Raw genomic sequence first — 104284 nt, forward strand, 5'->3', positions numbered from 1 at the left:
GAATGTTATATATTTAAATACAGTACAAATAATGTTAACGCCACTAAAATAAACAAAAGTTACTTTGTTTTTATTGTGTTTTTTCTTTTTTTTCTCTACCAATTTTTAAAAAAAGTTTTATTAACTAATATATTTTTTCGCAAACTACTTTTTACTTTCATGCTAGGAATTGACTGTCAATACGTTCTATATATATATATATATATATAATATATATATTATATATATATATATATCAAGTATATATATATATATATATATATAAGCACATGAATCAAGCACATGGTATGACCAATAGCGACTTTTATGGAAATTGCAGACGTGGAAGACAATTTTGTGCTGTGCACTGCGACCGGTAACCGGCAGTTTTTATGCATGCATTGTCCACAAACATTTAATATGTTTGTTTTTTTTTTACTTTTGACTTAAGTAACCAGGAACAAAAAACCAAAATATGTAAATACGACAAAGGAAAATTGTAAGCTACTGCTGAACGGGCAAGCCCAATTTTAAACGACTGAGGCAACCGTTGCTATACGTCATATCATACGTGTTTGTATGGTTGGCAAATCTAGATAAGCGATTTACCCAGTGCTTAATTTGTAAAGAAAAAAGAATGTAAAGGGCAATGGCGTGTCACCCAATTATAGTACTTTTGCAGGAAGGCATGGGAATGTTATTGTCAAAAAGCGTACACCCCCACCCAATATACAAGGAGGATACAGTCTAGATTCATAGAAATGTGTTTGTTAAATGAGAAAAACAAATCTTAAAACCAGATTTCACATTCTTGTCTCTAAATAAAAAAGATTGTTACAATGGTAGTCAACAACATACATTAATGATTAGAGGTTTTAGTGGCAATGGTGCCGGAGCAGCTAAAACTTGCAGCTGGAGCTGAAGCAGCAGTGTGGAGCTTTACGACTCCGGAGCTGAAGCTGGAGCTGAGCTACTGGAGCCCGAGCTACGACCAACCCAACAAGACAGTGATTTGTACAGAATATGAAATGGTTTGGAATCTCGCTACAATCAATCGGTTTACAGATATATACCATGACGCACTATAGTGTCATTTAGGATTATTCGTGGTCTATAAGCTTCAGCAGCTCCTGTAAAGTGTCTGGATCCATACGAACAAACTTAGGAGAACTAAACGCAGCTCATATAAAATTTTACGGTACGCTCCACTCTCCTCACAATTTGGATCCACTCCAGTGTCCACACGACTCTCTTCCTGAGCATGTATATGTGTAATTATAAGTTTTAGTGCAATTTTCACTGCAGCACTACTCAGTGCAATAAAGGTTTCTTCCAATTTTGGAGCGTGTAGCAGGAAGAATCTGTTTGAACAAGTTTCCCCACAATGTTTCCTGGCAATTTTCAAAAGAAACTTCAATTGTTTCAGGGCTAACCGTAATGCTTGTTGACTCGCCACGCAACGTTCAGGAAATGCATTCATTGTACTAACAAATATGTATGTAACCAGTGTGCGTAAATTCAATTTTGTTTAATTTATTTCGTATCTCCAGTACATTAACTGTTGATCAAGGGCTAAAAATTTGAAAATACATTCCTGTCTTTTAGAGAAAAAAACATTAATTTGAACACATTTTAATTTATCTTAATTTTAAATGTAAAAACACGTTATAAATATTATATTGTATTATATATATATATTAAAAACATATATATATAATATATAATATATATATATAATATATATATCTATATATATGGTACCCCCGGTATATATATAATAGATATATATACTTAATATATCATGGGTCCTAGGGGCCACTATATAATAGCAGCCAAAATAAAACTACACTGAGTTTTACAGTACAAGTCATTAATAATGTAAGCATAATGCTTGATTCGTTTGTTAAATCTAGAGTATTAAAAATGCTACCTATACAACAATAATAATAGTAATAATAATGTATTATTACTAAATACATGCAACACATATAGAATAGTAGAAAAAATTGCCGGGTGATTTACTAACATGCCTCAGAAGAAGGTGGTAATAATGGGAAAAACTGACTGCCCAATAACTAATTATACAATGTAGCCGGTATAAAAAGAAAACTAATTATAAAAAATAGTCTTCGATCCAACCAAATATATGTGGTCAGCTAACATTCCATGTGATTCACTGTACTTTATGTACGCTTTTTGAGAGTTGTGTGCAACTATTCAGTGTCAATCACGGGAAAGCAAATGGCGTCGGTGATTTGACAAGGTGCATGATAGCGTGTCCGTATGCGACCAGCTCGCCCCTCAGTACAGTGACTGCATTAACAGGAGTGTGCATCAAAACAGTGTCCATAGCGTCATGGAATTGCAAAGTTGTTTTTTTTTTTTTTTTTTGTTTTGTTTTGTTGTTTTTTTTTTTTTGCTTACAAAACATTTCTTGACGTCATAATGGTTGTGGTGGTGTTGGTTGAGTTGCCTCAGTTGTTGAGGTATGGAAAACAGCAGGTTTGAAGTAGCTGTGTAGTGGTTTACTTTCATTTTGGTTCAGAGGCTAGGGATTTTAATGTTAAAGGTGGTAGCTTGTGCCGTCATAGGTGTGCTATAAAGATATTTTATTTGAGGAAATGTTTGGTACAATTACTGAAACTATTTTATTTTTAATTTGAGATGAGAATCTAACTATTCTTGCAACAAAACTTAACAATATGAGGAATCATTATAAATGCTTAATTTACCTTCTGAATAAACTATTGGGTGTTTATGGGGAAACGGAAGTGTTAGCTGTTTTAAATGATTTTACCTTTTTTTTTTTTTAACTAACGACTTACGCTTTTTTTCATGAAGATAATAATTTGTAAAGCCAAACACCTAAAAAAAGTGGTGAGAATTAGTATTTATTCATTTTTTAAGCACTCCTGTATTGAAATATTAATGGCTTGAAGAATGAACAGCTATCTAGCCCACTGCGAGAGTATCTGAGGAAGCTCCTTGTGCAACTCTGCAAATCTTAGGACTTTAGGAGTCAGTGCAGCCCACATTTCAATAGAACCTCTGCTTTATGGCTGCTTGTGGGGAATATTTCAAACAGACTGTTTTCGAGCCTATTACTGCGTTCATTTTAACATAGAATTATAAAAAATGTGCAAATTAACTTTCAGTAAGATGTCTATTACTGGTTTATTAACAGCATGTTCGCATTGTGCTTGTGCTGAACAGCAATGCATATTTCTTAGCACTATAAAGTGAAGAATATGAGTAACACCATGTGTGCTAGTAATGTTTTATTTGGCACAACACAATGGGAATTATTAATCCAATACTACTATAAGTATAATTAGAAACATATTTGTTTTCTTTGGTATATAGGTTTACATAATGTTGCAAAATAAATATTGATTTAAAAAAAAAAAAAAAAAAAAACAGTTTATAATCGCTTTGATACTAAAACTTTTTTATTTTATTTTGTTTCTCGGGAAGGAATGTTAACATACTCTTGTTATCTTTCTTTTGTTAATCGAAAAATAGACACAACTTCAAAGGATTGTGCCAAAACACTTCCATGTCCAGTTGTAGCCCATGCTGATTTTTTCTTTCGTATTGTTTGTATACTGTTTCAAAATTAAATTTCCAAAGTACAACTTGCCATCCGTCTGGCATAGACGTAATATGTAGCTCTTGACCGGCTCTGATTTACGCGGAGAAAACGAGCTGTCACTGCACTACGGTAAAAGTTTATTATGAAGTGGAAAATGCTGGTAGATTTGCAACTGTTTAAAGGTCTGGATTTGCCCCTTGCACTGTGCGCTGAATGAAACCTGAGTGATCCAATTAAACGAGTGACATCATGATGCACATAGAATAAGGTGGAGAAAAAACAAGTGGCCAGATTCAATACAGAGAGTTAACAGACATGCCATCAACACAACTCTCAGATGCGAAAAAAGAAGCCAACGCGTTACAATAATGCAGAGATCACCTCTAGAAAATGCCAACTTCTTCTCCAAACTTTTATTCTGGTAAGAACAACTTAGTTCAAGTTTTGGGGAGAGGGTTCACAAAAGCTATTAATGCCTGTAATTGATACGCTCAGTTATTTAAATGCAACCATTTATTCTGAAGAATTAACACATTTTTAGATTGCACTATTGTTATGTGCTAATTGACTGCAGTATCGGGACATTCACTTATACAGTATTTAACAATTGTTTTCTCATACCCCTAAATTGAGAGTGCAAGTTAAGGCGAGTGGTTAACATATTTTTGAGCAATTATCATAGAATAATGAATTTAATTAAAAAAAAAAAAAATTGTGCTTGTAGTTTTACAGACAATACACACACACAGACACATACCACACACACACACACACACACACACACACATATATATATATATATATATATATATATATATATATATATATATATATATATATATATATATATATATATATATATATATATATAACGCCATAAATCATACATATTTAAAAGACCAATGTGCGATGTGCGAGTTTCTTATCAATTTAGGTATGAAATGTTTATTTTAAAAAATCGATATTTCGATAAAATAATAATAATAATAATTACAGTATATACAAGTAAATATGTCTTTTATATGTAAAATATAGGTACATGGATTTGTGATTATGAATTGTTCAGTTACAAAAGTTGTCAATACATTTTGGGATTTTTCACATTTGTTCCACTTAGTACGGTATTATAAATCGTTATTCTATAGAAAGGGTTAGACTAACTTATTCTCGTACTTAGTATCCTCTAGAGGGCAGCAGCAGTTATTTTTGGGTTCGTTGCAATTGCGACCTTTTTTTAGTACGCAGCTGGGGACTAACTTCAGGCGCCAAGTTCGTTACAATTGGTATATAACTTGCGTACTAGTTTAGTACAGAGCTGCGTACTAACCACGGGATCAACCCCAGTTAGTACGCTGCTTTCAGTTCGTTGCAATTGACCCCATGTGACTACGTGTTTGCTGCTGCTTGGACTAAAAGCTCAGGAAAAGTTTCACTTAGTTTTCTGCTGAGAAATAGACGCTATTGTTCCATGTCAAGCAGAGCTGTTGAATCAATGCTTCCATTATTAACATGACATTTGAGATATGAATAAATATTATATATAATCCAAAGGTTTCAGGGATGGAAGTAATACTCTCGTTGCCAAACAGTTTTAACCATTTCCGGACATCAGTCGGTTTATTGTTGTGGTATTATTTGTTTAAAATATGTCAACAACTGACAAATGACATTATTGGCACATACCAATTAAGCAATACAAATATATAATTGTCTAACACAAAATTTTGTTTGCATTTGCATTGTATATATTTTTTTGTTGACAGCTGGCCATCAGCAATTTTAAGAAAGGGATACAGGCAGAGATTAGAAATATCAGATATATACAAGGTGTCGTCTTGTGATTCTGCAGACACGCTGTCAGAGAAATTAGAAAGGTATGTACAGATCTACTTTTGCATATGTCTGATTGTTTGCATTGCAACTCTGTCAGTGCACCGTGCTTAACACAAGATAATAACGAGGTATGCTTTGGGTTTAAGCTCCTTACGACAGACGTTTGTGTCCCATTAGCCGTTTTGTTGTTCTTGTTTTTTTGTTTATTGTTACTGTACATGTTACTGAACAAGCCCATACATGCATGTGGTTGTTTTACTATATATATAGGGTGCCGTGAAAAAGTATTTGCCCCCTGTCTGATTTCTGCACTATTGCACATTTTTGGGACAGTAGTGAATCTTCCCAGGAGTGGCCATCCTGCCAAAATCTCTCCAAGAGCAAGGAGTAAAATCATCCAGGAAGTTACAAAGAACCCTAGAACAACATCCAGGGATCTACAGATCTCTCTCCCCTCGGCTAAGGTCAGTGTTCATGACTCCACCATCAGAAAGACACTGGGCAAAAATGGGATTCATGGCAGAACACGATTGCTCGTCTCAAATTTGCCAAAAAGCACGTGGATGATCCTCAAGAGTTCTAGAACACTGTTCTATGGACAGATGAGTCAAAAGTGGAACTTTTTGGCCAACATGGGCCCCATTATGTTTGGTGAAAACCAAACACTGCATTCCACAGTAAGAACCTCATACCAACGGTGAAGCTCGGTGGTGGCAGTGTCATGATTTGGGGATGATTTGCTGCATCAGGACCTGGAAGACTTGCTATCATTGAAGGAACCATGCATTCTGCTCTATATCATAGAATTCAACAGGAGAATGTCAGGCCATCCGTCCGTGAGCTGAAGCTGAAGCGCAGCTGGGTCATGCAGCAAAACAATGATCCAGAACACACAAGCAAGTCTACATCAGAATGGTTGAAGAACAAGAAATTGGAATTTTTGGAATGGTCTAGTCAAAGTTCAGACCTAAACCCCACTGAGATGTTGTAGCAAGACTTGAAACAAGCAGTTTATGCTCGAAAGCCCACAAAGGTCACTGAGTTGAAGCAGTTCTGCATGAAGGAGTGGGCAAAATTCCTCCACGGCGTTGTGAGAGACTGATCAATAATTACAGAAAGCGTTTGGTTGCAGTTATTGCTACTAAAGGTGGCATAACCAGTTATTGAGTCTAAAGGGGCGATTACTTTTTCACACGGGTATTGGGTGTTGCATAACTTTCTTTAATAAATAAATGAAATAAGTGTCAACATTTTGTGTTATTTGTTCACTCAGGGTCCCTTTTATCTAATATTAGACTTTGGTTGAAGAGCTGATAACATTCAGTGTCAAAAATATGCAAAAATGCAGAAAATCAGACAAGGGGCAAGTACTTTTTCACGGCACTATATATATATTTATATATAATGTGTGTGTGGGTGTGTTTCCAGCACATTTTCCTTTCTAAACATGTTGATAAGCTTTAGTGATTCCATGCATAATATTTACCAGTGAAAGGCAACAGGCAAAGCAAGTTACCCCATTATTTATAGGTACCTCCAAATGCAGCAGATATCTGACTCAGAAACTGATAGACAGTTTTACACAGTGTAGTGTGCTAAACAAATATATAAATTGCCTTTTGTACCCCATGTAGTCTTTAGAGTTGAACAACTGATCATCTATGTGCATGCCTATAAATATATTGCCTTTATGGTTAATTTACAGCATAAAGAAGGAAGTTTAACATTTAAATCCCGGCCCATCTCAAATGCCACCATTGCACCCCATAAAAAACAAATGCTGCCTAAAAGATCTATCTTTGCTCTTGTTTTGTCCTGCCAATGCTTGGAGGATCTCCAAAACCTGTATTTGCCTATTATATGTGTATTTCTCACCGGAGCACAGCAGTTCTTTAAATAAGCATAGCACATGACCTTTTAAATACAGCCCCCTACTGGGTGATATATGGATGGCCATTTTTAATCTGCCAAAAATGTGGTCTGGTGGGAATTTGAACTTCTATTCAATTAACGAGTTGTTAAGGTTGGGTTTTCAAGGTCTCTATGTACTCTACTGTCTAATAAGTTACCTTTGCCAAATCCCCTGGGTTATACGTGAGTGAATCTAAAAATGTCAGAAAGGCATGTAATCGCTTTACACACTATTACATAGATTTTAATGGTCTTGTTTTGGTCTTTGACAGAGAATGGGACAGAGAGCTTGCAACATCAAAGAAAAACCCCAGTCTCTTCAAAGCAGTCCGGCGATGCTTTTTCTGGCAGTTTGTCTTTTATGGAATCCTCCTATACCTTGGGGTGAGCTATGATTATGAGTTACCAGTACTTTAGAAATTGACTGATTTTTGGGCCATGAGAAATGATACACAGATTAAACACCTATTTTTGCTTTGTATATGAAGTCATGCTGGAATAGTGTAAACCCACAGCGCAGAAGTAAAAGCTGACAAAATAGCTAAAATCATTGCCACTGTGTTCCTTTTTTTAATTTTTATTTATTTAAACATGTTTGGCACGGCAGGGTGTGTGTATATACCTACAGTATGACTTGAACAGGGTTATGTGCTGTTCCAACATCTAAAGGGACCATGATGTGTTGCTGTTTGTTTGTTTGTTGCACTAACAGGAAGCATCAAAATCTGTACAGCCCCAGCTCCTGGGAAGAATAATAGCTTCTTACGATCCAGCTCATGAAGAGGAACGGCAGATGGGATTCTACCTGGCCTTCGGCCTCTCCTTACTTTTCATTGCAAGGATATTCCTACTGCATCCTGCCATCTTCGGTCTTCATCGTCTGGGAATGCAGATCAGAATAGCTTTGTTCAGCTTAATTTACAAAAAGGTAACGCTTCTCTGGATGCTAAAAAAAAGCCACTTTGGCAGATCTAGCCTGTTTATATATGCCTGTGGCAGACAACGAACTGAACAGTCACCTTTTAAGCACCTCAGCAAAGACTACAAAGATACAATATTTGAGGAAGAACCACTCTGAATAATTTTAATGATATATATATATATATATATATATATATATATATATATATATACATCTTTGAAGTTTACTTAAGTACCAGTAATTATCCTAGGTCAGCAGTGGTGGTAGGTTCACAACAAGTTGAAGAACCTTTTTTTTAATACCAAAAAGCTGACTTCCCATTTTTCCAACTTTCTCTAATGCAAATAGAACCTTTTAATACATTACATATACTGTTCATTTAACTGTTAACTACAATACCTGACTTCAGAATTGTGTTTGTCCTTACAGACTCTAAAGGTGTCCAGTAAAGTCCTAGATACAATTAGCACCGGTCAGCTAATTAGCCTGATGTCTAACAATCTCAACAAGTTTGATGAGGTATGTTGTTTATTTTATATTTTATATTATAGGATGGCAAATGTCTGTGTATGACAGAAGTGAAAGCATTGCGATTGTCGATATAACCTTTACACAAACATTCATGTCCTATGACTTTATTATAGGCCTGCTTTATTGTTAATACAGTACACAAATTAGATTTGTTTTCTATTCATTACCAACCTTTATATAGTCCAGGGGTACTCAACCCTGGTCCTGGAGGACCTTTGTCCCTCCTGGTTTTTCTTCCAGTTGTACCCTAAATTACTTAATTGGACCAATTAAGTGCTTATTAGAAGCTTAATTGGTTCAATTCATCAGTTTAGTGTACAGTTCGAACAAAAACCAGGAGGGACAGCGGCCCTCGAGGACCAAGGTTGAGTAGCCCTGATAGTCTATTGTCAGTTTCATTGAAAAAAAGAGGAAATGTTGATTGAGAAAATGCCGTTGGATGGCTGAGGTACGCAGCAGATTGCAGTTGAGTGGAATTCTGAGAGTTGCCTCAGGTATGATTTCTTTTAAGGCAGGTGACATCAATCATGCTGATATGGAGAATACAGCACAGTAAAAAGGGCACATGTTGATGTCATGAATGGGGTTTCTCAGAACAGCTCAGTGAAAGAACCAACTTAACGACATGCACAGTTCTGCTCCCCCAGCAGCTGGGAGTGCTTCAAAGCAGATTTCATTAGGGATCCGAGTGAGCGGAAAACTCACTCTGAGCCGCTCAGTTACTTAACGCACCCAGAGAAGGAAAACGTGCGCTCTGATTCGCTGAAAGATCCTGAGCAGTCTATAATTATGTTTATAAATTATGGTAAGAATTTTGCAGCTGAAAATACTGTAGCAGGTTTTTTGTGCACACACATGCTGTCCTTCCAATAATGTTGTAAGTTTACCTCAGGTATCGAGGACCATTCAGCAAAATGCAGATGTTCATGATACAGAGATGTAGTTTATTTCCTTTAATTAGTTGGATTGAGATTCTTGTGCAATTGTAATGCACTTATGGGCAAGTAATCTGTACTTGACAGCGCTGAGAGCACGCACACTCATAAACTCCCAGTTGCTACAGATACCAAGTCTGAATCTTTTTTTACTGTGTGTTTTCTCTTAGATAATATTAACAATGTATTGTTAATATAATCTAAGAGAATACCTTTCTCTACAAATTTCCAATTGTAGATCAACCTCCACCATAACCAAAAATATCGCAAGCGGTATAAAAAATATAGAGCCTGAGAAGTGAAAGCTGACCTTTGTACTTTTCCAAAAGTGGAGTTCACATGCTGAATGTTGATGTACATGCTGAATGTTGATGTACATGCTGAATGTTGATGCACATGCTGAATGTTGATGCACATGCTGAATGTTGATGCACATGCTGAATGTTGATGCACATGCTGAATGTTGATGCACATGCTGAATGTTGATGCGCATGCTGAATGTTGATGCGCATGCTGAATGTTGATGCGCATGCGGAATGTTGATGCGCATGCGGAATGTTGATGCACATGCGGAATGTTGATGTACATGCTGAATGTTGATGCACATGCGGAATGTTGATGCACATGCTGAATGTTGATGCACATGCTGAATGTTGATGTACATGCTGAATGTTGATGCACATGCTGAATGTTGATGCACATGCTGAATGTTGATGCACATGCTGAATGTTGATGCACATGCTGAATGTTGATGTACATGCTGAATGTTGATGCACATGCTGAATGTTGATGCACATTGCAATTGCCACAAAGTAATTATCACTTAGATTACGCAAGTGCTCATACATCCTGGATCCCTTCACTGATATTTGCTCTTCTTAATGGTTTCTATGTTATTTGTTACATCAGTGACAGATAGGTTGTATGGCCCTAGTGCTTTATTGATGTGAAGTATATTACTATGTGCAGTTAATGTTGTTGTTTTTTTTTTGTGTGCTGTTGTTCAATTTTAAGGGTCTTGCATTGGCACACTTTGTCTGGATTGCACCACTGCAGTGTATTCTGCTGATGGGATTTATCTGGGAGCTGATCGGGGCCTCTGCATTTTCTGCACTGGCAGCTCTGACTCTTCTTGCCATTATCCAAGCCTGTCTTGCACAAAGGATGGAGCACTACAGGTAAGACGTGTTTAAATAATCCAAAACAGGAGTTTGTTGTTATTCCTATTTAGGCAATCCCTTAATTGACATACATGTGATTGTTTGGACTTACATTCACAAGAGGCTGTGCAAACAAATTCACGTGCAAAGCTTATCAAGTTCAGGATCGGTTCCAAAGATATATACAGTATAGTCCAATGAGTCCTTACAAGTGCCTTCGCTACTTACCTACATTGATGGATGATTGTTGTGAGTCTTTAGATTTACTGTGAAACCTTCATTGGTAGCATACTAGTAAGGCACCCACAATCAAATGGGGCAATTTGTTAGAAAACTTGATTTTATCTTAATATCATAATTTGTTAACAGACTTATTTTTATTCTTTTCTGAAGAACTAAGAGGGCAGGAAAAATCAATGAAAGGCTGGTAATTACATCAGAAGTTATTGAAAACCTCCATTCAGTAAAAGCTTATGGCTGGGAGGAGGCTATGGAAAAAATCATCGATGCCATCAGACAGTAAGTTTAATAACTGTGTGTAACTTTTTTTGTTCATAGTAAATGTCCCCCCAGGTGATGACTTTAAGTTTGTTTCAAACACATTTAATTAAAATCTAATTGTCTTGAGCGGAGAAGCATAGGGGAGTTACAGAAAAAGAAGGTGTGGGTATATGTGGCAAAGTGCCTGCACCTGTGTGTATTTTGTGTTGTATATTGTGTGTTAATGTTGATGTATAGTTATTGGTACACGGGATATAAACGGGTCTGTGTAACACAAGTGTTTAAAATGTATATTTGTATTTAGGCACGAGGATTGCACAGCACTTCACATGCAAGTAAAAAGTAATAATATGTGAACACAGGGAATTACACTTTATTAATTCACGTGCAGTTGTACCGCGACTCCAATTGAATGATTGATTAGCAATCGAGTCTCGGTACAGCTGCATAAAAGCAGCACGATTTCACTCACTCGGGGTTGTGTGTTCGGTGAGTGGAGAATGGGAATGGAGACGGAGGTAACTGTAATAATAATAGTAGTAATAGTTAAAATAGAAGCTCACCGTGTTTTGTCTGTATAGTCCATTTCGTTTCATTTCTTTCTTTGTTTTGGCTACCAGTGCCGTGTCCTGTGTTTTGTTTGTCTTGCAACCTTTTATTTTCTGTCTGTCTGTGCACTATTAAATGCTGAGCAAGACCATTCGCTCAGCTCCACCAAACTCCACCTCTCTTTTTTATTTCCTGTTTCCAGTTTCTGTTCTGACGTCCCCCACTTCAGTCTTTGTGACAGTATTTTATTATTGACAGGTATTTTTTGAGGAATATCTTTACTGAATGGATAAAATAATTTTCTTTATATTAATGCAATTTTATACCAGTAACTGTTTATATTACCTGTGCAGTAAAAAAATGGTAAATGCAAGAAATAATCTTCAGTGAGATTTGTATGATTCCTAGTTCTATGAGGCAAAAGTAGTTGAGTCCTTTGTTAAGAACAGAAGATAATACCTTTTGTTTCCGAACCACATGACCGCAAGTCTGTGTTGACTGCAGGAAGTAACAAAGACAAAGGTAGTGTAGCAGTATGACATGTAGTGTATTTGTTTTTACCTTGTAACAGGGCTGAGGTGAAGCTCACCAGAAAGACTGCTTACCTCAGATACTTCAACAGTGCAGCCTTTTTCTTCTCTGCCTTCCTCGCCGTCATTGTGTCTGTGGTGCCCTTTGCTCTCAGTCATGGAATAATCCTTCGCAGAATATTCACCACCTTGTCCTACTGCATGATCCTCCGAATGACTATCACCAGGCAGTTTCCTGGGTCTGTGCAAATGTGGTACGATTCCCTGAGAGTTATCCAGAGGATTGAGGTATAGCATGAAATCTTCCAATATACTGTAAAGAAGGCTAGTTGTTAATGCAGTTGTATGTGTGTGTGTCTGCGTTTTAGCAGTTTTGTTTCATGTGGCTAGGGGTTAAAATTTGAGAAAATGGATGACCCAATAGGAAGCATGTTTTAGCATGTTGGACAAAACCACGTCACAAAGCTTGACGTGTTGCTACAACTGTTTAAATAATGCACCTATATTTTTTATTTTCATTGTTAACATCCTGACAGCTTTTTACACTTATATCTTTAAAGTCTGTTTCTAAGCTCTTTTTTAAAAAATGTCCGCTCTAGTGCACTAGGGTTTGAGACCTGCCCTCTAAATCACCGCAGGAAGAGCAATTAAAAAAAAAAAAAAAAAAAAAAAAAAAAAAACATAACAAGTGCTCTGGCTTTTCTGTTCTATACCACATCATGGATCGTTATTGCCGTGTTACCTGTTTGACAATGTGGGCAATAATCCTTACACTATCAGAGCACTAGAGCGGCCATTTTGAAAAGAGTTTTGAAACAAACTTTAAAGTTAAAAGTGCACAAAGTTGTCAGGATGTTAACAATGAAAAGAGAAAAAAATACAGATATGTTATTTAAACAGTGAGGCTGCGTAATGTTATAGTTTTCAGATCCCAGCCACTTACTGTTTAACTGTTTGTTTGTTGGAAAGGTGACCAGTCATTGCTTATTTATGTTTTGCACAAAAAATTATCATAGAATACAGTGAGAAGTTGTGGCTTTAATAGGTCTAAAGGAGAAACATAGCACTTGTGGCAGTTACTTCAGAATAACAAAATTAGACCCGATAAGATTAAACGTGAAAGGTGTTAAGATACTTATTATAAAAAGTATGATGCATAACCTCTGTATAAAATATCTTTCAGGACTTCCTTAAAAAAAATGAATATAAAGCACTGGATTACAATCTTTCAGCAACAGAAGTTGAAATGGTGAATGTAACAGCATCTTGGGATGAGGTTAGTATGTGTAGCAATTAGTTATCTTCTTGGGACCATGTATACCTTATAATGGTCTTTATTGTTTCCTAAAATGTTAGTTGATTTCTTTAGGTCTCAATTCCCAATAGTTCAAGGAAGGACATGTCCTTTATCATCACTTTAGTACTGCCTGATTCACATACGCCCTTACAGATGTAACCTTCCCTTCCTTTATTATAATAATGTAATCCTTATTCTCTGTTCTTGATCAGGCTATAGGAGGGCTGTTTGAAAAAGTAAAGCAACAAAGTGACATTCCTAATGGAGAGGACAGCCTGTTCTTCAGCAATTACTCCCTGTATATAACACCTGTCCTGAGAAACATCAGCTTGCATTTGGAAAAGGGAAAGATGTTGGCAGTAGCTGGATCAACGGGCTCAGGCAAGGTAGTCCTCAGTTAACTCTACTGCTGAAGCTTTGGAGGTACTGGTTGAACAGACTCCATGCAATAATTTACATTTGCATATGCTTTGCTTTTGACTTCATGTGTAACATTGTCATGGCATTCCACTTCAGCACTTCTCAGGACATGCAGTGCTTGCATACTTTAGTACTAATATGTTGCTATGTGCACTGCTCCCTGGGTGGCACACAGTGTGTAAGAAATGAGCCTGTCACACATGGATCTCATTGAATTGGTTGCTGACTGCGTCAGTTCCCAAGAGCTTGCTGTAATACTGCTGTCTTCAGAGTAATCATACTGTAATATAAGTTAATGATAAACTTTAATAATATATGTAAGATAACTTAATGCATTACACATATTTTTATTTTTATTTTTACAATAGACAAGATCTTATTATGTGTAATTACATCTGAAGTTCTTTAACTATTCACCTTACATACTGTCAAATGTCAATAAAGATGTGGTGAGTGGTCCACAGCAAGCAACCTCAGTTTGCCTGTAATACCTTCCCATAATTGTTCTTCTTCAGAGCTCTCTTCTGATGATGATCATGGGAGAACTAGAGCCGTCGGAGGGATTTACTAAGCACAGCGGCCGCATCTCCTTCTCCCCCCAGATGTCATGGATCATACCTGGAACCATTAAAGAGAACATTATATTTGGTCTCTCTTATGATGAATACAGATATACCAGTGTTGTCAAGGCTTGTCAACTTGAAGAGGTAATTCAATAATAATAATAATAATAATAATAATAATAATAATAATAATAATAATAATAATAATAATAATAATAATAATAATTTAGTGAGTTGTGTGTGCCTTTTATGTGTACAGTTTGGCCACATGGTATAAGTAAACAGGGCTTGTTGGAGCCATTCCAGTTCAGCAGTAATCTGTGGAAACCTGTTGAAGGCCTAAGAATGTATCATGCCACACTTATCATGTCCATGTCTAGTTTCAATACACACTGTGCAGAATCCCTTGATGATTCATATTGTTTTTTACATGCATTTTTTTTTCACACTAAAATCTTGCATGTCAACCCCCATTTAATGTGGAGTGTTACAGGATTACAGTGATCGTCTAATTCTTCATGACCCCAGACTCATCTTGATAGCCCCTCTGTCATTTGTATATCATCAGGAAAATGGACATGCTGGAAGGAAACTTGCTACTCTAAATTCTAAGCTATATGTAAACCATTTATTCATATTAATTTGGGAATATAAGCACTTTGAAATTTAGCACTACAAAAGGCCGTGGCCAAAGGATGTGAAGTTCTCACTCTACATATAAACCTTGCCATTGACTGATAGAAAACCAGATTTTAATTGCTAAAACTCTTTCATATTTTATTAACTTCTTCTTTTAATTAGGTAAAAGTAAAGAAGTTAAGGAGTTAGAGATTCAACTCTCACTAGAACCAACATCAATATGTTGATCAGTTTTGATGTTTGCAGTGATAGGCTTAGGTAAGAAATGACCAGAGAGACTTGCATTTGCTAAATTCCCACAGAAATCAAAAAATCTAATGGAATATAAAATAAATGTATAATGACCTTCAGGAAGCACACCTGGCAAAAACAAATGAATTCTTTCAGAAATAGCAGAAACAAGTTTGATTTCACAACTGGCTGCTTGCAAGTAACTTAAAAAGCTACGGTACATAATGGTTTAGGGGGAGTTTTCTTCTTTTTCTTATATGATTCAATAATTATAAAGATTTCATTACAGGGCAGCGTGATAGATTTGTAGATATCAATGTTAAAATGACGAACATGCTGAAACTGCATTTTGTGTGGTTAAGTTTTACGTTCTTTATAAAGGCTGTTTTTTATTTAATTACTGAGTAATCAATACACCTTGCGTTGCTTTGTTTATTCACAGGAAGTTGAGCTAGATTAGTAACTTAGTTGCTGATAGCGCTTGTGATTAGTCATCCTTAGTTACTTTTCAATTCACTTTACATTCTGAAAACAATGCTAGTGTGTCTTATTTAACTTTGAGGTTCTAGCGTACATGAGAAAATTCCAAATAAAAAAAAAAAAACATTTAATTGGAAATATTTTGAAATGTCATTGGCCGATTTATGACCAGAATGTTGCTATTGATGAGCCATGAAGCTACAATTGAAAATCACAACAGTTGGCAAGAATAATATTATTGTGATTGTAATCAAGCGTAAGCTGCTGATTAATTTACTGTTGTTATACCAAAGAGCAAAACCAACTGAAGGGATGTTTGCTTTTACCCTATTAAATAAAAACATCATGGCAATTGACTTGGGAGCCTGTAAAAAATTTAAGATAAAGGGACTAACACAGAGGAGCATTTATACTTTTGTGTCAAATCAAACACTAAGCAATTCCGCAAGGCAATGTTTAACACAGTGTAAATATCAGAGGCCATAAAAGACAAGAGGTTAAACAATAAAAAGGTGGAATAAACTTCCTTAGCAGCTTTGAAATGGTACACTGTTCATTATATGGTGACATGAGGTTTAATTTCTGTTTGGGGGGTGTGTATTTTTACAGGACCTTGCAGTGCTCCCAGAGAAAGATGGCACGGTGCTTGGAGACGGCGGGGTAACATTAAGTGGTGGACAGCGTGCCAGGATCTCCTTGGCCAGGTTAAATAGTTTTCCTTATTTCAGTTTTTTAAAAGACTTTCATGATTTAAAGGAATATGTTTTATCCACACTGTGATTTTCAAAAGGAGCAGTTAGCTGTCTTGTACCCCATTCTGAATGACATATGCAGCAGTGTATGGCCGTTTCATCTCTAGGTAGAATTCAATTCCATAACTTTTTGGCTGCATACAAAGCACTTGTATACCAATGCACCAGGAAAGATTGTGTAACATGGTAACTAATTTACACAGTGGGCTGCTAACTGTGTCACATAATTCAACTGATCATTGGTGTTAAACTAATGTTCATCAGGGACTGAACTGAGACCTAAAATATTATTTCACTAATGGCCCAGAATGTTTTAAGCATGAGTCTACTCCAAAGCATATCCTCTTCTAAGGAAAAGAAGACTATCAAAGAACACCAAAAGAAACATAAAAACTTCTTTGGAATTTGCACTAGAAGTCTTTCTCAATGTCTTCAAACTACATTCCAAAGAATGAATGTAGATGACTTGCTTGATAAAACAGGTTAGCTGCAGTATCTCGGACAGTCATTAACAAACATCACCATTTCTCTTCCGTCTGTAGAGCTGTGTATAAAGACGCTGATCTGTATCTGTTGGATTCACCTTTTAGCCATCTGGACATCCTGACCGAGAAGGACATATTTGAAAGGTATTTTTTTGTTTTGTAACTATTTACATGTGCATTTCACCAGTCTCCCAAAATATTACAATCATGTATTTGCATAGTAATTTTGAAGTTCTACCATGCTTTTTCCATGGCCAATGTTTGACGTAGGGTCCCATGGTTTTCCAGTATACCTAACTAAATCTCTCTCTGCTTTACCGTGACTTTACTATTCTTAAATATGAATATATTGACCTGCTTTAGGGCAGGTCAATATATTCATATTTTTCATCAACTTATCAGATAGGCTATACTATTAATCTATAACCATGTGTAGTGCATTTAACAGGTAACTTAGTGTGGTTAACATGTAAAATCCATTATTCAGGCAAGCAGAAACAACTATTAAATTAATAAATATTGTAACACCTTGACAGTAAACCACGTCATCCACATGTGTTTTCAGATGCATTTGCACTCTTGTGGCCAACAAAACCCGTATTCTGGTCACATCAAAGCTGGAGCACCTAAAAAAGGCTGACAAGATCCTGCTGCTGCACAATGGCCAGTGCTATTTCTATGGTACCTTCACTGAGCTACAAAGCCAGAAGCCTGACTTCAGCTCACTGCTCATGGGCTTGCAGGCCTACGACAATTTCAGTGCAGAAAGAAGAACCTCCATCCTGACAGAAACCCTTCGCCGTTGCTCAGTCGACAGCGAAGCAGGCTTCCGCGCTGATCCTGTGAGGCAGTCATTTAAACAACCAGGGGCAGAATTAAATGAGAAGAGGAAGTCATCTCTCATTATTAATCCTCTTACTGCTGGCAGGAAGTTCTCAAGTGTAGGAGAGGACACTTTGAGTGAGACTGTGGAAAGAAAGCTGTCTTTCGTCCCAGACTCTGAGCCAGGAGAAGGGGGGATACCAAGGAGTAACTTATTAAACACAGATCCAACCATTCGTGGCCAGAGGCGACAGTCAGTGCTGGCCTTTATGACAGGCGCTCAGAAACAAGGGCATCAGGCTCGGCGAAACTCTATATTTCAGCAAAGAATGTCCATTGCTCCCCAGAGCTCGCTTGCTACAGAGTTGGACATTTATGCAAGACGCTTATCTAAAGACAACAGTTTTGATGTGAGTGAAGACATCGATGAAGAAGACTTAAAGGTATTTTTTCCTTCTTTTTAGTAAGTCAGGGTTAATGAGGCAATACAAATCAATGTAAGAGTATTCATAAACATTTGTTTTTCATAAAATAATTAAAAAAATTAAGTGAATGTTTGCCTCTTTTAGTATGCTATTTTAGATAGAAGACTTTAAATATCTGCATTTTAGAAGAAACTGCCAACTGTTTAACTTCAGCACAAAGTAACTTTACAGATAGACTACCCTAGGATAATCAATTAAATCATATTAGTTTATTATTATCATGAAAAATGAATAAAATTGTGATATTATACTTTTTAGTATATTAGTTTAATTTACTGGTCTACTGTTTTGAGTTATCTTTTCTGAACTACTTCAGTGGTATAAAGGTTTGAGTAAAGTTAATATATTGATTCACATTGATGGCTGTGGTGGAAATGGAGGTTCTCAAAATTACATTTCCTCATTACCAACCTGGTGACCTATATTTGGTGCTTTTTTCCCTTTTTCTTTTCCGATTCTAGGAATGTTTTACTGAAGATCATGAAGGCTGCAATGAAAGGACCGCATGGAGCACTTACCTTAGATACGTCACATCTAATAGAAACCTTGTTTTGGTTCTTATCTTTATCCTAGTTGTATTTATAATTGAGGTAAGGGAGCAGACTCTCTTGATGTCTTAAGTACAGGTCTGTTGATAATTGCCAGATACATAATCTACTTTAAAATAATGAAAGAAACTGGGTGTCTCTTGTATACTACTTCATGGTACAGTGTACATCCAAGGATTTTTTGAGATGTACACAAAATGTTTAAATGATTCAAAATCATTTCTTTCATGACGTTTCAGACAAAAGCCCTTCCTCAGCTGTGAAAAAAAGTAAACAGTGCAGTAAACTTGTTATTTTTCAAGAATTCTGTGAATGATGTCATGATGATGTCAGAATAGAATGTTCATTTCAAGAGGTTCCAAAGTTTCTAGTTTGAAGATAGACAAAGAGGAGATGTGATACCTTTTATTGGACTAACTAAATAATAATTATTCACAAGCTTTCAAGACCTCAAAGGTCTCTTCTTCAGGTGAAAGTAGGAAAGAGAGATTGATGTTTACATTCCAGATATTCAGGATATATGCAAAAGACCCATTTTATAAAAATACAGTCGCCATTTATCACACGTAACATATTGCCTCCCCAGTTGGTGATAATCAGGGATCCTAGTTTACCGCATTAAAAAAAAAAAAATAAAAAATTAAATTCTCTGATAAAAATAAGAAAAATCTGTGTTATTCCGAAGTAAAATAAAAGGCTAAAAGGAGTTTTCTCTGCCATGTTATAAGACACACATACAGTACTGTTGGGTAACAGTTAACACAGGAAGTATTTATTGTTGTTCTTGTTACACTTCTTGTGTCTCTCTGATGTATTTTAGTTTATAATTGAAATTATTCTTGATCTGTAACCTGTGTAAGACGCTTTGGGTAAATGTGTCTGATAAATAAATAAATAAAATTTAAATGGTCACACTTTCAAATCCTAAGCAAGTTTACAAGCTTACCAGCGCCATTAATTAATAAAACAAACAAACATGCTTTTTTTTAATTTATTTTTTTACTTAAAATATTAAAAAGGGTTCCCTGTGTTGTATATTATATATATATATATAATATATCGATATATCTATATATATATATATATATATATATATAGTCGTTAGTTCACCTGGCCTCGTCTTGTTTACTTTTCCTTTCATTAAATTTATGTTTAGCGTTCCCAGGTGTTCTACAGTGGTCTGCCTACGAGTGTAATCTACAGTCTTGCTTCATGAAGTACAAAACAGCACATTACCATCGACGTGAAATTCATCCGTGCCAAACTCGTTGACCCAATTTTTAGGGTTGATTTGTTGTTGTTTTCGTCATCCTTGAAGAGTTCTGAATACTGAATTAAACCTAAACTTGAATACTGGAAGCAGTTTTATTATTTTGTAAAGCAAAGTTGCCGGTGTTTCTTTTTTCATACAGGGGTTTCCAGACTATTTATTGTAGCGTGCACGGGGGAAGGCAGCAGCAGGGCTGGTAGGTGACGTAATCACACACAAAGACGTAAGCCCGATATACTCTCCTTGCAAAGGAGCCCCTGCACTTCTCCGACAGGCGAGGCGGGGCACGGCAGGGCGGGGCGGGGCGGGGCAGTATATAGATTGGCTCCCTTTTTTACTCTGAAAAAATAAAGCTGCCTTCTTTTTTAATGTCCTTCGTGTAGCAACGTGTTTTTTTCTAAAACAGTGGTTAATTTAAATTAGAACACAGTTTCAATGGCTATGGGAAAGGAAAACAGAAGAGAACATAACAGTGTTAGCTGGATGTGGCCAGATTAAATCGACAGTACCAATCTGCATGACAGAAAGTGGATACACACCAGAGTTTGTTTAATCAAGTATTTTTTTTTTCTGTAGACCTTACAGTTCTATAATTAAAATAATTGATACCATTGTGAGAAGCAAATTCATATTTAAACAGCAAGAGAAGGTAGCATGTAAGGGTTTGCATGACTACATTTGTTTACTGTTAAGAAACAAGCCAGCGGTAATCTATTTATTTAGATAAGTGCGTGAAGTTTTGTATAAACTTTTTTCAAATTAACCTACTTTAGTAAGCTATTTAAAAAAGTCTTTCAACTTTTATTTCTGTCCTGTTTAAAGCTGTAATTAGCATTGTTAAACCATCTCTATTTCTTAATTACATCATGGATATCTGGCAAACAAGCTAAAACATTTTTCTAGCTATACAGTCAAAAAGATATATACCTAGTTTACTATGTTAGCAGAGTATTGTTGGAAATTAAATGTAAAATGAGATGTAAAATAATCCTGTTTGTGTTTTTGTATTACTTGAAAAAGACGATCACACATGAAAGTGACAGTAAAATACACGCTCACATTGTAGCATTCATTGAAGACGCAGGAACAAGAGTGCAGTATTGACTTGTGTTTCTTCTTACTGTTTTTAGTGTTAGAAATATGACTCTTTCAACACAAACTTTGAGTTCAAATAGTTTAAGTGGGCAACACATAATTTGCTGGAGTAAAAAGAAAGGCTCATTAAGTCAATCTGGCTGTTAATCGATTTTTTTAAATCAGCACAAATGCAAGTCGTTTGGGTAGGAATATTAGCAAACCCATATCCTTGGGTATATATATCTATATATATATATATATCATATATATATATATATATATATATATATATATATATATTCTATATATATATATATAAGCAGAGGACGTCTACATTCTATATATATATATATATATATATATATATATACTATATATATATATATATATATATATATATATATATATATATATATATATATATTCTGGACGTCTCCGTATATGAGTCATATATATATCTATATATATATATATAATCTTATCTATATATATATATATACATATACACACACAACCACACATATACCTGTGTTATATATATATATATATATATATATATATATATATATATATATTCCTGCAGATATTATTACAGTTTAAATGAAGAGCATTCCCAGTATGGACAATTTTGAATACAACTTCTTACAGATCCTGTCGTGCTTGACCAACAGCAGAACAGCAATAAAAACATGCATTGTTCTTGCTGAGCGCTTTTAAACCTTTGTCTGTTTGCTCAGCCAGGTGGTTGAGAAAATTATGCCAGGGTTTAATTGTTCTATTTGGCAAAACATGTACTTGCCAAGTTTTGTTCTGTATCTATATACATAGCTATAATAAATAGCTAGATTAACTTTTTGAATTATTAACAAGTTATATGGCTATTTTGTTCCTCAGACGCCTGCTTTGATAAGTGATAGTTAAAGGGTTAATGTTTATTTGCATGTTACTACAGTGGAAGGATAGGCAGATTTAGGATTTTACCCTCCTTTATGTCATACCTATAGTAATAGAAGCTCAGGATAAAGTCAGGTGCTTTACATTGACTTCTTTATAGAATGTTATTAGCAGTAAGAGCTGCACTTGTGGTTTTTTTTTTTTTATCTGACAGCACCTCTGTATATACAGTGGCTCTCAAAAGTGTTCGCCCCCCCTTGGACTTTTCCACATTTTATTGTGTTACAACATGGAATCAAAATGGATTTAATTAGGAGTTTTTGCCACTGATCAACACAAAAAAAAAAATCCATAATGTCAAAGTGAAAAGTAAAATCTACAAATTGTTCTAAATGAATTACAAATACAAAACACAAATTAATTGATTGCATAAGTATTCACCCCCTTGATTTAATATTTGGTAGAGGCACCTTTGGCAGCAATTACAGCCATGAATCTATTTGCATAAGTCTCTACCAGCTTTGCACATCTGGACACTGCAATTTTTGCCCATTTTTCTTTGCAAAATTGCTCAAGCTTCGTCAAGTTGGATGGGGACCTTTGGTGAACAGCAATTTTCAACTCTTTCCACATATTCCAAATTGGATTGTGGTCCAGGCTTTGACTGGCCACTCCAGGACATTGACTTTTTTGTTTTTAACCAGTCCAGTGTGGCTTTGGCTGTATGTTTGGGGTCATTGTCCTGCTGGAAGATGAATCTTCTCCCAAGTCCCAGGTCTCTTACAGACTTCAGCAGGTTTTCCTCCAGGATTTCTCTGTACTTTGCTGCATCCATTTTGCCCTCTATCTTCACGAGTTTTCCAGGCCCTGATGCAGAGAAGCATCCCCATAGCATGATGCTGCCACCACCTTGCTTCACAGTACGGATGATGTGTGGTGTTAGGCTTGTGTCAAACATAGCCCTTAGCGTTGAGGCCAAAAAGCTCTATTTTGGACTCATCAGACCATAGAATCTTCTTCCACTTGGTCTCAGAGTCTCCCACATGCCTTCTGGCAAACTCTAGCCGAGATTTGACGTGAGTTTTTTTCAACAATGGATTTTTTTCTACTCTCCCATTAAGGCCAGTTTTGTGAAGCACTCGGGCTATTGTTGCCGTATGCACAGTGTCTCCCAGCTCAGCCGTGGTAGACTGTAACTCCTTTAGAGCTGCCATCGGCCTCTTGGTGGCCTCCCTGACTAGTGCCCTTCTCCCCCGAATACTCAGTTTTTCAGGACAGCCTGTTCTAGACATTCACAGTTGTGCCATATTCTCTCCATTTTTTAACAATGGACTTTACTGTGCTCCGGGGTACATTCAATGCCTTGGAAATGTTCTTATATCCTACCCCTGATTGGTACTTTTGAAGAACCTAATTCCTGATTTACTTTGAATGTTCCTTCGTCTTCATGATGTAGTTTTTGTTAGGAAATGTACTAACCAACTGTGGGACCTCCCAGAGACAGGTGTATTTAACTTGAAATCATGAGAAACGCTTAATTGCACACAGATGGACTCCATTCAACTAATTATGTGACTTCTAAAGACAATTGGTTGCAACAGAGCTTATTTAGGTGTTTCATAGCAAAGGGGGGAGAATACTTATGCAATCAGTTATTTTCTGGTTTATATTTGTACTTAATTTAGAACAATTTGTAGATTCTATTTTTCACTTTGATATTATGGACTTTTTGTGTTGATCAGTGGCAAAAACTCCTAATTAAATCCATTTTGATTCCATGTTGTAACACAATATAATGTGGAAAAGTCCAAGGGGGGGTGAATACTTTTGAGAGCCACTATATATATATATATATATATATATATATATATATATATATATATATATATATATATATATATATATATATATATATATATATATATTATATATATACTGGCTAAAGCTTTACAAATTTTTAAATTAGGAAGAAAAAAAAAATCAACCTCCAAGTAACAAATCCTTAGAAACCCAGTGAAGTCATTCAGTTTCATACTGTGGTCGGTAATCTTGGTTTGTCCCTGATAGATCACATATTAACTTATTTTATATATATTACTTCATCAGTTGTAATGCTTTGTTTTAACTCCTTTAAGGCTATATAAAGTGGTGTACAGTATATGTAGAGAACAGGAAGTAACACGCAATGGATTATGTATGTATTGGTTGCTTCTGCTCAGTGCCACATTGTTATTTAATTTCTTTACAGCACTCAGGGTTGTTTCAACCTGAACACATAAAGCCCTTCATTTATTACTCAGCAACATTACAAATGCAACCCAACCCTTAGGTCCCCTCAACCATGCAGGTAAACTGCTAAATGTTTGCTTTAATTATAGCCATGCAATTATACTAAGGCCCTAATGAAACCTGCAGTTCATTCCAAACGGTTTTGTTACTGAATTCCATACCTACCACCTCTATCCTGGGCTGTAGCAGTCACCACTGAGCTCACAACATGGGCACAGAAAGAAGGAACTTTCAACTGTTAATATACAAAGCATTACATAAATGAAATAATCAAGCAGCATCCCCTGGAAACCTCTGGAATAACGTACTAGTGCTGGTCGTGTGAATATTCCTGCTGCTACTAATTTATTATTGCATATATATAATTTGTAAAGTTTATGTTTAATGATCTACTACAGTTATATATATATATATATATATATATATATATATATATATATATATATATATATATATATATATATATTAAAAAATATAGACTAAATAAACTTGTTATTTTAAACTACTTTTAAACATTATCATAAGGGTCATTTTATATTTTAACACATAGCTATGTTTTTCAGTGCTTGAAGGGCAGATTAGCAAATTTTTCAATATGTGTGTCAGTTTTTTGTTTGTTTGTTTCTTTTAGATGGATCAGGCAAAACAAAACTGTTGGAAATGCATCTGCTCCAGTACATCAAGCAGTGATCGTTACCAGAACCAGCGCTTACTATATCATTTACATTTATGTGGCAACTGCTGAAAGCCTGCTGGCTCTCGGATTCTTTAGAGGGCTTCCTTTGGTTCACACTCTGATAACCGTCTCGAAGAGTCTGCACAAGAAGATGCTTGAATCAGTTTTACGAGCTCAAATGTCTGTCTTAAATACAATGAAGACAGGTGAGTCCAGACACATTCAAAAACATACATTTTTATAATCATCAAATTTGATATGGCCAAACACATTAAAGAAGAATGTTCAGTTCTGCTGACTTCTGGATTCTTACTATTAGCAGCAAACTGGAAGCGTTTACACAAGCGTTTTCCAGAGTCAGCTCCAGTAAACCTCCAGAAAACAGCATGCTGGTTAATAGGTTGCTGTTTTATACACTGTTTCAACTTCCTTAGACAAGCCATGTTTTCCCTAGTGGTTCATAAACATTTATATTCTTGAGTGTGATAAAAGGAGACTTGCTCGGTTAACATGATTATAAATAAAGTTCACACAGCAAATATGGATTTAAACCCAATCCTACACAATTACATATCCTGGACATACAGTACAGTACTGTAAGTTGTATGCAAGTTTTTTGTCTTTAAATATTTCTAGCAGTGAATTATACCTGTGTTTTTTAGTAATCCAAAGTTTATATTTAATGTGTTTTCAACTGGTTAGTTAATTTAGTTTGAGCAGTAATTTTATTTAAATAAAAGTTGATTATATACTACTTATGTTTGTCGGGGTTTAAATTTGGAAAATGGCTAGACCACAAAACTTAATTTCAGATTTATTGCTCATACTAATTTTCATATTTTTAGAAATCCATATAAATCTGTGTTCATTGGACCCATAATTCATTGCTGTTTTTGCTTGCTTTCTTTGTTTTCTTATGTGTTTAGGTCGAATTATAAACCGGTTCACAAAAGATATTGCTGTCATCGATGATATGCTGCCACTTGTTATATTCGACGTTGTGCAGGTTTGTAGTCATTTGTTATTCGTCTAACAATAAATATAGGAGGGTTTGTACTTATTTCAGAAACCAGCGCCAGTTGAGTCCAAGACTTTTAAGTCCATTTTTATTCAACTTTACCAGTATAGAGAGAATTATTTCTAAACATGAAGTACATTTTCAAAGGTGACTAAGGGGTTTAGACGAGTGTAACTCATGCGTTTACTGTAAACATTTAGACTGGCCTCTAGTGTAAGAGCGATTTTCCAAAGTCTGTAGACATCTAAACATTTTAGTATATGCATGAGAGCTTTAGACATTATTACCGTAACCAAATATGATGTCATGAGTTACACCTGCTTCTACCTGGTGATTGAAAGACAGTTACAGTTAAAAACTCTCTACTGCTTTAAATAAATAAATAAATAAATAAATAGATACAAAAACCAATATTTCCTCAATTGAGACATTAACCCGGTTTGGAAAAGGGCAGAACTAGGATACTATCGCAAAGCTACGTCAGCAGTTTAGAAAAAAAATGTTATTCAGACGAGTACAGTAATTTAACAGAAATTGTGATCATTTAAATGAAGACTTTTAAAGCAGAGAAGCCCGAAATCAAACCCATTCTTTTTTTTGTATTGATGCAAGCAAATTGCAGAGCACTTTAAAGTTTGAATTATGTTAAATTACATGTTTCAAGCATTTCAAAGACTGTTTACGTAGCCACTGTGGCACTGAGAAAAATGGCCAAAATATTTTAGGACCGCAGACTTCTCTCATTTAAAACTTTTAATTTAAACACTCACTGGCAACCTATTTCTTTACAAATAGTTCAGACATTATTGAAAAATAAACACATAATACTGCTGATGAGCATTAAAACATTGTAATGAAAAGACACTTAGTAGTGTCACAAGAGGTGAGGTACCTTTTGAAATGCACGTAATGAACTGTATATAGTGGCATAATGTAAGCTAAAAGACAGGATTACTCCAAATCTTCCAAATGCACAAAAAATGCGGATATTAATTGGTCGACCTGTTCTAATAAAAACTGAACATGTCCAGTAGCAACTGTTTCTATGACCAATTAAAAAGCTAAAGTTGAGTTCTTTTACCAATGTTTGTATAAAAGAAGGGTAATGTGTTTCTTGTTTTCCTTTTTTAAGTTGGTGCTGATTGTAATGGGAGCCATGCTTGTGGTCTCGGTAATGGAGCCCTACGTCTTCCTGGCTGCCATCCCTGTTATTGTAGCTTTTGTCATGTTGCGGGCCTATTTTCTCCATACGTCACAGCAGCTGAAACAACTTGAATCTGAAGGTAAGAAAGACAGCTGAACTTCTTATAATCAACAAAAATAGCAGCAGATACATAGCACATGGGGCATTTAAATCCTTCAGTGGCATAAGTAACCCTATTTATTTTCCCTTGCAGCTCGTAGTCCAATTTTTTCCCATCTTATAACATCTTTAAAGGGACTCTGGTCGATCCGAGCTTTTGGAAGACAGGCTTATTTTGAAACCCTTTTCCACAAGGCCTTGAACGTTCATACTGCCAACTGGTTCCTCTACTTGTCCACGCTGCGCTGGTTCCAGATGAGGATTGATATGATATTTGTCATCTTCTTTATTGTTGCTGCCTTTGTTTCTGTTGGAACAAACGGTAATACACTTTATAGTTTCTTGGCCAAACTAACAGGTTTAAGGTTTTGATGACAATGTTTTTTTGTTTTAATGAAAGTAAACAAAAACGATTGATTGGATACTGTCTGAATTACTATGATGTACAATTTCAGCACTGATAATTTTAAGATACTCAGTACTCTAGTCTTAATCTTTCTATAATTAATTTAATTGTGTCTTTTAGCATGACATTAGATAATCTCAATAACATCTGTTTTAACTACAGGTATTGGGGAAGGAAAAGTTGGAATAATTATGACATTAGCCATGAATATTATGAGTACCTTACAGTGGGCAGTGAACTCCAGCATTGCTATGGACAGTCTGGTAAGGCCAAAATGATATTACGTTTAAAGAGGGACTTTTCATGGAAAAGGTTTTAAAATCCCATTTCTTATGTCTTAATAGCTTAGCAAAGTTATAAGTCTCATTTTGGTTTGCTGGTCTGTGGGTTTTTTTTTTTTTTTTTTGTATTTTCTGATCCAGTGGAGGCATTGCCCAACCTGGAAACCATTATTTTTGTAAGTGTTTTTTGTGTTTAAATATCTTTGTTTTTGCCCTTGTGCCCTTTTATTTTGTGTTTATTTATAATAAAAGTATTATTTTTTGAACTGCAGTCTGTCACTGGGCCTTTATCTACTTGCCAGCCTGTCACACCAAAATATTTTCAACAGAAGAAGGGGGGGGGGGGGGCAGTGATTATATTGGTAGTGTTAATTGCTAGTGCTGAGAGGCAAGAAAATAGATTCAAATACATGAAAACAAAGGTGAGATCTTCTACAATGTAATTTAGCGCTGACTGTGTTGCTCCAATATGGAATCATCCTCATTTTAGCCGGCTTGGAGCTTTACTGGATATCATTGTTGTCATGTGACTTAAATGGAATGAGGAAGGTTGTTCAATGCAGGCACTTGGCTCCTCAGTGAAGCTCAAAACAAGCTCCTAACCAAGTAAATTAGATTTAGATTCAAATAAATCTAATCTAAACTGGAACAGATCCCACATCCTAAAATATTAAGGAAAATGTTAAAAAACTAAGACAACTTAAAATGGCATTTGAAGCTACTTCCTCTGCAGTGTTATTTGGAGGTTTTCAATAAGTGTGAAAGCTGTAAAAAAAATTACAATAAAATGGAACCAAAATTGGCAAAGACGTAACCAAACAATCCCTGAGAGCCGGAGTGCATGTGTTTAATTTGCTTTTCTGCATTTATTCTCTCTATTAAGAGTAACAATTAAACCAGTTTAAGTATTAAGTATTAAGTTGGTGCCAGTAGAATGACCTCAGCATCATCTCTTTCCAGATGCGCTCTGTGAGCAGGATATTGAAATTCATCGACTTGCCTCAAGAAGCACTTAAAATCTGTGACAAGCAGAAAAGCAGCAAGCCTGAAAGCCTGGTTATTGAGAACCCACACACGGGTCAGGAATGGCCGTCTGCAGGCCAAATGACTGTCAGCAACCTAACGGCAAAGTACACAGAAGGAGGCCGAAATATCCTTGAGAACCTCTCATTTTCAGTAAACGCTGGACATAGGGTAAGGATTTACTCTAGTATATGAAATAACACATTGGTCAGGATCTAGAACGAAAATGGTCTTTTGTACATATATTTACATGTACCTAAACCCATATCCTCCTCTATAGTGTCAACCATTTCTAGACATTACATTTCTTAAAATTAAAAAAATAATCAAATTTGATATATATAGTAGCTGACCTGCAAAAGACTCAGTCATTTTAGGAACTTTGCAGCATTTGGGTTCACTCCTTGTGCTGGTCATATACAAGATGTACAACAACGTTTTTTAATTGGATCAGTTGAATATGTTTACAAAAAACACTAGCTTTTGAGACCGCTATGATATTTTCTTCAGATAATAATGGGAAACTGAGGCTAAAAAAAATAGTAATCCCACAAAACTGCAGCCCATACATTTGTTTTCCATATAATTTTTTTTTTTTCAAGACAATTAATCATTATTATTGTAATATGATGAGATGTCACTGGTAGTTAAAGTTCATTCTTTGGTATAAAGGCCTGTTCGTACCAAACGCGATGCGATAAGTGAATGTGTAATATGACACAGCACTCAGTGAACATGCCTGCGATACGACGGGGCGACAAAGAAGCAATACTGAAGAGATGCAAAACAAATAGGATTGGTGTCTATTTTTGTGATTTTGTCTCGAGGTAGCTAGTGGTCTGACCAATGAGGAACAGCTTTCCTTGTGCTCCCTTTTCAGGACTATCAAAATAAACAGCAACAAAAATTCTTCCTCTTCCCTGGAAGACATTTTACTTTTCAAGAACAGTCAGGGATTAGTAGCCAATCACATCGCGCATGCCTGTTGCCACTGGTGTGGAAGGTAGTGTCACAGTGAAAGTACCAAATCTCATCACGTCCAGTGGGAATAGACCTGTCTGCCTTCTCCAGAAGGATTTCTACCAAATAACCTGGGACAAATAGTACTTTAAACCCCTTTAGGCCTACATGCACCTTTAACTCAAAAACACACATAAAATAAGACTATCAAGTTCAGTGATAAAGGACAAACCGTTCAACTTTTAATTACTAAGTGTACAGTACATTGCTCAATAATAAGCCATTGAAGTTAGTGATTACATGGACATTGAGAAACAAGCTAAAAAGAATGGCATGTGAATAAAGGGTGTTTTTTACAGATTTCGTCCAGAAGAATTTTAATGTTCCCTTTTGCATACGTCTATAAATACATTTCAATGTAATCTGATTCTTGGAGTGTGATGCATTTGCCTGGTTTGGCAAGTTGTACGATTTGTTTTCCAGCGTATCTGTTCTGCACAACAGTATACAATATATATTGGTATTGGTTGGTCAGAGTTTGTGCACTATGGTAACGTGAATAACTAAAGATTAATTCCCAGAGTGCATCTGAAACCCAGTTCTAGGTATAGTATAAGAAGCGGAACGACCTATGTGAATGAAGCAAATAAAGAGCAGTAGCTCTGTTTACGGAAACTACGTGCTACGTTTTTTTTCAACAGCTCATAAATCATTTCAGATTTCCTCTTCATATTTTCTGTTATGGAAACTCTTCGAATAGCAACGTTCACGTGTACCTGTGACCTAAGATGGTTGACATATTGAAGTTATGTTAATGCTGTAACTGTACAATCACCTGTGTGATTACAGTGTCATAAAAGAGGTACAATTCCTCTTCACAGTGTTAATACAAATGCTACTAAACCCAGTCAATGCAAAACTGTATTTTGCAGAACTGTACACGTTAAACTTTTTAACAACAACCTGAGCAGGGACGTTTTACTTTTACTTGCTAATAATGCCCATCTTAGCGCTCACACATTGTGACAGTAAAACCACCAAGTAGCTTGACGTCTTACAACTGAACAGATTTATCTGCAGTTAGCGGTCCAGATGGAGAAAATCCCCTCTGCTTTGTTGCAATGTTGAAATACGTATTTACACCAAGTTTGTTTATTTACTGAGAAAGCGGGAAGGGTCTTGAGAGGTTTTTGTTTTAAAGGGTGCCTTCGATGCTAACTATACCACTGAAGAAATTTTGTTTTCATTTTAACGTCAAAGGCATAGCTAGTGAAACAAACAAGGAAAATACTAGAGCAATTTAGGTTCAAGGTTTCTGAAATGTACTCAGATGTGATTTATGTAATTAAGATGCCATATACTATACATCATGGTTTTCACAGCGTGGTGTTTTTAACAGTACATGTCCCTGTTATGTGGTTCCTGTGTGCTCACCCTGAGAGCCTGTGATTAGCTGGTTCACTTTATAGACTCCCACTCATCAAGGTAACTTGACACCCGCTTGATTTTGAGTGTTCTTATTTCTTTGATTTTTTTATTTTTCAACTGCAAGTTTCTAATTACTTGAGTTGTTACTTGAGACTACTGTTGTCTTGTATTGTTAGTCTATAGTACATTTTTCTATCAAGATTATACATTTACAAACAACAGACACCAATTAACTCAATTTTGCTTATTCCACTGAATTGAACACTGGTGAAATCCTCTGAAAAGCTGTGGATTTTAATTAATTTACTGTAAACCAGGTTGAGACGATTCTTCCAATAAACACAAATGACTGGGAGTACATATCTGACAGAATGTTCTTTAACTCTCTACTTTCAGTTCCAAGCTGTTATGTCAAAAATGTAAACCCACGCAAGAGACCATGAAAAGGGGAAAATAGCAAGACAGCTTTGATAGCATATCATATGTTTGGTACATTTAAGGAACATTATGTTAGTTGTCATTTTAAAATCTCTTGGGGAGTTGCTCCAGGTGTCACTAAGGGTTACAGTTATTACCTTTGGTGTCAAATGAAATAAAGCAATGCTGTAGTTTTGAACTGTAATTATATAACTTGTTACTGATTATTAAATTATTTTTTTGCTCTTTCAATCTATAAATTGGCAGTATGTATAATTTAGATTTAGGAAGGGATTATTGGAGACCAGTAAAAAATTGAACCCTTTAAACCTCCCATTTGTACTTCTTTCCCATCATTGGACTTCTTTATTAAGCTGTTATGCAGTGTGTCGTTTTCCAGTATAATGGTTTAATTTATTATTATTATTATTATTATATTTATTTATTATTATTATTATTATTATTAATTACTGATTTAGCAGATGCCTTTATCCAAAGTGACTTACAGAAATTAGATAAAATATAAAAATATATAAATTACAGGCAATAAAAATGCTAAACAAACACATACATACACAATAAATATAAATAAACCTTTGCATATTGTACATATTTTTCATTTACTGTTAAACTTTGTACCCCTACTTGCATAATCTACACAGAGATTGTGGTTTCAGTGAATTTTCTTTTGTTTTTGTTTTTTTTTCAGTTGGGTGTTTTGGGAAGAACTGGTTCGGGGAAGAGCACGTTACTGTCCGCATTGTTACGGTTGGTGTCAGCAAACGGAGACATCACGATTGATGGGGTCTCGTGGAATTCAGTCCCTTTGCAGGAATGGAGAAAAGCATTTGGTGTTCTCCCACAGGTAACACTGCAATCATTAAAGAACATGATTAGTCTAACTAATGGTGTTACAGACAGCTGCTTCTCTAAAACTATAGCATATTTTTCATTATATCTTTTTAAAATAATGTTCTGTGCAGACCTTGGCAAAAAAGCAAGCTTCTAATCAGGATGAACTACATAGCCTCTTTAGATCACTGTTCTATATTCAGCAAAATGTTTCATTATCCAAACTTCGGTTTTTGAGAGCATTGTGCCGTGTTATGTGCTTCAGCTCATCCATGGCCTTTTATTTCAGTTTACGTTAAAATTCTGCAATAAAATTTATATATATATATATATATATATATATATATATATATATATATATATATATATATATATATGGTAGTCTTCCCAATGCACAAGATTGACAAGCTTGAATTTCTAATGGTTTAACTAACTGTAAACAAGGCTTTAGTTTTATTTGTCAAGCTTTCTCATTTCCCAACATCCTATTATCCCACTTCACCAGTGTCCTCCCCTTCTAACATTTGCTTTTCACTTTTTATTATGCTGCAGTATCAGTTTTAACTCTTTGTGTTTCTCTCATATGTTGACAAAGTGTGTTTGGTGAAGGAATCCTCAGCTTCATTATGTTTATTTTTTTTTTTTTTTAACTCTCGCATCATCCAGAAAGTATTTATATTCTCCGGAACATTTCGTAAGAATCTGGACCCACATGGGAAATGGAGCGATGAAGAGCTATGGAGAGTTACTGAAGAGGTAAACATAATATTAAACCTGTGATTACTTCATTTGCAGCATGGTGTAGCTGTGGAATTACTCAGTAACCAAATTACTGTGAGTTCACCCATAGCCACGGGTGGCAACCCTTACATATACTTAGCCCTCCCTCCCGTCTTAACAAGCTAACACTTGCACTGGTTTCCAGACACTAGCTGTATTCTCCATTGTAGGAGCAGAATGCAGGCGTAACCAAGGTAATGCCTGATTTAATCATTTCATTTCTATAATTTTTCTGTTGTGATTTAGAAACAGGCAAACAGTCAATTTTTTGTTTGAAACATTTCAAATCTAAGAGGGACACTCCAGCAGTGGCGATGCTGGCAGTGGCGCAGGGCAATCTGGCAGTGGTAACGCAGGCAGTGACGTGGTGCCCTACGACAGTAGCGACGCTGGCAGCTGCGATGCTAGGCACTCCGGCAGTGGCGACTCTGGCAGCTGCGATGCTAGGCACTCCGGCAGTGGCGACGCTGAGCACTCTGGACGTGGACGTGCTCCCCTCAGCAACAGGTGTAGCAGCTGCTGAGGTTCGCCCGGTGTTTGCCCTGCTGACTGAAGCCGGGGGAAGCTCCTCCCCCTTTGCCACTAGAGATGTCAGAGGCTCCTTCCCTTACTGCTCTGGAGATTACAGCAGCTCTTCCCTATTTGCCACTGGAAATGGCAACTCCTCCCCCTCTGGCACTCGGGCAAGCAGAACCTCCCTCTCTGGAACTCTGCAGGCAGCACCTTCCTCCCTGGCAATCCCCTCCGGGAAAGGCCGCTCCTCCCCTTCTTTTGTTTTGGGGCAGACAGTTCCATTTTCTCCAGCCTTCAGGCAGGCAACTCCTCTTCCTCTTGGAGGGGGCAGCACACCACCTTGTGCCTGAACTCCCTGCAGGCAAGACACCAGCCTTGATCCTCCAGTCCGCCAACCCATTGGGTTTGGGATGTGTTAGGGTTACAACAAATCCAATTATCCATTATTTATGTATTTATTTATTTTAAACTGCAGTCCTGCTTTGGGTCACAAGGGGCACTGTTTCACGTCTGACACCATATGTGATAGGGTGGCATCATGGCCCAAGCTGTTACCGACAGCTTCCTTTTGTACATGTGGCTACTCCCCAATTAACACTCAACGACCTAACTGGGGAATGGCCACACGTGTGATTGCTGGCAGGGACGGATTTAAGCCCATCCCTGCCGACCTTACATTCTCACACATGCACTATATACATGTTGAGGGCTTTTGCCTGATACAATTACGAACATGTAGGAAATACAAAAAAACATATTGTTGTGAGAAAATATTAAGTTTTGTGGAAGGAAACTTGTTTTTTTACAAAACTTTACACTGAATCTATAAATTGTAACACCTCATTAAGTAATACTTATAAATGGCAGGATATCAAACAGGTGAACATTTCATATTTGACTCATTGATAAATTACATAATTTATCAGAGTCAGATATGAATAAAAGCTTAGAAGAAACATTGACAAATATATAGACTTCTGCTAAATATGCATAAAATATTCTGTTATGTCTTATTACACAAATCAAAAAGGAAAAAAAGTAACAATTGTGCTACTGTGTCTTTGTAACCTCCAAATATATATTGGTACAAAATAATATAGCATATATAGTGTTTTGATATGTTGTAAACAAAACATTACCTTTTTAAAATGACTCCTATGTGTCATACTGCAGTACAGACTTCGTGCACTGGGGCAGCTGCTCAGATGGTGCCTTCCACTTTCAACAGTGAGAGATGGGCTTGTACAACACGGATTGTACAGCCCAGTTGGCGATTTGCAATTTTAACAAAACAATGCATCACACATTCGCTTCTTTGTTTTAATTGTTTATTATGATGTGTAGAGTCCCCAAATTTCTCTTGACAGGCCTGACCGTAACACTACTGTGTGGGTCTATATGCTGACCGTAACTGGCATTACTATGTGGGTCTATATATATATATACTATATAATATATCGTATATATATATATATATATATATATATATATATATAATGTGTGTGTGTAAGACTCCTGTTTCAAGGAGGATGTAGGTTAGAGCAGTAGCTGCTCTGCCTGTGTGACAGCTTGAACTCTATTCGTATAGGAAGCCCCACCTAAACTTAAACTTGGTTGGTCTCTAGGATGGAGATGCACATGACTGTAGCATGTTGATGAACACTGGTTCTGTGATTGCATTTGAGCACATTTTTTATTATTATTACTTAAATATTTATTTGGGGATTTATTCCAGGTCGGTCTGAAGTCTGTCATTGAGCAGTTTCCAGATAAACTGGATTTCGTTCTGGTGGATGGAGGCTATGTCCTTAGTAATGGTCACAAACAGTTAATGTGCCTGGCCAGGTCAATCCTGAGTAAAGCCAAAATCCTCCTTCTGGATGAACCCAGTGCACACCTGGACCCCATGTGAGTATGGCAGTCCGAGTACAGGCAGCACAGACATTACATGTCTGAATCCATCCAACAGTCCATCGGCCACAGGGAACTGTTTGATGTGGTCATTCCAAATGATGCCTTTTGCCATGTCTCAAACAAACCCCCAATTACAGTTTCTGATGACGCTGAAAAGCAACCAGGCATCTGATCACTCTCTGGTGTTATTCAGCTGTAAGCAGCTGCTGTTTCTGAGGGGAGCAAAGGCCCATGAAGGATGATAGTCATAATAAACATTTGTATTGTATTGAAAGTCTAACCATATTTTAGCTGTTTAAAATAACTTGCATAAATACTGTTTAGCCAACAGTGGTCTGTAACAGATACAGTGTGTGTGCGTGAGTGTCTCAGGCAGACAAATACATGAAATCAATAGATTTAAGTTGACTGTTAAACTGGGCCTATTGTTACAGTATGTGTTTGTTTCCCACTCTATAGAACCTTTCAGATTATAAGGAAGACACTAAAGCATGCTTTTGCCAACTGCACTGTCATGCTGTCAGAACACAGACTGGAAGCCATGCTTGAGTGTCAGTCTTTTCTGGTAAGTTTCCTTTTTCAAGTGTGCTATTTTTTATATACAGAACAGCATAGATCTAGCCTGAGGGAGAGCGATTTTTAACTTTCCAGCTATTGCCCAAATTGACGTGCTAGGACTTTCCCTTTGTTCAAGTACAGTGAGTCCGCTTCGGAAAGCTAAGTCCAATGCTGCATGAAATAAAATGCATTTTCATCCATATTTACTGACTGGTATTAACAACAGGGTATTCAGATTTGGATGATCTAATGAAAGTGCATGACGAAAAACTGTTTGTTTTAAGGTTAAAAGTTGCATTTGCTGTTTGTTTGTGGCGGTTCTGTCTACATCATCTCTGTCTGTGTTCAAATGCAGAACCACAGATAGCATAAAAGGCCAACTAGACCACAATACCTGCACAGAAAACACACCATCACAAAGGACTGTGTCAGATACACCATAGCCCATGTAAAAAATAATTAAAAAGTGGAAAAAGATGCACTTTGAAAACAATGCTACCAGTAATAATCAACACTTGTTATTATTTTACTCTTATTTAAGAATATCAGTTGTTTTAAGTTATATCAGTTTTCAAGGTTTCCTTTTATTGTACCTTGTTCTCTGGTACCCTATCAGCAACATACATCTGGCATATTAAAAGGCACTGTATCAGTCACATGCAGAGAGGACTGGGTATAACTGATGTATACTTTTTATTTATTTTATTTGTAATCAGTTTCTACTCCCAGTCCAAAAAGTAAAAGCGAACCAACTCCAAGCCAGTGAGGCACGACAATATGGTAATCTCTAGTCAGTATATAGGGAGGAATTGCTCACTTGTAATCTGTCTGCAAACAGATGTCTTTTTCCAATGTCCATGCAGAGGCTCTCTAGTCATGTTTTAAAACAAGGTCAGGAGTGTATTATTCCAGGCTCTGGAATCGCCTTTCAGCCTGTGTAATGACCGCAGCATTGAATCTTATCTATATTTTGTTTATAGGTGATCGAAGGCAGTTCAGTGAAACCGTATGATACCATTCAGAAGCTCTTGAATGAATCTAGTCTATTGAAGCAGGCAATAAGCAGTGCTGAGCGTGTGAATTTTTTCCGTCTGCATCGTCGGAACTCCAGCAAGCGTAAGCCACGGCCAAAGATCACTGCATTACAAGAGGAGGCAGAGGAGGATATACAAGACACTAGACTGTAATGCACAACACCCTGGTGCACCTGGTTCCACCTATAGTAAAGATACCGACTTGCAAAAGAAGATTCTAAAGCACAGCACACTGTATATACGTGTGTGAGTGTAATTATATATATATATATATATATATATATACACACACACACACATTGACAAAAAAATAAAAAAGGACATTTTTGTCTTCAAGTTGACTTGGTTCAGTCATATGGTTCTGTTCAGTCAACAGAAAATGAATGCCTGTTCAATTAGTTAAGTCATTTTTTTAGGGTTAAAGGTAGCAGGGGTGGTGACTCATTCCTGTAGTATAATGCAAGTGTATGCCACGATGAATTGGGTCAGCATAAAGTGTGATCTGAAGGAGCTTGAGACAGTGGTGACTGGTATAGTATATACTGTAGGTATAACTGAATTGCATATGCCTTGTTAAATGAGGTTTTGACACATTGCAAAAATAATTACCATGTTTTATGACTGGACAATTAATTTAAAAGCTTAATGTTTCTTATCATCATATTATTATTATTTTTAATTAAAACTTGCATATTTCTAGTGACATGCAGCAAACACACTACCTTAATGTCTAAAATAAATGCCATTATTCCAATTGTAAAATGTATCTTTTTTACAGTGTAAAAGGACTGTTCTTTTTTAATAGAAATGTCAAATAAAAATGATTTTGTGTTTACAATTTTCTTTTGAATGGTGGTTAATATGGAGAACTCTGGATATTCTACCTTCCTTTAAATAGAAATTTGTTTTAAAATTTTTTTTAAAATTACGTCTTACGGTGCAAATTGAACACTGGAAACTTTGCATTCTGGCAGACTGCACCAGAAATTAAATAGATTGTACATTACACACTGTGCATGTCTGAGCAGTGTAGATTTTATAGTAGAGATTTTATAGTAGGGATTGAAGTACAGTACAGTATCGGATGCAGAAAAGTATCTTTTGCAAGCAGTTCAAATACAGAAATTGTAGTTTAAATAAAGAAAATATTTTAGTTAAAACACCACAAATTATAAATTGAACAAAATGTACAATTGTTGCGATCAAAACAGTCACAGCTCAAATATGCAGATCCATGCAAGACCTGCAAACACAAGCCACACAGCAGGTACATGTGGATAATTCAAATGTTTATTATGGCTTGCACTTGAAAGAAAACGTCCTGTGTTTGCAATTACGTTACTTATTGCCACATTCCATTCACTTTGAAACAAGTGAAAATTGATGAACCCAACTCTCCATATTATAAACATATGTACAATATTTCTTTCTTCTTTTTAATTATTATTATTTTTTTTTTTTAAGTTCTTTACAAGTGAAATGCAACCAACACCAAGTTATTTACCATATAAGTTTCTAAATTTCTTATTTACACATATTTGGTAAAACCCTGATTAATAATAATAATTATAATAACAACAACAACAACAACGGTATTTAAACCAATCTTGAAACTATTTAAACATAAAACACTAAATATTTCAATAGCAAAAATTAACTACTGTCACTTTACCCAAAATGTTTTTACCTGAAAAGCTGGTTAAGCACTTTTTTCTTTTTTTAAATTCAATACTTTGTATACAACAAACTGTGTTCCCCAATACACAATGTAATACAGTGTAACAAGTACATTTACTATTACATATACAAAAACTGTAGTAATACTACTTTACAACACATTTAAAATTAAAAACGGTCTCTATAAAGATTTAAGAAGGTCTAATTGTTATTTTCATGCAAATTTCTGTGCAGATTCCAAATTTACTTTGGTGAGTTATTATTCATCTCCAACTGCCTTGTATTACTGTTGCTGCTATGTGTGCTTCTACTGCGAGGACGCTGTGAATTTGTATTTAAAGGTATGGGCAGATGGGACTTTGGACTTGCTGGCCCAGATTCACTCATCTGTTTATCCCTGCTGCATATCCCAGGTGCACTGTTGTTCAGGAGACAGCCACCAACCTGAAAAGAGGATGCACGCTTGTGTTTATTTTAATGAATTAAAAACAATGTGCTGTAGGCAGGTGAATGTTACTTATGCATTCTAGTGCTATGTCTACAGTCCTTCAGGTCCTTGAACTGGAAACCCTGGATAGGCGGTTGATTAAATCCACGGAGATATCCTGTAGCTGTTAAATGCTCTTCCTGTCAGGGTATAGACAGATCAAATCAACCCACAGTGATATAGAAACAGGCCAATTTCACAAGCAAGCCAAGTCCATTCGACTGCTCCAAAGTACTGGTATCATCCCTTGTCTGCACTCTATAACTCAGTTTACTACATCTCTATAACCCAGTTTGTAGTGTTACAAGGCACGTCACACAGTAGCTCTGCATGCACAGACAGACAAACAGCCATTCAATAAAGTGATTCATTGTTGTTTGAAGGAACAAAGGGCAGTGGTTATTTCAGATACATAAATAAGCAAAAACACAAAAGATTTAACAACAACGCCTGCTCATTCCTTTACCTTCTGTGGTTGCGGCTGAACGGTTAGGTCATTATCTGCCTTCGATGGCATCTGTCCGCTTGGAGAGCCAGGAAACATAAGGAAATCCAGCTTCTCTTGTGAAATCTGAAATACAACAAGCTTTAGGATTGACCTGTTTATGGTTTGTATGTTAAACTAGTTGTGGTACTGTGTCTTTATAAAACTGTATAAGGAGTAGACTATTAGTGGGATCACTTATTACAATGCTGTGATTGTAAGGCCACAGTTAGGCCCTTATTTACTGCATGTATTTCTTGCTTAATCCTCCTCAATACTGTATTGAGGTTTACTGAACCTAGTATTGTGTTCTTTCTTATAATGAGAATGTAAAAAATTGGGTAAAGTGGAGCCACGGGCATGCTGCCTTTTAAAAGGTTTGGCTCTACAAAGTACTTTAATACAACTATAAAAAGTGATGGAGATAATAACTACTTTAGCATCAGATCAGAACTGAAGGTAAATCAAGTAGACAGATCGCACCTTGCTTATGTCAGGCTCGGACTTGCTGGAGCACATGCTCTGAAGCTCCTGCATCAGGTCATTTTCATCATCTGAGCAAAGGGACAATCGCTGGTCAAGTCCTGCAGCTTTTGGCTGGTCACCGTCCACAGACCTGAAGAGATTTTGAAAATACTTTTTCTGCACAAATAAACTCAGACATAATGCATAATAATACATTAATAATAATAATAATAATAATAATAATAATAATAATAATGCAAAATAATAAAGTAAAAGACTGTAGCAGCATGTATTTTACATCTTGAGACCTTAACGTGTCTTCAGAATTGCGTAACCTTTTTTTTTTTGTTTGTTTAAATGTTACACTAAGTGCTTTATTTACTTTTTTTCATGGAAACACTTTACAATGTCACTACGGCATCCTGTTTTTTTTTTTTTTTTTTACTGTTTTGTGTTACTGACATCTAGTGGCGCTTGGAAGTCGGTTCACAGTTTTACTTCAATAGTCCACTTTCTATAACACTATATGGTACTTGTTCCTATATTTCAGGTGTAGCGTCAATGTTAATAAAAGCACAGTACTGCCATGATCACGGGCCCCATCTGCATACAACCTACACACCAAGTCTGTGATCTTTTAGGACCCTAAAAATCTTTATTACAGGCTCACTCTCCACTTACTACCATATAGCTGGTCTTTTGTGCCGAATATTAGACATTACATAAATCACTGAGTAACAGTTGTCTCATATTCATTGAAGAGGTTTCAAGTTATTGGCACAGAAGATCAACAGTATAACAGCATTTTCACTACAAGGCTCCAAGAGGAATATGTACATAATCTAGTATATATTGATTGAGGTTTTGTATAGCCAGAATTTAAAAAAAAAAAAGTAAAATAATTATAATGGTAAATCCTATTTAAAATAAAGTATGGTGACTTACTTTTGTGTTTGGGAATTCATTCTGCTGAAGCTTATGTCTAAATCAGTCTTTGACAGAGCACCTATAAAGATAAAAAGATATCATTAGATATAATTTTCAAAAAGACTAGTCCTGACCGTGCCATACGATTTCAAGAATTATCTGCACAATAACCCCTTAATTAACACGATCAAGCTGTCAGATAAAGGAAAGGAAATAATCTGCATTTTATTTATTTTTTTTTTTTTAAAATATTGCCCATTCTGGTTCATCCATGTCATCCCAATTGATTCCATAGGATGCAGAGAAATGAATCATTGTCTTTAGGGAATTTAAAAGAATTGGCTTTTTTTTTATTTTTAAGTGCAATTTTAGTTTAAAAAAATGTTGCGAGGGAAAAAAAAAAAAAAAAAAAAACCCTCACAGAGCGATAGTAAGCACATTTGTTTAATGACTCTGCAGATTGTACCTTCTTTCTGTCCCGCCTGTTTACTCCAGTGTTGCGAGAGCGAATGGCCGCTCTTCTTCCGAGGGCTGGTGCTTGCCTTCCTCCAGGAGCTGCTGTCTCTGCTTTTCTTGTTGCCACTTTTATAACTGGTGATCACAGACAAGGGAAAGCTAACTCCCTGGAACTCTGACAGATGTTCTTCTATTTCTGCATTACAAGATTAAATCAGATAAAGTATTAGACCTGTTTTTCGGTCAGCATCAACATTGATTTGCAGTTCTCCCGCAGAATAACAAATCTTTATTACTGACTGAAAACAAGAGGCTGAATATGTGTAGTCTTATTTATACTGTAGACAGAAGGTGGCTTGATATTTCAGTCAAATGCAGTGCATTTATATACAGGGTGATTAGATATTAAGTTTACCACATCAATGATATGGAGCGTGGATGTGGTAAACTTACTTTCTAATCACCACGTACATTTCAAAATGGACCGGCAGTCCAGGTTTTCACCCATTCCCCAGAAAGAATGAAAGGAATTGCATTGTTCTGGTTCAATAGTATTTCTCAGGCAAAAAAACAAAAAACTTACACTAAACCTGTTTGCACGCCCAGCAGGGGGGAGAAATACTACCCTTACTAAAGCTTCCCTCCTGCCTGTGCTGTTAAATGGAATTGGGGAGAACTTGCTCCTGTTTAATGAAATTATCTCCTGCATCTTTCTACCATGTTGTTTATTGCAAATTCAAATGAATGCTATTTTTCCGAATTCCGCTGCTTCAATTATAAAAATAAATAAATATACGTGCATATATGCAACCACAAAATCCCTATTAAAATTACAAATCTGCCACCTGCAAACACATTGTGTATCACTAAATTACAGGTGCAACACAACTCTGTGGATCTTGCACTGCAGCTGGGAGGACTGAGGTTTCAAAACTGATGATCAAGCTGAAAAAAAAAACTGATATGCACAACTAAAAGAACAACTTTTAGCTCAAGCTTGTGTCAACAACAGATCTGACTTCAAAAGAGGTGTCAGAGCCTCGATGGCTTGTGTTAAAAGGGATATGTCATGACAGTAGAGACATGCTGTTCTATATCAAGTCTCTGCACATTTGATGCAAGAGACACTTGGAAATCGAGGAGCTAAAAGCAGCTTAAGATGCCACGATTTTCACCCGAAATAAGCACAACTGTGGTGTCAGTACCTTGTCTGGGGAGAGGGCAACCCTGGAGAACAGCCTTGTTGAACAGGATGCTGAGCGCTGCTTTGACCACAGCCTGCTGCCCCTGACTGAGGCTCTTCCTGCCTGACGACTGGCCCTGCACCAGAGACCTCTTCACCCTCACTCTCGAGAGAATGGCTTCTTCCACTCGGGGAACAATCACTGCATTCCACAGCCTGGACAGCCACCTTCACAAACATAAGGGATTGAATACAGTATAAAAAGCAAGTGCAAGCCAAAAAGATAACCGTCCACAACACAGCCTTTCCTTTAGATGAACCTTACATTCGGTTTTATGTGCCCACTTCATAGGATATTGGTAAGACTCATTGTAAGATTTTGTATAAATTGGGTTACATTTAATAACCTTTAGCTGGCATTTTGCAAAGTTTGATCTAGTCTTTAATCATATTGTTTTTCATCCACCATGTTACTTCACTTTTATAAAACAATGTTTAATTTCACCAAATTATGTGATTAACTCCCATTACTGATTAATCAATAAACTGAAACACATGAAAAACAAAATCTCCAGAAATCCCTGCTTGAAGAAAGACCTACTTGACAATAGACTGGAGATGGCTGGGCACAATCGGACAAGTGAAGAAAATCTCCGGTCCAATCAGAGCCTCCGGTGTTCCCAGGCGAGACAGACAGGAGTTAAGCTGGTGCCAGACAGCACAAATCCATCCCAGAGCTTTAGAAACCAAGTCAGGTGGAGGTGGCATTTGACCTTTAAACTGATAGAACAGAATCTTGCATTTATTATAAAAAATAATAAAAGCTGCTCCCGAAATTTCACTCGTAAAATTAATACATTATCTAAATCGTAATAAAAACTAAAAACAATAAAATCACACAGAGCTGAAAGCTTACACCACTACGATCAACTATTTCCTGTTATTGCCATCCAAATCCAGAGAAATCAAACATTTATTTTACATGAAACTAGAAATAGAGACAGTGGCCTAGACAAAGTATTTCAGTACAATTGCATATCTCCAGATCTGATAAGCCTCTCTTAACTTTAGTATAATAACATACAAGGAAACAGCACATGAAGGTGTGTCTTTGTAGTAAAACAACATTACTCTCAAACATACTGCATAACACAACATATCTGGGTTTTAGTAAAAGCAATCTGGTCCTTTCTTACAGAATAGGGTGTGTGAATTATGCATCAGCTGCAGAGTCACTTACAAAAAAGTCTCAGTCAAAAGACTGAGCACAAGGAGGATAAATGACTTGCACCGGGTCACACAGCGAGTCAGGATTTCAACCAGGGACCTCCTGTTTACAAGCCCCTTTCTTTAACCACTGGGCCACAGCCTCCTACATACATGACTAGCTATTTCACTGGGACAAAGCTGGCATCTTCTTCAGCTGTGCAAATCATGCACAGTATTTGTGCAATTTCTTGGATACTTCGATCCACTCGGGTACAGAATCACTGTGTAAAGAATGTGGCTAAACAGCAGAACAGCACAAAACTGCATTTATTCTGACCTTATCAACCAGCTTTCTCCTCAGGTATCTCTGAAGCAGTCTGTGGATGGGCTCTGCATCCCATCGCAGCTGTACCCAGCGGAAATGCTGCTGTACCAGTAACTCGGCACCATGGAGACGGGACCTTGCTAGGGTTCCAATCAGGAAGCTGCTCTCCTGGAAGTAATATGCACTGTGGGTTTCCTGTGCTGTTAATGAAGAAAATAGGGAAACTAGATTAAGTGTTTTCAATGTTTTTTTTTTTTTATATGATTGGTTAATAACGTTATCAAAATAATGTGCTGGTACCTTCCCCTGATATCGACGACTAATTCTCTGTTGGATAGAAAGTAAAAGATGGTTGTTCATAGTATGTTTATTATTATGAAATGTATAATTTAGTCTCCGGATTCATACTTTATTTTTTTTTCATTTAAGCCTTCAAAACAATGAAAATGACGCAATGTGTAAAATATAGCCTTTTTCTGGGGCATGTGAAATAACATCCATTTAAAAACAAATAGAGTAACAATGCATTCTGGGAACAGCTCCACAGAGAAATTATATATAAATGTGTTCTTAATGCACACGATTAATTTAAAAACAAAGTTACCGAGTTTTTGAACATTACTCCCATGAAGAAACAAATCCAAGTCATGCTTTTGTCCACGCTAGCTACATAAAGTTTTGTTGTGTTAAATTAATTTCTGTTGTGTTAGCAATTCATTATACAATAAAAGTCCTGCTGGAACCTTTTTTTTTTTTTTTTTTTTTTTTTAACAACTGTGAAATATTTTTTTAATTAAACTGCTGTTAAAAAACAACAGTAATCACTATTGTGGCTTATAATGTAACATTTTAAAGTATATTTTCACTTATATCTGAAAGCGTTAGATTCTTTATTTCACTTCTCAACTGAATGCACAGTATGTGTAGCACTGACAATTCCATCACATTTCCTCTTGATCGGCTTTGAGAAGCCTTTTCATAATTCAACTATTTCTTTACGAGTAATGCCTGTTACATAAAATAAATAAAAAAATAAATAAATAGAAATAGAGGGGGTGTTTATCTTTTTTATATAAGTTTTTTTTAAATACTTTTTTGTATAATATCACCCCTATTTTAGGATATCTTCAAACAAAACTCCCTCTCTACAGCAGTAACTTCACAGTGTCATATGTCTTAATACAGTACTAATCACTTAAGGTTTAGCTTAAGTGTTATATTACAGTGCATAATACATGCAGAGGGTACAAAGCTTTCAGTATTTTCAGCTTCTGGTGAACTGGTTATCTTTTATCAGTTATTTTTTAAGGCTTTCTTTGGATTACAAATATATTGTGTAATATATTTTTATTCATTGGCACAATATATTTTATTCATTGGCACTCAAATTGTCATTTTTTAAAATGGTTTACCCCCAGCTGTGCACAGGAGTTCACCCCTGCTTGCAGGGATGTGGTGGCTCTGGATTAAAGCCCTCTCATTAGAATCAATTATTTACAAGCTTTTACACTCAGCATCAGCCGCCACTCATCCTGCTGGCTGATGATGCAGCCGAGCACAGTTCTTACTGTTCTGCAGGATGACTGAGCTCCCTGGGCCCCTGCTTTCTAGAGGCTCAGAAAGGTCTCCCAGAAGCTCAGCCAGTGAATCGGCTCTCTCCAAATTCTCCAGCACAACAACTATATTCTCGGGCCCTGGCAAATCCTTCACTGGAACGAGAAAGCCTGAGAAAACCAGTACAGTTATTAGATTGGAGATACAGTATATACACAAGACTGAAAATGATCTTTACGGGGACTGTCCTAATCAGTCTTAGCCTACGCTGGTATTACAGCTTTACTATTAGAAACCTGTGAACCCAATTCTTGGTTTCAGAACTTCCCTCAAATAGATATAATATCTAAAAAATTATAAGTGCCCAAGCAATTAGGCTCTTGCAAAATCTTCTCTAAATCACAGAAATCTGACTAAATCACACTCAGCTGGTTATGACTTGTTTAACTACTGGATGGATATGCATATATATATATATATATATATATATATATATATATATATATATATATATATATATATATATATATATATATATATATATATAGACACACACACACATATACATACACACACAGCTCTGGAAAAAATTGAGAGCCCACTGCAAAATTATCAGTTTCTCTGTTTTTACTATTTATAGGTATGTGTTTGGGTAAAATTAACATTTTTGTTTTATTCTATAAACTATTGAAAACATTCTATAAACCACATTCCAGAGGTTTTCAATGGGGTTCAGGTCTGGAGATTGGGCTGGCCATGACAGGGTCTTGATCTAGTGGTCCTCCATCCACACCTTGATTGACCTGGCTGTGTGGCATGGAGCATTGTCCTGCTGGAAAAACTAATCCTCAGAGTTGGGGAACATTGTCAGAGCAGAAGGAAGCAAGTTTTCTTCCAGGACAACCTTGTACTTGGCTTGATTCATGAGCCCTTCACAAAGACAAATCTGCCCGATTCCAGCCTTGCTGAAGCACCCCCAGATGAGTCCAATTTTCAGCTTTGCCCAACACCTGGTCATCTAATGGTTAGACGGAGACCTGGAGAGGCCTACAAGCCACAGTGTCTCGCACCCACTGTGAAATGTTGTGGAGGATCGGTGATGATCTGGGGGTGCTTCAGCAAGGCTGGAATCGGGCAGCTTTGGCATGAATCAAGCCAAGTACAAGGTTGTCCTGGAAGAAAATATTTTTATTTGGAATTTGGGAGAAATGTTGTCAGTAGTTTATAGAATAAAACAAAAATGTTTATTTTACCCAAACACATACCTATAAATAGTAAAACCAGAGAAACTGATAATTTTGCAGTGGTCTCTTAATTTTTTCCAGAGCTACGTGTGTGTGTGTGTGTGTGTGTGTGTGTGTCTATATATATATATATATATATATATATATATATATATATATATATATATATATATATATATAACAGTTCAATTTAATGCCATCTACTGGCTGTTAGACTGAACTGCACATTATACATATGATTAATAAAAGACGTGCCCATTATAGAGCATAAATTATTAAGAACTACTAACCGCAGCTAATGAAATACTCCACCAACTGTTCTTTTGACAAGCTAGCATCCACTTCGATTTTTACCATTTCACATCGGCCTCCCAAGGCTTCTTGTTTGTGCTGTGTGAAAACATTTTTTGTAAAAGGTTTTTACAGATGCATTAAACAAAAAGCCTTCTTTAAAAAGAATGTTTTGTGCCTTTAGTACCTTAATGAACCGTGCAATCTGATGGGCTAGGTATTCTTGGCAGCTTCCTTCAGGCCCATGGAAGATAACATTGCGATACTGTTCCACCTAATTAAAACAAAACACATTTACACACCTAACCAGCAGAGGGGGCACACACACACACTACTAAATATACTGCATCTGTGACTATTTCAAAGCATCCTGCAATTAATCTAATATGCAAATATTTTACGCCATTCCTCTTCACGTATATTTGGGGATTCAGAAAGATAATTTTTCAACTAGCAGCTGACAGCAGCAAGACTGATTAAGACCAGCGGCCTGAGAAGTTTCAAAGTTTGAGATGACAAACGTGTTTGTAAATCCATTCAATACTGCGGCTGTAGAGAACATGGATTATTGAAAACAATAAAAAACTGAATATTAGATATGCAAACCCTTAAAATACTATTTGCGATATATGCATGTCTAACAGATGTAATACTTAAAATAACAATACCCGAGTATTATGCCAGTTAAAATGTTCGAATTTAAAAGTACTCCATGTTCACTCCAGTTAAGGAGGTAGGAGATGTATGTCATCCAAAGCCTTGTATCCTTTCACTCCAGTTAAGGTGGTAGGAGATGTATGTCATCCAAAGCCTTGTATCCTTTAAAAAAGTTGTCATTTACCAAATGTTATACTCGAGGAGCTACATAGTCTAATGAATTATTTCTTGTTTGACTTTTGCTGTCCTTGTGGCGTGGTGTAAAGCGTTTAACCCAAGGCACGACTGACAGCAGAAAGAAATTACATGAAAACACATAAAATCCTCTTGTGCTAGTTAGCATACCAGCCGAACGTAGTTCTGAAGCATCTGGAGCGGGATCAGAGATGAATACGCCAAGCTATCGAGAGACGTTTCCTGGAAACCTGTCAAAAAACATGTAAAGAAAAAAATTAACAAAAAGAGTAGCCCTGAAAGTTTAATGAATTCAAGTACAGCTTTAAACTCCTATGCATTAAAGACTCTGGCACACTGCCAAGATCTGTAAAAGGACAAGAGCTACCTATCAAACCGTCAGCTTGCCAACCATCCTCTCTATATATTAGCTTAATACCCATCGGACCCGACCAAAAAAAACTATTAACTACTTTGGGGATATATTGGATTTAATAATAGTTTTATGAATAAATATTATATTTAAATTACGTAAGCTAAATTCTTGCAATTAAAAGTGGAACTAACTTTTAAAAAAAATAAATAAATAAGTGTAACAGGACAAGTTCTGCAAAATAAGTATTTGTATGATCAATAAGACCAGAGTTTAAAACAAAACAGTTGAAAGAGCAAGTTCCCCTCAAGAAGATGCCTTATTAGCATCATAAGTAACTATATTCTGTAAGATGAACCCTTGCTAGATATAAAAAATGAAATACAAATACAAAAAAAAACACACCTTTCAGCTTAACTGTGATGTGTTGTGAGCAACATCTTTTCAACAAGTCCCACGGTGCAAGAGCCAGAGCCTGGCCTGGGTACCAAGTGGAGTCTCCTATAAAAAAGAAACGTAGAACCGTTTACTGTTACTGAGCCACAATGAAAGACAACAAAAGCTCATTTTAAAACAGCACCATCAGAAAAAAAAAAACACATGTGATCTGGACTAAAATAAATATATGGACATTTAAACTCAAACAGTGACAAAGCAGACATCTTACAAGATTTTGACTTTTAACCTTTCATTTCCTTGTTTTAAGCTCTGTATTTATCCAAAACCTTTACTTACCTCCTGCCTTGTTTTCAGATGATACAAACATCTTTAAACTGTTCTGCATAACTTCCCATCACATATCCTTACTTTATTTCCTTTCATGCGAGTATCAAGGGAAGTAATGTTAAAGTTTTACAGTGCATTAGTAAGACCTCATCTAGAATTTTATGTTCAGTTCTGGTCACCTCGCTACAAAAAGGATATTAGAAAGAGTGCAAAGAAGAGCAACCACAATTATTCCAAGTTTAAAAGGCATGTCATATGCAGACATACTAAAATAATTGAATCTATTCAGTCTTGAACAAAGAAGACTATGCAGCAATCTGATTCGAGCATTCAAAATTCTAAAAGGTATTAACAATGTTGACCCAGGGGACTTTTTCGACCTGAAAAAAGAAACAAGGACCAGGGGGCACAAATGGAGATTAGATAAAGGGGCATTCAGAAAAGAAATTATACTGTAGTTAATTGCATCATTGTCTACAATATACAGTAGCTGCTGTGTAAATCATTAAAAATGACATCCTTCCTGGCATTTCCCTTACTTTTACAGACAAACTTACACTGAAAAATACAAATTATTTGACATCCGAGTTTTCATACAAGTTTTATGTTATGCATTAAGGTAGCAGTGGTATTCAGATTAATCACTTTATATCTTCAAAACATTTGTCCCATTGTGCATAAAAAGCAGCTTCAGTATTTTCATTGAAAAACAGTAGTGCACAAAGAGACCTTGCATACATAACAAAAACAGATAGAAAGGCTTCATCCCCTGAAAAGAAAAGGAAAAATCCAATCCAAATAGTACCGTTAAGTTTCCAAGTAAATGTAAATAAGGCACGTTTACTCTGAACTGCCTGATGTCTCTCTCAGGCATTGAATATACAAGTCAACAGAGGCTGCATGATAGTGGTTGCCTAGTATATGAAAGTCATGATTTTTGCAATTTGCAGAATACAATCATATTTTTCAACCATGTACTGTTAGGTAATAAGAAAGGGTACTGTAAAGAATGCACTTATCAGACAGAGTGCTGGAAACCTTTTGCAACCCTAGGAAGGCAGAAAGTGGTGCAAATGCACCCCAAAAATTCACCATGTGAACTTTGAAGAAGGATTACTCCCATTTCCACGAGTTAGACAAAGACACACTTGTTATCAAAATAAAAGCAATCAAATAGCATATATAAGGATCGCAGGATCTTCAAAGAGTAAAACAAAAGGCTAAAATGAGTTTCTCTCTCTCTCTCTCTCTCTATATATATATATATATATATATATATATATATATATATATATATATATATATATAATGGTCTGCCTACGAGTGTAATCTACAGCCTTCTGCATGAGGTACAAAACTGCCCATTACCATCGACGTGAAATTCGTCCTTGCCAAACTCATTGACCCGATCTTTAATGGTGATTGTATTTGTTTTCGGCATCTTTGAACAGCTCTGGATACTGACTGAAGTAAACTGAAGCCTCATTCAGCACTGAACTTGAATACCGGAAGCAGCTTTATTAAGCAGGTCTGTTTACGCAAATTTAAATCAAAGTTGCCTGTGTTAATGTTTATATTTGATATGTGCATTTATTCGGTTATTATCAAACCCGTGTTTCTCCGTATTTTTCCATGTTTTTTCGCAGCAAACAGACTCCTAGGATCCCTGGTTATCAGACATGCTTATTTTAAAACATGATGGAGTGCCACTGACAAGGTTAACAGTTTAGAAGAAAGTTGCAAATGGACAGCAAACTACAACGGGACAGCAAGAATCTAAAACACAAAGCCAATGAGTCTGTGAAACAGTGACGCAGACACTGAAGAGTCACTTACTGTAGCGGAGCCTACAGCTACCCCAGGACAACTGCCCACAAATACAAATCCTTAATGAAAAAAGACAGTTTTTTCAAAAAAACTCCTACCTATCTGGACTGCAAATATGCTGCTTGAACCAAGGCCATTAGGAGCTTGCGCACTGCTGTTAAAGGCAGAGCCCTTCTCTTCCCATCCCCTGGAGAGCAGGTGGAAGTGGTTTATAACTGCCTGGGACAAACTTTTGGACAAGTCATCCCAGGTGGTGTGCTTGCGGACATTTAGCACCCCTACAGTTATTCCATCTTCAAGAATATCCATTGCACAGATCTGTTCATTCGGGCTCTGGGAGATCTGCAGAAGCACCTTGTAAGAATCTGTGAAAGAAAAGTTTTATATGCAAACACATTTTTGTACCTGCAGAATACCAAATGTCAGTGTTGTGTAGAATAAACAAGACCACATGAGACACAAGACATAAATGTGAATAGGGAAATCAAGTCCACAATTTGTTGTTAATCTAGTGTTAAACAAATGGGTCACCTCTTTGGACAGAAGTGCTGCTCTCTTTAACTACGTCACTTTCAACACACTTACAAACAGCATATTGATTCCTGAGACACAACCACTGAACTGAATGCATAATGTTAGGCAGCCCTGCTAAAAATTCTGAATATTAACTGGAATTAGAGGTTTTTCAGTCATTAATAAACACATGGAAAACTACAGGCCTACTGCACACAACATAGGCGTATTTTAAGGGAAATGCAAGAGTACATGACTACCTGCAATAATCAAATACTGGAAGACACATTTTACGATCTGAATAACATGAACCGAGTTCACATGAATTAGTAGAATGCTACAGTAAGACAGAGAAAAAAGCTGTACATTTTGGCACTGTCGTCTGATGACTAATTAAAATGAGCGGGCTGGAAAAGCTACAGAAGTCATTCTTTCCATTATATATATATATATTTTAAATCCCCCAGTATACAATATGGAACATATTCTATTTTCTGAAAGTTGCTAGTGGTGTTCTTTCAGCATAGTTATTTAAGTTTCGAATAAGCACAGATAATACACAAAGGGAAAATATATATTTAAATGGGGGCTTTATGCAATTATTATTCATTCTGCATTGGGACCCACAATGTACACAAAGCCACTACCAAAAGACACAATTTAAAAAGACACACTGCATTTTGAATAGTCTGGAATACTAATACGAATATAGAAATATTGTACACTTTAATAAAATTCAATGTCACCTCAACAGACATTTCATTGGCTTTTATTTTTATTCTTTTACAATCTGTTTATCCAAAAAAAAAAAAAAAAAAAAAAGCCACAACTTACGAAGATTCTCCAGAAGATGCTTGCAGTCATCAGTGGCCACATCATGGACGGTTCTATTGCATTTATCTCTCTTCTCAATGTCTAGTCCGCTGTGACTACACAACACCTCCAGGCAATTCTAAAAAGAAAAACACAATCTCAATCTCTGTACATGTTTGTTATACTACAGGTGTGTTGCTTTATGCAGCTCCTATTTCCCCTCCCCACCAGGTACAGCTGCAGCTTTTGTTATTCAGCTCTTCAGCCTAGGTAGTTACTGTTTCTATAACACATTTTCACTCTGTTGGTTGTTGGAATACCAAGCCTAGTGAATAGTCTACCTCATTAAAAAACTACCAGAACAGCTCGCACCAATTTGTATTACAGGATAATCTACATTATGAAACTGCTTGAACATAATCTTAACCCTTTACTGCCCTTGGCATGTTCCCATACCTATTTAATGTCTATTTTCTCAATGTCAAATATATTGGACACTGGGCAGCAAAGGGTTAAAATACAGCAGTGCACCAGGTCCTTAATATAACCAATCTGGTCATGAAACAGATGTAATGGAACTTGACCAAGACCATCTTATAGGGAAGTTTAGATTACAAGGTTATATTTTTTTTGGCTTTAGGAGCTATACTTTATTTTTCTAATAGTCATAATAGGCCTAGGCAACAGGAAAGCAAGCACACCCCCAGTTTAAGTCATGCATTAAGTCATTTCAATATGAAACCTAATTCTGGAAGAATGACAAGTAGACTCAGCCAGCTGATTTAGCCAGCTCTGTTGGTGGCCATCCCATGCTGCCCCTGGTCATTTTGTTTTTTTCTTCTTCTTCAGTACAGTAGCTTCAGAATGCATCTACCTATAGATACCTACACAGCGCAGCCCTTTGAGAATGTACTCTTTTATAAAGATCTTCTGCTTCATGCTACGATGGGTAAAGGAAGTATTTTATGGAAAGGCCCTACCCTTTCCATAAAAATGCTGTGGGACCTTCCGTATTTCCAAAGGAATTAGGACATTGGAGTCACCCATTATCTTTCTAAATCACAGAGATGACACTTTAGCAGAAGCAAAAACAAGCATCAATCTACCAATTCTGAAAACAGCGTGCAACTGAACCCCATGGGAATGTGACGCATCTAAGAAAGGCACCACACTGCCATCATTACGGCTAATTAGGAAGGGATGAATACTTAATAGCTCTCAGTAAAATCCCAAGTGAAAAGTTGAAAAGGCTGACACATGAACCTTTAATGAAATTGGTTTTAGTTTTGAAAGCAATTAATTATTTATCAGGGCCAGACACAGGCATATTATGGGAAATGGGATTAACGCAACGACAAGCACAGCAAGCCTTCCACAGTTCCTAATGCACGATGAGTTAGTTAGAACTTTCCACGATGAACACATTTTGACACACGCCGCCTCCCCCAATAAATAAATGAACAAATACATATTTCTTGCATATTACCTCAATCACAATCCCATTTTTTTCTTTTAATACACAGTAATTGTAATGAATGCATCCATTTCAATTATCTAAAACAGTAACGATCTTAAAAACAGTAACGAACACAACCACCCTATAACTATCCCACATTAGCCCAGTGGGCGTTTTCTAATTGTAATTGTAATTTGTTACTCCCTCCAATAAAAATCACTTAATCCAATATAAATACGCACAGGCTTACAGGTTTTAGGTTGACTAAAGATCAGGCACAGTATAGATCACTAAACCAGTGGTCGCAGCTACAGAAGGTCCACATAATCCCGCACAGTACCTGCAAGGTTAAGCAACCCTTGTATAAGAGCAAGGGTTTACTGCTGTTTAACCAAAACATCAAAAGGAGGCCGGGAGTGTATGATATAAAGTGTGCTGAAGATGCAAAAGCATGGCAGTTGTCAAGTTCACCATGTAGTACATGACAGACAGACAGACAAATAGCGAATGAGGGGCCTAAAGGGGCCCTAGACAAAAGTGCTTTATTACAGTAATAAAAATATGAATCTATTTGGTAGGTTATTTTCTTATAATATTTTCTTTCACATCGTCATTTCTGTTAAAAAAAAAAAAAAAAAAAAAAAAAAAATCTCATAATCACTTTACTGCTTTTTATTACACAGTGGTGTAGTAAAAAGCAGTAAAGCGATTATGAGATTTTTTTTTTTAAACATAGACAGACCTTAAAGCCCTTGGAAGCTGCTATGTGGGCAGCCGTCCAGCCCTCTTTGTCATCATGGTTGATGAGGCTAGCGTGTAGCATGGACTCCTCTCCTTGAGAACGGATGGTCTCCAAGTAGTTGGAGTCGGAAGAATCGGAGCCTGATTCAGATTCATTAGCAAACCCTCTGTCTCCAGATACTTCATAATACATGAGGAGCTTCAGACAGTTAACGTGACCAGCATGAACAGCTGCATGAACTGGTGTCCAGCCATCCTAAAAAAACAAAAGCAAGCAGTTTAAAAAAAATAAAATAAATAAAGAAAATCAAAACGAATTCCTAATTCAGATTATCCATAATGAAACTAAGGAAATACATTACACTGCAAGAAAACAGAAATAAACACATTCATTAAACAAAACAGAAACTAAAAACTGTGTATTTTTATGTATTAGCAAATATAAAATGTGCCATACAAAAGAATAGCAACAAACATAAAAACATAACAACAATTACAGTATTTTGGGAAAGAGTCATGAGAGGAGATGCAATGAGATTCTAGAAACAATACATGCATCCGCTCCCTCGCCCCGCAGTGTTTAAGGATTTTGCAGTCCTCTGCTTAAACACTAATAACTATACCAACATTTCCTTTCTTTGTATAAATCCATTCCAAGATAGCTTTGTAATTCTGAAATATCACAATCTGTGCATGCTCTTACACTTGGCTGGCTCACACAGTCTGACAGATGTCTTCAGTTTTTAAAAAAAATAATATAAGTTAACTTTAACTCTGGATTTTAAAGTACACCGTAATCATGTTTATTACACTGGATAGACCCTCAAGAAACGTAGAAGGGTGAACTCAATTCAAGAGAATAGTCCATCCTGAAACACAATGCAACTGTTCCACAGATTTTGACTACTATACGCTCTTTGACCCTATTAGTACTGAAGAGAGAAACACTTAATTTGACTACTGGTTTACCCCCTTTGCAGGCTTGCTTCTGTATCTGAATTTGAAATACCACTCTGTAAACCAAATTCCTCTTAATATTGTCTTATATTGTCTAACCTGCGTGTACAATGCACCTAAATTTTTGAAACAGGAAAAAACCCTTTCAAACTATAATAAAATAAAATATTTAAAACAATGTCTTGCAAAATAAATATCTGCCAAAGATAACTGGTTTCATGGAAACACATGGGTTTCACTATTACTGGAAATCACCCCCAACCCCCAAAACTGTCAAAATGAGTTTTGACAATTTTAAAACAGCTTTGATTTCAAGTTTCATTTTAGACATACTAGTAATATATCAGGCCCGGATCAATACCTTTTTGTTGTTGGGGAACATTTAGATACAGCACAGCAGAATGGTACATACTGTAACTCATACATTTAAATAGTATACCCTTCTCTAGAACCGATCCCCATTTAAAATAACTTAAATACGTGGTTATGATTAAATCTTCATTTATGATGCATAATTGAAAGCCAAGACAATAAAATAGATGCAGGTGGCTTGGCACCAACTCAAAAACTAACAAATACCTTGTGGGTTGACACAAACTTTTAACGCATCAAAATCATTATAAATCAATAAGGATTAAGACCTTCCCCTCCCCATGTCAATCCACTTTGCATCTTGTTATTGCTTATGCAGCCCACAAAGAAAACTAATTTCATATCACTGTTGTAGTATTGACTAGGCGAGAGGGAGCGCACTTTAAAATCAGCAGTGAAAATATTCTGAAAACCTTCACTTACAGCAGTCGTTACAGTTCGATCTGCTCCAGCAGTCAGCAGGATTCTAATACAGTCGTAGTTTCCATTGGCACAAGCCAAATGAAGGGGTGTCTGTCCTCCTGAAGCAGCATTGTTAACAGCAGCATTGTCAGTTATTAACAGCTCAATGCACCTATTGGAGGTTGAAGCAGTCATTATTGCTGAAATGAGGAAGCTGGGCTCTATTTAAAAAATACTGTAATGATAACAACAACAACAACAACAACATTCAATGAGATGGTAGCATGCCCAATAATGATCAAAATAAAGGTGGTACAAAGTGGGAAGATCCAGCTGCACAAACTGATGCAACATTCTGAATGAAGTTGACTTCAGACTCACAATAAAGTGCCACAAACACCAGCTCAATTTTTTTTTGTTGGCGAGAGTTACATGAATAAAAAATGAAACCAGAAACACAAAGTTTTACGAGACTCTAAATGTTCAATAGAAGTTTATCCAACCTGAAATGCCCATTTGCAGCAGCTATATGTACTGGTGTAAATCCATTTTTATCAGGAACATCAACTGGTGCCCCTTTAGTCAGCAGCAGCGTAACACAGTCTATAAAAATACAAAATAAAACAGATTATAAAATATAGACACATTAGAACAGGAAATAAAACTATTGATGTATTGGGGTGTATTTAAAGAGTTAATTTCAATCCAGCTTTTTACATTCTATAACTATAGATATATTTTTGGCAAATATAGCCAGGTTGAGGCCAAGCTTTCCCAAGCTGGTGCTGAGACATCAACTCACACTTTTGTAACCTCTATTGATCCTTGATTGCTGGTCTCCTATATGCCTCATTGATTTGGTTTGTACACATTTCCTCAGCTTTATGATTACTACATTGGCTTCCTGTGAAGCATCATATTGACTTTAAAACGTTGCTCCTCACTTATAAGGCTATTCATGATTGTGGCCCTGCCTATTTGCATGTTACTTATTCCCTTCAAACCGGCTAGTACTTTGATATCTGTCTATGGTGGCCTCTTAGTAATTCCAAAAACTTGACTTAAAACATTTCTTCCACAGCTTTGTAAATACCTGCAGATTCCAAATTGAAATAGACAACAAGCAATACACCACAAGATGTTCAACAGAAGGGGGACCAGTGATAACATGTCTAATGTCAATATGAAATTATATTTTAAAAAACAAAAAAAAAGGATTATGATGAAGGACAACATAATAACAGGACAATATAAACACCCTCTAAACATGCAGAGAATCAGCATAATTTCATGTTAGCAGCCTTACTCTCTGCCTTTGGTCCAGCCATATGTCCTTGGATACATATTTAAGTCTTTTAGCATGAGTGAAGGGTGAGCATAGAGTAATGCAGGCATCAGTGCACTGCGAACAGCAGCATGACAGATTTCAGTATGTATAATTCAGGCTACTCACAAGAATGCATTCAAGTGCATGTGAAATAATGCAACCATATCTGACCAATCAAAATGCCTTGTATGCTTGTAGTCAGTCAGCGCAACCACAGACTGAAATCGAGGATATGTGGTAGAACAAATAGATACATTTAATTACAAATACAATTTTAAAAAGGATTGTCAATTTCAAAATTAGCAATGAAATGACGGGGAGGTACAAGTGTCACACACACACACACACACACACACCAGTGTGTTTATTACATGTATTGTACTAACAGATGCACACATTGCCTTGTAAAACAGAACAGCAGTGTTAACTGCACCACAGCAACAGAGTACAAAATGCATGGCTGTGCATATGCCAGTTTGAGATATTAAATCACCAAATGACTCACAACAGTGCAAGATATGACAAAGAACCAGTCAATGCATCACTATTCTAGTTAGGAGAGATTTTTATTGCAAACATTGGCATGCATATATATATATATATATATATATATATATATATATATATATATATATATATATATATATACACACACACACACACACACACACACACAGTACTGTGCAAAAGTTTTAGGCAGGTGTGAAAAATTCTGTAAAGTAAGAATGCTTTCAAAAATAGACATGTTAATAGATTATATTTTCAATTAACTAAATGCAAAGTGAGTGAACAGAAGAAAAATCTAAATCAAATCCATATTTGGTGTGACCACCCTTTGCCTTCAAAACAGCATCAATTCTTCTAGGTACACTTGCACAGTCAAGGATTTTGTAGGCATATAGTCAGGTGTATGATTAAACAATTATACCAAACAGGTGCTAATGATCATCAATTCAATATGTAGGTTGAAACACAATCATTAACTGAAACAGAAACAGCTGTGTAGGAGGAATAAAATTGGGTGAGGAACAGCCAAACCCAGCTAACAAGTTGAGGTTGCTGAAGACAGTTTACTGTCAAAAGTCATACACCAAGGCAAGACTAAGCACAGCAACAAGACACAAGGTAGTTATACTGCATCAGCAAGGTCTCTCCCAGGCAGAAATTTCCAGATGTGCTGTCCAAGCTCTTGTGAAGAAGCACAAAGAAACGGGCAGCATTGAGGACCGTAGACGCAGTGGTCGGCCAAGGAAACTTACTGCAGCAGATGAAAGACACATCATGCTTACTTCCCTTCGCAACTGGAATGCCATCAGCTCAGAATTGGCAGAAACCAGTGGGACCCTGGTACACCCATCTACTGTCCAGAGAAGTCTGATCAGAAGTGGCCTTCATAGAAGACTTGTGGCCAAAAAGCCATACCTCCGACGTGGAAATAAGGCCAAGCGACTAAACTATGCACGAAAACACAGGAACTGGGGTGCAGATAAATGGCAGCAGGTGCTCTGGACTGATGAGTCAAAATTGGAAATATTTGGCTGTAGCAGAAGGCAGTTTGTTCGCCGAAGGGCTGGAGAGCGGTAAACGAATGAGTGTCTGCAGGCAACAGTGAAGCATGGTGGAGGTTCCTTGCAAGTTTGGGGCTGCATTTCTGCAAATGGAGTTGGGGATTTGGTCAGAATTAATGGTCTCCTCAATGCTGAGAAGTACAGGCAGATACTTATCCATCATGCAATGCCATCAGGGAGGCATCTGATTGGCCCCAAATTTATTCTGCAGCATGACAACGACCCCAAACATATAGCAAAAGTCATTAAGAACTATCTTCAGCGTAAAGAAGAACAAGGAGTCCTGGAAGTGATGGTATGGCCCCCACAGAGCCCTGATCTCAACATCATCGAATCTGTCTGGGATTACATGAAGAGAGAGAAGCAACTGAAGCTGCCTAAATCCACAGAAGAACTGTGGTTAGTTCAAAATGTTTGGGCCAACCTACCTGCCAAGTTCCTTCAAAAACTGTGTGTTAGTGTACCTAGAAGAATTTATGCTGTTTTGAAGGCAAAGGTTGGTCACACCAAATATGGATTTGATGTAGATTTTACTTCTGTTCACTCACTTTGCATTTAATTGATAAATATAAACTATTAACATGTCTATTTTTGAAAGCATTCTTACTTTACAGCATTTTTTCACACCTGCCTAAAACTTTTGCACTGTACTGTACATATATATATTTATACACACACACATATATATATATATATGCACACCATCATCATCATCATCATCATCATCATCTACTTTATCATAAACAAGTGAGTCACTTTTTGCCCCTGCAAACTAAGAAAATGATTAAAACAGCAGCCAAGTCATACAAGGCACTATTTTGCTTTAAGTACTTGGTTTACGACAGGATAAAGTGGACACAGGAAGTTACATTCAATAAATAAATATCTTAATTACACAAGGATAATTAGTATGCTCATCTCCTCAAGTCATCTTGTTTTATTTTCAAACTGAAGAAAATCATAAGGATATTTTGGCCAGTATGAAGCTCACAAAGAGGTTACCCCACAAGGCTTCTTAAAGGTATCAGATGACAGGACTTGTCATCTTTTTTTTTTGGTCAGCAGTATAAACTTTCAAACAGTAATCCTCCTAATACACCTTCTTCGGCTACTTAAAGGTATTTGACCATCACTGACCAGCAGCTGCCAATAACAACAATATAGTCAATATCTTAAGCTCAGAAAATGACAGATCACAGGACCAGATTTTGGTAGTCATTGTGGACACTGCAAATATGAAAAGTCAGTACTTCAGAGTGTGATATATTTGACCTAGACAATGGTAAAATACAGCTGTGTACCAAACTTGAAACTGCAGTCTTAAAAGTGTTTGCTTTACCATCTGGAAAACCACAAGGTCACATGATGACAACATGACAGCCATAGATCACAGGTTAAAATACTGCATGAAAACCAGAGTACTGTAAATAACAATAGAATTAGTGCTGTCAGCGGCAGATTTACAAAAAAACAAAACAAAACAAAAAAAAAACAGTGAATCTCCTGCGACAGGACAGTGTCACTGGCAAGGCTGTTGTTTAGCAGGAAGTGAGACTAGGAAGCTTCATGTTTAAGCGCTAATGCACACTTTAATGAAACAAAAAATAAACAAAACACTAAACAGACACAAACAAAACACGTTAATAAAATAACAGGCAGAAGGGCCAAAAGAGGTCTGTACAAAAAACTCAAGACGTAAACACTCAGGACACAGGCACAGCGACACCTTCACCGACACTAACTATTCTAAAACCCGAGATCACCCTATTTATACACCTGTGGCTGGGGCCTTAATCATTTAATCCCTCCCTGCCACCCAATATCCACCCCCCCCCCACACACACACACACTCACGCCCGTATCTCAGTGACACATCTCCCCTTTACAGGAATTCCTACAAATATTATATCATGTAAAAATATTTCTTCTGGGGAATATGCTTTTACGTTGCTTGTCGGATCCTCCCTATGGCTTCAAAACCACAACACTACAGACCTTGCACTTAAGACATCTGGTTGTTCAAAGCCACATGCAGTTGTGCAAAGTTTCAGTACTGACATTTAGCTAATGTACTTATGTAAATCATAAAACCAACAAAACATTTCTGGAGTTACCTGTGTGTCCATATTTAGCAGCAGAATACAAGGCAGAATTTCCATCTTCATCAAGGTGACTAATATCCAATTGGTCTTCATTAAGCAGCATTGACAATAAAGTGACATTTCCCTGGGTAGCAGCTTGGTGGAGAAGGGTGGACCTGCCAGCCAGGGGGACAGGACCACCACAGGTTAGCGAGGGGACTAGGGAGGGAGACCAGCCTGTGGCGAGTTAAAATGACAACATTTACAGGGAGGAAGTGAGAAACAACAGAAGCTTAAGATATTAACAAACGATAACCTGCTTTCCACATTTTAAACTGCCAGATGGATACTCCGTGGATATTCAGCCTCAGAGGGTACGAATCTGTTCTTGCAATTGGACTACTTTAGTTTCTAAGAATAGGAATCTAAAAAAAATAATGAAGTGTATTAGAATCAGGTGAAAATATAATCCCATCAATGTGCTTCTTCTGTATCCATATGAAAATAGGTCACTATCTAAGGGCTATGGTCATTTGAAAAAATTCTACTGCTCTACAAAAGAATGAGCTTTCTATGGTAGATGTGTTTTTTTTTTTTTTTTTTTTTTTAGCTTTTAGTGAATATTATCCCTTTCCCAGTTACGATGCACTTTTAAATGTGTAGTGTGTTAGGATACTCATCCCATCATAAATATACCATTAACATGTTCTACAATGTACCTGTCATCATTTGGAAAGCCAGCACAAATTCACGTATACAATAATATAGATTAATTTAAAAAAAAAATAAATAAAAAAAGTAATTGATTCCAAAACAATTGGTGTCCTTGTGAAAGAACATCATGCAAATTATAAGCATGGCATATATGTAATCCATCTCTAGTCTGTGTGCTGTGGAATGCAGGTACATTGATTTTAAGAACAGCTTTCATTACGACAAATAGCTCAATTACATGGTTATAAAATTAGTTGTATTATTAATTCATTTCACATAATATTCAATCTCAAAGTGGACTCTCCAAGCCTTGTCTCGTTTCTATATGGATGTCAAAAATAAAACATTATAGAAACCAAAAGTACAGCGTTCTGTACAAACTGGAGGGGGCCGCGATTCTTTATTTTTGTTATCAATTTGCATCTGTAAGATGCAAATAGTAAAGCGCTACATGGCAGTAAACCTGAGAGATTCCACATTAGTCCTACAAAAAGGTTAATGTCAGTACTGCATCTGCAGAGCTGTAATCTCACATTATAACCAAATCCAGCAAAATACAATTATTATTATTATTATTATTATTATTTATTATTATTATTATTATTATTATTATTATTATTATTATAATAAACAAGGACTTAGTAAAAAGGTAATTGTGTGTTTTTGGCAATATTATTTAGGTTTTTTGGACGAGAGTTTGTTAAGTGCATGGAGTTTGCTTCGCAACATATAGAAGACCCTGTGTACCCTTCCCTGTTCAAAAAGGAGAAAAAAATTAATAAATGCAAGTTGAAGAAACAGTTTATATTGTGTCTGCTTTTAACTGACTAAGTAGTGAAACACAAGCAGCTTATGTTTTAACTGTGTATATCTAAATTACTTTTATTTAATGCTCAAGATCAAGACTTTCCCAGATAGTCCATTGTAAATCAGATGTATGGACATTGTCTATAATCCCTTAACCAAGTCCCCCTTTAAAGCAGAGGAATGAAACCTTCTTTATACATAACCACACTAGTGTTCCCAACAGCTTTTCATATTAACACAAAGTGGATTATTATCTACTGCACTACCTTTCTGAGCTATGATCAAGGAATAAGAATAATGAAAAATGTGTCATTTCAGATTCCCTCCTGATTATGGAAGGCCATGCAATTAACTAACATGTAACTGTAATTGCAAAATATCCAGCATGCATAGCCAATCAAAGCATAAGAATGAATGACAGTTGTAGTGCAGCTCCAGTGGATTGTGTATTGTACAGATACTACCAAAGTTTGTTTCATGATTCCCAAAGCTATTGGTGGGAAATACTAAATCACAGGAACAAAGCAAGTTGAGATATACTGTTCAGATATTTACACCTGAAAGTATCCAGTGACGATTCAGTAAATTCAAACGCAGAAGCATTTTTATAACAGTGTACTGAAGTAGATACTTTGTCCTTTATTACTGTGAATGACAGTGTCCCAGCTAATATGACTTAAAATAGCATGGTCCATCTTTTATATGCATTCCCATGCCAATATTAAATAGACACTTTAAATGGGCATCATTATTATTATTATTGTTATTATTATTATTATTATTATTACTATTATTATTAGTGCCATTTCAAACAGGACATTTTTGTTTTTGTTTTGTGTGCTTAAAAAAAAAATGTGTTGATATATATTCATATTCAAACTCAAGTCTTGAAAATTAACATTTATTTTATACTCTGGAGTACGGCTTAATATTACATTTCTATATTCTCTTATTTTTATGGTGGCGTAACCTTCATTTCCACTAGTATAGTACATCATTATCATCAAGATATGTGAATATATGGGCTGGCAGACTTTTGGTCTGGTTGAACTATGAAGTATTTCTAAATTATATACACTAACACATTATGCCTTTCTAAAAAATAAAAAAAATAAATACACTTGAGATTTTTTTTATACAGAACATTTTCACTTAAAAAGAAAAAAAATCTAACACTTTGCTGCAAACTAAAGTCGGTGTCTGAGGTTGAACAATTTCAGGAAGTATAGTAGTAAGTGCACAGTACAAAGTCAGTCATCACAGATACAAGTTAGTGAAAACAGATCATTCGTTACGGCGTGCACAACATGCAGTGATAAAGGGCAAAGGGAGAGAACACAGCTCCTGGCATCAGCTTCAGAGAGTAGAGCTTGTTACTTGTAGAACCCATCCTTTCACTGTCCTGTAACACATCAGCAGTCACTGATGATACATAAGCAATACTTAATTATTATATATTTTTTAAATATACAGTATTGCTTACGTGAGAGAATGGAATTTTGTGGAAGCAGAGAGATAAAGTTCCCGAAAAGGAATGAAAAGGAAGGTATGCATAAAGGCAGTACTTTCAGAACTCCAGCGCCACACAATTCTGTTGACTTTTTCCCCTTTCAGTGCAACCCAAGAAAAGGCCCCTATGAACACGTTTTGTTTTTGTTTTTTTAAAGAGCCAATGCAATAAATGATTTTACTGAAGTTTACTGATTGCTTATGAAAGGTGCAGCATCTCTATTTAACAACACTGTATTTCTCGTATTTCTTTTCTTCTACCGCAAGTCTACAAAATGACACTGGTAGTTAGACTGCCACAAGAACTGATGTGTCCCAGTCCCAGTTTTCAAATGTTAGCTACAAGCAGTTGTTGGAAGAGCCCACAAACTATCAAAAGCCAACTTCGCAAGAGTACAGATGGACATCTTGGATGACAAGAGGAGACCCTGCCAGTGTCAACAAGAAAACTAGATAGAGACTGGGTGAAGGAATTAAATACAGAGAAACAAAGGTTCTTTGACTTGAAAAACTGCACCTTCTGGAGAACTAATCTGATAGCATGTTTCAATACCTTTACCTGAGGCTGTTACCAGTAGGCTGTCTGTCTCACAGGGTCTACAGGATGAAGGACTAACAGGGTTTATGGAGGAGCTACAGGCAATGGCGGTGGAGGAGGTGGGAATGGCAAGGGGACACTCTGAGCATGCGGACTGGTGCGGCCCTTGGGAGAGGGAGGGCCAGGCACCCACCTGAGATGTGGCCAAGGCTGGGATAGGGATGCCCACTCCTGCCCCCGAGATATCGACGGTCGGTTTGGGTGGTACCTGAGGCGATGTGGGTTTAATTAGAATCTCCTCATTTATTAAGCGCATTGCTTGAAGTGATCCGGAAAGAGGGGGCACTAGTTTGGAGGGAATTCCCAGCCCAGTGTTGGGGGACCGGCTCCCGTCAGTCACCACTTTTATAGGTGGGTGTGGAGGAGAGGGGGTCTGTGACAGGCCAGGTTTTTTGGGCGGTATAGGCGGTGGATTCCCTCTGTCAACTCTCGCCACTGTGGGAGACTTCAAGCCAATTTGTGGATGGCCTATTCGGCCGGGGAAAGGTCCTCCTTCGGAAGCAGAATGGGGTAAACCAGGCCTCAAAGTGGCAGTTTGTGGGCTTGTAAACCTTGAAAGAACTTGTGTGACGGTGTGGCGGGCTTGCTGCTTGGCAGCCAAGTTGTCACGGTTTGTGGGCGACAAATCTCTGGATGGGGGGCTCTGGGTGGTTGTTCCATTTTGCTCATGCTCGGTTGGAGAAGCTTGAAACTTGAAGCGCGCAGCCTGGACTCTGGGACTCAGGCCTGTCTGCAAAGTGGTGGAGTTAGCAGGTGAATTTAAACTGTGCATGGGAGGTGGATTGACTTGGTGCTGTGACTCTGGGGGTCGACCACCTGAAGATCCATTCTCAGTCTGTGCTGTCGGTACTAAATTGCAGTGGGGAGAACCCCGGTCATGTTTGGCTAACACTGCATTTCCTGCTACGCCCAATTTTGGATTTCCACCACTGGTGTAATTTGTAACGGAAGCTTTTACAGGTATGGGAGACTTCTTCAAACCATCAATACTGTGCTCTGCAGCTAGTGATATGTCCGTTTGGCAGGAGGTTGTCCTCAAATTTAGTTTGTCTGTACCGACGCCGATGGATGTCAAGCACTTGGTTTTGCTTGGTAGGTTGGCAGGGACATTCAGTTTGCTTGGCTTTTCAGATCTGAGCTGCTCCACTTCCTTCCTCAGGTTCTCACTCTCCAGCTTCAGGTCTCCTGCACGCGTTTCCTCACGGCTCAGCTTGGCCCGTAGTTGCTCCCGTTCCGTGTCGAACTCAGAGAGCTGCTTCTCCATCTGCGCCTCCATCTGCTGACCCTTCTGCCTCTCGGCTGCCAGCTCCTCCTCCAGCCGGCTCGTCGTCTTGTCCTCCTCCTCCAGCTTGGCTGAGAGGTCATCGAACTTCTGGCTCTCCTCAACCACCTTGGCAGCCAGCTGCTTACATTCCTTCACCAGCATCGTGACGATGTGCTTGTTCTTTTCACGCTCGTCCTTCAGCTGGGCCGACAGCTTCTTGTGTTCCTGCTCCAGGCTCTGTAACTGGGCCTTCTCCATCTCCAGCTAAAAAAAAAAAAATATATAAAATACATTAATTGAAATTTTAGATCCTCCCCCCCTTATTTGGATATTAGTGCTACTGCATTGTTACTTCTTTGCTAGCAGCAACAGCATGAAGTCATCTATCCATGTACTTTCTAGGAGATCGTCTTACGAATTCACTGTAAACGATGACAAACTTTTCCCCACCTTACACAAACAAATTATTGATTTTCATACAGTATATTTTCATGCATATAACTCAATAAACTTAAATAAAATGTTAACCACCTCGTTTCCATGGACAGCCAAATCGAGTCAACTCGAGTGCACTCCAATTGGTCTGAATTCTCCCAGAACTCGAGTTGATGGACAACTCGAGTTGGTGAAAAAGGAGGCGTTCCATGCTTTTCCAAGCAACCCAAGTTATCACGTGAGTTGGGCAGGAAATAATAGCGAGTTGAAGGTCAAGACGTGCATTTACTACAGACAGTATTACAGTGAAATTGTCAATGATTTAAAACATAAATCCATCTAGATAATCTTTCACATTTGTTTCGTGCAGTACATATACCTCTGGCAGACTGGTACGCAGAACAGAGAAAGTAGTACTGGACAAGGGAAATAATGTGTCAGATGTCAAAATGGATATGAGAATGGCAGTGATAAAGCCAAATTGCTTGAAAACATTAAAAGTGGACCGGACATTTCCATCAAAGGATTTTTAAAAATCTGGAATTGTTCTGATGTGATCAAACACCCTGAGGCACTGTAAACTGCGCCTATTACTGTAGTGGGACTGTTCTTTTTTATGTTAAGCCAAAATTGTTTATGCCAGACTTGTCAGAAAGTCTGCAACAAACGGGCTGATTGTTACTGTCGATACATTGTAGATATCACTAAAGACATCTATAGTAATCACAACAATACTATTGCAAAGTCCATAAACAAAAGTATACGTTAAAAAAAATCAGTTCAGCACCGTATAAAACAGAACTGATTTTACCAGTACTTGTTAGTCTAACTTGCTAGCAGGCCTTTTTTGTTCTCCAAGTTGCTGCAATGACATTGTAGATGCTAGTATAGCGAGTTACTGTAAAATGAGATACTGTTTAACGTACAGATTTCATTAAGCAAACATTTATTTGAATCTTTTTGGAAATGAAAGTATAAATGCAAAACTGCGTTACATTTTTTTGTGACCGTGCAAGTGAAAAACAGCAATTGAAAAACCGTTAAAATCCCCCCAAGGTAGCAAATCCACCAAATTTAATACCAGCCAAAATGTCCTGTTATACAGTATGTTCCCACCCCCTACATCATTTTAGATTGACATTTAGTGAGGCAATTTCCTCCCAGCCCGAATTCAGGCCATCCCGAGGAGTGAAATCGGACCAGAGAATTGGGGCACCTTACCGAATTTGGAACCTACCAGAGTAATTTAAAAACATGGAAACCGAGGTGTTGGGGGGGGGGGGGGGGGGGTCATGGAAACGTGGTACAACACAACGGCTTAGCTGGTTCTTTAAATGGGTGAATAAATACCAATTTTTTTTTTTTTTTTTTTAAATAGACAACCTATACAGAGGTTTGTTGTTTTTTTGGCCTTTGGGCATTCTTTTGTTTTTAAAATTATTTACATTATGTAATTTTATGCTAAATACAAAAACCCATCATATTTGTAGACCAGGTCTAAGTGTAGTTGCAGGATGCTAAATAATTAAAAAGGGAAAAGGGATCAAAGTGATATGGGTAAACAATAAAGCTCTGTATCCTGAGAGACAACCCTTCCCTCCCCTCACCCATAACTGGACCACATACAAAAGTGCAATAACTCAAGATTGAAGAACTTTAACGAGAACGTAAAAGGTAGTATGTAGCATGTTAATCCCAAACCTTTAAACAAACACAAGTTCAAACATCCAAGAGACACAGCTACAAAACAGCCGAAGCTGACAAGCAAAAGCATATACAAATTGTATTAAAAAAAACGGGTAAATAAACAAACGAACAAACAAAATCACAGTTTCAGATGTCCATCTCCAAATAGAAAAAATGTAGTGTTGGATTACTTAATGTAATGTCTGATTCAGTCTTTCAGTGGCTATGGGAAAACCTGTGACTTCAAGCAAGTGCAATGCTTTACCTCAGGCTATTTCACTCCAATGCTAAGAATCTGAGTACCAACATGGGACTTGCTGTTTACTCTTTATGTCTAAACAGCAAGTATATTGATTTCCAGGTGATTGGGTGTGAACTGCTCCCTGGGGCCCGAACAGCAGAACACAAGGTTCTCCCTGTGAATCAATCATACCGGCTTCGTCTCTCTTTGCAAGTAATGCTATTAGACAACCATTTAGAGTTCTAGGGGTGGAATAAATATTGCTTTTACGCACCAAAACAATAAGCACAATACAAGATAAAATAATCAAGAATATAGGAAACTTGCTGACCTACATAGGATAATTGACTATCTCACTGTCACTGGGAATTTAATTTCTCACTGTCAACTTGAATTTCGTCTTTCACCTAACAAACCCCTGTATTAATGGCATCGTAGGATTTACATTGATTGGGTGCACCTGAGGGGTGGAATTTCCAAACGCTTAGTAGGATGATGTGCAAACTGCCAATCTACAAACAGCAAACCATTGTTGTGGCAATATATTGCAACTGCAATAAAAATTTAGATCTGCCCCTAAAATTAAAGCGAGAAACCAACCAAGGAAAAAGAGATTGTTATGTTATTTATTGTATATTTAAAACACAAATGTTAAGCTACTCTCCTCAGTGACAAGGTTTGTTTTTTTGCACTGCAGAGATGGAGGATCATAGTCAGTAATCTTATACATCTGATAGAGGGGGTGTATAGGGTTTCTCCTGTGTTCACAGAGTCTACCGATATATACATTTCTGTACATATGTCCACATTCATATTCATTAAACCCAGAGCAAGGTATACATACACAAAATAGTAATTTGACCTGAAGATAGTTAACATTGTTTACCCACTGAATATTTTATTAAGCTGAAATATTTACTAATAAGGTTCTATTAAAATGCCGGGCCATGTTACACCTTATTTAGAATGGACAATGACTGTAGTCAATCCACTGCAGACAATGTTCTCTGTACTAAGTGTGGTGTCACTTTTCAGCCAGTTGATGAGCAGCAGCGGTTTTAGGCACATGCAACCCATGCAATTGCATGAGGCCCCGAGGCTGCAAGGGGCCCCCTGTTCTCGTGGCTTAGTTACTATAAAAAAGCTTATATTCACCTCAAGTCTGCATTAGAACAAAAGACAAATTTTACTGTTCATTTTATCTATACGCCACAAGCCATAAAACAGAAAAAAAACCAATGTGTTGGGGTTTAAAGCCATGTGCAAGTTTGTCAGTATGTGCCTCATAACCATGTAACCCACGATTCAAGCTAAAAACTGCAAGACATTTAAAAATGAACACATTTCAACACACTACGAACAAAGTTTGCTTGCCCGTGTTGCAAACCTTTGGGGACTACAAGTATACATGTGTTGCACGCGTGCTGCGTGTTTGAATGAACCTGGAAACAAATACAAATAAATACGTTTCCAGCCAACGTATCATACTCGCCTCTTGCAATGGTCGACTAAATCTACCGGGGAAATTTGCTGGGCTGCCCTAACATCAGTATTGCCTTGCGTCTTGCTTTTGACTGTGCCCGTCACAGTAGCGTCAAGGGAGAGTAGCTTTTCTTGCCTGAACATGAAATTAATACAAAAATGATTTACTTTTTACAATGTTGCAGGAACGTTTGACTGGACTAGGCCAGATATCGAACATTCACCAGATTTGCATAAAACTGGATTATTCAGCTAGAATTGCACTTTGCCGCTGAGAAAGCATGAAAGGTTAATTTTTAAGTGAGTGTTTTTGTGATTGCTGTAGTAAAATGCAACACGTGTAATAGTGTTGTTGTTGCTCTGTTTGTAAGTTATGGTATTGTAGCATAGTATTACTGGTAAGAATAGGGAACAGGGGCCACAGAATCGAGCTTTGTATGGGGCCACCACGGGACAAACACTAATCATTTTATTTATTCTTTAAAGCCCAGTAATGTTTTGGTTTCACTCTTAGATTGCTGTTTGGTCTCCATGACAACCATTTGCATTTTCTCACTTATCACCATAACAACCAGCTGCATGTATATATTTTTAAATCCAAGAGAATTCCATCATTCAATTCACCATCATTAGGCAAGTGGCTCTTTATTCCCAAGGGAGATGCTATTTCAGTACAGAACAAGGGTCCATGAACCTTGGTAAAGACACAAGCCAAGCATGGTTAGGCTTCACAGCTGCTCCAACCCATTCAGTATCTCTTATGTTAGTAAGGAGATACATGCCGCTAACAGTTTTGTTCAGGTCCATGAAATACTGTACTTCAGTAATATTGTAAAGCATGAATTTCAGTCCAAGCCTTGAAATATCCACGCATTGTTAGGCACAAGAGGATATTATACAATATTTAAAGCAGCAGGTGTACACAGAGACATTCCCATTACATTTTACTAAAGATCTCCAATTCAAATTCTTATTTTTTTAAAGGAAAGAGAATTGAACAGTATTTAAAAAAGGACTTAGGTGAATAGAGTGCTCCAATTTGTTGAACAAGATTCAAAGCAGTGCTGTTTGACATTACAACATGGGCTTCAAAAATTACACCTTCGGCAACACCAAGGGTAAGAATCCAGTGGGGCTCCCACTTATAAAGCTCAGATCACTACACTTCATATTGTAGAACGGGCATATTTAGCGCTATTGTTTATTCAGACCACTGAGAGATAAGTACAACTCTGTTAAAGGTATGCAAGCTGTGTACAACACCTGAGCTTAACTGTTGGCAGTGATCACTGCATTGCAGTGAATTTGTTTTGAAATAGGAACAGAATGAGTGGGTAAACATATATGTAAAAATCAGTGCTTAGATGAACATGTATTTCATTCCCATATTTGAATATTCTTTCAAAATTCAAATGGATATTCAAATAGTATTTAACTTTGACCTGCTGTAGAAGTCTGTTTGCCAAATACAGCAAATCCCAGCAATGTGCAGCTGGGAAAGTGAAACAATGTGATTGAGAGGCAGGTCAGTGAATTTAGGGATTTTTTTTGAGGGGCGGGGGATACAATACAGAAAAGGGGATACAAACAATTAAACATCTTGTCATAACGCATGAAAATAAAATAAAAAAAGAGGGCCAACAAGCAAACAAAACAGTAAACACCAAGGCTTGATTTAGCATTACTTTTTTTTGCCTGCTTTCCGCAGCAGCAAGCTGCGATGACATTCGTTCCTGCATTTTCCTGCAGTGGGCCATGACTGCCTCCAGGATTGACAAGGGGCTGGTGCACATGGGCCTCTTCTCCTTCTCTCCTCCACCTGCTTCATAGTCACGCTGCAGAGCCAGGAAGGGGTCAGTGATGTTGAAGTGCCCGTATCGTTCCTGGATAAACACATCCTTCCTACGAGCCTGCAACAGTAACACAACACCACATTATTCTCTTGTATGCAATTTATGAACAGTCTTCAACAAGATGATTAATTATATAGCATGCAGGCTGGCTGGCTGCTTCCCAAAACTTGCTTACTAGTCACAGCAGGGCTTTGGGAAATGCTTCTGTACAACCGTATTACACATTTGAGGCCTACTTTATTTTGATGCAGCTTTTGGCTCCAGTGTGTAGTTTTATAGATGTGAGCTAATTTACAAGCCACCAGATGTACGAGATTTTATATTACATATATATATATATATATATATATATATATATATATATATATATATATATATATATATATACACATACAGTGCACTTGTGCCTTGCAAAAGTATTCAGACCCCTGACCAATTCTCTCATATTACCGAATTACAAATGGTACATTGAAATTTCGTTCTGTTCGATATTTTATTTTAAAACACTGAAACTCAAAATCAATTATTGTAAGGTGACATTGGTTTTATGTTGGGAAATATTTAAGAAAAATAAAAAACTGAAATATCTTGCTTGCATAAGTATTCAACCCCCACACATTAATATTTGGTAGAGCCACCTTTCGCTGCAATAACAGCTTTAAGTCTTTTGGGGTAAGTATGTACCAGATTTGCACACAGTGTCGGAGTGATTTTGGCCCATTCTTCTTGGCAGATTTGCTCCAGGTTGTTCAGGTTGGTTGGACGATGCTTGTGGACCGCAATTTTCAAATAGTGCCACAGATTCTCAATGGGATTGAGATCAGGACTTTGACTGGACCACTGTAGGACATTCACCTTTTTGTTCTTGAGCCACTCCAATGTTGCTTTGGCCTTGTGCTTGGGATCATTGTCCTGCTGAAAGGTGAATTTCCTCCCAAGCTTCAGTTTTTTAGTGGACTGAAGCAGATTCTCTTGCAGTATTTTGCTCCATCCATTCTTCCTTCAATTGTAACAAGATGCCCAGTCCCTGCTGATGAGACGCATCCCCACAGCATGATGCTACCACCACCATACTTCACTGTAGGGATGGTGTGTCTTGAGGAATGGGCAGTGTTAGGTTTGCGCCACACATAGCGCTTTGAGTTTTGGCCAAAAAGCTCTATCTTGGTCTCATCTGACCACAAAACCTTTTCCCACATCGCAGCTGGGTCACTCTCATGCTTTCTGGCAAACTCCAGACGTGCTTTCAGATGGTACTTTTTGAGTAACTGCTTCTTTCTTGCCACCCTCCCATACAGGCCAGTGTTATGCAGAGCTCTTGATATGGTTGACTCGTGCACCATTACTCCACTCCCAGCCACTGAACTCTGTAGTTCCTTCAAAGTGATTGTTGGCCTCTCTGTGGCTTCTCTCATAAATCTCCTTCTTGTTTGAGCGCGGAGTTTTGAGGGACGGCCTTTTCTTGGCAGTGCCTGGGTGGTGTGATGCAGCTTCCACTTCCTGATTATTGATCCAACTGTGCTCACTGCGATATCCAAACACTTGGATATTATTTTGTACCCTTTCCCTAATCTATGCATTTGTATTACTTTATCTCTAACTTCTGTAGAATGCTCTTTGGTCTTCATTTTCCTTCAGATTCACAGCCTTACCAATGATCCTTCAACAGTGGGGTTTTTATCCAGAAAATGTGATAGGAACTTTAATGGTTCACAGGTGGAGGCCAATGGTAAGGTAACTGTGTCCTCATTAGGGCAATTTCTCTCATCGGTGCAAACTGGGAACTTCCACAGCACAGGGGTTGAATACTTATGCAAGCAAAAAATATTTCCCAACATAAAACCAATGTCACCATACAATAATTGATTCTGAGTTTCAGTGTTTAAAAATAAAATATCAAACAGAATGAAATTTCAATGTACCATTTGTAATTCAGTAATATGAGAGAATTGGTCAGGTGTCTGAGTGTGTGTGTGTGTGTGCGTGTTGTAAATCGAACCCTGACGTTGACATCGATTATCGTGCAAATTCCAACGACTATTACAGACCGTTATTGAGTTACAATGCTTTAAAAAAAAAAAAAAACTTCCCTCACAGTATCAGTTTAAAGGAACAATAAGTCTTTTTATACAGCATGGTATATAAAAACGAATTCAAACAAATCGAGATGTTTTAAGACACGTTTGATAAATATACTGACATTTAAATATAGCACTCTCCAATTTTCCTATTCCTGCTGTCACTAGCATTTGCCTTGTTTTGTATGAAATCTGACAAATGTCCAGTGTAAACATAACGGTAAAGTAAGAAAAAAATTAAATAAAATAAAAAAAAATCAAACCCACTGTCCAAAGGAGAAAAAAAAACAAAACAAGGTTTGAAAACTGCATTAACATTATGGCCTATTCACATGGAAATGATTTGATCTCTCACTTTTGTTTATTTGCTGTCGGTTACAATTTATGAATTACGTGTTCCAGCTTCTGCTAGCGAAAGCAGCCACCCCTTCCAGTGTGCTACAGTTGCAGAGATGCATTTCGCTTTATGCTCTCATATTTTAATTAAAACGTTACCCAGTCACTTATTTGAATTATCTGTGTTTAATGTTTTGTTTGCAAGTGTCCAAAGTGAATTTTAAAAAATCTACAATAATTAATGCAACGGATCGTGTACAATCATTTTGCATTCTACTGGTGGCAAACCTGCAATATTACACTGGATTACATAGTCAAGCAATGATGATAATAATAATAATAATAATAATAATAATAATAATAATAATAATAATAATTTTAGGCAAAAATATGTGTGATCTGAATCCATTTATGTTCATTTCAAGAAATCAATCGGAATCTTGTGAGTGGTCTATTATGCATTATTGTCCTTGGCAGAGCTCCATATCAACTTCCGGAAAAGAAAAAAAACAAAGTGCAGGCACATATACAACATCCTAATAATCACATAATAGTGCACAGTAGTAAAAAGATTAGTCAAATCCAGCCCTAAACATAAATAGGCCTAAATATTAAATAATAAAAAGAAAAGTTTGGGGATGTTTCTTGTTTTATAACCTTTCTACAAATATGTAAAACATGTGCTGAAAAACTAAGAATATTTGTGCCTCACAACATTACCTGACTGATGCAAAGATGATTTTATTCACTATGTTTTATTCACAGATTTACAAATGCAATAAGAACCGAGTTCGTACCTAACTGTTTTATTCTACAAAACTGTATCCAAATTAGATACGTTGGAAACAGAGAACGTGGTTGGTTTTCTGTGACCTTGACCTGATGGTTAGAAGTTTCCCCCAAATCTTTGCATATGCTTTAGTCTACCTGTATGACAATGACCAACATAACCTACTAAGCATCATTTTAGTATTAGCTCCCTGATTTGCAGGCTACAGATAAGTAAAATGACACAGTTCAGCTGCTAGCCTTCGTGGAAGCAAAGCACCCTTTTCTTGGAAATGGTGCATTTCACCATAGAAGGGAAAGAGATCTGTACCTGTATATACAATATAAATTAATACACTACTGGGATTCTCCTAAGCACCCGTACAGTAAGCTTGATGCAAAACCCATATTTGATTTGTCTGATAATGTATCCAAGCCAAAAACTGACTGGAAAAAATAAATAAAAAAAGGAGTTAAGTTAATTTGTGTTCTGCTACAAGACACGAACAAACTGAAAAAAAGGTGTTCTGATTTTCTCCTTTTGTGGGAGTGGAAATTGTTTTGCCATTTAAACAAGCGTAGGTTTCTGACTCATGGACACCTGCCATTTTCCTCCAGGCTTTGTAAATCCCATGCTCCTAATCACTGCCTCTCCACCCCCACCAACACTTGGACTTAAACTAGTCTTGTTGCCATATGAAAAGCAACGTTAAAAGAGGTCAGGTGGTTTATTCCAGCTACAAGCAGCCAGTGGGAAACCCCCAAAAATAATTGGTTCATGGACCGAAGTAGCACAAACAGATTATTATAAAATATATAAAAGCAGCATGTGATCGTCTCAGGCTCAACTTCAGCCACAGAAACAAATGTCCTGTGTCAATATAATTTTCCTCCAAAATGAAACTCTGTAATAAATAGTTACCTAGATAGATAATTACCTAAAAATATGAGTTTATATTAACATTGACAACAGCCAGTGTTTAAATGCAAAGGGAATTTGTATACAAAGGTACTCAACTTTGTACAACACAGTGAATTATAACTGCATGTTACAGTATGTGGTGAAAACAAGGGCAGTACAGTTATCCAGACAAGGTGCTAGAGTTTAAAAACATATATTAAAAAATTGTAATGGCAATCTTCATGGCAAAGTATCTGAGGAGACCTATCTAGGTCCATAACACTTTTTCTAGAATTTAAACTCAAGATCAAAGTCAAAAGACAAAAAAAAATTGCAAAAATTATGAAACTGTCATTCCAAACTGTTTTAAATAGATTTCGCCTGAAAGTATTAAACACAGTATACAATGTTGGAATTTGTGAAACAGTCGTTACCTTTACTTTTCCAGCACAGTGTTTAAAGCGACACATGGCAGATTATTATAAACCGGTAACCTTAGAAACTGATCATTAAGAGCCTGCAGTACAAACATGCTGCCTCATAAAAGGGTTGCCAGGTGTCCAACGAAGTGGCATTATCCATCGTTTATTACCACAGCAGGCAAACGCAAAGCAAAATACGCCTAATTTGGTGGAAACTACGTTCCAAAACACTGCTCCAAGACTGTGTAGCGTGTAATAAAACAGTGCAAACGTGAATGAGCAACACAAAAACAACTGGAGGCAGCAGTTGTGTATTGGGGCAACCAAAGTACAGAACATGCAATAAACTACTCAGATTACAAATGTTCCTAGTACTCTACGTCAGGGCTTTTTAGGCCATGTTCACTCTTCAAGCAACAACTCAAGTTATTCAACAGATTGACCACTGCTATTCCATATTTAAATTTTGGATGAGCAAAAACCTCTACCTAGTGATGGCTGTACATTTACCAGGTACCTTGGGTGAGGAGCAAGTAGTGTTGGCATAAAAGGGTATACAAGGACCTTTTTATTTCATTGTGTTACATGTTCCCATGTGCTGCTACAACTTAACGTAAGGTGTGCGTACTGTTTAAATTTATTTATTTATTTATTTATTTATTTTTACATTTTGACCACTTTTTTAAACTTTTAAATTGCATTCTCTGCCTCAAGATGGCTTCACATGTAACTGCATGGACCTCTCAGAACTGCATTTCACATCATCCTCCTGCTCACATATGTGACCGAGATGGATTTACCAGTGAGCAGGAGGATAATAGGAAATGTAGTTCTGAAAGATCCATGCGAGTAAATGTGACGCCATCTTGAGGCAAAATAAAAAGGTCCTTATATACCCTTTAAAGACACATATTGTAAGGGCTCCCGAGCTGCGCATCTGGTAAGACGCTCCATGTGGAGTACAGGATGCGCCCTATAGCCTGGAGATCGCTGGTTTGAGTCCAAGCTATTCCACTGCCGACTATGAATGGGGTTCCCAGGGGGCAGCGCACAATTGGCCGAGTGCCGTCTGGTGGTGGAGGGCTAGGTCGGCCAAGGTGTCCTCGGCTCACTGTGCACCAGCGACCCCTGTAGATTGGCCGGGTGTCTGCGGGTCTGCCTGTAAGCTGCCTGGAGCTGCGTGGTCCTCCGACGCTGCAGCTCGGGAAGTGGCTGCATGGCAGGCCTGTAGAGTGAAAAGAAGCGGACGGCTGACAGCACGTTTCGGAGGACGCGTGTGTCCATCTTTGTCTCTCCCAAGTCAGCATGGGGGTGGCAGCAGTGAGCCAGGTTGAAATAAAAAATAAATTGGGCTTTCCAAATTGGGGAAAAAAAGACACCTACTGTGCCACCAATGTGTTAAAGAACCCCCCCCCCCCAATAACGTACTATAAAAGGGGAAGCAGAATGATGCCTTGCAGCTGGACCTTAGGGTACCATGACCACATAAGTGCTTATTAAAGGTCAGACACTCTATTACGCTTTGTGTAAAATGTCTGATGAACACAGGGTGCTTTTCAATTAGATTAACAAACTAAAGCCTTTGTAGATATTACACTTTCTCTGGAACCCTTACAGTACTTGCTTTCTCATTCTGCTCTAATAGGCCAATGTTTTCTTGTATTATTTAATAAAATACCCTTCCCAAACCCTCCTGGGATTGCTTTTGCAATTAAAATACGCTTTTGTCTGGACAGAATTTCACCATTCCCTCAGGTGACCTAGCTATAGGTCCTTGTGTTATCATTGTCCCACTTTTGAGTACAAACCTAAATGTAATGGTGTTTTAAATGTAAAATCAAGCTAGAGACCGCAAGCCTGTAGAAAAATATATTGCACTTGTAGAGTCAGTGGGAGAAGGTTTATTTTTGTCTTTAAAACGTTTTCCAATTCAGATTTTCATTCTCTATACTGTTCTTTACTGAGGGTGTCCAAATGTTTATTCATTCAGAGTTCTCTGAGAGTTCAGAATGTTACATGAGGGATCCTACTGTACACAAATTATGCAGCCTATTTTTCCATAAAGCTAAACACTCAATAATAACTTAGAGCAGTAGTCAAAATAAAAAAAAGTATAGCCTCAAAACTTTTTGTAGACAAGTCTTTATCAATGTTTTCATACTGAAGTTGATTACAGTTGGTCAGCAAAATGGTCAGGAATTAGAAAACTCTGCAGCGGTCCCATTAGAGATTGCAGAGTTCTTAAATAAAACGCAGTGTAGCCATCTGTTATTGCTGAGCTCTTAGCAACACTTCTGACACACTACACCAGCGGGTAACTTACTGAATATGTTTTATAATAAAGGAGATCACTGTGAAACGCAGCCATATGTCATTTGCTTGTCCTTTTTGGTTTGTTCGTGTTTTTCCAGATATTTCTGTAGGATTTTTTTTTTAGAAAGAAAAAAAAAAAACACTGGTTTCAGACTTATGAGCTTGGGAGACTATGGAGTAACGCCAAACAACATTAATATCAAAGAGAAAAGCCAGAGGGACAACCAATGGCAAAGCCCTCTCCTTTATCAACACAGCGCTTGCCAGTTTCAGTTTCTTTACAGCTGGGCTCCACATCAAGACAACAACATACCAGCGCAACGGTGTCAGGACAGAGTATTGGAACTAGCTGCATGTTCGACTGCTGCTCGAAGGAAACTTGCCACCAATAACAAAACTGCTGCATGCTTAATCATAACATTTTGAAATGTTTGTTAATACAATGTAAAACTTTGTAACCAAGTCAAGTAGACACACAATAATGTCATCATCTACTCACAATAGCTAAAAGCTACTTGACACTTTTACAGACTTTTTCTATGGATTGTTCATGTTGGCAACAGATTTTCTGGCAATGACACACAAAGTAGGGCACAGAGGTGATGATGAACAGATACCTCATGTGGGAAGGAAATGTGAAATTAAATCCATCTGGGCATTTATCATGCCCAACAACTTCCACTAAGATAGCCCGCTCAGTCCCAGGTAGATATAACTCAAATTACAAGGTTAAACAGAAGTTTACAAGTAAACAGAAGAAAGTCATTTTCAGTTGATGTTGATTTTATAAAAACTTTACCAAGAACATGTTATGGATGTGGCATGTGGTTTTATTATAAACACTATTATTTTGAATCACTCTAAAATATTTTCCTTTTCCCAAGAAAATGTAATATTAGTAACTTGGTATTGCATACCCATCAAGTTAAAATGGGGCATATTTACAAATGTAAAACTAAAACATTTATCCTACCATTGAAACCTGAAAATGTCACTTTTTATTTTTTTAATAGTAACCTTAAATGGCTGTAAAGTTAAAAAAAAAAAAGGCACAAACCAAACAAAAATAACACAGCATGCACAAATAAACATCTTTTAGTAAAAATTGAAGAAGATATGTTTTTGATATATGCAACTTTTTTTCATGGCCTGGGTCACTGTCATGAAATTGTAAAGCTTGTACTGAACTTATGTATCTGCAACAACAGGGGGCCAATATTCAAGCTCGAATTGCATTTAGGGGTGGAGTTCAGGTCAAAACATCTATAGCAGTAGATTAGGAATGAGGCTGTCACAGGAAAACGTCGGGTTGGCAAGCCAAAGCAGCTGAACCAGAAGTTGGAGCAGCTAAAAAGAATCCAGGCACAGTACTCCAGTCTTCTTTCCCTATGGTCAAAAGTTTAGCATCACCCTATAGAATTAACTCATTTTGCTTCAAAAAGTCGAATGAAACCTGATGAATAATGTTACATTAACATATTGAATTGCATACCGCTTTGTAGTTTTCCATATATTTAGCAAAAAATATGACATTTCAAAATCTAACATGAAATACTGCATTACTATTAGTAGACTTTTGCGATACCATTTTGTAGTGTCTTTGATTATCACTGTTAAATAAATTATCTTCATATAGGGCTTTTTTTTATATAATTAAACGTCTCAATCCTAAAATTCTAGGTGATGCTAAACTTTCGGCCATAGCTGCACTGCGTCTGCTGAAACAGTTTGTTCCACTGTTGACTGATAAATCAGGGATCCTAGTTTTCCGCGATAAAAAAACAAAACTGTTATTCCGAAGTAAAATAAAAGGCTAAAAGGAGTTTTCTCTGCCATGTTATAAGACACACATACAGTACTGTTGGGTAACAGTTAACACAGGAAGTATTTATTGTTGTTCTTGTTACACTTGTTGTCTCTATGTTGTAATTTAGTTTATAACTTATATACTTATATACTCATTATTCTTGAACTGTAACATTTTATTACAATGTCATTGGCCCTGCTGTTTCACCCTCATCTCGTTTCCGCTTTCCTTTCATAGCGCTTCCCATGTGTCCTACAATAACGAGTGTAGTCTACAGCCTTGCTGCCTGAAGTACAAAACAGCACATTACCATCAATGTGAAATTCATCCTTGCCAAAACTCGTTGACCCGATCTTTCGGGCTGATTTTTATTGTTTTCGGCATCTTTGAACAGCTCTGGATATTGACTGAAGTAAACTGAACTTGAATACCGGAAGCAGTTTTATTAGACAGGTTTGTTTACATAAATTTAAAGCAAAGTTGCCGGTGTTAATGTTTATATATTATGTGTGTATTGATTTTGGTTACTATCAAACAAACAAAAAAAAGCCTTGCATGGCTTTTGTCCCTCTCAGAAAACATAGAAAATCTGCATTTTTTCGCAGCAAACAGATTCCTAGGATCCCTGCTGATAATGGATCGGTATTGCTGGCCAGTGTGTTCTAGGACCTGCAGCTCACTGCAGATTTGAATGACTATTCTAGGACAACAGCTGGTCACAGTTTCAATTGTACTGCTAATGCATATTTATTATCTGAGCTATTGAGTGCTTTGGAGTGGTTTCAAGCACTTTCTATAATTTCACCAAGCATTAAAAAAGAATCTTGCAAACTGTGTAGTTGAAGCATTCTAGTAAACAGAAATACACAGGTACAGCAGCCGTGCTATATGTGTATCCCCTTTCCACCAATAAGGGAGACCCAAGTGAAACACCTGTAGAACAGCAACAGTCCCTGAAAGAACACGGCCCAACTCAATACACTTTTTAGCTTGATAAGTGGAGGAAAGTTAACTCGCCTTGAATTACTTGACTTACTTTGGCTCCATACAGCAGAAAGTGGAAAATATGGAGGCATGTTTGTGATGTAGACTCTTATACACAAAAAAATGGACTAAGGCTACACAAACATATTTAACGTAACCTTTGACAGCTATTAATGGAAAACCACGGTTTAAAAAAAAAAAAAACGATAATAGCACATGCCCTGGAGTTAGCTCATAAAAGTGAAAGCTCTATTGTATGTACTCCCGACAGTACAGCCCTTGAAGATATTAACAGGGGATTTAGTCAGGAAAGAGAATGTTTTACTCTGTAGCTCATGCACTCATGAATGCTCCTTCAGCCCTACTAGAACCTATCAGTATTAAGGGATCTGTATTTTTAGGAACCCATGTGTCAATAGAACAGTTAATTGGGTCTGAAAACCTCATTATGAAGCCAGATCCACAAAGTAATATCCACATGAAATAATATAGATGTACAATCACCAGTAACAACACGTTTGACAAAAGACGGCACATCATTACTTGGAAGATTCTTCAAGAGAAAAAGAAAAAAAAGATGATGGCTATTCTCAAGATGACGGTGACGACAAGAAATGTCTTCATGAAATGCTTAATTCTAAGTGTGAGACTCAGAACTGGCTGCTCTCGTTGCTCCGCTGTGGGCGCTGCCATGATTGATTTTGGTGGGAACAGGTGATCAGTGTAGCACTGTGGGACACAAGATACTTTTTAGCATATCATTTACATAAATTAGCAGTAAGAACAGTTCACTGCTGGAGCGCATTATGAAACCATGGCGGGCCAGAAGGGTGGGTTACTCTTTAATGTTAATTATCATTGTTAATGTTAATTATCATTTTCCCATGTAGACCACTGGCTCTATAGATGGTCCTAATGCTGTGATTCACAGATTATTTTTGGAAAGGCCTACCTACTTGAGAAGCCAATTAAATTCAAAACATCTCAAACTGGAGGATCAAAGAAGTACAAAGGGTGCATTACAATGACCATTGTCTGCAGTCAACAATGATACACACCAAGGATCTAGGAAATACACTGGCAACATGAATAAGGTTGCAAAAAAAGAATGAACTACAACTTCCTGAAACAAAAATGAATTTCAAAAAGGAAAAGTATCCCAGGCACTCTTACAAAACAATAACGGCACATTCTTGTTCTTCCAACTGTGGGCTTGCATCCCACATACACTGCTGTCAACAGAGAGCACCGCCTGAAGGTTCAGAGGGGCTCCCCCACGCTGAAGACTGGGACACAGGGCTGAGCTCTGCAATTCCATAACCTAATGCTTTATTCTTGTACTCAGATTCTCAGATAACTTTGGTTTCACAGCAACCCAAGTAGCAGAATAATATCTTTGCTTTATTGTACTATTTGAAAACGAAATGCAAATTATCTCATGCAATGGTTGGTGACTCATAAAAATAAACTGCATAAAAATTTCCCACGCTCATTTATGTGCTCAAGACAGCAAACTTTATGCACCCAGTCTACAATATGAACAGATTATTATGTACAGTAGGCTGCTGCTATGCCAAACCAGTTGGAACCATGTTCAGATTAAAAAAATAAAAAATGTAAACTACTAATAATGCCGTGTCTTTGTTTTATGTTTTTTACACCACACACATACAGTTTGTGTCACTTTTTCTGTATTTACCAGTGTAGAAATTCGTATTACGTAGTTCTAATAACTATAAGCATGCATTTTATGTATTTATTTAAAATGTCATATGATTATAAGAACATTTTTAGAAGACTTCTGGAGACAAGTTTCAAATAATGTGAAAATTACTCTTGGGCAACACAATGCTTCACTGTTGTGGTGATTTGACACATGACAGCAGAACAGACTACAAACCGGATCAAACTGACATCTAAATCACAACATAGCCAATGGGTTCTACCATAAGTAGCATACTGTATGCCCCATGTACTTTGTAATGAGCAGAGTGCTAAAGATGCATCCACTGGGAAAAAAGTGGGGTTCAGTTCACACGATGGATACAGTACTTTTCCATACAGACCCCAATTGTTTTTATAATGCACTACAAACTGCAAGGACGGTGCAAGGTGTAAATGAACAATAGCTACGTGGGTCACTTAATCCTCAACCTCTATCTTCAGATAGAGAAATCTTCTTATACATAAGCTTCCAACAAAAGTTGTTCCCTATTTAAGCTGCAACTGAAGCCAAGATTTGGCTCTCTGCCTGTACACTGTGTGGTAAGCATTACAAAAAGTCGCATATTCTGCCATCATGTTAAGACCTGTATAATACTACTTCTGACTAACACTAATTTCACCCACCAAGTTTACTGTTGATCCTCAAACTACTGCATCTTAGAACCATGATATGCATTAAACAGCTTTTATTTTGAAAGAAATGTATGGCTGGCATGTTAGAAAAGTGGTGACAAGGAACATGGCTTTGCAAGTAAAAGAAATGCAAATATTATAACCAGGCCTATCCAATGAATGTACAATAGCATTTTCTATCATAAATCCATTTGGAGAGGTCTTCCAATCCCAGACCAATACAGTACTGTAAACACACAAAAATAAAATGTTATTTGGTTTCATTATAGTCTCAGTTTCACTTTAATTTGGGTTTTCAATACAAGTCAAATTCACGGATTTAAATATTTATTCATCATGCAATATTATTAACCTCTCAAGACAATGGCAATAAATTACTATACCCAAATACTACTGATAGAGAATCATCTTATGGCACAATAATAGTGTAAGTTCCTAATAAACTACAAAAAAAAAAAAAACTTCTGAAAATCTATTTTGTCACGATATACATCAAGAAGAACACTTATATTAGGTTTCAGTAATTGACTGGCCAAATAAAATGCTTTTATTCTGCAGTTTTAAACCCAACCTGCACATAACATATTACATTGTATCAGTTTTGCTCCCAGGACAATAAATGTTATGCCAAAATACAGCAATAAAAGATTAATATAAAATGCAACTGGGGTTGTTTTTCTTATAATATGTGTTCAACCCTGATGTTTAATAAATACTGGGAAAGTGGGAAGTGGAAAGCGGTACAGATATTATATCCCAGCTCAACAAACAGCTGTGGGATACAAAATACCTGGACACTGACTTCAGTGGGCCATTTAGGAAGCACATTTTGGATCTCAATCTTAATGTTGGAAATGATCTGTTAGCTGCCACTTACAGATGGTCGCTCCAAGTTTTTTTATGACAGAAAATTAACTGCTTTTGAACAAGGTTCTGGAAATTGGTAGTATCTGACTTTCTATCACATTTTATGAAAAATAAATTCTTAAATAAGAAGAAACAGTATACACTGGGCAAGAACACTGGGGGAAAAACGGCACAAAGCCACGTCTATGCCCGTCATCACTCTGCCATGCTGTTTTATTAAAGAACTATAAAGGGCTTTCACCCTGCTGTCAAGAAGGAAAGGCACAAATCTCATGACAGAAGCGTGTCAGAATCTAAAACTCTGTAAAGAACTGTAATAAGGAACTTTAGGAAAATAGGGCAGCTTTATATTTAAAAGTAGGTCATTTAAAGATGACCAAAGTAAAGCTGGTGAATGGCTGGGTTACTAATCTGCTGTTAATTTCAAAGTTAAATTCATGGTATAATCCACCTGTCTGCACAATAAATAAATCATGTAATAGTAAATACAAATTAATAATCTGTTTATTATAAATTCACTATACAGAATAAGACCGTATAACAAAATAATGTTGTTCTCCCCTAAGCCTGAAAAGAGGCATGTAGAGAATTGCCATGCAACCTTATACCATGTTGAACCTCTCTTATGTACTAGACCAGCTGATATGAAAGCAATTCCAGTGCTATTTTAAGTACAATGCGATTATATCATGAATGTATCTATGCAGCCTTACTATTTAAAAAATAATCTGGTTGCAGTATATTTTAAATGTAATTCCACAAACAGTTTAAGCAATATGTGCTTTGCACCAAGAATATCAACACTTTTCAAATATTTGTACACATACATATATACACACACACACACACATATATATATATATATATATATATATATATATATATATATATATATATATATATATATATATATAATATATATATATAAAATCTCCAGCAGACTGCCAAGCAAGCCAGACTGTGTGGTGGGTTACCCAGGCCTCCAGAGGTGAAGAACAGTGTTAATGAAGGTTTTAAAAGGTGTTTTGTGTTTATATGTTTAAGACAATTAAACAGAAAAAAGTGACTCACCCGTAGGGCTTCAATCACCAAATCCCTGGCTTCCAGTTCCCCCTCCATAATGCTCAAAAGTGTCAGCAGTTCTGATTTGCTGAGATTATCCATATTAAACTCACATTTCTGCAAGACAAATACACAAAAAAAAAAAAAAAAACAACAGTGATATGTGCAGGCGCTGTCTTTTTTTTCTCGAACACGCAAAACAAATAAATGTATAATTGTCACAACACTGTCGGCCAGTTTCACAGCGCAGGATTGGCACTAATCTTTGATGCAGTAAGAAGTGTTTTTACTTTGTATTTTATCACGTTATGCAGTGATACTGGAGCTATGTGAAGGATAATATCCACTCCATACCACACACAAAGGATAGCTTTATAAATAAATGTTTGTTTTTTCTTAGACATTAATTACAAAACACTACTTTGCAACAAACATGGCTTAAACCAATCTGTTACAGCTTAAGGATGAAAATGTCCAAGTCTCCTTTTTGATGACTTGAAAATACACTGTAACCTTGTATTGCCCTGTAACACCTGTAAGGCTACGTACACACACACACTGCAGTTGGCTCGACAACCGTATTTACAAACGTCACTTGATGCGGTTGTTTGTTGTACACACACACCTTTCATTACTGAAGTGAGTGAACTCCCTGTTTAAACAAACCACTGGACTCGGGCCATCCTTACATGCCGATCGTGAGGTTTTGTGCGAGATCATGGAGGCTGTGTTTTTGTTTATGCTTTTGGAAGAAAGTACTGAAAGTAATCGATCGAGAGAGCAGCTATGCTCTTTTCTGCAAAACCAGCGGAGACGCCGTTTTTCCTTTTCTGGACTGCTAAATACAGTGGTGACAATCTGCAGTACCATGGCAGTAGATCGAAACATTTCGGCGATCTTCCAACCAGAAGGCTGGTGGGAACGACTTGAGTGATTTCCAAATGACTGGATTAAAAATGTACGCATGTCTAAGGAGTCGCATATGGGTCTTTGTCATTTACTGTGACATTTCCTGGAGTGCCAGAACACACAGATGAGACGTTCGGTATCGGTGGAAAAAGAGTGGCGGTCGCACTGTGGCGTTTGGGGATACGCACTGTCCCATGCTGTTTAATTTAAGTTGCATTTTTTTCTTTAAACAAAATATTATACAACTGTGCTTTGACTAAATAAAAGAAATGTATATATGTATGCACTACCATTGTTATGCATTTACAATTCAATAAATCAATATTACAAAATCAACTTGGCTCATCAGGCACTTCCATATTTTGTTTAGCCATGTTTATCACATGGAAATGTCTGATAAACAGTGCGTTTACATGAGCATAAGAATTCGGATAAGACTAATTCCGATATCAAAGGCCACATAAACAAAGTTTTCAGAAAATGTATCAGAATATTCCGAAAGTCAGTTTTCGGAAAATAGCACCTAGAAATTTCTGATTAAATTCCGAAAACTAACAAAAATGTATATCATGTAATCATGCTTTTCGGAAAACTTATTCCGATAGCGTACTGCACATGTGCACACATTCAGTGCGTTTACAAAATATTCTGATATTTTTCGGAAAACTACGTTTTCGGAAAACTAATTCCGATATCAAAAGTCATGTAAACACACTTTTCGGAAAACTTACTGAAATAGCATACTGCACATGTGCACGCTCTGACCCTTTTCACCTGCACGTGGTTTTAGAAAACAGGGAAAATAATAATAATCTGCAGTCAGTCTGCATGCATCTATTTGTCTAGTTAGGGATACAGTAATACATTTGTTAAAGTCCGTATGTACTTGTTAATAGCCTATAGTGAAGTAGCAAATGTTTTCCTGCTTTAAAATAATTTAAAATAATGTCTGCAAAAGAAATTGGTAATATAGACCAGGATGAGCTGTTGGAAAGGCTGATTGCACATTGTGGGGAATCTGAAGAGGTATAGGATAGTAATCTTTGGATTTAGACCTGACACTTCCATAAAGCACTATATTGGAATGGTCTCCATTCTATCGCAGAAATGTCTGGTCTTCAAATAGTACTTCGGCTACTACAGTACTTTGCATGCAAAAATATCCTGTGTTTTCTGAAAACTTCAATCCATGTATACAGTTGAAGTCTAATTAGATTTTCTATCGTTAATCATGTAAATACAGAAAAGTGACGTTTTAAGAAAATCAGTTTTCTGATTAATTTTTCCAAAAACATTAGTTTTCTTGAAAACTCTTTGTCATGAAAATGTACTGACTGACATCATTAGATGCACAGAAATCCATCGAGCACCAACTGCAGTTGTGTTAGTGCGGTTGTAATATACACACACAGTTAGTGCGCATTAACTAACCAAACTGAATTAATAACCACACTTGATACTTGCTCTGAAAAGGATTAACTAGTGCGGCTGTCGCTGCCCTTTGTAACCAAACTGTGTGTGTATACAAACTGTATTAAGAGCAAAAGGTGAACTCACAACCGCATTTAGCTTGTGTGTGAACGTTGCCTAAGTCGCCTTGGATAAAGGCATCTTCCAAATAATAATAATAATAATAAAATACAAACTTCAGTTAATTCATTAGCATGATGCACATTTTACTAGCTAGTTCAGTAACTGACAAACAACGTCACTAAATAAGTATGCTGGGTATGAATTTGGGAATAGAATCAGCACAAACACCAGGTTGTGGTAAATCTGTTGTGAGGAGATGAGGAAACAATACAATCTCATATCAATGGACAGCCCTCAACCCCTTGATTTTCTGCAGTGCTGCTGAATCACTTCAAGACATTAAAACTAAAATTAGTAACACTGCACAACTGTTCCAGTACAGTGCCCTCCTCCCACCCTCTCGAATTCTTACTCTCCTCTGTTGCCTCTTGACATTATCTTCCCTGCCCTATTCTTTAATTTTTTTTCTTACACTGTACTTTCTAATAAGCCATATTTAGCAGTTGTTGGCTTCCTCCCCCCCCCCAAAACTGCTGAATTAAAATAAATAATGTAATAAAATCTGATTTAAGGTCTACTGCCAATGGACAATGAGCTGTCCACCAACAGTCAGTCAATACCTATTGTACTTTTGTTTCTGGATTCAGAAGCAAGTCAAACAAAGCCAAATATTTTGGGTTTATCAGCTACCAACCCTGCCATAGGTCTAATTTATCAACATCAAGGAGAACCAGCTGCTTCCTAGCACAATCTAACCACATCTCTCAGAAGAGTTCTGATCAGGCTCAAAGAGATGAGGGATGACCACAACAATGAGAGCCCTTCCCCCTCACCCCAGTCAAGATTTGGGTAAATCTGCTGAATGGAGCCCCTGAAGTGGGTGAGACTTACAATAAGGCCTGCACGCAGAAACCTATGTTAATTTAACAATAATGAAAACAGGCAGAATGTGGACTGCATTTACAGTATTCTAAACGCTAAAACTCAGTATAGGACATATTATTAAAAGCATCTGACTCACTCTTGAGAGATATGCGGAACCCTCTGTGCTGCATTCCCTACTGCTATACCACTCTCACATTTTACTGTAAGTCATTAAAAATGAAACGACATTACGTGGAAACATTTACTTACTCCTGTTGTGTAATCCGTAAAAAAAATATTATTATTATTATCATTATTATTATTATTATTATTCTTTTAAAGTCACAAACACAGTATTGTAGGCTTATGACGGCGATTTTTAAAAGTTAGTAATACCCAGCATCTACCTATCTATACTAAATTAGCAGAGCATAACTTAAACTCCAATAATCTATTTATACAGCAACTCTAAATTACACGGCGTTTCCTCCATTTAATCTTTAACAATTTACACTATAGGTTATAACAACTGAGTTCGACAAAGAATTAAAGGTCAAATATCTATCACCAGCACAACCACCCAGATCTACTTATAAATTTCTGCGTTACGTTTAATAAATTATGTACATTACAGTGACGTCTTTCTTGAAACACGTAAAATGCACGACAACAGACGTTAACCCTACGCAAACCACAGACAAATAAATAAATAAATAAATGGATAGGAAAAAGCACCGGTTTATAATATTTTTTGGTATGAAATCGCAAATCTCAGCATCTACACGTATGGCTGCTGTGAAAACACGGTAATGTGCATTGCAATACACACCGAAAGCCCAAAAAGAAATTCAGCGAGTAAAAAGACGTTATGTGCAGAAGAAGAAGAAGAAGAAGAAGAAGAAAAAGAAGAAGAAGAAATTCCCCGAAAGCAGGAAACATTACTATTCCTACATAGAATCTGTTAATTACGAACAACTCCCCAGCTCACACTCAAGCAATCTGGATACATTGTGCAAAAAACAGCACCGCTCTCTGTAGATAGGAGACCCCAAAGCATAGGAAAGCCGCTGGATAACTATTTATTTTAATATAGTGCTTTAACTCGTTTTGTTTGTACAAGGTCCTACCGTTTCTAGGCTTCCGTGCAATGCTGCTGTTGTTGTTAACGTTTGAATCGGAGGAAGCTGCTCTCCGCTGGCTCCCTCCGTCGCCATCTTCCTACTGTAGCGGTTGGGAGGAATGAGAGCACCAAGCTCTGAGAACAACACATTCGGTGCTGCTTAACCACTGCACTGCTGGGTGGCAACAGCAGCAGGAGTGAGCGGCTTCAAATCACTGGTTTGCATGGTTTTTTTTTTTTTTTTTTTTAGGTTATGGTTTCCATAGCATTCATCTTACTGTATACATTTAATTCGAGAATTATTTTACATATAAAACGTACATGTTTCAGATGTGCAAATTTGAGATTCCAGGTAGAGCAGTTAAATTGCTCTAATTTGTATAAATAAAAATCTTGTTTTTTTAAATGAATACATATTGTATTTTTAGATAATCATTTAACATTTTTGTAATTGTTTTTATTTATTTATTTATTTACAAAAATGCATGTATATCTTAATAGCTAAAAAAAAAAAGATAAATGGAAAAGCATAGTTTTAAGAAAGTGCTTCGATTTTTATTTTAAACGTCTGATGAAATGTTAGTAAAGATATATATATATATATTATATATATATTATATATATATATATATAGTATTATATGTAGTATTTAGTGCCATTGTCCTCATTTGAGGACAGGCTATTTGGTGCATTTCTAACTGGCATCTACCTGTTATTTTAATTTGCTCTGTTATGATGTTGACTGCAAAGGCTAAATGTAATGTATCAAATTACATACATACAGGTTATTTTTTTTTCATGTAATGTGACTTATTGACTCTATAGAGAGCACAAAAGCTGAACATATCCACTGCCTTCTTTGTGTGTCAGATGAATTCAGGCTTTCACTTTCAGCAGTAGCAGGCTATAAATGGCACGTGCCCAGGAAGCTTTCACAGTGGTGTTTCGGTTGTACTGATAACACTTTCCAGGAATTTGTCACCTTGTCTTGTCAGATCTTTTTTACATGTAAAATAATAATAATAATAATAATAATAATAATAATAATAATAATAATAATAATAATAAACATTTTATCTTTCAAAACTAGCCTATCCACTGCTATTGCAACTCCTGGGAACAGTTTTAAAGCATTGATATTCAGTCTTCTCTGTGTATCTCCCACAGTGCCTTGTCTTTTTATTCTGTTTTCCAGATATAGCCAGACTAAAATAAAGATAAGACAGGTATGCTGTAGTTAAACACAATACAATGATGACAGAAGAAGATTCCTGGTGATGATAAGAGGAATAAAGTGCCTACTTAGTGTCACCATTGTACAAAAAAAGACATTTAAGATTTTCCTTGATCAAAACGGGCAAAAGTTTCACTAGTACTAAATTAGATGTACAAAAATGATCTGCAATTGGTGATAAGGATGGATCCCTGAGATGCTTTTGTGTTTGTGTTAAATTTAGCAGTGTCAGCTCTATTCATTACCTCAGAAATGTGCAGTCAAATACTGAAGAACTGTACTCAAAACTTGAAGGGTCTCCTAAATCGATGTCATTTGTAAATACCTTTATTTATTTATTTTTAGCCCTTTCATGTATGGTGACCTCATATTGGGAGGGATAAAAAAAAAAACAACAAACAAACAAACAAAAAAAAAACATTTTAATCTTAATATGGGGACATATGGAAGACGCATATGCATGATGACCTCTTATTAATGCCATTTTCCCCACATAAAGCAATAAAAAATGTTAATGAAAAATATATTATGTGTCCAAAACTACTTTTGTCAGCTTTGTTAAAAAAAATGTCATGCATGAAATTATTAAAGTCACATTTAAACTCCAACTATGGCTCTAGGCATAGGCAGCAGTCCGTATGATAGGATATATATATATATACACACCCACATGTATATATATATATATATATATATATATATATATATATATATATATATTGATATTTATATATAATATATAGATATATATATATATATAATATATATTATATTATAATATTGATTATACTTTAATGCTAACATTCAAATATTGATCACAGTTGTTTGTTTAGCCATATAAATATATTATTGCAGATTGCAGATTCAATGATGCTTTTATAAACTGCTATGAGAATAGCAATGTCATAAGTATAAATTATCCGTATGGTGGGTACCATACTGTAAATCTACACCAGCCCTGATGTGCAGAACACAAACAAGAAAAACTGTGCATGCAACAGTTAAAAAAGAAAGACTAACAAAAAAGAAAGACACATCCCTCCAGAGAGCAATGTCAACATTTTAAAAACTCAGAAAATACACATTTGATACATTCAAATAAATTCAGCCAAGCAGCCAGTCAAATTATCCTCATCCCAATTATATGGAACACAATGACAAAAAAAATAATCATTTCAGACATAGATGGGCTGCTATTATAAATATGTTCTGTCATAATGGCCAACTTGGGCACACATTCCTCACTATGAACTAGGAGGCTACAACAACCATTAACAATCACCTACAGTATTGTCTAAAATGTAGATTGCAAACCACCCATAGTTTTTCTTTATATATATATATAAAGTGCAGTGGAATGGTTCTGCAAAAGAAAAATTGCTCCTAGAAGTAACATCAAGAGGTCAGTCTAATGTAGATTGTACCACTTCTTTAATGAAATGCTATGCTTGCTACTGCCTTCCTGTGTATCTTTAATAAATGATTTGAAAGTAAATTAGAGGAAGGCAAAACAATGGGCTTCTACTTAACTTTGTGAAATGCTGTACACCATTAATGAACAATGTAGTGCTGCATAATACATTATCTTGTGCCATGTGCAGATTCTGCAAAGAAACCGCTCTGCTCTAATTCAACTTGAACCAAATTAGGCTAATTATGTTTGGAGTAATTGACCAAACTTCAGTTTCAGCAGCAAAAGTATACTGGTTAATGTCTCGCAGTATTTGATGGAGGGGCAGTGCACGCTATGCTGCAAACTGCATTATACTCCACAGGCATCTGTTTGGAGAAGCGTGAGAATTGTAATATAATCAAAGCTGTACTTTATTTCATACATGTTTATGTAACAGAGGTTTAATTCAATAAAACATACACTAAACAGAACTGGTTAAAGACTGGTATACCAGTTATGGTCTGGGAGGAATGATACTGCTTCTGAGAAGAAATGATACATAAAAATCACAGTATAAACCCTCAAAGAGAGACGGTGTGGGTACTAAACAGAGGGGAGGTCTGTTTTGTATTCTCCTTGTCTATCTGATGCTTTTTTCTTTGGCATGTGGCATTTTGGGGGGATGTCCACAGGAGAAAGACCAGGACTGATCATAAAGATTTATGATACTCTATCAATATTTTAAATACAGCAGCATAGTAAATTTCAGTCAGCAGGTTGCACGGTGGTGCTGTATTGGTTTTTGTTTGCTTAAACAAGTTTTCCAGTTATTTAAAACTACTTTGTTGTAACTTGCAAAAAACTAAGTCGTAGAATCATTTTAAAGTTATTAGTTAAGCAAATTGCATTGAAAAACAGTAAAGTCCTAAGGAAAATAAATAATAGACTAGCCCTCCTATTATGTTCAGAGCGATGCGGACCGGTTGGAAACCCCAGGCGAAGCAGTTCCAGCGACCCCAGGCGATGCGGAGCGGCTGGCAACCAGCCTCTGCTGGTGGATGGGGACCCAGCAGGCATTCACCCTCTGCTGGTAGACGGGAACCCAACAGGCATTCACCCTCTGCTGGTGGACAGGGACCCAGCAGGCATTCACCCTCTGCTGGTAGACGGGAACCCAACAGGCATTCACCCTCTGCTGGTGGACAGGGACCCAGCAGGCATTCACCCTCTGCTGGTAGACGGGAACCCAACAGGCATTCACCCTCTGCTGGTGGACAGGGACCCAGCAGGCATTCACCCTCTGCTGGTGGACGTGGTGGAGGCAGAGGCAGCTCCTGCTGCTCCGCTCCTGCTGGTGGAGTAGGCAGAGGCAGCTCCACGTGTCATAATTGCTTATGCCTCAAAAGTATAGAAAATGGCTATTATTCCCCACAAACTTTGCTTTTGTGACCAGGACAGTGATATTTCAAAATATCACTATTTCCAATGGGAAAACGGGCAAATGTGTGTCTTTTCGTTCACATAAAGTAAGAAAAAAACAACATATGAATCCAAAGTAACATGTATTTATACTAAAATAATACAAAAATGACTGCAAAAGATTTAGAAGTGAGTAGTTTTTCGAAATATCACTGTCCTGGTCACAAAAGCAAAGTTTGTGGGGAATAATAGCCATTCTTTATATTTTTGAGGCATAAGCAATTAGGAAATAACACTTACTACCCAGGAACAAAAATTGTGTTACATAGTGTTATTATTATTTTTATTATTCTTATTACCTCCGTCTCCAATCCCGTTCTCCACTCACCGAACACAGAACCCAGAGTGGGTGAAAACATGCAGCTTTTATGCAGCTGTACCGTGACTCGATTGCTAATCAATCATTCAATTGGAGTCGCGGTACAACTGCTCATGAATTAATAAAGTGCAATTCCCCGTGCTCACATATTATTACGTTTTACTTGCATGTGAAGTGCTGTGCAATCCTTGTGCCTATACATTTTAAACATTCGTGTTACACAGACCTGTTTATATCCTGTGTACCAATGACTATACACCAACACTAACACACAACAGATAACACAAGATACACACAGGGGCGGGCACTTTGCCACAGTGCAAAATTACAGTGTATACTTTATGTTTAAGATGGTGCAGTGAGAGTCGATGGATGAGAAAGCACCTTTATGAAGTTTTTCTTACGCAATGCACAGATCTGGAAGTGACAGACAAAAGTGTGCCGTTGCCATCACCCCCCCTCTCAGCTGCACTTGGCTCTTCTTAACTCCCCCATTGTTGCGAACAGCAGTCACAATGGTTTCCTGTTCAACATGAATGGGCACTAAATGAAGCAGTGTCTCAGTATGACAGCGAGCTGTGTACTAATGTGTTGACCCTTTGCACGTGAAACCTGTCTGGAAAATGAACCCTAACTCTGGTGGCTAGGCCGGGCTCCAAAGAGGGAAGCAGTAAAGTTTACAGATATCAATCTTGCATGGGGAGGGGTGGGGGGGTGGAATTATTGCTTATCTTTTTCCTGCCAAGTGCCTGTCTGTTAGGGGAAAACAGGATGGAAATAAAAACATCAGCAATTTCAAGGGTTTGAAGTTATTACATATTAATATTTGGAATTGTGTTTGAAAACAAAACTATCCTATGCCAATGGGTAATAGTAGGAATTCTTTATGCATATCAGTTCTTTTTATGGTGCCACAATACTTTGTTTAGAGTACAACAGCCCCCCCCCCCATGCCCTCATTAACACTAATACACACAGTATGCATGAAGGCAAGGGGGTAAAAAAGAGATGTGAGAAATGAACTTAAAGCGAAAGTAACCTTTCTCTTTCCGTAACAAAGGGTGGTCTGGGCCTGTCTTTTGTGATTCTAGAGACAAAAGGCAGCTCGTTATCATTTCTAATGTATGTGAGGCTGGATGGAGCTGAGGCATGTCAAATGAGCTGCTTGCCCTCTGAAGCTTAGACATTAATGAGAGGCAGGTGGAATAAGTACAAAGACATGGCTCACAATGCCCTGTTTTATTTCACTTTTAAATTATAAGTCTTGAATGTATAGTATGTACTCTGTAGTTTGTACGGGGACTAGCTTCGATGTTGATTTTTGTGATATTATCATTTTCATTTCCCACCTTAAAAGCTAAAGCTTAAATTATTATGTTTAAATTATTATTTTAAAATAAAACATTAAAGTCTTACAGTGCCACTGTTACTATATCCACACTACCTAAATCAATTAATCAATCAATCAATTTATTTTATATAGAGCCTTTCATAGTGGAACACCATCACAAAGCGCTTTACAAAATGCAATAAATACAAGAAAATCCATAATACTTCAAATAGAGAAATGCATAACACATGATATACAGTGGAAAGTACATAATATATGATAGCAGCATAATACATGATAGTGGTTATAATGTGTTAAAACAATGTGATTTCTATTCATTTAAGAAACAACAATTTTCAGTCACATTTTGTTCAGCAATCTGAACAAAAAAGAATCCAGATTTTCTGGTTTAAACTGCCGATTTCTGATCTCATACTTTTGATATGAAGTTTCTCAGCTCTGCATTATTCATGTGAATACAGTATTTCATTTTATTTTTGTAAATCATCAAGCTGCCATGGCTACTTTTTTTTTCAGTATGCAGACTTTGAGTTCAATCTCCATTTCCTCCCATTTCAGAACAATGGCGACTTTGATATAATTCAGCTGCAAGAGGTCGTGACCATGGAATGTACAGTAGCTGACATTCGTCTCAATCAAGTACTGTTTCTCTCACAAGAAAGATTCTGTCTTTTCTATCTGCTCTGTAGTTAAAAAAAAATCTCAGGAGAGATTTTAGGAAATGCTGCATCTTTGCTGTCAGTCAGCATCACAGCATGTATATTTTTTCAATAAAGTCAATGAACCCTAATTTCCATTGTTATAAATGCAAATAAAATGCAAAAAGAAAAGTTTTATTCAAACTGCCTTAACCCAAACTGCCCCTAAATCCTTGGAGAAGCTACAGTAGGTTGCCCTCTTCCTTTGAATTTCGGTTTGAGCCTCTAAACATCATGTGGTTATCGTGTGCTAAAGAGACAGCACTGACTATGTTGACGCCACACTTTGATTTGTAAACTGGAAGGTGGCTCTGCTAGGGTTGCTTTAGAAATGCTGCTCTGATGACGTATTATGTAAATATAATGATATTCATATTTTACTAATACTGTATGAAGATATTTTGTCATTACACTTAAAACAATCTAAAACCCAAGCAGTCTGTCACCTGCAGGGGGGCTGTCCTTCAGTTTGGAAACCGCTGTCCTAACATGCTCTGCCCTTATGAAATCTTGTCCTTCCTTTGTCAAGTCCTCAGACCACATGGGATACAATACTATAATAAAGGACTAAATAATATGTAATTTTAAGAATATAATCAAAATGGCGTCCCACCTGTGATTTGTAGGTCCTTCCTTTATTTACCCTGCTTTATTTTCCAAAGGAGACAATAATGGACAATTTTACCCCTCTGTCTAATCTGTTGTGAATTATTATATACCTAATTTATAATCAAGGAGGGCCGAGTAATGTTATATGTTGATGTGCTTATTATTTGTAGGATTTAAATTATTAAAATGATCAATAACTGACAGTCTTTCTGCACAGTTTATTTTTTTAATTAGCAGAGCATTGCTAAACCATTACTTGGGTCTACTGTAGATAGGCAGAAAAACGATAGTAATTAAAAAATATTGCTGTACTGTATTGTTAAGGCTTCTGTTTTTTCGTGTTTTATTAATTTTCTTTTTTGGTGCTTATTTTTAGCTATGTTGTTTTTAATCTTCTGGGCTTTTTGTGTAGTTAGGCTTTTTTTTTTTTTTTTTTTTTTACATTTCACCACAATTAAAAATTATGTTTTAAATTCCACAAGCGTGTAACTATTCCTTATTGAACTGGAATCTATAAATCTCAAGAGCAAGAACAGTCCTCCCTTTTTTGTAATCTCATTTGAAATCTCGCAAGCACGTTACTCTCCTCCAATAGAAATGCAGGAATTTGCTGCCACTCAGTAGTTGGAGAGTGGTTTGAAGTATTCAGAACGAATCAATGCGAGATACAAATCAGGACGGAGGGACATTGCCCAACTGCACTACACACATTTTTTTTGCAGGTTATTTATTTTTATCATGGGAAAAGGGGTCAAGTCAACGTGAATTGTGTAACCAATTACAGAGCTTTTTCCGGTGTTGATTGACTATCCACTGATTTCATTATTTTTGTACCGGGGATGTTTTATTGATTTTTATTGGTTAAAACCGAAAATCAGAAGCCCTATGTATAGTTAACTAAGTCCATGCTCTATCAGCCACATACTGTACAGCTACCAGCAGGAGATATAGCGAGTTGGTACCAATACAACAACTGTTAAAATCCTACAGTACTACAGAAAGTGCATGTTAGCAACCAATGTTTCTATTTTTTAGTAGAACAACTTGACCAGTGTGTTCTGTACAGTAAGCAACACAGAAGATATGATGTCAAAAGCTGAGTAATTACATTATGTTCTGCCTTTTAACGGGTTCTGAGAATACTGCTGCTTGTTTTAACAAACATGTATTTTAATTTCCAAACATGAAATCTGGTTGCACTAAAGAAACCTCTGTTTGCAAACCACGCATTTAGACTTTCTTGCACTTCCTGGGTCAGTCTGCCTGGTGGGTGAAATTGTTCCCACCCCTTCCCTTGGCCACAGCAAATCAGCTGCTTCTCTTATTGACTGACATTCTTTCAGAAGACACAGCTGAAGTGAAATGGCCATTGAAGTAAAGCAGTAACAGACAAGGTGTGAGCTTCCTTGAATTATGTGTAGTGCCAGACGTCTGTTTTATAATGAACACACATGTTTGCTGTAACGTGTGTCTTTAAAAACTGCACATTTGAGACTAATATATATATAATGGAAGTGCAAAATGGTCATTATATACTCTAATTATATATATATATATATATATATATATATATATATATATATATATATATATATATATATATATATATATATATATATATAATGGTAACTTATATAGCGTCTTTCATACCATGGTATCTCAAAGTGCTTTACAGTGTGTATCACGATCAAAAAACAAGACAGAACAGTATAATCACACAATTAACAAAATACAATGATATTAATAACGACAATAAATAACAAATATCCAGATTGGACAAAAATAAAATAAATAAGAATAACAAATAAAACACAAAGTTAGCAGATAAAAATAGATAACAGAAACTTTATATATAGATTAGGTTAAAAAAGCTGATCTATAAAAATTAGTCTTTAATCTTTTAAAAAAAAATGCTGACCGAAGCAGCATCTCTAATAGAGGAAGGCAAATACTTCCAAATACTTCCTTTCTCCTCTCCTTTTCAATTTTACCACTGGGAGTCACAAAAGTCCAGCATTAGCTGACCTTAAAGTGCACAGAGGGTTATATGGGGACAGACTCTCTCTTAGGTACTGTGGTGCAAAGCCATTTAGTGCCTTATATGTTAATAGTAAGATTTTAAAATCAGTTCTAAAATGTACTGGAAGCCACTGCAATGAGGCCAGCACAGTTCTTGAGCCTGTTTTTTGGTTCTAGGCAGAACCCTCGCTGCTGCATTTTTAACAAGCTGTAAACATGACAAGACATGATGCGGAAGTCCAGCAAATAAAGCATTGCAATAATCAAGTCTTACTGAAACAAAAGCATGAATTAGTTTCTCAGTATCAGAAAAAAAAGAAAAGAGCAATGTTACGTAAGTGATAAAAAGACACTTTTATAATTTTTCGAATATGTGCCTCAAAACTGAAACCAGAATCAAATATAACCCCCAAGTTTCTTACATCAGATTTTACATCAGAGGTTAGGTTGCCTAAATCAATTTTAGGGAGTTTGCAAGCTCTAGCTGTTGCTGAGAACAGCAGGACTTCTGTCTTATCTGAGTTTTTGACAATTACTTTAAGGGTAATCATTACTTTAAATTAAACTGGTCACATAGGTTCAGAAGGAATAGCTGGTGTAATATGAGGATTAATAAAGGAGAGATGTACATTTAAATGATTAACACTTTTCCTATTATATTAATTTACTACTGGTTATCAAACTGGTTGACATTTGGTAAAAATATTTATCTAGTAGTTTTATCCTGAAATCTCAAACAACTGAATTGCAATGATTTATTTGTTTACCGCTTGTGAACACAGTAAACACCGCATTTTTCCTTTAAAAATAGCTTTGCTCATAATGGTAAAAAGGAAGGTTCTTTCATTTGTCACGATTAAAGGATGTGGGGGCGGCAACAGCAGACCTAAATCAACTTCTTTTCAGAAACATAAATCTTCAAATTGCATTATTAGACAGATTATTCTTAGGAACTAGATGGATGTGGCACACATGGGTAATCTGTTTACTACAGTGTTCACATAACATTTAAAATCAACGTTTCTAGAAAAAGAAAAGTGACATTATATTATGTTGGACATTTTCTTAAAGCTTTAAAATGAAATAACCTCCAGAAACCCCAAGATGTATGTGGGATTGGCCATGATTAAAATAATGATTTTACCTCACAAAATACATTTTTAAACATGCACAAAATGTGACAGTGAGAAAAACCCATAATTAAAAAAAAAAAAGATGACAGGTTCTAGAATGTGAATAGAACTAAATATAAAACAAATTGGATAATTACCTCTCCCCTGCGCTGTTTTGTGTGATTTTTAATCTAATTTGAGACATGACTCACTTTGACTGCCTTTTGAAGATCTTTTAGTTTTTCTTTTGGTATCTAGAAAACGTTAAATGGCATGGCAATGCCATTATTTCCTTCTAACAAATACATTAACACTATATGACACTCGAGACATATTAGTTCAAGAGAAAAGCTTCCAAGTATTAATGGTTTAAGGTAGGTATGGAAAAGCACCAAAAACAATTAGTGATTAAATAAATAAATAAGTACAAACTAGACTATTGAAGTGCAGTACTAAGTTTGCTGCACTAAAGTTGAATATGTGTCTCCACCTACTGGCTGAGTTGAGTACTACAGATGTTTATGAGTGATAACACATTCAGATGCAGACATTTTATTCCAGGAGTAGAGATATAGAATATTATATATATTATATCTTAATATATATATATATATATATAATATAGATATATATATATAATATATTTATATATATTATGATATAATATGTTTATATTAAGATAATATTAAATTTAAGATAAATTAATCTCATAAATTTTATAATGAAGTTCACAGTTTAAAATAGGACTAGCATGAGCATTAGCATTAGCAAAAGTATGTTTTTGTAAGAAGAAAAAATAAATGTTTTAAACCCATATCAAATGCATATGCAGATCAGGGCACACTAAACTCACTTATGGTCTTTAAAATAACAAATTCAAGCCCCCAGTTTACATGAACTCAACACAAGAACAGGGGTTGTGTGTATGCAATGCAGAAAAAAAAAAAACTTCAGAACTGGTCAAAGCACAACTAAAAATGTGCTAAGGTCTATTTTTTACTTCTTGTTTTACGTTGTTCATGGTGCACTGTAATATTTGAGTACCATGCTTCAACCAAAATTACAAATGAAACCGCTAGTGGCTAATCACATGCCAATCCCTGATGCAAGCAGAAAGGGACATATCCATGGCAACGGCACCCTGTCCACTGAGTCATGATTAAACCGCAGGCACAACATGGCTTTAATAGGGTTCTAATTTGTACAGGAATTCGACCAGCTTAACAATACCCCTTCCCTTTTTAAAGCAGTGTTTGTTTTGGAAATTGTTTCTTAATTGGGTTGTCCTGGGAAGTGTGGGTAGGGAATGTAAAACAAGTGTACTGTAAAGGCTAGTGTATAAATAGTGTAAACACTATTAATAGTGGTGGGAACGGTATTTCCAAAGCACTTGTTTAAGTAACGTCCTTTTTAGCAGCTGCCGCAGATGAATAATTAAAGCAATACGTATGACTGCACAAACATTTCTATTTAACTCAGACCTTTGCCTCTCACTGCACATTAAGCAGATCATTTCTTGCAGTCATAGTTAGAAAATACATTATTTACTGTATAGCAGAAACACTTATTTGCTTTTTATTTTTAGCAACGATTTTAGCAGATTTTATTTTATTTTTTATTTTTTTAACGATCCCTAACCCATAATTACAGGCAAGGTTTAAATAAGTTTCAATTATTTACACTTGCTAACAAATATAAAATAAAATTATTATTATTATGATAATAATAATAATAATAATAATAATAATAATAATAATAATAATAATAATAATAATAATAATAATAATAAATGTCCCAGGGTGTTTTTTTTATGTGTAAGTAGGACACAGTTGAAACATCGTTGATAAACACAGTCAGGTTCTGTGTCAAAGTAAAGAAAAAACATACCGTAACATGAGAGTAACAGAAGATGCTTAGGGGTTTACAAGTAAGGAGTGGAAGGGTTAATCTTCCACTATCTATGGAATTTCAGTAAAGGTTGGGGTCAGAAAACTGGGCTCAGGCATTACTGATACTTTGTAAAGCAGAAGGTTGTCATTATTGTTAACATACATGTTTTGATTTGCATAACCAAATATACAGTACATACATCATCCTATAAAAATAACAAAATCCATATTGAAAGTACAACACTAAAGAACCCTCTGTGACATGATGGTCTGTATCCATGCTTTCCTTGATGCTGAGAACTAAAATTAGAACTCCACTTAATACTGTACATGATGTGTCATGTCTTATTCCCTAAAATCAAAATCAACAACCCATATAAATTATCCCTCCATTCAAAGGTCAAAACTTTTGATAGCTTTAATTGTTTGCCAAAAACCAGAGTTTAATATTTCTAAGCCCCATGTTCTCAAAAGCTATTAGTTCCAGTTCACTGCATTCTGGTATTGTAGTGTGGGAGATGGAAATGCAGATACAAACAAGGTCTTTAATAGAAAATGACTTTAATATATTTCTCCAGCTAAACAATTCCAGCACACTCACTCTTTGAAGCACTTGCATACCTTATTATTAACCATTTTGGATTTTAATTGAAAGGCACAATGCACTGTGAATGCCAATTAGGATAAAAGCAGTTTTCATGGAAACATTTTTAACTGGAATTGCAGATAGAATTCAAATCACATGTAAACCATAAGCCTGTACTATATGCTATCATATATTTGGGCAGAAATTGATTACATACACGATGATCTCCCATATCATATTGTATTGTCTTTAAACTATATCATGTGTGTTTCTGTGTTTATCATAAGTTATTTTGAAAACAGAGACAGCAGGTTTGATTCCCACCCAGGACTGTATCAGCAAAATGAACATTTGAGGACTGAAAGCTTGTTAATTGCTTTGTTAGAAACACATTGCATTTGGGCCACAAATATAACCTTTTCCACTAAAGGCTAATTCTTTGAGCCTACACTACATTTGCATAAAGCATAATTTGAAATGTCTTTAAATATGGTTACAATGTGTCATAGCGGTATACTGTGTGATAGATCATTTGTA

At 36.6% G+C, this 104284-nt stretch overlaps 2 protein-coding genes across 6 annotated transcripts; one reads left to right on the forward strand and one right to left on the reverse strand.

Moving 5' to 3' along the window:
- Nucleotides 1-3436: 3436 nt before the first annotated feature.
- Nucleotides 3437-38621, forward strand: LOC121319888 (cystic fibrosis transmembrane conductance regulator-like). The gene is made up of 28 exons (XM_041257816.1): nt 3437-3992; nt 5335-5445; nt 7588-7699; nt 8028-8243; nt 8667-8756; nt 10718-10881; nt 11257-11382; nt 12485-12731; nt 13627-13719; nt 13953-14126; nt 14676-14867; nt 16683-16777; nt 17368-17454; nt 17876-18575; nt 19079-19230; nt 22316-22324; nt 23328-23339; nt 25327-25577; nt 26298-26377; nt 27522-27672; nt 27787-28014; nt 28261-28361; nt 29340-29573; nt 32917-33072; nt 33726-33815; nt 36088-36260; nt 36726-36831; nt 37805-38621. The coding sequence occupies exons 1-28, from the start codon at nt 3940-3942 to the stop codon at nt 38009-38011; spliced, it is 4410 nt and encodes a 1469-aa protein (XP_041113750.1). The 5' UTR covers nt 3437-3939; the 3' UTR covers nt 38012-38621.
- A 365-nt stretch (nt 38622-38986) lies between these two features.
- Nucleotides 38987-91179, reverse strand: cttnbp2 (cortactin binding protein 2). Of its 5 annotated transcripts, none has more exons than XM_041257820.1 (23): nt 91066-91179; nt 86642-86749; nt 72569-72793; nt 65731-67303; nt 62181-62384; nt 57675-57774; nt 57193-57343; nt 55442-55696; nt 53265-53382; nt 52016-52282; nt 49770-49865; nt 49163-49242; nt 48348-48434; nt 48160-48259; nt 46640-46795; nt 45084-45271; nt 44139-44317; nt 43560-43765; nt 42365-42550; nt 41917-41977; nt 40990-41122; nt 40489-40593; nt 38987-39979 (listed from the first exon to the last, which is right to left on the reverse strand). In XM_041257820.1, the coding sequence occupies exons 1-23, from the start codon at nt 91150-91152 to the stop codon at nt 39779-39781; spliced, it is 4866 nt and encodes a 1621-aa protein (XP_041113754.1). In that variant the 5' UTR covers nt 91153-91179; the 3' UTR covers nt 38987-39778. The 5 variants fall into 5 exon arrangements, 4 of the variants coding, with proteins under 4 accessions (XP_041113754.1, XP_041113751.1, XP_041113752.1 ...); XM_041257817.1 differs by having other exon boundaries at nt 65737-67303; nt 91066-91172; XM_041257818.1 differs by lacking the exon at nt 38987-39979 and adding an exon at nt 39987-40162 and having other exon boundaries at nt 91066-91172.
- Between the last annotated feature and the right edge of the window lie 13105 nt (nt 91180-104284).

The sequence above is a fragment of the Polyodon spathula genome, chromosome 8 (assembly GCF_017654505.1).
Source record: "Polyodon spathula isolate WHYD16114869_AA chromosome 8, ASM1765450v1, whole genome shotgun sequence".
NCBI classification, from domain to species: domain Eukaryota; kingdom Metazoa; phylum Chordata; class Actinopteri; order Acipenseriformes; family Polyodontidae; genus Polyodon; species Polyodon spathula.

What these genes read in the sequence shown, in the direction of transcription:
- LOC121319888 (XM_041257816.1), top strand. Translation starts at nt 3,940, where the DNA reads ATGCAGAGATCACCTCTAGAAAATGCCAACTTCTTCTCCAAACTTTTA. An exon ending in TCAGCTTAATTTACAAAAAG is followed by an intron (nt 8,244 to 8,666) that starts GTAACGCTTCTC and finishes TTGTCCTTACAG; the next exon opens with ACTCTAAAGGTGTCCAGTAA. An exon ending in GAGAAGGACATATTTGAAAG is followed by an intron (nt 17,455 to 17,875) that starts GTATTTTTTTGT and finishes ATGTGTTTTCAG; the next exon opens with ATGCATTTGCACTCTTGTGG.
- cttnbp2 (XM_041257820.1), bottom strand. Translation starts at nt 91,152, where the DNA reads ATGGCGACGGAGGGAGCCAGCGGAGAGCAGCTTCCTCCGATTCAAACG. An exon ending in AGATTGCACGGTTCATTAAG is followed by an intron (nt 48,260 to 48,347) that starts GTACTAAAGGCA and finishes GTTTTCACACAG; the next exon opens with CACAAACAAGAAGCCTTGGG. An exon ending in GGAGAAAGCTGGTTGATAAG is followed by an intron (nt 44,318 to 45,083) that starts GTCAGAATAAAT and finishes CTGTTCTATCAG; the next exon opens with TTTAAAGGTCAAATGCCACC.